General features: G+C 44.1%; 8 protein-coding genes and 1 non-coding gene across 14 annotated transcripts; 7 read left to right on the top strand and 2 right to left on the bottom strand.

The window, feature by feature from the left end:
* Nucleotides 1–39,355: 39,355 nt before the first annotated feature.
* LOC100280423 (uncharacterized) lies at nucleotides 39,356–50,062 on the top strand. 2 transcript variants are annotated; one of them, XM_020553311.3, is made up of 21 exons: nucleotides 39,356–39,554; nucleotides 42,804–42,943; nucleotides 43,027–43,165; nucleotides 43,291–43,430; nucleotides 44,171–44,368; nucleotides 44,474–44,671; nucleotides 44,770–44,805; nucleotides 45,013–45,098; nucleotides 45,270–45,320; nucleotides 45,771–45,879; nucleotides 45,969–46,074; nucleotides 46,248–46,345; nucleotides 46,416–46,520; nucleotides 46,598–46,690; nucleotides 46,816–46,869; nucleotides 47,601–47,659; nucleotides 47,737–47,821; nucleotides 47,899–48,258; nucleotides 48,416–48,538; nucleotides 49,363–49,449; nucleotides 49,567–50,062. In XM_020553311.3, exons 2-21 carry the CDS (start codon nucleotides 42,827–42,829, stop codon nucleotides 49,576–49,578), a joined length of 2,256 nt encoding a protein of 751 aa, XP_020408900.1. In that variant the 5' UTR covers nucleotides 39,356–39,554; nucleotides 42,804–42,826; the 3' UTR covers nucleotides 49,579–50,062. The 2 variants fall into 2 exon arrangements, with proteins under 2 accessions (XP_020408900.1, NP_001348007.1); NM_001361078.1 differs by having other exon boundaries at nucleotides 39,417–39,554; nucleotides 49,536–49,984.
* A 1,488-nt stretch (nucleotides 50,063–51,550) lies between these two features.
* On the top strand, nucleotides 51,551–56,088 carry LOC100285074 (uncharacterized). The gene is made up of 4 exons (NM_001367201.1): nucleotides 51,551–52,014; nucleotides 52,311–53,225; nucleotides 55,245–55,292; nucleotides 55,380–56,088. The coding sequence occupies exons 1-4, from the start codon at nucleotides 51,721–51,723 to the stop codon at nucleotides 55,815–55,817; spliced, it is 1,695 nt and encodes a 564-aa protein (NP_001354130.1). The 5' UTR covers nucleotides 51,551–51,720; the 3' UTR covers nucleotides 55,818–56,088.
* Nucleotides 56,089–57,786: 1,698 nt separating this feature from the next.
* LOC103625884 (protein NAR1) lies at nucleotides 57,787–63,203 on the bottom strand. Of its 2 annotated transcripts, none has more exons than XM_008646283.3 (11): nucleotides 62,629–63,203; nucleotides 61,871–61,953; nucleotides 61,620–61,773; nucleotides 61,268–61,454; nucleotides 60,677–60,803; nucleotides 60,030–60,180; nucleotides 59,894–59,943; nucleotides 59,456–59,627; nucleotides 59,230–59,356; nucleotides 59,030–59,121; nucleotides 57,787–58,274 (listed from the first exon to the last, which is right to left on the bottom strand). In XM_008646283.3, the coding sequence occupies exons 1-11, from the start codon at nucleotides 62,749–62,751 to the stop codon at nucleotides 58,122–58,124; spliced, it is 1,419 nt and encodes a 472-aa protein (XP_008644505.1). In that variant the 5' UTR covers nucleotides 62,752–63,203; the 3' UTR covers nucleotides 57,787–58,121. The 2 variants fall into 2 exon arrangements, with proteins under 2 accessions (XP_008644505.1, XP_020393457.1); XM_020537868.3 differs by having other exon boundaries at nucleotides 61,548–61,773; nucleotides 62,629–63,154.
* Nucleotides 63,204–67,065: 3,862 nt separating this feature from the next.
* LOC100281821 (RNA-binding region RNP-1) lies at nucleotides 67,066–71,008 on the top strand. Its single transcript, NM_001154741.2, has 8 exons — nucleotides 67,066–67,281; nucleotides 67,400–67,521; nucleotides 67,655–67,733; nucleotides 68,899–68,973; nucleotides 69,056–69,124; nucleotides 69,515–69,849; nucleotides 70,039–70,162; nucleotides 70,679–71,008. The coding sequence occupies exons 1-8, from the start codon at nucleotides 67,276–67,278 to the stop codon at nucleotides 70,697–70,699; spliced, it is 831 nt and encodes a 276-aa protein (NP_001148213.2). The 5' UTR covers nucleotides 67,066–67,275; the 3' UTR covers nucleotides 70,700–71,008.
* A 1,444-nt stretch (nucleotides 71,009–72,452) lies between these two features.
* LOC103625883 (putative ammonium transporter 4 member 1) lies at nucleotides 72,453–73,985 on the top strand. Its single transcript, XM_020537867.2, has 2 exons — nucleotides 72,453–73,075; nucleotides 73,161–73,985. Exons 1-2 carry the CDS (start codon nucleotides 72,506–72,508, stop codon nucleotides 73,983–73,985), a joined length of 1,395 nt encoding a protein of 464 aa, XP_020393456.1. The 5' UTR covers nucleotides 72,453–72,505.
* A 2,725-nt stretch (nucleotides 73,986–76,710) lies between these two features.
* Nucleotides 76,711–79,508, top strand: LOC542684 (beta-glucanase). 2 transcript variants are annotated; one of them, NM_001112201.2, is given in 5 exon segments: nucleotides 76,711–76,738; nucleotides 76,818–77,075; nucleotides 77,226–77,521; nucleotides 77,609–78,001; nucleotides 78,113–79,257. In NM_001112201.2, coding segments are annotated over 4 exon segments (1,902 nt in total). In that variant the 5' UTR covers nucleotides 76,711–76,738; nucleotides 76,818–76,858; the 3' UTR covers nucleotides 79,109–79,257.
* A 10,622-nt stretch (nucleotides 79,509–90,130) lies between these two features.
* On the top strand, nucleotides 90,131–94,364 carry LOC103625882 (lysosomal beta glucosidase-like). Of its 3 annotated transcripts, none has more exons than NM_001346595.1 (7): nucleotides 90,131–90,499; nucleotides 91,807–92,267; nucleotides 92,372–92,462; nucleotides 92,543–92,688; nucleotides 92,777–93,020; nucleotides 93,125–93,229; nucleotides 93,307–94,298. In NM_001346595.1, exons 2-7 carry the CDS (start codon nucleotides 91,846–91,848, stop codon nucleotides 94,177–94,179), a joined length of 1,881 nt encoding a protein of 626 aa, NP_001333524.1. In that variant the 5' UTR covers nucleotides 90,131–90,499; nucleotides 91,807–91,845; the 3' UTR covers nucleotides 94,180–94,298. The 3 variants fall into 3 exon arrangements, with proteins under 3 accessions (NP_001333524.1, XP_008644501.1, XP_008644503.1); XM_008646279.4 differs by lacking the exon at nucleotides 90,131–90,499 and adding an exon at nucleotides 90,560–90,698 and having other exon boundaries at nucleotides 93,307–94,364; XM_008646281.4 differs by lacking the exon at nucleotides 90,131–90,499 and adding an exon at nucleotides 90,731–91,180 and having other exon boundaries at nucleotides 93,307–94,364.
* A 454-nt stretch (nucleotides 94,365–94,818) lies between these two features.
* Nucleotides 94,819–111,133, bottom strand: LOC542152 (tousled-like kinase 2). The gene is given in 16 exon segments (NM_001111776.1): nucleotides 94,819–95,187; nucleotides 95,440–95,601; nucleotides 95,944–95,998; nucleotides 96,359–96,623; nucleotides 97,455–97,665; nucleotides 98,058–98,237; nucleotides 98,313–98,410; nucleotides 98,744–98,810; nucleotides 99,953–100,019; nucleotides 100,261–100,373; nucleotides 108,276–108,320; nucleotides 108,403–108,510; nucleotides 108,963–109,013; nucleotides 109,784–109,990; nucleotides 110,114–110,203; nucleotides 110,493–111,133. Coding segments are annotated over 16 exon segments (2,040 nt in total). The 5' UTR covers nucleotides 110,718–111,133; the 3' UTR covers nucleotides 94,819–95,091.
* A 16,691-nt stretch (nucleotides 111,134–127,824) lies between these two features.
* On the top strand, nucleotides 127,825–127,897 carry TRNAR-CCU (transfer RNA arginine (anticodon CCU)). The gene has a single exon. It is a non-coding gene; the product is annotated as a tRNA-Arg (tRNA).
* Nucleotides 127,898–132,570: the final 4,673 nt, after the last annotated feature.

Below are 132,570 nucleotides of genomic sequence, written 5' to 3'. Positions count from 1 at the left end.
GCCAGGCTGGCTCTGGCGAACTAGCTGCTCTCGGGACTTCATCAACGGCGTACAGCTATAATTCACCGGACTGCCCGGTGAGGCACCGGACTGTCCGGTGAGCCAACAGTCAGCCGGGGCAACGGTCGGCCGAGGTTTCCGCGCGTGACGCGTGGCCGAGCCAACGGTCACATTGGAGCACCGGACAGTGTCTGGTGCGCCAACGGCTCTACATCTGCAACGGTCGATTTCGCCAAATAAGGAAACAAATCCGCACCGGACTGTCCGGTGCGCTAGTCGACAGAAGGCAAGAATTGCCTTCCTACAATGCTCTCAACGGCTCCTAGCTGTCTTGGGGCTATAAAAGGGACCCCTTGGCGCATGGAGAAGATATCCAAGCATTCTTTGAGCATAGTTGATCACTCACACTTCATTCTTGCGCACTTGTTCGACATTCTTAGTGACTTGAGCTCTGTTCTAGTGTGAAACTCGTGATAGTCTCTTGAGCTCAAGTCTGGGTCTTGTGTGTGCATATTTGCTGTGATCTTTGTGTCTTGTGTGAGTTGCTCATCCCTCCCTTACTCTGTGCTTCTTTGTGAACATCAAAGTGTAAGGACGAGAGACTCCAAGTTGTGGAGATTCCTCGCGAACGGGATATAGAAAAGCAAAGCAAAACATTGTGGTATTCAAGTAGGTCTTTGGACCGCTTGAGAGGGGTTGATTGCAACCCTCGTCCGTTGGGATGCCACAACGTGGAGTAGGCAAGAGTTGGTCTTGGCCGAACCACGGGATAAACCACTGTGCCATCTCTGTGTTGATCTCTTGTGGTTGTTGTGTTTTGTTGAGACTCCTCTATAGCCACTTGGCATTATTGTGCTAACGCCTAACCAAGTTTTGTGGCATTAAGTTTTCAAGTTTTACAGGATCACCTATTCACCCCCCCCCCCTCTAGGTGCTCTCAATTGGTATCAGAGCCGTTCTCTTCAAGAAAGAGACTAATCGCCCGAAGAGATGGATCCTAAGGGCAAGGGGATTGTGATCAATGATAAGGAGAAGGAGTCCTTCATCAACGAGCCTAAAGATGACAAGCCTACCGACTCGGGCTCGGGCCACAAACGCAAAGATGGGAAGAAGAAGAAGACGAGACGCATCAAGGAGATCGTCTACTACGACGACAGCGATGAGTCCACTTCTTCCCAAAAGGACAACGATGACAACGACTACGATAAAAGAAAGACGGTTAATTCAAACTTTTCTTTCGATTACTCTCGTATTCCGCAAAGTACAAATGCTCATCTGCTCTCCATTCCACTTGGCAAACCTCCTCACTTTGATGGAGAGGACTACGGATTTTGGAGTCACAAAATGCGTAGTCACTTGTTCTCTCTCCATCCGAGCATATGGGAGATAGTAGAGAGTGGAATGAAATTTGATAGTACTGATAGTCCCATGTTCATTAACGAGCAAATACACAAAAATGCACAAGCAACTACTGTTCTTCTAGCTTCATTGTGCAGGGACGAATACCATAAGGTGAGCGGCTTGGACAATGCCAAGCAAATCTGGGACACCCTCAAGATCTCTCATGAGGGGAACGACGTCACCTTGCTCACCAAAATGGAGTTGGTGGAAGGCGAACTTGGGAGATTCGCGATGATAAGGGGCGAGGAGCCAACCCAAACGTACAACCGGCTCAAGACCCTCATCAATAAAATAAGGAGCTACGGAAGCACGCGTTGGACGGACCATGACGTCGTTCGCCTAATGCTAAGGTCTTTTACTGTACTTGATCCACATCTGGTGAACAATATTCGTGAAAATCCTAGGTACACCAAGATGTCGCCCGAAGAAGTTCTTGGGAAGTTCGTAAGCGGGCGAATGATGATCAAGGAGGCGAGATACGTGGACGACGCGTTGAATGGTCCAATCAATGAGCCTCAACCCATTGCTCTCAAGGCAACGAGGAGCAAGGAGGCGCTACCTAGCAAGGTAGCACAAGTTGAGGCGGCAGGGCTCAATGATGAAGAGATGGCCCTCATCATCAAGCGCTTCAAGACGGCGCTAAAGGGTCGCAAGGGGCAGCCAAGCAAGACCAAGACAAAGGGGAAGCGCTCATGCTTCAAATGTGGTAAGATTGGTCATTTTATCGCTAACTGTCCCGATAATGATGGTGACCAGGAACAAGGGAACAAAAGGGAAAAGAAGAAGAATTACAAGAAGGCCAAGGGCGAGGCACATCTTGGAAAGGATTGGGATTCAGATTGCTCCTCTTCCGACTCCGACAATGAAGGACTCGCCGCCACCGCCTTCAACAAGTCATCCCTCTTCCCCAACGAGCATCACACATGCCTCATGGCGAAGGAGAAGAAGGTATGTACTCGGGATACCACTTATGCTTCTTCAAGCGATGATGAGTCTAGTGATGACGATGAAGTAGACTATTCTAGTTTATTTAAAGGTTTAGATAGAATTAAAATTGGCAAAATTAATGAGTTAATTGATGCCTTGAATGATAAGAATAGGTTACTAGAAAAGCAAGAGGATTTGTTGTATGAAGAACATGATAAATTTGTAGAAGTGAAAGTGCATTCATCCCTTTTGTGAGTTTTGGTGATTTGGATAACAACACATTTAAAAGACTAACAAGTTTGCTAAGTGTTGAACAGGAAATTCAGTATGATGAACATACTTGAATAGTGTATAGTGACAGTGAACAAAGGTTCAACACAAGGTTAAATAACCAATGAGACAATGCAAATGGATATAATCTGATCTCTATATTGGTTTGAATCTATGGACAAGACCTGAGAAATCACTACATACATATGATCATAATAGAGGATGAAGTGATTAAGAGGATTGGTCAAGCTAAAGTGAATAAGATACGAGGAATCGTGAATTGGCTTGACCATATTAATATCAATCCATATATGCTTCTATGAGAATCAAACTAGAGCTTGATTAATCTTAACAGTTATATCTAGAAGACATTCAAGCAAGGTTCACAATATTGAAGAAATGATTCTCTCAATGGATGCTCAAAATGATGTGACTCAAGAATGGCTTGATAGGGTGAAGATAGCAAGGAAAGGGCTTCGAGGAACTAAGCGAAGGTGAAGGTCAAGTGACGGCTTGTAGACCGAGGTACCATGGCTAAGGTGAAGAAGAGAGTACTTGCACTAAGTCGATGAACTAATCAGCTATGAAGAGTTATAACATGTTGATGCATCAGTAAGGTGACTTGAAGCCACGATTTGAACTCATATATGGTGATATGGTACAAGTCATAGGGTTTGAGTTGTGTTTGCTTCAAAAGGTGAGACAAAGATGTTTGTGATCCTTATGAAGCAACACCATGGAGAAATCACACATGAGACACCAATGACTCAAGGAGTTTACTTAATTATATTTTATTTAACTTGAGTATAGGAATCGTCGTACTATAAAGAGGGATCCAAAAAGAAGGTTGGTGTTTGCCAAAGCTCAATCCTCTATATTCAAAAGCTATTTTTGAAAACCAAAAATCTCTTGAACGTTCTATGGTTGACCGCGGTTAGGTTTGAGAAACCTAGAGTGTTCTTGTTGAAAAGCAACTGAACTTCTTCAACTGCAGCTGAGCTTTTCAGCTGAGCTGAACTTCAGCTGAGTTGAGCTTTCTCAACTCCAGCTGAACTTCAAGTTCAACCGGGGTCCAGACAGGTTCAACCGGGGTCCAGGGCAAGTTCAACCGGGGTCTAGAGAGGTTCAACTGGTGTCCAGGGAAAGTTCAGCCGGGGTATTTTCCCCGGACCTCACTGGTCAAAACCGGTTGAACCGGTCCTAGGGGAGGTTCAACCGGTGTCAGGATCACCTGACCGGTCTGACCTCCTGACTGTCAGATTGACTGCCAGTCTGACCCTCCAGGCGGTTGAACCAGCCCTAGGGGCGGTTCAACCGGTGTCAGGACCTGTTTTTGCAGTCTGACCTGCAGTCTGCCAGTCTGACTGGTAGACTGTCTGTCAGCCTACCCCAGGCGGTTGAACCGGTCTTAGGGGCGGTTCAACCGGTCTTGGTCAACTTGACCAGTCCGCAGGTCAGTCTGCCAGTCAGTCTGACAGTCAAACTGGCAGACAGTCTGCCTGACCTGCCAGGGGCGGTTCAACCGGTCTCAGACAGAAAAATCTGCCCAACGGCTAGTTTTGAGCTCCACCTATATATACTCACTCCTACCTCTCTCCCCACACATGAGAGCACGACCCAAACTCCATTTCTAACTTGAAGAACACCTCCCACTCTCTCACACACATCTCTTGCCTCTCCCATTTCAAATCTTTGGAGAGAAATCTTTGAGTGAGTTTGAGAGCTGCAGTTTTTGTGCTTCATCTCCAAATCTCTCTTGCTCTTGTTCATTCGAGCTTTGGTACTACATCGAGTTCTTTGTGGATTCATTACTCTTGGAGCTTCTAGCTCCTAGACGACTAGGTGTCTCTTGTGAGTCTCCAAATCTTGTGGAAGACCACAAGAAAGTTTGTATTACCCGCTCGTTTGAGCAAAGATTAGTGTGTGATCTTGACCTTTGTGGTCGGCAAAGGGAGGATTAGGGTTGAAAGAGACCCGACTCTTTGTGGGTGCCTCAACGAGGAAGTAGGGCACCTTGGTGGTGTGACCGAACCTCGGGATAAATCTTGTGTCTCTTGTGTTCTTGTTCATTGTGCTTATTCGTGTTCTTCGTTCTCTCACCATTGCGTGGAAGATTTGTTTATATATTTTTGGTGTGTGGATTTTGAGAAGTGCCCTTCTCAGATCTACTACTTTGAACCCTATGGATCAACTAGAACATCTCATTTCCAAAGTTAACTGGGTGAATTTTGAGATCAATTCAGTTTTACCCAGTTTGCTTCTAGTTTTTGTTGAAAAAGTTTTAACTTGCCTATTCACCCCCCCTCTAGGCAACTTTCAATTGGTATCAGAGCCTAATCCTCGTTCTAACGCTTAACCGCGTGAGGAAAGATCATGTCGGGGGGACTAAGAAATGAAATTGCTTCTAAGCTTGAAAAAGTTGAGATTGTCTCGACTTCATCTTTTGGTGTAGATGTTGATCCTAGGGCAATAGATCTTGCCATGAGAATCGCCGAAAGGATGTTCCTTAAAATGAAGGAAGATGAGGCGAAGAACAAAATTGAAGAAGAAAATGATCGATGGAGACCAAACAACGAATCCACCTCTTCACAAGGTTCGTCTTTCAAATCCACTTCTCATATGTGCTTTATTGCTAATGGGAGTGACAGTGAAAGCGAAAGTGAGGCCGAGGAGGAGCAAGAAAGTGATAGTGAAGATGAGGATGATCTTCAACAATTCTTCGCTCAGCTAAGCAAGAAACATCGAATGAGCTTGCTCAAACTCATGAAAAGAGCGAAAGAACAAAAAGAAATGCTTCATAAGCAAGAAGACTTCCTCATCAGAAAAATTGAAGACTTAGAGAAGTTGACCAAAGAGCATGAGAAGCTAAAGTGCTCTCATGATGATTTGGTCCAAAGGTATGAAGACATTTCAATTAAGCAAATTAAAGTTGTTAATCATTCATCATATATTGCTCAATTGGAAAATAAAAATGCTATGTTCAAGAACACGATAGAAAGGCTAAATATTGAAAATCTAGCTTTGCAAGAAAAACATGATATGCTTGTGTGCTCTCATAATAAATTTATGGATTCACATATCATGTTAGAAATGGCTCATGAGGTTGTGTTGACTAATTTGAAATCATACCAACCTCACTTATGCACATGTACTCAAACAGAAACTATATTATCATGTGCTAACAAATGTTGCTCTCAAGAAAGCCAATCTTCCATTGAGCTAAAACTTTCAGGATTAAGTAATGTTTCCTATGCAAAAGAAAACAATGAGCTCAAGGAAGAAAATGAGAGGCTAAAAAGGAACTTGATTCAATTGAAGGGAAAGTGTCATGCTCAACCTTCTCAAGATAACTGTGATAGTATGGTGAAAAAGCTTGAGAATGGGACAATAGTAGCATGCACAAAACCCCTTCAAAAGAATATCAAGCTTTCCAAGAAGGACATGAGCAAACATCAAGAGAAGAAAGCCAAAGCTCATGACAAGTGCCTCAACCATTCCTCCACATGCTCCACACAAGGTAACAAACAAGCCACTCTTCCAAATAAGAGAAGATTCACTAGAAAGTGTTATCAATGTCATGAGAAGGGACATGAGATTAAGTCATGTCCCTATACAAAAGATAGTGGCTTAACTTTAGAAAGAAAGAGGCTCACTAGCCATGTAGCAAACAAGAAGCAAGGCAAGAAGGAGTCTTGCAAAATTAAAAATCAGATTTGCTACACTTGCCGAAGAAAGGGACACCTATGCAAGGATTGTCCCATGAGTAAGTATCCTAAGCCTACCATGTCAATTCATTCATATGCGCTTAGGAGACCCAAAAATGACATTTGTGCTAGAAAGGTAATTAGTTCACCTAAAACTGGCACAAAGGCCATTTGGGTGCCTAAGTACTTATTAGCTAACCTTGGTGGACCCATCCAAAAATGGGTACCAAAATGTACTTAATAAGTTTTGCAGGTACCCAAAGATGATATGAAGCTTTGGGGTGCTTGAGCGGTTTAACTCAATTCTTATCTTAAGCTATCAATCTTACATTGTCTATCCTTTAAGATTGACCCAAAGATGAATTGAGTTGTTATATCACTAACTTCATATTCATCTCTAGCAAGAACTTGTGTTGTAGGGAATAAGGATTAACCTTTGTGGGAATCAAGCAAAAGGCTTACAACCAAGTGATATCCAAAGGATGGTAACAATTAATTCTTAAGTGCACATTGCTTTTAATTGGTATATTCCTTTGTGTCTTTTGTAGCCACATAGGAAAAATGAAGCACTTGAGAATGAACTTAAAAGATTTTACCTTGCTTTGGAAAGGATCTAAGTATATGGTAGATTGCAAGTTCATATTTTTATATTGTGACAATCTACATGCTTTAAATTGATTGTATGTATCTTGTGGCATATTTCAAGTTAATCATCATATTATTGCCATGACCTAGACATAAAGAGTATTATCCCATGTTCTTAAATGAATAGAGTGCTAAGTAAGAAATTCAAATTCTTAAAGCACTTACCAAAAGGGAATTCTCTATATGACTAGAGTTGTGAGACTAATGTTTCTATCCAAGTGTTTATGTAGTCTCACAACATGAGAATGTGTTTCCCAAATGGAGTGTGCCATTCAACATTCAAAGAAGATCGAACCAATACTATGTGAAGTATTCATTCTTGTTTAAATTGGTTTTGAGTCTTCTACATTAATCACTCACCATGCTATGAATTAAACTTGCCATGTAAAACTTAATTAAATAATCATACTACTTTCATCTTTTTTTACAATTGATGTTATGCATGATGCTTGTAAGAGTAATTTAGTTCATATCATGAGGTTTCCTTGTTTTAGTAACCTTCTTGTCATTCATATACTAGAGGTTGCTAAATAGGAAACTATTGCTTGTGTTACTAATACAATCTCTTTTAAGATATTTCGTGGAAATTCATAAGTAGAGATTGTGCTCTTTCAATTGATAAAATCATAAGCTTTAAAGGTTAATCTTCACCTAAAAGAAAGATTAGGAATGCTCAAGGCAAAGGTATGGAACAAATTGCTTCAATTGGTAGTTGATCAATAGTAGTTCCTTCCAAGTGGCATTCTTTCAATTGGTAATAATATATTCTATGGAAAGGAATGTCAATACGAAGGATAAATTCCTTTTGGCTTAAATTTGTAAATTGGTGCATATTATTAATTCACTCATCCATGTGCATTAATTTAAAAGGAATTTAATTTATGCCTTTATGCCTCATAAATGATGATTTGTTTGCCATTCATATATAGATATCATCATTCATTAAATACTTCCTTGTACTACTAATGCCTCTTTTCAAAGTGTTTTATCGACTAGTTTTAAAAGAAAAAGAGATAACAAAGAAGGAAGTCTCCATAAATGATGAAAAGAAGAATACTAAGGTGACACCACCACAGATAGTAAGATCTATCAAATTGGTATAACAAATGGTACGTTCTATACGGTGGTAAGTATTCTTAGGCATAAGTTAATTCATTGCAAATTTGTCATGCCTTGACCATGGTATGTAATGTACTCCTCATGAGACTCTTAACTGAATTGAAAGTGCATGTGACAAGTCATTCAAATACTTGATGCACATATCTAGTGGGAGAACATTATATATCTTATGTCATAGAGAATAAGTTTCACTTGAGTAAGCTATACTAAGACAATCCAAAATGGTAAATTTGTATCTCATTCATATGGATTGTAATCTTTGTTTTCTAAATAGCTACTCTTGATGTAGTTTAAAATTCCCTTATCGTTAATTCTAAAAGTGCATAAGAATCTTTTTGTTGATATTCATCACATACATATGCACTAACATGGATATGATTTTTAAACTGTAAAAGGTACAATTAGTGATCCATACTCTCTAAATTTTGGAAACCCATATTTTGATATCTTAGAAATCTACTTCAATCGATATCCATATGCTTCACATTGAATTGGATCACTAAGTTGTAAATTCCATGCATAACTTGTCTTTATGATATGAATTCTTGTGCAACTAACCTTGATAAGCTAGGTGCACCCAAAGTCAAGGTAGGTTCATCATCAAGAAGGCAACACAACGATGTATTAATAAAAGGAGAAAAGGCTCCTATTCTTAACTCTAGTTTTTATCTATGTGATTAAATATTGACTTGAAACCATGTAAGATGGTTGTCAAGTATATGTGGGTGCCTACACAAAAAGAAAGGCCACAATAAGGATTGTGTGGGTACTCAAGGCTCTTACTACTAATCTCAAAGGACCCAATTCAAATTGGGTACCAAGATATGAAGCTTAAACTTGTTTTGCAGGATCACTCTTTCAATGGATCAAGTTGGGTGCTCGATAATGGATGCATAAATCATATTTGGAGATAGTAGCAAGGGTGGTAACAACTGAATCTCAAGTGCATATTATTTTCAAATCTTATATCGTTTGTGACTTGTGTAGCCACTAAGGAAGAAGAAGCACTTGAGGATACACATCAGTTGTTGATCATGAAATAAAGGTCAAATTGGAAGATGAATGAATATTATCATATGGTCAACAATCCAAAATTATGTGATGTATTCTCTATCTAGTTAATTTGGATTTGATTCTTCTATATTAGACACTCACCATAATATGGATTAAATCAGCCCTTTAAACTTCATTGAACAACCATGCATATTATCCATGTCATTCAAAATATATTATGCATGAGGGTTCAAGGGAAATTTAGTCCATATTATGAGGTTTCTCTATTTTAGCAACTCGTTTGACTTTCACATATAAAGGGTTGTTAAATAAGAAACTAGTGCTTGTGCTACTAATTCCATCTCTTGTGTTGAGTTTATCCATAGAAAATCTATGTTGAGAGATGGTGCTTAATTTTAAATTGGATAAATCACAAGCTTAAAGGATACTATTCAACTAAAGTAAGAAGAAGTTGATAAGAGGCCAAGGTATGAAAACTTCCTCTCCTTCAGTTGTTTTAATATTCTATCCTTAGTGGGATGTACCATAGTATAGGTTAATTTCCTTGCAATATAAAATGTTCAATAGTGCATATAACTTTGACATCAACTATATGTGTGCACTAATTTAAAGTAATTTAGTCTATCCTTTTGGGTTTCAATAATGATGATTCATTTGCCATCCACATATAAGGATCATCATTTGTGAAACCCTCTCTTGTGTTTTTAATGCTCTCTTTTCTAAGTGTTACAACGAGGTCATTCCAAGAGCTTTCAAGATGGATTCAAAATCTACAAAAAATGAATGAAGTTCAAGATCACTTGGTTGGATGAAATCACAAAGAGAAAAAAGATCACAGTGAATCAAGAAGGGAGTTATATTTTTTGTCAACCAAATAATGAAGATGTAGTGACATGTTTATATGATATCCTTCATTATGAGGTTGAGGTTCATATTAGCATGCTTTACCCTCCAAGATTTCAATTGATATACTTTTAGTTCTTAAACTTTTAATTGGTTTAATTTTCATCATCTATGTAAAGCATGTTATGTTAAACCAAGATATAGTGCAAACATCTCCTTTAACCTCGTATTGTTAATGTGCATAAGTGTACTTTGTGTACTCTTGCATGCACAAATTGAGGAAGAGTTTAGCCTATATCTTGTGAGGCTAATGATTTCTTCAAGTTCATGTTTTGTAGTCTCACACCTTGGAGAACATCAAATGAGGATGAGTGGTTCCAAGGAAATGATCAAATATTTACCACATGTCACCCCATGGATTAGTTCTATTAGGGGACGATATGTGTTCTCTAGCATAAATTCAATTGTTTCAAATATATTATGCCTTGACCAAGATATATGATGAACTCCTCTAAGAATCTTAATTGAATCAAGTGCATGTACAAGTAATTTGAATACTTGATGCATACATTTAGGGGGAGCTCATTCTATATCTTGTGTCCTTAAAGACTAACATTTCCTTTTAGTGAATTTGTGTAGTTCTTTGAAGAGAATGAGTTTCTCTTGATCGTTTAAAGAGGATAAGTTTCTCTTTGAAATGTCAAGCCTATCAAAAGCTAAGATGGAAATTCATGATTATAATGGAGACCATGTGGCGTAGAACAAAGGTGTGTCACTCCATGAATTATTGTATTACATTTGTGTATCTAGGCTCTTACATGCTAGTGTATGCATGTATATGCAATATCTTAAGTCACATCATAAGGTTGCACTTGTGGTGACGATTAAAGAATCTCTAGATATTTGATTAATACCTCTTGTGGTGATGTCATAAGTTAGTCTTAAGTCATCTTAGTGAGGTATGAGTAAAACATGCTAACTTCTCAAGAATCTTGGTTTTAAAATATTGCATATCATGTTTATTAGTATACCTTTTTATTATGAGTAATTCCTTCAATTGGTGCAATTTCATATTTTCATACTTTATTTGTACCAAGGTTCAAATTGTAGAACTTAATCCCCTGGCCTCACAAGTCCAAGTGCATAAGCTAAACAAGTATTCATCACTTGTATGCACACATTTAGGGGGAGAATGGTCTATAATTTGAATCTTTGAGACTAACTTCATTTTCAAGTCTATTATGTGTGTAGTCTCAAATTAGAAAGGAACCTTCGGGCAAAGACAATCGCTTCCACTATAAATTTGATGGGTATCAAAGATTCTTTGCTCCAATAAATGTATCTTTTATACATTTCATAGGAGAATGAGTTTCTCTTGTATATGCTACTCCAACGTCATCTAAAATTGGTAAACATGTATCATATTCTTTTGGTTTGCAAATGTCTAAAGTAGCATAGCTTATGAATTCTCCTCTCTAGAACTTAATTGATTAAATAGTGCACATATTCCTTATGTTGCATGATTATGTTCAATTGATACTCTTTTTATGCCAACGGTACTTTAAATTGCAAATAAGTACTCTCAATAGGTATCAATTGAATACATATATATGTGTGCAATAAAACTTGAGGAGAACTTAATGTAATATGAAATTAGTGATATGTTTATCTATCAAATTGTATCGATTGGTGTTTTTCAATTGATATTCTTGTAAATGATCATTAGTTGTATAATCCATACTTGTGCAATTTTCATGTTGTCTCTTGTTATGATAAGAAAATGCTAGGTGACATCTAGACTCCTGAAAGGGAATTAGGCTTACACTTAGTCCCTAATTAATTTTGGTGGTTGAATTGTCCAACACAAACAATTGGACTAACTAGTTTGCTCTAGTGTATAAGTTATACAGGTGTCAAAGGTTCACAACAAGCCAATTAAAAAGACCAAAGTTGGGTTCAAAATAGAGGGCTAAAGGCATTCCGAAAGGCTCCCTGGTCTGGCGCACCGGACTGTCCGGTGGCGCACCGGACAGTGTCCGGTGCACCAGGGGACTTCGCGCAGAACTTCTTAGCCTCGGGATTTTCCTGGAGCCGGCGCGCTATAATTCACCGGACTGTCCGGTGTACACCGGACAGTGTCCGGTGCTCCATGAGGGCGCGGCTCTGGAACTTGGCAGCCTCGGGAAATCTCAGCGGCTGCCCCGCTATAATTCACCGGACATGTCCGGTGTACACCGGACTGTCCGGTGTAACAGCGGGGCAACGGCTACTTCGCGCCAACGGTTGCCTGCAACTGCAATTAATGCGCGCCAGAGCGCGCAGGCGTCAGGCACGCCCATGTTGGCGCACCGGACACTCTACAGTACATGTCCGGTGCGCCACCGGACATCCAGGCGGGCCCAGAAGTCAGAACTCCAACGGTCGGAATCCAACGGCATTGGTGACGTGGCTGGTGCACCGGACATGTCCGGTGTGCACCGGACTGTCCGGTGCACCATACGACAGACAGCCTCCACCAACGGTCATGTTTGGTGGTTGGGGCTATAAATACCCCAACCACCCCACCATTCATTGCATCAAAGTCTTCCAACTTCCAACCACTATACAAGAGCTAGCATTCATTGCAAAGCACACCAAAAGAGATCAAATCCTCTCCCATCTCCACACAAAGGCTTAGTGACTAGAGAGAGTGATTTGTAGTGTTCATTTGAGCTCTTGCGCTTGGATCGCTTCTTTTCTTTGGCATTCTTTCTTGTGATCAAACACTCACTTGTAATTGAGGCAAGAGACACCAATTGTGTGGTGGTCCTTGCGGGAAGTTTGATTCCCAAAGTGATTTGAGAAGAGAAGCTCACTCGGTCTGAGGGACCGTTTGAGAGAGGGAAAGGGTTGAAAAAGACCCGGCCTTTGTGGCCTCCTCAACGGGGAGTAGGTTTGCGAAAACCGAACCTCGGTAAAACAAATCCATGTGTCTCACTTGTTATTTGCTTGATATTTGTTTTGCACCCTCTCTCGTGGACTCGTTTTGTTTCTAACGCTAACCCGGCTTGTAGTTATGTTTATATTTGTAAATTTCAGTTTCGCCCTATTCACCCCCCTCTAGGCGACTATCAATTGGTATCAAAGCCTGGTTCTTCATTAGAGCCTAACCACTCGAAGTGATGTCGGGAGATCACGCCAAGAAGGAGATGGAGACCGACGAAAAGCCCACTACAAGCCACGGGAGCACTTCATCGGAAGAGTCCCGCACCAAGAGGAAGGAGAAGAAAGACTCCTCCAAAGTAAAGGAGAAGAAGAAGGACTCCTCCAAAGGGAAAGAGAAGAAATCTTCTTCACACAAAGAGAAGAAGGAGAAGTCTTCCTCCCACAAGCCGCAACGGAGTGGGGACAAGAAAAAGAGAATGAGGAAAGTGGTCTACTACGAGACCAATTCTTCATCAACCTCCACCTCCGGCTCCGACGCGACATCCGTCACTTCTAAGCGCCAAGAGCGCAAGAAGTATAGTAAGATCCCCCTACACTACCCTCGCATTTCTAAACATACACCTTTACTTTCCGTCCCATTAGGCAAACCACCAACTTTTGATGGTGAAGATTATGCTAGGTGGAGTGATTTAATGCGATTTCATCTAACCTCACTCCACAAAAGTATATGGGATGTTGTTGAGTTTGGTGCACAGGTACCATCCGTAGGGGATGAAGACTATGATGAGGATGAGGTGGCCCAAATCGAGCACTTCAACTCTCAAGCAACAACAATACTCCTCGCCTCTCTAAGTAGAGAGGAGTATAACAAAGTGCAAGGGTTGAAGAGCGCCAAGGAGGTTTGGGATGTGCTCAAAACCGCACACGAAGGAGATGAGCTCACAAAGATCACCAAGCGGGAGACGATCGAGGGGGAGCTCGGTCGGTTCCGGCTTCGCAAAGGGGAGGAGCCACAAAACATGTACAACCGGCTCAAGACCTTGGTGAATTAAGTGTGCAACCTCGGGAGCAAAAAGTGGGATGACCACGAGGTGGTTAAGGTTATTCTAAGATCTCTTATTTTCCTTAACCCTACTCAAGTTCAATTAATCCGTGGCAACCCGAGATATACACTAATGACCCCCGAGGAAGTAATCGGGAATTTTGTAAGTTTTGAGTGCATGATCGAAGGCTCGAGGAAGATCAACGAGCTTGATGATCCCTCCACATCCGAAGCTCAAGCTCAACCCGTCGCATTCAAGGCGACGGAGGAAAAGAAGGAGGAGTCTACACCAAGTAGACAATCAATCGACGCCTCCAAGCTCGACAATGAGGAAATGGCGCTTGTCATCAAGAGCTTCCGCCAAATCCTCAAACAAAGGAGAGGGAAAGACTGCAAGTCCCGCTCCAAGAAGGTTTGCTACAAGTGTGGTAAGCCCGATCACTTTATTGCCAAATGTCCACTATCAAGTGACAGTGACAGGGATAACGACAAGAAGGGGAGAAGAAAGGAGAAGAAGAGGTACTACAAGAAGAAGGGCGGCGATGCCCATGTTTGTCGGGAGTGGGACTCCGACGAAAGCTCTAGCGACTCCTCCGACGACGAGGACGCCGCCAACATCGCCGTCACCAAAGGACTTCTCTTCCCCAACGTCGGCCACAAGTGCCTCATGGCAAAGGACAGCAAAAAGAAGGTTAAATCTAAATCCTCCACTAGATATGAATCCTCTAGTGATGATAATGCTAGTGATGAGTGTAAGGAAAATGGACCCCGGGCCATTTGGCTAATTGAGTTTTGGTGTTTGATGAACAACACAATCCGTGAACTAATAAGTTTTCTAGTGTTTGTGTTTGTAGTTCACAGGATGCGAAGAGAATTGGACCAAGGCAATGAGGATGCAACACCTCAAAAGAAGACATAAAAAGATGCATAGGAGTCCAATACTCAAGAACAAAGAAGCCCGAAGAAATCAGCGAAGAAATCCAAGATAAGGGCTGTCAGCCAGCGCCTGGTGGCGCACCGGACATTGGTGTCCGGTGTGCACCGGACTGTCCGGCGAGGCACCGGACAGTCTGCGCAGAGAGGCCGCAGATAGGCGCTCTCTGGCTGTAGCACCGGACTGTCCGGTGTGCACCGGACTGTCCGGTGTGCCAACGGGCAGACGGCAACGGTCGGATCCAACGGTCGACTGCTACAGGCGCCAACGGTCGGCTGACGTGGCGTGCACCAGACATCTACTGTTCAGTGTCCGGTGGTGCACCGGACTGTCCGGTGCACCCGACGACAGAAAGCTGTTGCTTTCTGTCCAACGGCTAGTTTGGGGTGTGAAGGCTATAAATACCACCCCAACCGGCCATTCTCATGTGTGAGAGCCCAAGCAACATACCAATACACATAGTGCATATTTCCAAGTGCTCAAACACCCAAGTGCTTAATAGAATCACTCGGTGATTAGCGTAGGTGCTTTGCGAAGTGCTTAGGTTAGTTAGACCGCTTTAGCGCTTGCTCTAGGTGAATCCTAGTTAGTTGAGTGAGTTTAGATAAACCTCACAACCCCTCGGCTCTTGCGTGAGTCGTTGTAATTGTACCGAGTGGGGCGAGAGTCTTGCGAGACCGTGACAACCGCGTTTGTGTCACGGCCGCCACCGTGTACCGGAGGGAACGAGGCCCGCGGCGTTTCGGTCGGAAGCTCGATAGTGGAGACGGCGGGGAGCATCCGAGAGGAGCCGAAAGCGGAGCACCACTTGCGCGTGGAGAAGGCCCGCAGCTCTCTACGGAGTTACTCGACCGTGGTGCTTGGCCCTCGCGTGGGCTTCCCTTTGCGTAGGGGGCACCAACGAGGATTAGTCGGGACCTTGCGTGGTTCCGGATACCTCGGTAAAAATACCGGCGTCTTCCACGAGAGTTTGCTTCTCTACTTTGCTCTTTACATTGCGCATTTATATTAAGCATTTAAGTTTCAATCTTATTGTCATACTTATTTAGTGTAGATTGAAACTTAGCCTTTGCGGTAGAGATAGCAACACTTAGACAAAACCGAGTTTGCACCTTCTAGTTTTGATTATTTGCATAGGTTTTGCTCTAGGGATTTAATTATGGCCTAGTTTAGTAAAAGTTTTAGAAGTCCTAATTCACCCCCCCCCCCCTCTTAGGCGTCACCCGTTTCCTACAAGTGGTATCGGAGCCCGGTTTGGCTCATTTGAAACGCTTTAGCTTCACCGCTAAAAGAGCCGACGCTTTTTAGAGGAAGGGATGGATACCCATAGGCCACCACACTTCGACGGCACTAACTTCCCATATTATAGTGCTAGAATGGCTTGTTACCTAGAGGTCGTTGATCTAGGTGTTTGGAGAGTCACTCGTGACGGGATGAAACCTCTCAAGAATCCCGAGAAACCCACCACGAGTGAGGAAAAAGAAATTCATTTAAATGCTAGAGCCAAAAATTGCTTGTATGAATCTCTTAGCATGGATATTTTTAATCAAGTATTTACCTTGAGAACTGCTAATGAGATTTGGCTAAAATTGCATGAGCTCCATGATGGCACATCCAATGTCCGTGAGCAAAAACATTGCCTAGTCTTGAATGAGTATAATTCTTTTGCTATGAAAGATGATGAGCTTGTTAGAGACATGTATTCTCGTTTGAATCTAATTATCAATGAGCTCAATTCTATTGGCATTAATAAGCTAGGTGATGCGGACATTGTGAGGAAGATTATCTCCCTGCTACCACAACAAAGATATGGGAGCATCATCACCATCCTTCACAACATGGAGGATTTGAGCAACATGACCCCGACCATTGTGATTGGGAAAATTGCAGCCTTTGAGATGTCGCGAAAAATGAGTCGGGGAGAGGAGCCAACTTCCTCAAGGCCATATGCTTTTGCATGTGATGAAAGGAAGGGCAAAAAGAAGGCTCCCACTCCAAGTTCCTCAAGTGAAGAAGAGGAAGAAGAAGAAAGTGATGATGATGAAGATAATCAACCATGCACATCATCCTCCGAGGACGAAGAAACAATCCGGCGCGTCGGAAAGGTAATGAGGATGATCCGCAAGATTAATCTAATGGGTGTGCCCCTGCAGGTCGAGGATCTTCTCTTTAACATTGACAGGAAAAAGCAAAGGAAGAGAGGATGCTTCGCATGTGGGGAGAAGGGCCACTTCAGGGACAACTGTCCAAATATGGCCAAGCCCAAAAAGGAGAGGAGCAAAGGCAAGGCGCTAACAAGTGTTAGAACTTGGGATGATTCTTCAAGTGAAGATGAACCTCCAAGGACGCGCAGCCACCGGTCCTCGTCACGATCATCACGCTCATCACACAAATGCCTTATGGCAAGAGGTAACAAAAGCATTCCATCCTCTAGTGATGAAAGTAGTAGTGATGATGAAGGTGAGGGAAAGCCCTCTCTAGATGAGCTTGCGGAAGCCGTAGAATTTTTCCAGGATGTTTGCACTAAGCAAAAAACTCAACTTAAAACTTTGAAAAATAAGTTGGTTAGCTCTCAAAATGATTACAAAGGTTTGCTAGAAAAATTTGAAACTTTTGCAAACTTAAATAGTGAGCTATCAACTAAAATTGAGCTATTAGAATCTAGTGCTCCATCCACTGCTACCGATGATAGCCTTATTAAAAAGAATGAAAAACTTAAGGCTAAGTTAGCTAGCTCCCAAGAAGCTATTGAAAATTTGCTAGAGAAAATGGAAATTCTTAGCATACACAACAATGAGCTAACTACTAAGCTAGAAAACATTGGTAGCACCCCAGCAGCATCTTTAGTTGAAATACCTGAAATAATTAAGAAAGATGCTTCTACTTCCTGCTTTGATTTAATTGATGATTCTAACTCCTGCAACCAAGTCGTTGTTGAGAATATTGTTGTAGAGACATGTACGGATGAGGTTGCAAAGGAAAATGAACAATTAAAGCAAGAAGTGGCTCGCCTTGGCAAGGCTTTGTATGACAAGAAAGGCAAAGCCAAACAAATCCAACCTCCACAGGATAACACCACTGCGGGAGTGAACAAGCCTATGGAGGGAGAAACTGTGATTTGTAGGCTATGCCACAAGGAAGGCCACAAGTCTTTCCAATGCAAGGCGATGACCGAGGATAAACAAAGACAAAAGCTCAAGCAAAAGCCATCAAGCAAAATCTCAAACACCTACATCAAAAAGGTGAACAAAAAGGATGCTACACCATATTTGATCAAGAAGAAAAATAACGGAAAGGTGATAGCAATCAAGGCCAACAAGCAAGCCAACAAAGGAAAGGGGGCCAAATGCATCTGGGTGCCAAAGGAGATAATTTCAACCATGAAAAGCATCAAGAAGGTTTGGATCCCGAAAGGGAAGTGAGTGGACTGAAGGTTCATGGGAAATTTGGAGACTTGGCTAAATTGGGATGTATATCATGGGATACATCATATTGGATCAAGTTTATTGCCAAGTGGGTTAGTGAAAATTTTGGACCCAAATTTCCCACCCATGACTAAGGTAACTAGTTTTATTGTATTTCTCGTTTTTAGATATGCGTATCTATTTATCTTTTATCTAGTTTACCTTTCTTGCCTTGTATTACATTTGTTATGTACTTTTGTTCAAAATCATGCATACTAGGTAAATCATATGGTAGGATTGCTAGTTTTTAAATTCATATACTTAAGCAAACCTACATGGCTTAAAATGTTTAGTTAAAGCACGACACATAGCTTTTATATCACTCCATAGTAAATGATGCATCAATTGAAAATTTTGATTTCTACAAAGTGTATCATTTAACTTATATGTGCCAAAGTTTGGATTATGGATAATTTGCCCCTCTTGATATCAAATCAAAGTGCATGTCTCCTACAAGTATTCAAAACTTGTATGCACACCTTTAGGGGGAGGTTACTCTATAATCTAACACTTTGAGACTAACACCTTTTCAAGTCTATTTCATGTGATAGTCTCATTGTAAGGAAAATGAAGTCCCCGGAGAAAGACAACAATCTTCCACTGCGAAATCTCCAAGAACTCTCATGTCTCTCAAGCTCGCCATTGATCTTCAATTGGTATCTTTTGAGACTACATTTAGTATCATTTACATGTCTTCTCCAATATTTGATTAGACTATATTTCATATCATATGCTTCCATGTTGCTAAATGCATAAGTAGTTAACTCATATTCTGTTACCTATGCATAAGGGAAGTTAGTCTTTTCAAATCTTGTCTTGCTCCTCTAATTTTCACATGTTTTTCCTAAGTAGAGGATCTCTGTCAGGGGGAGTATTTCTTCATCTCTAAAGGGGGAGAAAAACTCTTTCCAAAGGAGAATACTCATTTAGGGGGAGTAATCTTTTGAGGACTCCTTCAAGTGGTATCATTTAATATTCTTCTAGTGATATCATTTGATACAATTCTTGTTGAGGGCAAGCTTTTATTTACTTCCTACATGCTTTTAATGTCTTCCTTTTCGGTGGTTGATGCCAAAGGGGGAGAAGTTTAGGGACCAAAGCAATGAAAACTTTATCAAACACCAAACATCACCAATTTAAAATTTTATATCTACAAATGGTTTTTAAGTGGTTTTGGTTATTTGGTCCAAAATTAGGAAGTAAGTGAATTATGGAGTTAGGGGGAGGCTTAAGTCCATAATTTCACATTGTGGGGACAATCATGCATCTTAGCAAGTAGATTGCATATTTTCATTCAAATACTTGTATTATTTGCTTGCTTTGGTTGTGTTGTCATCAATCACCAAAAAGGGGGAGATTGTAAGGAAAATGGACCCCGGGCCATTTGGCTAATTGAGTTTTGGTGTTTGATGAACAACACAATCCGTGAACTAATAAGTTTTCTAGTGTTTGTGTTTGTAGTTCACAGGATGCGAAGAGAATTGGACCAAGGCAATGAGGATGCAACACCTCAAAAGAAGACATAAAAAGATGCATAGGAGTCCAATACTCAAGAACAAAGAAGGCCGAAGAAATCAGCGAAGAAATCCAAGATAAGGGCTGTCAGCCAGCGCCTGGTGGCGCACCGGACAGTCTGCGCGGAGAGGCCGCAGATAGGCGCTCTCTGGCTGTAGCACCGGACTGTCCGGTGTGCACCGGACTGTCCGGTGTGCCAACGGGCAGACGGCAACGGTCGGATCCAACGGTCGACTGCTACAGGCGCCAACGGTCGGCTGACGTGGCGTGTACCGGACATCTACTGTTCAGTGTCCGGTGGTGCACCGGACTGTCCGGTGCACCCGACGACAGAAAGCTGCTGCTTTCTGTCCAACGGCTAGTTTGGGGTGTGAAGGCTATAAATACCACCCCAACCGGCCATTCTCATGTGTGAGAGCCCAAGCAACATACCAATACACATAGTGCATATTTCCAAGTGCTCAAACACCCAAGTGCTTAATAGAATCACTCGGTGATTAGCGTAGGTGCTTTGCGAAGTGCTTAGGTTAGTTAGACCGCTTTAGCGCTTGCTCTAGGTGAATCCTAGTTAGTTGAGTGAGTTTAGATAAACCTCACAACCCCTCGGCTCTTGCGTGAGTCGTTGTAATTGTACCGAGTGGGGCGAGAGTCTTGCGAGACCGTGACAACCGCGTTTGTGTCACGGTCGCCACCGTGTACCGGAGGGAACGAGGCCCGCGGCGTTTCGGTCGGAAGCTCGATAGTGGAGACGGCGGGGAGCGTCCGAGAGGAGCCGGAAGCGGAGCACCACTTGCGCGTGGAGAAGGCCCGCGACTCTCTACGGAGTTACTCGACCGTGGTGCTTGGCCCTCGCGTGGGCTTCCCTTTGCGTAGGGGCACCAACGAGGATTAGTCGGGACCTTGCGTGGTTCCGGATACCTCGGTAAAAATATCGGCGTCTTCCACGAGAGTTTGCTTCTCTACTTAGCTCTTTACATTCCGCATTTATATTAAGCATTTAAGTTTCAATCTTATTGTCATACTTATTTAGTGTAGATTGAAACTTAGCCTTTGCGGTAGAGATAGCAACACTTAGACAAAACCGAGTTTGCACCTTCTAGTTTTGATTATTTGCATAGGTTTTGCTCTAGGGATTTAATTGTGGCCTAGTTTAGTAAAAGTTTTAGAAGTCCTAATTCACCCCCCCCCCGCCCTCTTAGGCGTCACCCGTTTCCTACAATGAGGAAGATAATTTGCGTACCCTTTTTGCCAACCTTAACATGGAACAAAAAGAAAAATTAAATGAATTGATTAGTGCTATTCATGAAAAGGATGACCTTTTGGATTCTCAAGAGGACTTCCTTATTAAAGAAAATAAGAAGAATGTTAAGGTTAAAAATGCTTATGCTCTAGAAGTAGAAAAATGTGAAAATTGTCTAGTGAGCTAAGCACTTGCCATGAGACTATAGACAACCTTAAAAACGAGAATTCTAATTTATTAGCCAAGGTTGATTCTCATGTTTGTAATGTTTCAATTACCAATTCTAGAAATAATAATGATTTACTTGCTAGGATTGAAGAATTGAACATTTCTCTTGCTAGCCTTAGGATTGAAAATGAAACATTGCTTGCTAAGGCTAAAGATTTTGATGTTTGCAATGCTACTATTTCCGACCTTAGAACTAAGAATGATATGCTACATGCTAAGGTTGTAGAATTAAAATCTTGCAAACCCTCTACATCTATTGTTGAGCATGTATCTATTTGTAATAGATGTAGAGATGTTAGCATTGATGCTATACATGATCACATGGCTTTAATTAAACAACAAAATGATCATATAGCTAAATTAGATGCTAAAATTGCCGAGCATAACTTAGAAAATGAAAAGTTTAAATTTGCTAGAAGTATGCTCTATAGTGGGAGACGCCCTGGCATCAAGGATGGCATTGGCTTCCAAAGGGGAGACAATGTCAAACTTAATGCCCCTCCTAAAAACTTGTCTAACTTTGTTAAGGGCAAGGCTCCCATGCCTCAGGATAACGAGGGTTACATTTTATACCCTGCCGGTTATCCTGAGGACAAAATTAGGAGAATTCATTCTAGGAAGTCTCACTCTGGCCCTAACCATGCTTTTATGTATAAGGGTGAGACATCTAGCTCTAGGCAATCAACCCGTGATAAGTTGCCTAAGAAGAAAACTCCTAGTGCATCAAATGAACATAGCCTTTTATTTAAAACTTTTGATGCATCTTATGTGTTGACTAACAAATCCGGCAAAATAGTTGCCAAATATGTTGGGGGCAAGCACAAGGGGTCAAAGACTTGTGTTTGGGTACCCAAAGTTCTTGTGTCTAATGCCAAAGGACCCAAAACCATTTGGGTACCTAAAGTCAAGAACTAAACTTGTTTTGTAGGTTTATGCATCCGGGGGCTCAAGTTGGATCATCGACAGCGGGTGCACAAACCACATGACAGGGGAGAAGAAAATGTTCTCCTCCTATGAGAGAAACCAAGATCCCCAACGATCTATCACATTTGGGGATGGAAATCAAGGTTTGGTCAAAGGATTGGGTAAAATTGCTATATCTCCTGACCATTCTATTTCCAATGTTTTTCTTGTAGATTCATTATATTACAATTTGCTTTCTGTATCTCAATTATGCAAAATGGGCTACAGCTGTCTTTTCATTGATATAGGTGTCACTGTCTTTAGAAGAAGTGATGATTCAATAGCATTTAAGGGAGTGTTAGAGGGTCAGCTATACTTAGTAGATTTTGATAGAGCTGAACTCGACACTTGCTTAATTGCTAAGACTAACATGGGCTGGCTCTGGCATCGCCGACTAGCACATGTTGGGATGAAGAATCTTCACAAGTTTCTAAAGGGAGAACACATATTGGGACTAACAAATGTTCATTTTGAGAAAGACAGGGTTTGTAGCGCATGCCAAGCAGGAAAGCAAGTTGGAGCCCATCATCCACACAAGAACATCATGACGACCGATAGGCCGCTTGAGCTACTCCACATGGATCTATTCGGCCCGATTGCTTACATAAGCATCGGCGGGAGTAAGTATTGTCTTGTAATAGTGGATGATTATTCTCGCTTCACTTGGGTGTTCTTTTTGCAGGAGAAATCTCAAACCCAAGAAACCTTAAAGGGATTCTTGAGACGAGCTCAAAACGAGTTCGCCTTAAGGATCAAGAAAATTAGAAGCGACAACGGGACGGAGTTCAAGAACTCTCAAATCGAAGGCTTCCTTGAGGAGGAGGGCATCAAGCATGAGTTCTCTTCTCCCTACACTCCACAACAAAATGGTGTAGTGGAGAGGAAGAATCGAACTCTATTGGACATAGCAAGAACCATGCTTGATGAGTACAAGACACCGGATCGGTTTTGGGTCGAGGCGGTCAACACCGCCTGCTACGCCATCAACCGGTTATATCTACACCGAATCCTCAAGAAGACATCATACGAACTCCTAACCGGTAAAAAGCCCAACATTTCATATTTTAGAGTCTTTGGTAGCAAATGCTTTATTCTTGTTAAAAGAGGTAGAAAATCTAAATTTGCTCCTAAGACTGTAGAAGGCTTTTTACTAGGATATGATTCAAACACAAGGGCATATAGAGTCTTTAACAAGTCCTCTGGACAAGTTGAAGTTTCTTGTGACGTTGTGTTTGATGAGACTAACGGCTCTCAAGTAGAGCAAGTTGATCTTGATGAGATAGGTATTGAAGAGGCTCCGTGCATCACGCTAAGGAACATGTCCATTGGGGATGTGTGTCCTAAGGAATCCGAAGAGCCTCCAAATGCACAAGATCAACCATCCTCCTCCACTCAAGCATCTCCACCAACTCAAAATGAGGATGAAGCTCAAGTTGATGAAGTAGAAGATCAAGCAAATGAGCCACCTCAAGATGACGGCAATGATCAAAGGGGAGATGCAAATGATCAAGACAAGGAGGATGAAGAGCAAAGGCCGCCACACCCAAGAGTCCACCAAGCAATCCAACAAGATCACCCCGTCGACACCATCCTCGGCGACATTCATAAGGGGGTAACCACTAGATCTCGTGTTGCACATTTTTGTGAACATTACTCTTTTGTTTCCTCTATTGAGCCACACAGGGTAGAGGAAGCACTCCAAGATTCGGATTGGGTGGTGGCGATGCAAGAGGAGCTCAACAACTTCACTAGGAATGAGGTATGGCATTTAGTTCCACGTCCTAATCAAAATGTTGTAGGAACCAAATGGGTCTTCCGCAACAAGCAAGATGAGCATGGTGTGGTGGCAAGGAACAAAGCTCGACTTGTGGCCAAGGGATACTCCCAAGTCGAAGGTTTGGATTTCGGTGAAACCTATGCACCCGTAGCTAGGCTTGAGTCAATTCGCATATTATTGGCCTATGCTACTTACCATGGATTTAAGCTTTATCAAATGGACGTGAAAAGTGCCTTCCTCAATGGACCAATCAAGGAAGAGGTCTATGTTGAGCAACCTCCCGGCTTTGAAGATAGTGAGTATCCTAACCATGTTTACAAACTCTCTAAGGCGCTTTATGGGCTCAAGCAAGCCCCAAGAGCATGGTATGAATGCCTTAGGGATTTTCTCATCACTAATGAATTCAAAGTCGGAAAGGCCGATCCTACTCTATTCACTAAAACTATTAAAAATGACTTGTTTGTATGCCAAATTTATGTTGATGATATTATATTTGGGTCTACTAACGAATCTACATGTGAAGAATTTAGTAGGATCATGACACAAAAGTTCGAGATGTCTATGATGGGAGAGTTGAAGTACTTCTTGGGATTTCAAGTGAAGCAACTCCAAGAGGGCACCTTCATTAGCCAAACGAAGTACACTCAAGACATTCTAAACAAGTTTGGGATGAAGGATGCCAAACCCATCAAGACACCCATGGGAACTAATGGGCATCTCGACCTCGACACGGGAGGTAAGTCCGTAGATCAAAAGGTATACCGGTCAATGATAGGTTCTTTACTCTACTTATGTGCATCTCGACCGGATATTATGCTTTCCGTATGCATGTGTGCAAGATTCCAAGCCGACCCTAAGGAAGCTCACCTTACGGCCGTAAAACGAATCTTGAGATATTTGGCTTATACTCCTAAGTTTGGGCTTTGGTATCCTAGGGGATCCACATTTGATTTGATTGGTTATTCGGATGCCGATTGGGCGGGGTGTAAAATCAATAGGAAGAGCACATCAGGGACTTGCCAGATCTTGGGAAGGTCCTTGGTGTCTTGGGCTTCAAAGAAGCAAAATTCGGTCGCTCTTTCCACCGCCGAAGCCGAGTACATTGCCGCAGGTCACTGTTGCGCGCAATTGCTTTGGATGAGGCAAACCCTACGGGACTACGGTTACAAATTGACCAAAGTCCCTTTGCTATGTGATAATGAGAGTGCAATCAAGATGGCGGATAATCCCGTCGAGCATAGCCGCACTAAACACATAGCCATTCGGTATCACTTTTTGAGGGATCACCAACAAAAGGGAGATATCGAGATTTCATATATTAACACTAAAGATCAATTAGCCGATATCTTTACCAAGCCTCTTGATGAACAAACTTTTAACAAACTTAGGCATGAGCTAAATATTCTTGATTCTAGGAACTTCTTTTGTTAAATTGCACACATAGCTCATTTATATACCTTTGATCATGTCTCTTTCATATGCTATGACTAATGTGTTTTCAAGTCCATTTCAAACCAAGTCATAGGTGTATTGAAAGGGAATTGGAGTCTTCGGCGAAGACAAAGGCTTCCACTCCGTAATTCTTCCTTCGCCGTCACTTCAAGCAACTCTCCATTTTTGGGGGAGAAACCATGAACACCAAGCAAAAGGACTCCATCTTTGGTATAATCTTCACTCATTTATTTATGACCAAAGGGAGAGAGAGTAATTCAAGGGCTCTAATGATTCCGTTTTTGGCGATTCATGCCAAAGGGGGAGAAAGAATGAGCCCAAAGCAAAAGGACCGCACCACCACCAATTTCAAAAACTCAGTTTTTCAAAGAGTATTTTCATTTTTTATCCTATTGTGTTCAAAAGGGGGAGAAAGTAGTATTTCAAAATGATATATCAAAACCCTCTTGAACACTAAGAGGAGGATCTCATTTAGGGGGAGTTTGTTTAGTCAAAGGAAAAGCATTTGAAACAAGGGGAGAAAATTTCAAATCTTGAAAATGCTTTGCAAATCCTATTCATTTACCTTTGACTATTTGCAAAAGAACTTTAAAAAGGATTTACAAAAGAATTTGCAAAAACAAAACATGTGGTGCAAGCGTGGTCCAAAATGTCAAAAATAAAGAAACAATCCATGCATATCTTATAAATATTCATATTGGCTCAATTCCAAGCAACCTTTGCACTTACATTATGCAAACTAGTTCAATTATGCACTTCTATATTTGCTTTGATTTGTGTTGGCATCAATCACCAAAAAGGGGGAGATTGAAAGGGAATTAGGCTTACACCTAGTCCCTAATTAATTTTGGTGGTTGAATTGTCCAACACAAACAATTGGACTAACTAGTTTGCTCTAGTGTATAAGTTATACAGGTGTCAAAGGTTCACAACAAGCCAATTAAAAAGACCAAAGTTGGGTTCAAAATAGAGGGCTAAAGGCATTCCGAAAGGCTCCCTGGTCTGGCGCACCGGACTGTCCGGTGCACCAGGGGACTTCGCGCAGAACTTCTCAGCCTCGGGATTTTCCTGGAGCCGGCGCGCTATAATTCACCGGACTGTCCAGTGTACACCGGACAGTGTCCGGTGCTCCATGAGGGCGCGGCTCTGGAACTTGGCAGCCTCGGGAAATCTCAGCGGCTGCCCCGCTATAATTCACCGGACATGTCCGGTGTACACCGGACTGTCCGGTGTAACAGTGGGGCAACGGCTACTTCGCGCCAACGGTCGCCTGCAACTGCAATTAATGCGTGCCAGAGCGCGCAAGCGTCAGGCACGCCCATGCTGGCGCACCGGACACTCTACAGTACATGTCCGGTGCGCCACCGGACATCCAGGCGGGCCCAGAAGTCAGAACTCCAACGGTCGGAATCCAACGGCATTGGTGACGTGGCTGGTGCACCGGACATGTCCGGTGTGCACCGGACTGTCCGGTGCACCATACGACAGACAACCTCCACCAACGGTCATGTTTGGTGGTTGGGGCTATAAATACCCCAACCACCCCACCATTCATTGCATCCAAGTCTTCCAACTTCCAACCACTATACAAGAGCTAGCATTCATTGCAAAGCACACCAAAAGAGATCAAATCCTCTCCCATCTCCACACAAAGGCTTAGTGACTAGAGAGAGTGATTTGTAGTGTTCATTTGAGCTCTTGCGCTTGGATCGCTTCTTTTCTTTGGCATTCTTTCTTGTGATCAAACACTCACTTGTAATTGAGGCAAGATACACCAATTGTGTGGTGGTCCTTGCGGGAAGTTTGATTCCCAAAGTGATTTGAGAAGAGAAGCTCACTCGGTCCGAGGGACCGTTTGAGAGATGGAAAGGGTTGAAAAAGACCCGGCCTTTGTGGCCTCCTCAACGGGGAGTAGGTTTGCGAAAACCGAACCTCGGTAAAACAAATCCGTGTGTCTCACTTGTTATTTGCTTGAGATTTGTTTTGCACCCTCTCTCGCGGACTCGTTTTGTTTCTAACGCTAACCCGGCTTGTAGTTGTGTTTATATTTGTAAATTTCAGTTTCGCCCTATTCACCCCCCCTCTAGGCGACTATCAACTCCAGGTATCAAGATTTATCTATCAATTAGTATGACAATATTCATTTGATATCTTGGCCCTATGTCACAATTATGACAACAAGAGCGCGCAAATGAATTCTAAGTCCAACACAAGTTTGGAACACCCCCTTGAAAAGGTAAAAATGCAAAGGTACATCACTTCATGTCACTTCTCCATTACCTTTGTGCCATCTAAGGACCCTTTTCATAATAGTGTGTTCCCATCTTGCTTAATCATAATTTCTACCCTTTATATTCTTTGTATCCTTTTTGGAGATTTATGACAAAGGGGGAGAAATTTTGCATTAAAGCTTACCTTTAGTCTTATGTAACTAAGTGTTAGAAGACTTTTAAGAAGGGGAGATATAATTAACAAAAAGGGGGAATCATAAGAAAAAACATAAGATGTAGAAAATTGATGAGTGCATACTATGTCATGAGCATCACGTTTATTTTATGACACACTGCACCTCATGAATAGTATAATATAAGTTGTCTCCATACTTTGACCCAAATATGTGCTTTTGACATTTGAGTACAAAAGTGTTATTTTCTGAAATGCACATATTTAGGGGGAGGAAACTATATCATAGGATTCAAAATCTTATTTATCAAATCTTATGTAAGCTTTAAATGTGTTGTCATCAATCACCAAAAAGGGGGAGATTGAAACTGCATTCATCCCTTTTGTGAGTTTTGGTGATTTGGATAACAACACATTTAAAAGACTAACAAGTTTGCTAAGTGTTGAACAGGAAATTCAGTATGATGAACATACTTGAATAGTGTATAATGACAGTGAACAAAGGTTCAACACAAGGTTAAATAACCAATGAGACAATGCAAATGGATATAATCTGATCTCTATATTGGTTTGAATCTATGGACAAGACCTGAGAAATCACTACATACATATGATCATAATAGAGGATGAAGTGATTAAGAGGATTGGTCAAGCTAAAGTGAATAAGATACGAGAAATCGTGAATTGGCTTGACCATATTAATATCAGTCCATATATGCTTCTATGAGAATCAAACTAGAGCTTGATTAATCTTAACAGTTATATCTAGAAGACATTCAAGCAAGGTTCACAATATTGAAGAAATGATTCTCTCAATGGATGCTCAAAATGATGTGACTCAAGAATGGCTTGATAGGGTGAAGATAGCAAGGAAAGGGCTTCGAGGAACTAAACGAAGGTGAAGGTCAAGCGATGGCTTGTAGACCGAGGTACCATGGCTAAGGTGAAGAAGAGAGTACTTGCACTAAGTCGATGAACTAATCAGCTATGAAGAGTTATAACATGTTGATGCATCAGTAAGGTGACTTGAAGCCACGATTTGAACTCATATATGGTGATATGGTACAAGTCACAGGGTTTGAGTTGTGTTTGCTTCAAAAGGTGATACAAAGATATTTGTGATCCTTATGAAGCAACACCATGGAGAAATCACACATGAGACACCAATGACTCAAGGAGTTTACTTAATTATATTTTATTTAACTTGAGTATAGGAATCGTCGTACTATAAAGAGGGATCCAAAAAGAAGGTTGGTGTTTGCCAAAGCTCAATCCTCTATATTCAAAAGCTATTTTTGAAAACCAAAAATCTCTTGAACGTTCTATGGTTGACCGCGGTTAGGTTTGAGAAACCTAGAGTGTTCTTGTTGAAAAGCAGTTGAACTTCTTTAACTGCATCTGAGCTGAACTTCAGCTGAGTTGAGCTTTCTCAACTCCAGCTGAACTTCAAGTTCAACTGGGGTCCAGACAGGTTCAACCGGGGTCCAGACAGGTTCAACCGGGGTCCAGGGCAAGTTCAACCGGGGTCCAGAGAGGTTCAACCGGTGTCCAGGGAAAGTTCAGCCGGGGTATTTTCCCCGGACCTCACTGGTCAAAACCGGTTGAACCGGTCCTAGGGGAGGTTCAACCGGTGTCAGGGTCACCTAACCGGTCTGACCTCCTGACTGTCAGACTGACTGCCAGTCTGACCCCCTAGGCGGTTGAACCGGCCCTAGGGGCGGTTCAACCGGTGTCAGGACCTGTTTCTGCAGTCTGACCTGCAGTCTGCCAGTCTGACTGGTAGACTGTCTATCAGCCTACCCCAGGCGGTTGAACCGGTCTTAGGGGCGGTTCAACCGGTCTTGGTCAACTTGACCAGTCTGCAGGTCAGTCTGCCAGTCAGTCTGACAGTCAGACTGGCAGACAGTCTACTTGACCTGCCAGGTGCGGTTCAACCGGTCTTAGACAGAAAAATCTGCCCAACGGCTAGTTTTGAGCTCCACCTATATATACTCACTCCTACCTCTCTCCCCACACACGAGAGCACGACCCAAACTCCATTTCTAACTTGAAGAACACCTCCCACTCTCTCACACACATCTCTTGCCTCTCCCATTTCAAATCTTTGGAGAGAAATCTTTGAGTGAGTTTGAGAGCTGCGGTTTTTGTGCTTCATCTCCAAATCTCTCTTGCTCTTGTTCATTCGAGCTTTGGTACTACATCGAGTTCTTTGTGGATTCATTACTCTTGGAGCTTCTAGCTCCTAGACGACTATGTGTCTCTTGTGAGTCTCCAAATCTTGTGGAAGACCACAAGAAAGTTTGTATTACCCGCTCGTTTGAGCAAAGACTAGTGTGTGATCTTGACCTTTGTGGTCGGCAAAGGGAGGATTAGGGTTGAAAGAGACCCGGCTCTTTGTGGGCGCCTCAACGAGGAAGTAGGGCACCTTGGTGGTGTGACCGAACCTCGGGATAAATCTTGTGTCTCTTGTGTTCTTGTTCATTGTGCTTATTCGTGTTCTTCATTCTCTCACCATTGCGTGGAAGATTTGTTTATATATTTTTGGTGTGTGGATTTTGAGAAGTGCCCTTCTCAGATCTACTACTTTGAACCCTGTGGATCAACTAGAACATCTCATTTCCAAAGTTAACTGGGTGAATTTTGAGATCAATTCAGTTTTACCCAGTTTGCTTCTAGTTTTTGTTGAAAAAGTTTTAACTTGCCTATTCACCCCCCCTCTAGGCAACTTTCAAGAAGCACAAAAATCTCATGCTTTAGAAGTTAAAAGAAATGAAATGCTTTCTTGTGAACTATCTACTTGCCATGAGACAATTTCTAGCTTAAAGAGCATAAATGATGATTTGAATGCTAAGTTAGAAAAATCTAGTAAATTAACATCTTGTATAGAACATGTTGTGATTTGCACTAGGTGTAAAGATTTTAATATTGATGCTTGTAGTGAACACCTAGTTTCAATTTCCAAATTGAATGATGAAGTGGCTAGTCTTAATGCCCAACTTAAGACTATCAAAAGTGAATTTGATAAGTTAAAATTTGCAAGGGATGCCTACACGATTGGTAGACACCCCTCAATTAAGGATGGACTTGGTTTCAAGAGGGAAGCCAAGAACTTAACAAGCCATAAGGCTTCCATCTCCGCCAAGGAGAAAGGGAAGGCCCCTATGGCTAGTAGTGCTAAAAAGAACCATGCTTTCATGTATCATGATAGGAGACATTCTAGGAATGCCTATAGAAGTTATGATGTTTTTGATTCTCATGCCATGTTTGCTTCTAGTTCTTCCTACATGCATGGTAGAGATATGCCTAGGAAAAATGTTGTCAATGTTCCTAGGAAAGTTAATGAACCTTCTACAATATATCACGCTTGCAATGCTTCATTTGCCATTTGTAGAAAGAATAAGAAGGTGATTGCTAGGAAGTTAGGGGCAAGATGCAAGGGAGATAAAACTTGCATTTGGGTCCCTAAGACCATTGTGACTAACCTTGTAGGACCCAACAAGAGTTGGGTACCTAAGACCCAAACCTAAACTTGCCTTGCAGGTTTATGCATCCGGGGGCTCAAGCTGGATTATCAACAGCGGATGCACAAACCACATGACGGGAGAGAAGAGGATGTTCTCTTCCTATGTCAAGAACAAGGATCCCCAAGATTCAATAATATTCGGTGATGGGAACCAAGGCAAGGTGAAAGGGTTAGGTAAAATTGCTATTTCGTCCGAGCACTCTATTTCTAATGTGTTTTTAGTTGAGTCACTTGGATATAATTTGTTATCTGTAAGTCAACTTTGTAATATGGGATATAATTGTCTATTCACAAATGTAGATGTGTCTGTCTTTAGAAGGTGTGATGGTTCACTAACTTTTAAGGGTGTACTAGACGACAAACTCTATTTGGTTGATTTTGCAAAAGAAGAGGCCGATCTAGATGCATGCTTAATTGCTAAGACTTGCATGGGCTAGCTGTGACATCGCCACTTAGCACATGTGGGGATGAAGAACCTTCACAAGCTTCTAAAGGGAGAACACGTGATAGGTCTAACTAATGTGTATTTCGAAAAAGATAGATCTTGTGCAGCTTGTCAAGCAGGCAAACAGGTGGGAAGCTCTCATCACACCAAAAATGTGATGACTACATCAAGACCTTTGGAGATGCTTCACATGGACCTCTTCGGACCCGTCGCCTATCTAAGTATAGGAGGAAGTAAGTATGGTCTTGTTATAGTTGATGATTTTCCCCGCTTCACTTGGGTATTCTTTTTGCAGGATAAATCTGAAACCCAAGGGACCCTCAAGCGCTTCCTAAGGAGAGCTCAAAATGAGTTTGAGCTCAAGGTGAAGAAGATAAGGAGCGACAACGGGTCCGAGTTCAAGAACCTTCAAGTGGAGGAGTTCCTTGAGGAGGAGGGGATCAAGCACGAGTTCTCCGCTCCCTACACACCACAGCAAAATGGTGTGGTAGAGAGGAAGAACAGGACGCTCATCGATATGGCAAGGACGATGCTTGGAGAGTTCAAGACCCCCGAGCGGTTTTGGTCGGAAGCCGTGAACACGGCTTGCCACGCCATCAACCGGGTCTATCTTCACCGCCTCCTCAAGAAGACTTCGTATGAACTGCTAACCGGTAACAAACCCAATGTGTCTTATTTTCGTGTATTTGGGAGCAAGTGTTATATTCTTGTGAAGAAAGGTAGAACTTCTAAATTTGCTCCCAAAGCTATAGAAGGGTTTTTATTAGGTTATGACTCAAATACAAAGGCATATAGGGTCTTCAACAAATCATCGGGTTTGGTTGAAGTCTCTAGCGACGTTGTATTTGATGAGACTAATGGCTCTCCAAGAGAGCAAGTTGTTGATCTTGATGATGTAGATGAAGAACACGTTCCAACGGCCGCAATGCGCACCATGGCGATTGGCGATGTGCGACCACAGGAACAATTGGAGCAAGATCAACCTTCTTCCTCAACAATGGTGCATCCCCCAACTCAAGACGATGAACAGGTTCATCAGGAGGAGGCGTGTGATCAAGGGGGAGCACAAGATGATCATGGGAGGGAGGAAGAAGCACAACCAGCACCTCCAACTCAAGTTCGAGCGACGATTCAAAGGAATCATCCCGTTGACCAAATATTGGGTGATATTAGCAAGGGAGTAACTACTCATTCTAGATTAGTTAATTTTTGTGAGCATTACTCTTTTGTCTCTTCTATTGAGCCTTTCAGGGTAGAAGAGGCCTTGCTAGATCCGGACTGGGTGTTGGCCATGCAGGAAGAGCTCAATAATTTCAAGAGGAATGAAGTTTAGACACTGGTGCCTCGTCCCAAGCAAAACGTTGTGGGAACCAAGTGGGTGTTCCGCAACAAACAAGACGAGCACGGGGTGGTGACGAGGAACAAGGCTCGACTTGTGGCAAAAGGTTATGCCCAAGTCTCAGGTTTTGACTTTGAGGAGACTTTTGCTCCTGTGGCTAGGCTAGAATCAATTCGTATTTTGCTAGCATATGCCGCTCAACATTCTTTCAGGTTGTTCCAAATGGATGTGAAGAGCGCTTTCCTCAACGGGCCGATCAAGGAGGAGGTGTACGTGGAGCAACCCCCTGGCTTCGAGGATGAACGGTACCCCGACCACGTGTGTAAGCTCTCTAAGGCGCTCTATGGACTTAAGCAAGCCCCAAGAGCATGGTATGAATGCCTTAGAGACTTTTTAATTGCTAATGCTTTCAAGGTTGGGAAAGCCGATCCAACTCTTTTCACTAAGACTTGCGATGGTGATCTTTTTGTGTGCCAAATATATGTCGATGACATAATATTTGGTTCTACTAATCAAAAGTCTTGTGAAGAGTTTAGCAGAGTGATGACGCAGAAATTCGAGATGTCGATGATGGGCGAGTTGAACTACTTCCTTGGGTTCCAAGTGAAGCAACTCAAGGATGGCACCTTCATCTCCCAAATGAAGTACACGCAAGACTTGCTAAAGCGGTTTGGGATGAAGGACGCCAAGCCCGCAAAGACTCCGATGGGAACCGACGGACACACCGACCTCAACAAAGGAGGTAAGTCTGTTGATCAAAAGGCATACCGGTCCATGATAGGGTCTTTACTTTATTTATGTGCTAGTAGACCGGATATTATGCTTAGCGTATGCATGTGTGCTAGATTTCAATCTGATCCAAGGGAGTGTCACTTGGTGGCCGTGAAGCGAATTCTTAGATATTTAGTCACTACGCCTTGCTTCGGGATCTGGTATCCAAAGGGGTCTAACTTTGACTTAATTGGATATTCAGACTCTGACTATGCTGGATGTAAGGTCGATAGGAAGAGTACATCGGGGACGTGCCAATTCTTAGGAAGGTCCCTGGTGTCGTGGAACTCTAAGAAACAAACTTCCGTTGCCCTATCCACCGCTGAGGCCGAGTATGTTGCCGCAGGACAATGTCTGCGCAACTACTTTGGATGAGGCAAACCCTCCGGGACTTTGGCTACAATCTGAGCAAAGTCCCACTCCTATGTGACAATGAGAGTGCTATCAGAATAGCGAAAAATCCTGTTGAGCACAGCCGCACAAAGCACATTGACATCCGGCATCACTTTTTGAGAGACCACCAGCAAAAGGGAGATATTGAAGTGTTTTATGTTAGCACCGAGAACCAGCTAGCCGATATCTTTACCAAGCCTTTAGATGAGAAGTCCTTTTGCAGGCTGCGTAGTGAGCTAAATGTCTTAGATTCGCTGAACTTGGATTGATTTATAACATACATGTGTTTATGCCTTTGATCATGTTCCTTATGCATTTTATTGTTTATTTATGGTGCTCAAGTTGTACAAGCACTCCTCGGACCTCACAAGTCCAATTGCAAGTGATGCACAAATTTAGGGGGAGATATGCTACAACTTGACTCTTTGAGACTAACTGTGTGCTTGAGTTTGCTTAATTTAGTCTCAAAGGAAGTTTGGAAAGGAAAAAGTGGACTTGGACCATGCAAGACTTCCACTGCACTCCGATGAAAGAGTAACTAACTCCAAGTTCATCTCCATGCTATTATTGCCTTTGTACTCTTATTTGAAGATTTTGGTGAGGCAATGGGGTTAAAGGGCCAAGATTGATCCCGTTTTGGTGCTTGATGCCAAAGGGGGAGAAAATAAAGGCCAAAGCAATAAATGGATCAGCTACCACTTGAGAAATTTTGAAAATAATAGAATAGAGCTTTTGTTTTGTCAAAATACTCTAGATGGCTCTTTTTGTCAAAAGTTGGTCCCTTGTGGGGAGAATGGTTGATTATGGGAAATAGGGGGAGTTTTTGATACTGTGATCTATTTATATTGGAACAACTCTCTTTATGTCTCTACAAGTGTGTTTGACTTAGAGATAGGAAATTGAGTTTTGATTTGCAAAAACAAATCAAGTGGTGGCAAAGAGTGATCCATATATGCCAAATTTGAATCAAAACAATTTTGAGTTTTCATTTGCATTGATATTGCACTTGTTCTAGCTGCTTTATGTTGTTGGCATAAATCACCAAAAAGGGGGAGATTGAAAGGGAAATATGCCCTTGGGCCATTTCTAAGTATTTTGGTGATTGAGTGCCTACACAAGTGCTTAAGTGTTAATCTATGCAAAGTGGTGGACAAAGTGCAAATCAAGTCAAAAGGTATGTTTCTAGACTTAGTACATTGTTTTATGGACTAATGTATTGTGTCTAAGTGCTGGAAACATGAGAAATCAAACTGGAAAAGAGATGGCTTTGTTCAGCCAAAGTCTGCTCAGTCTGGGTGCACCGGACAGTGTCCGGTGCGCCAGGCTGGCTCTGGCGATCTAGCTGCTCTCGGGACTTCATCAACGGCGTACAGCTATAATTCACCAGACTGTCCGGTGAGCCAACAGTCAGCCGGAGCAACGGTCAGCCGAGGTTTCCGCGCGTGACGCGTGGCCGAGCCAACGGTCACATTGGAGCACCGGACTGTCCGGTGTGTACCAGACAGTGTCCGGTGCGCCAACAGATCTACATCTGCAACGGTCGACTTCGCCAAATAAGGAAACAAATCCGCACCGGACAGTGTCCGGTGCGCCAGTCGACAGAAGGCAAGAATTGCCTTCCTACAATGCTCTCAACGGCTCCTAGCTGCCTTGGGGCTATAAAAGTGACCCCTTGGCGCATGGAGAAGATATCCAAGCATTCTTTGAGCATAGTTGATCACTCACACTCCGTTCTTGCGCACTTGTTCGACATTCTTAGTGACTTGAGTTCCGTTCTAGTATGAAACTCGTGATAGTCTCTTGAGCTCAAGTCTGGGTCTTGTGTGTGTGTATTTGCTGTGATCTTTGTGTCTTGTGTGAGTTGCTCATCCCTCCCTTACTCCGTGCTTCTTTGTGAACATCAAAGTGTAAGGGCGAGAGACTCCAAGTTGTGGAGATTCCTCATGAACGGGATATAAAAAAGCAAAGCAAAACACTGTGGTATTCAAGTAGGTCTTTGGACCGCTTGAGAGGGGTTGATTGCAACCCTCGTCCGTTGGGACGCCACAACGTGGAGTAGGCAAGAGTTGGTCTTGGCCGAACCACAGGATAAACCATTGTGCCATCTTTGTGTTGATCTCTTGTGGTTGTTGTGTTTTGTTGAGACTCCTCTATAGCCACTTGGCATTATTGTGCTAACGCCTAACCAAGTTTTGTGGCATTAAGTTTTCAAGTTTTACAGGATCACCTATTCACCCCCCCTCTAGGTGCTCTCAGGGTTCCACCGACGTAAGTATTATTGTAGTGTAGTAGTAGGTAGTGGTAGCACTAGGGAATGGAAATGATAGTGGGGAAGTGATGACATTAGGGTCGGTTCATAATGAGCCGACTCTTTTCCTTTGTAATGACCTTCTTCTGATGAATGAAACCTTAATTGTCGTGTCTGATCTTGAGTTTATTGTTTTCTTCGACTTATGCTTCGTCTGGTAAATCTAATCAAGTGATCCCAACTGATAATTCCGACTGACAAGCCATACTAATAGATCCGATTGATAACTCTGTCTGACTTACTTCGCTCGATTGAAGTCTGATCCGAGTCACATCACCTGTTGTGATGTGCCCGACTTAACGCGCACATATATATCCTTGCTGGTAGTTTCCTAGTGAACGAACCCTAAGTCTGCTTTTTCCGCCGCAAACGTCTCCCTGAAATTCCTACTCACCCTCGAGTTTGCGCTTGATTCCGTTCATTAGCGAGGCCTTATGGTGCGCAAGAAGAAGAAACATGGGAATACTATGCCTGTTATTCCCCCCATCGATCCCATAGTCAACTCCCTTCTACGGTAACTAAGCTTCCATTGTTTCTGAGCCTGACTTGCTCCTCATAGTTGAAATTAGAGTTTTGCCGTCGAAAGAATTGTGTTCTTGGCGGGTTTGGCAAGGGATCACCATACCCACAGAGGATACCCGTGAGTATGTGGTCTTCGTTACTTTCCTGATCCGTGGTTTAGGTTCACCTATTTCTCCTTCCTTCCGTGGTCTTCTCGACTTTTACTCTCTTAACTTGACACATCTAAATCCCAACTCTGTCCTTCAAATTACCATCTTTGTTCATATTTGTGAGGCCTTCCTCGAGATCAGACCATATTTTGGATTGTGGAAGTACTTGTACCACTGTAAACCTAGAATGGCGAGGGGGTAACATCAAGTGGTTGGTGGCGCCAGTCTTGAACTTTGTCGGGGTAGGAAGGCTGAGTACCTTGACATTTCTTTCAAGGATAGTATCAAGGGGTGGTGCTTCGAGTGGTTCACCATGGAGAATCACAACAAGTCTCTGCCTGCTCGTTCTGAAAGGCAACCTGATGTCCGGATGTCAAGTTGGATAGATGCCTTAATTGACTCTAAGGTTTTAGAAGCCATGATCCAATTGAAATTAAGATCATGAACATGGTCTCCAATATGACACTTTAACTGGCAAAATCTGTTATCTTAAATGGGAGTATCTCTCCCTCTCTCTCTTTGTGTGTGAGTGAGTAATGCCAATCTTTTGTTGTTGGTGTATATAAAATTTTAGTTGATGCGCAAAGTTTTTTTAAAAAACTATACTTAGGAAAACTCAATGTGCTTAGTTATAAATCTAAATAATAATCTGCATGCCACAGGTTGTAGGTTCTGCTTCAACATTGAAGCAAGATAAACACTGGAACATCCTTGTTGAGAGTGCCAAGGAGCGAAACTGCTTATTCAAGGTGTGTTTGTGACTGCTGCTATTATTGTTTCCTTAGCATGAAAGCGTAAAACATCTGGATGAGTCCAAACTACGCACGTTTTGCAGGTCCCCAAGCCATTCACCGCATTCTTTGCAGAGGGTAACCCGAAGACTATGAAGGTGGAAAGGCATCGTCTGCCAGAGCCGAATGCTCGAGTGCTAGAAGAGATCAACCAAGAAGTTGTAAGGCAAGAGACCATGAATGTCGATGATGCCGCCGACCATGCAGACGTAGGGGACGACGACGATGATGGTATGGATGCCGATGATGGAGGCGACGATGATTGATTGTAAGATTCAAAGGCTTGGGTGGCCTGGGAAAGCGGTTACCTAGACTACTAATATAAAAGAGGAGTTGGTTTTCTTGGGTAGACGTAGCAGTTACTTAGGATTGAAAGATAAAAAATGGAAGCGATGATTCTTTTCTCTTATCTAATTACGGGGAGAAGCGACCATCGCAGAGCGTATATGGGTGACAATGAGCTCTAAATTGTACACTATAAGATTTAAAGTTCAGATTAGGATCAGTTCCTATTTCTATTTATTTTTTAAATTGAAGTTTATTTAGGACCCTATCATTTTGTGAAGAATTATTTGTACCGCGATGTATTACCACCCCTAATTATTTTTTGTGAAACTGCAGAGGTGACAAATATGTCCCTTATGTCTGTTTTCCGTGGTTCACACTTCACAGTTAAATTGATGGGACTGGAGCCTGGAGGTGCACCAGCTCCAGTATTTGACTTCACGGATTGAGTTGAGATAGTGAAGAACGTAAACAGTGAAGCATGTGGATACCAGCTATCCAAACAGGCAACAACGTTGATCCAAGCAGCGTTTTACAGTTACATGCAGAAAATTTCGTGTGGGTCATATCTTACAAACACATACCCATCTCCCAAACACAAAAATCTCTGAATTCGAAGGATATAAACTGGAAACTTTGTCGTTTCAACCAGAACGTCCCCGTGTAGTACGAAAATAACAAAAACCAGCTCTATGGCATCAGTGTTTTCAGAACGTCGGATTAGTCGCGATTAATCGGCGGTTAATCGACTGATCGTAGCTCTGGAGCCGATGAAGGTAACGACGCGGTCGGGGCGATCAGCTGACCGTCCGATAGTTGGCGATCAATCGCGACTAATCCTCCGATTAGTTTAGGAACGGTCAGCCTGGCTGGCTGGATTGAAATTTCGGCCCAGTTGCCCACTTCACTTGCCCAGCGGCCCAGCCCAGCTTCTTTTTCCCAATTCCCACCACGTGAGCAGAAGCTGCACAACCAAGACTCCAAGAGCCAACAGAGCAACAGCCCAGGCACACACGACTAGAACCAGGCAACCAGCTGCGGAGGGAGGAAACCTAGCGGAACACTGTGCAGGTGACGGCGGCGCGCTACCGGTGACAGGGGATACGGCGGCATCGTCCCCTCCTCCATCCCCGGCGCGGCGGCGCCAGCAGCCGGCCTGCAGGTACTGTCTCCAGTCTCCAGAATCCAGATTCAGAGCTTCCCTGTTTTCTGGTGTGCTTTGTTGTAGCCTGTCCTGTAGGTATGGGCGTATGGCTGTTGCCTGTTGGCCTGTTGCTGCCCATGTCCATGTTTGTTGGTTTTCAGTTTTACTTAGATGCTGAAAGCCTGAAACCTTCCAGTGATTATTTGCTTCATGTTGTAGTATGGCACTATGGCTGTTGGCCTGTTGCTGCCCATGTCCATGGGCGTATCACGTATGGCTGTTTGCCTTGTTGAAAGCCTGAACCTGAAGCCATGTCCATGGGCGTGTAGTTATATGTATGAAGGTTGATCGGTTCCTATAGCCCTGGACGATCAGGATGTCTGATTGACCGATCAGAGCCCGGTTAATCGGGCTGGTCGTCGACTAATCATGATTAGTCGGCTGATCGCCCCTCTGGCGATCAGCCGATCTGAAAACATTGGATGGCATGGTAGTTAATTTTCGTGCAACTTCATAAGAACGCATGAAAATAGTGTTTTTGAAGCAACCTTTGAGGAGCTTCAAATTTTTTCATAAAATTGGTCTCTAGTTTCAGTTTTTAAAAGCTAGAGCTCGTGGAGCCCAACCTGTTTGAAACGAAGAAGCTAGAATGGACCTTAAATTCTTAAAGTGGAGCCCTCCCAAACATAGCCTAAGGGAGTGTTTGAAAGCAAAGTATTTTTAGAATTTTGAAGTAAAACCATGATACTATAGTCATTATTCACTATCATGGTTTTACTTCAAAATTCTAAAAATACTTTGCTTTCAAACACTCCCTTAGGCTATGTTTGGGAGGGCTCCACTTTAAGAATTTCAGGTTCATTCTAGCTTCTTCGTTTCAAACAGGCTGGGCTCCACGAGCTCTAGCTTTTAAAAACTTAAACTAGAGACCAATTTTATGAAATTTTTTGAAGCTCCTCAAAGGTTGCTTCAAAAACACTATTTCATACGTTCTTATGAAGTTGCACGAAAATTACCTACCATGCCATCGGTTATACAACCTACCGATACACGTCTCTCCCCGCTCATCACAGGCCACTAATCATAAGGATAATTGAGGGAACTCACACAAATTAATTGTATTACAGAAGCTAGAGTCTATGTGCAAGGCAAACACTTCTGTAATCCACATTAACAATATGTTGATGTTGTTTTGTGGTGAAACCGGAAAACTGAACCTGTAATTTTTGGAGTAAAGCTATCCTAAACAAGGTTACTGTGCTAATTATAAGAAAAGTAAAGTTTTGAAGGGCCAAAACACATTTAGGCCTTGTTCGGTTATTCCAATTCTATAAAGTGCATTGGAATGAATTGAGATGAATTTTAACTTATACACTGTTTGGAAGTAACCCAGTTTTTAAGAAACCAATTTTTATCTTTTAGCTAGAAGAGGCCAGCTTCTTAGTTTTTAAGAAACTGAGAATCTAATTTCTATAAACTAAGTCATAAATTGGTATGTTTGGAACTACCTCAATTTCTATAAACCTGTTTCTTAAAAACTGGGTGCTTCCAAACATGGTCTTAGTATGAATTTAAACCGCCTCATTACCGCCCAATCCACGTGCATTAACGGACGAACAAGCCTTACATGGGCCTCCAGCCTTCAAGCGCCAGACGCCTACGCTCCCTTCCTGTTGCAGCCTGCAAGTGCCCGATGCCTTCTCACTCATTTCTCTACACCCACGTCGTCGCTCCCTTCTTCCAAAATCCAAACGCAGCGCGCGCCGCCGGCATCCTGCCTCCGCTCTCTTCCCGGCGCCGTGGAGCCCCGCCACGACCCCTTTCCAGCTTCTCGGCGCGCGGCGCACCCGCCCTGCCCCATTCCCGACGCTGTGGCCATTTCCAGCAGGCGCCAGCTGCCAGGAGACACCCCACCCCGTGGCGGCGCGGCCCCGACCTACCGCCAGCCTGTGACGCTGCCCTCGACCAGCCGCCGCCGCCAAAGCCGAAGGTATTCCCGGCGCCCAACAAGGTATGCGGTACAACAACAGATAGTATGCTCGGGCTCGGGTTTTATTGGATATTTGGACTGATAGTTTGAGCATGAGATGAATATTTGGATTACATAAGTAGATCATGAATATTGCTTCTCTTTGTTTAGATAAATGAGGATATTCTGTAACTGGTTCTCACAATACCAATGTGAATGATATGTCTATCGTGCAAACAAGAATTTCAGAATAATCAAGTGTTGGAAGGAGGGGTGGGAAGGAGCCATCAAGGGTTTTTATGGGTTTGCTTGATTTTGTTATACGAATTTTTGGCCCCCTCCCTTATGATTTCTTGTCCTGCGACTCCCACTGTTCCCTTACTCTCGCTCGGTAGGCAGGTGACAGCGCTCGGTCTCGAGCTCTCAGGGACGACGTCAGTGGCTTCCCCTCCCGCCTCACGCCATCACCTCCAGTCATCCGCACACCAGCCGGTGACCCTGCGTGGCTGCGTGTGTTCCTCTCTCTCCTCCTGCCTCTGATGGATCGTAAGCGGAGCCCGGCCACGGCGGCTGTGCCTGTGCGGCCTGAGGGCAGCGGGAGCCAGCAGCCGCTGCTCCACCAAGGCGGTTGCACCGCTTTGGGAGCGCTTATGCCCCAAAGTGAAGCGTTACCCGTCCTCTTAGCGCTTGAGTGCATTCAAGTGTGCGTTTAGTGTCGCTTTTGAATCCTAGGAGAATTTGTGTATCGTTTTAGCCCTTATGAGCCTCCAAAATATCTTTAAGTCCATGAACAATAGCCCAATTTGTCCTATATGTATGACCAGCGATCAGGAAAAGAACTACAGGTCGTCAACTTTTTTCACGGAGAAGAAACAATGACAGCATTTGGGTGGTCTGTAGATATGGATGAAAACGAGATGTGAAGTAATTTTATGTATTTATGTGAACCGCTTGCTGGTTGATGTACAATAGTACAGACTATAGTGTAGAAAAGAAATGCAGTGTTAACAAACTGATGTACAGTCACTCATGTTTGGTAATTGTTTCAGATTTCATTGTTGATTGCTGATGCTCAGCACTATACAAAATATATATAACAGTACAGACTTCAAATTAGTTTTAAATAGGTTTAATGCCTTTCCTCTTTGGTCTTGGATACATTATTGATTGCTGATGCCTTGTGTTTTTGGTATTCTGTTGTTTGAATCGCTCAGCAAATGTAATAATTGTTTACCGAATATTTGAGGAGTTATTATGTTAAGAGTCTTGGCATGACATAACCTAAGCTAAAATTATAGGCACACAAGTGGCCACCCTTCCAATGGCGGTGGAGAAGTCCAGCAGCGGCACATCAACTCCCTCCACCACCTCCACCATGGACCGGTTTCAGAAGATTGTCCTAAGCTGGGATTACCTCCGTCTCATCGCTGAATCCAAGGTACATGCACATCAACTCACCACACCCGCCACCCGTCTGACATACCTTCTAAATCCCTAACCTTTTCTGGTCATGGGGGTCAGGGCGGCAAGCAGGCCAAGGTGCTGCAGCATGTGAAGAACACATACGTCTCGGTGGCTGAGTACCTTGGTGTCTTTGAGCCACTGCTCTTTGAGGAGGTCAAGGCACAGATCATCCAGGGACGCAGTAACGACGAGGAAGGTTAGGACACACGCTCCTGCGCTTTGCTTTCTTCTCACCTCAGCATGTTGTTTGCTCTTAATTCACTGGTGAGTTGCCAACTGAGATTTTTTTCCCTATGTTTTGGCCTTGTGTGGTGTGTGTAGAATCTGGGATGGACTGGAGGAGGGGAGCAGTGGGGTCGTGCACGGAGTCTGAGGGGTTCCACAAGCTCTCTGTGGCGGTGGAAGACAATTTTCAGGATAATGTGTCAGAGAATGATCTACTGCTTATCTCCAAGGAGAAAGTAAGTGTTGTTCAAGTAAAATTTGTAGTTTAGCTGTTCTGATACGCAAGTACCATACCAAGGTAACGACTGATTAGGAATTTGATTGGAATATCGAATACACTAGAGTGAAAAAAATTATTTTGTAGGTGGCAATGTGCATAATATTTGATAATTGAGAGCCATAAAAATATCTAAATTTATTTCCCGAGTTCTCAGTTCTTACCTTTTGGATATTTTGTCTAAGAACATAGCAAAATGTGCCATAAGTTGTGGCTGTGATATCATACTTGGATCAGTCTGGCAAATAGCCTTTAGCTGAGTACATTATATGCTGAGCTATACTGAAATAGATCAATCTAGTAAGTAAACTCGGCCGGTAGGGAAAGACCGCCCCCATGGTATTATATTAAGAAGAAGCTCAATCGGAGCCCCGACCGAGAAATGTCACGAGAGCTGGTCCCCCATGCAACATGAGGGTCCGCCCCCTATAGGCCAGATCTTTACTTGTGCTTTGAGCCCTCTCAGCCCTTACATGAGGATCCACCCTCCATAGGTCAGTCCATCTCGTGTGCACACGACCAGGGGAACCAACGAGTGACCTTTTTTAACCTCAGCCTGAAATTCGCTTCCACTGGGATTCGAACTTAGGATCTAAGGAGTGCTACTTAGACCACCTAGAGGCCCTTTCGCATCAATCTGGCAAGTAACCTGTAGCTGAGTACATTATGCGATGAATTGATGTGCTTGCATTTTTGCAGTTTGAGGAGGGATCGACCCCTAATGCATATGCATTTGCATTAGTGGAGCAGCGAGGTGGTGGCATACATATTTCACTTAGAACTTTTGTGGCAGGTGAAATTCAAAATCTGAATGTTGCAAAGCCTGTGAAGTCTACAAGGCTGCAACATTTTGCTTCCATTATTGCAAGTCAAAACAGCTTGCTGTGGATACTGAAGGTGAGTCTCAATTGTTTTAAAACAACTGCCTGGGTTTTTCATGGTGGCATCATTTATTGGCAGCATTTACACCTTGATATGCCATTTTCTTGTCTAAATCTTCAGGTCTGCAGCTTGTCTACAATAATGCGGGAGTTCACAGCTATGCATTCCGTAGCTTCTCTACCTTTTAAGGATTTGATTCTTTCAGCTACCGAGGCGCACAAGGATGGTGATGATCAAAGTCGTGCGTGGAATGTCCCTGAGCCACTTATGGATTATCTCAAAGTGAATCTTAATGATTCCCAGCTAGAAGCAGTTAATGTGAGCATCCTTTGGGGTTTTGCATTGTTGGTATCTGTGTTGTGTTCCTAATGTTTTTAAAAGCTATGGTTCTGATAGTTACTGCATTTTTTCTCTAGGCAGGTCTTTCACGCAGATCCTTTGTTCTTATTCAGGTCTGTTATTTTTTACCACTATTATTTTACATTGTTATTGTTTACCTGTCTTGATTAATTATATGAAAGTATTGCAAATACCTGAGCTGTCTTAGCTATATGCTTTTCTTTTGAATGATATGCGGATTGAACACATACACCATTTAAGACTAATGTGCAATTTGCTGATTATGTTATTTCTTCTAAGTTTTATCTGCTTATTTGCAGGGCCCTCCAGGAACAGGAAAGACACAAACTATTCTTGGACTCCTTAGTGCCGTTCTCCATTCTGCTCCTGCAAGAATGCAGATCAAGTAACAAAGCCACTTGGTTATTCTTTATATTTTGGTGTATGGAGTAGTAATTTTATTTTTGAGGATAGAAAAACTTCATGTTTATCATATACGAGAGAGTAATTATACTGCAGTTCTTGGAAGCTTAAATTTTGCGCATGTACCTCATATGCTTTGTGATGGTTGATGCAGAGGAGGATTTGATGTTCTAAAACATGGGCCAGAACTGGACATTGATGGCAAGTATGTTAAGATTGCAGACCTCCTAATTAGTTTCTAATATATTTATTTGACTTTGGGCTGGGTATGGAAAATGGGAAGGTTATAAAGCTGATTAATAACATCTAGCTGCTTGAAATTATGAGTTTCCCTTTGAAATGCTCCATACTTAACTGGTTTCTCTTACAGATCTGCGTGGTTATGTGTTTGTTATTGCTAGACAAATAAAATACCTTAGTTCTGACATTGCTTTTGTTCCTTTGATATCTCAAATCGTCCAAACAAACTAGGAGTGGTGGGAGGATGTTTATGCTATCATATTTTTAGGCGTTTTTATTTTCTAGTTTTTCTGTTTGGGAAGTGGAACTGCTAATAATTTTATGTTATCTCAATGGATTGCTGATTCTAGTTTCACAAACACTATGCACCTGCAAATTTCTGTTGGCACCAATAACTGGGGAGTTCACATGACAGGCGTGCACACTGGATAAAGGCATCTCCTTGGTTACTTGGTGCAAATCCTCGAGATCTGATTATGCCTGTTGATGGTGATGATGGATTTTACCCAACGGGAAATGAACTGGTACTCTTCTATATTGGTATACTTGCTAAAATTTACCCAGGTTCTTGGACTATTTACCCCTTACATGGAAAAGAAAAAAATCTTTATAGAAACCCGAAATCGTAAGTTCCAATCGCAAGTATCGGGCTCATGTGTTGGTGTGTGCTCCATCCAACTCAGCACTCGATGAGATCGTGTTGCGTGTTCTTAAGACAGGTAAAGGTTTTCTGTGCTAAATATCCAGTAGACACAATGCTCCCATGTCCCTTCTCTCTTTTCCTTTTTTGTGCATTTGGTGCACAGTGCACTCATAAGTTTTTAGACTAATGCTATCGTTAGGAAGCATCATGCACAGATTAAGTAATTAAGTGATGTTTTTTTTGTTTCAGGAATTCGAGATGAAAATAACAACACTTATAACCCTAAAATTGTGCGCATTGGAGTGAAGGCCCTTCATTCTGTTAAAGCAGTTTCTATGGATTATCTTGTAAGTGGCATAAAGTTGCGATACATTTTCTGTATAAATTCTGTCAACTACAATGATTTCAACCTTGCAGATTCAACAAAAACTTTCTGGTGTAGATCGCACATTAGATGGTGGGAGACGAGGTGCTGGTGAATATGATCGGATTAGAGCTTCAATACTGGACGAAGCAGCCATTGTACATCTTCTTATTAATTATAAATGTTCATTGATTATACCTATTACAGTATTCTCACTGCCAAGTAAAATTTGCAGGTATTTTCTACTCTGAGTTTCAGTGGATCATCAATTTTTAGCAGGATGACCCGTGCTTTTGATGTTGTTATAATTGATGAAGCTGCACAAGCGGTGAGGAAACTTTTAAACATTGCTTTCATCATGGACCATTGATGTTATCAATTTGGATAATAGAATTTTATGTGCCTCTGTTTAATTAAGTTCATAAAAGCGTAGACTTATCCTCTTCTTTTCAGGTGGAACCTGCAACTCTTATTCCTTTGATCCATGGCTGCAGACAAATTTTTCTTGTATGTTGGCTATTTTTCTCATTTTTTGTGTACTGTTTTGTTTTGAATTTTATTTAAGTATCTTGCTTTCCCTTCTGCAAGATGTACGTTATTTGTCGATTATAGTACATTGTTATGTGACAGAGGTCAGGCCAGGCAATATTTTGAATATTTCCTCTTCTCTGGGCTGTAGATTTGCAGTACTTATAGTAGCACTTGTCTATCTGGGCTTATGTTAGAAGTATACTTTCATTTCTTGGTGTGCATGTTTATGCAGTCTCACCATCTCTCTTGACTGTACCTCATAATATTCCTATCACGGGGCGTTTGGATCCCTTCATTTCAAAGGAATTGGAATTCACTCAATAAAATAACTTATTTAGTTTGGAATTTGGCATTCCACCACTTTCTAAAGTTCAGATATAAGCCTATCTCAAATTCATAGGGTGGAGGATAGGAAATAATTTTATGCATGATTAGAATTTGTTTCTAATCTATAACTTACATGATACTCTTCGTTCTACTCCTTTATAGTAAAAATGTAGCACATAAATATCTAAGACATCTTGCTAATAACAGTATACAAATATATTTTGTATAAAAGTGAATTAGCTTAATTGATATATACCTAAATTAATATTATTAGAATGGAATTCAATTCGAGTGATCCAAACGGGGCGTCAGGTTAATCTGTGCACATGAACAGAATCACTTTAGCTTTTGGTAATAACGACTTATAATATCCCTATCAGGTTGGTGACCCAGTTCAGTTGCCTGCAACTGTCATTTCACAGACTGCACAGAAGTTGGGGTAAGATGATCTTTCTATACCGGTGCACAGTTTCCAGGTGCTGTAATATGCTAAGACAATGCTCATTTATCTCTTAGATATGGAACGAGCTTGTTCAAAAGATTTCAAGCTGCCGGTTTTCCAGTGCAAATGCTTAAAATCCAATATCGCATGCATCCAGAGGTGAATCTTTTATCCTCAGCATATCTGAAGCTGGAAACTGGAATGCTTGGTGTAATTCATTATCCATTCCTATGCAGATTAGTACATTCCCTTCAAAAGAATTTTATGAAGGGGTACTACAAGATGGGGAGGGCCTGAGCAGGAAACGTCCATGGCATTCCTACAGCTGCTTCGGACCATTTTGTTTCTTTGACGTTGATGGCATTGAATCCCAACCATCTGGAAGTGGTTCTTGGGTAAACCAGGATGAAGTGGAATTCATAACTCTCCTGTACCACCAATTGGCATTGCGCTATCCAGAGCTCAAATCTAGTCCTGAAGTGGGTGTTATATCACCATACAGGCATCAAGTAAAACTATTGAAGGACAGTTTTCGATCAACCTTTGGGGATCAATCAAGGGAATTGATAGATGTAAGCACAGTTGATGGATTCCAGGTACTGGTTCAAATGCATTTTGAGATTTCTGTACAAATAATCTCTATGCCTCAATATTTTTGCAATTGCAAGTACCAGTGATTGTGATGTTACATCTCTTTCTCGCTCTTTTTGTGAGCACTATGATATGATGTTATGTCCCATTGCTTGTATGTAGGGACGTGAAAAAGAAATAGTCATTTTTTCATGTGTAAGATGCAATAAGGAACAAAAGATTGGCTTTGTTTCTGATTTTCGACGAATGAATGTTGCCATTACAAGAGCAAAATCTGCTGTACTGGTAAGCCCCTGTTCTCCATGTTTCAAATTTCATCATTACTATTTTGTTTTTGTAGAAGGGCAGGCCTGGTGTAGTGGTGAGAGTTGTCTCACTCAGTCACTAGGTCACGTGTTCGAAGCAGCCTCTCCACATTTGTGCCTTTGCGGGAGGAAGGCTTGTCTCGGTTTACCCTTTTCTAGACCCCACTCATATGGGAGCCTCCAACACTGGGTCTACCCTTACTATTTTGTGTTTGCATTGTCTATGATAGCTTCAGATTTTCCATGTTTGTATGACACAATTCAAATGTGCACTCTGAACTGAGAGGTAGAGGCAGGTGCAGGCTGTAATTTTAATAAGGAACTCTGTTGCCTAACAAGATGTACACATAAAACTTTGAGATTCTCTCATGCATCCATACTTGCAAGTAGATATGATTGTTCAAGGATGCTGCTTATAGTTATGGTACCTAAGATGAATGGTAAGATGTCTTCTTGAGATCAATGTCCTGTGCAATTTGTAACTTCATGGCTCCATCCAGTCTTCAAGTCCATTTGAAATTTAGAACATGAACATGGTCTCCAATATGACACTTTGACTGGCAAAATCTGTTATCTTAAATGGGAGGATCTCTCTGTGTGTGTGTGTGTGTGTGTGTGAGAGAGAGAGAGAGAGAGAGAGAGAGAGAGAGAGAGAGAGAGAGAGAGAGAGAGAGAGTAATCCCAATCTTTTGTTGTTGGTGTATATAAAATTTTAGTTGATGCCCAAAGTTTTAAAAAAAACTGTACTTAGGAAAAACTCAATGTGCTTAGTTATAAATCTAAATAATAATCTGCATGCCGCAGGTTGTAGGTTCTGCTTCAACATTGAAGCAAGATAAACACTGGAACAACCTTGTTGAGAGTGCCAAGGAGCGAAACTGCTTATTCAAGGTGTGTTTGTGACTGCTGCTATTATTGTTTCCTTAGCATGAAAGAGTAAAGCATCTGGATGAGTCCAAACTACGCACGTTTTGCAGGTCCCCAAGCCATTGACCGCATTCTTTGCAGAGGATAACCTGAAGACTATGAAGGTGGAAAGGCGTCCTCCGCCAGAGCTGAATGCTCGAGTACTGGAAGAGATCAACCAAGAAGTTGTAAGGCAGGAGCTCATGAATGTCGATGATGCTGCCGACCATGCAGACGCAGGGGACGACGATGATGCTGATATGGATGCTGACGATGGAGGCGGCGATGATTGATTGTAAGATTCAAAGGCTTGGGTGGCCTAGGTAGAGCATTTACGTAGACTACTGGTATACAAGAGGAGTCGGTTTTCTTGGGTAGACGTAGTGATTGCTGAGGGTTGAAAAAAAATGGAAGCGATGATTCTTTTCTCTTATCTAATTATGGGGAGAAGCTGACTATCGTAGAGTGCACCACCAAAATTATTTTTTGTGAAACTGCAGAGGTGACAAATATGTCGCTTATGTCTGTTTTCCACGGTTCACAGTTAAATTGATGGGGCTGGAGCCTGGAGGTTCACCAGCTCCAGTATTTGTCTTCACGGATTGAGTTGAGGCAGTGAAGAACGTAAGCATGTGGATACCAGCTAGGGAAAACAGGCAACAGCGTTGATCCAAGCAGCGTTTTACAGTTACATGCGGAAAATTGTGTGGGTTGTATCTTACAAACACATATTCATCTCCCAAACACGGAAATCTCTGACTTCGAAGGAGATAAACTTGTCGTTTCAACCAGAACGTCTCTGTGTAGTACGAAAATAACAAAAACCAGCTCCGTGGTGTCATTTTAGACAGCAAAAAGACGAAAGTACATTTGCAGACTTGGAGGAATGACCGTAGCATCTTTCGAATGTCAATTTGGTTTGGTGTCGTGTGCTGATCATCAGTATCTGGTCTGCTATATTAATTATATGTAGGTGAGTAGGTCTGTAGTTTGTTTATCGAATTGTCATTTTTTATGCGATAATTTACGTTGTGGTGCCTATTGGTAAATTACTAATTGTGACGCCTTTTCAGCTGACAGAGTTGGTTGCTAATCAGTCAGGTACTCAGGTCTGCTTAGGTTCATTGGTGCTGTTCGGTCACGGGTCACCTTGCATTATCGCATTCGACATTGACCAACAATTAGAGTACTGAACGCTGCCATCAGTACTAATTCACTATGGACAGCATTTCCAACATCCGAATAGACCATTGAGCGGAGGCGCGCCTAGAGCCCCTTCACACCTGTCTCCGGCCCCTGCAGCATGGAAGACCCTACGATACGACCACTGGTACTGGGATCTTGGCTGGCTTGTTTGGGCAGCAAGGAGTTCGGAGATCCTCTTCAAAGTCCTTGTTCCCAGACACGTCTTTCCCATGTAGTTTCATAGACTGCGTTTTTAAAAACTGTTTTAAAAGATTCTCTTTATCTATATTTAATCTTCTAGCTGTATCCAATAATTTCCTCTATATTTTTCCTCTCTATATATTTTATGAACTATTTAAAAAGATTCTCTTATCTATATTTAATCTTTTACAACTCATCCTCTTTATCTATCATCTATGGACTACTTTATCTTTGAAGATGTTTTTAAAAACTATTTATAAAAAAACTTATAATACCTTGTGAACTTGTTGGTGGTGATACTGTGGATCTAATACTTTATATTTTTTTAATTATATAATTTGTTTTGACTCATGTAATATATAGATTTTGTTACATCTAGAAAAGCTTGTTGTTAGGGAGTGTTTGGTTTATAGAAACTAATTATTAACCTATCTATTTTATTCTATTTTAATTTCTAAATAATCAAATATAAAAATTAGAATATTGTTTTAGTTTCCGTATTTGATAATTTAGGGACCAAATATCTCTTAGTATGTTTATATGTTTTACATAAATAGCACTCTCTTTGTTTTTTTATATATATGTGATATTTTTTAGTTAAAAATGAACTATTAGACGTTAAATATTTAGAAACGGAGGTAGTATATGTTTGAAAACAAATAAATGATGTTCCTATGTTTCGCTGAGAAGAGAGCCGACTCCTGCTCCTATTATCCGCCTCGCTCCTCAGGGCGGAGAGGAGGCAAAGAGGAAGGAAGCGCCGCGGGAGCGCCAGACAGACAGACGAACCGAGCACCACCGCCACTAGAAAAAGCCAGCCCAAAACCCTAGCTCCGGCGCGCCACCGCGCAGATCCAGTGCTCCCGCGCGATGTCGGAGGCGGAAGCGGCGGGGTCGTTGTCGAGGCGGCGAATGGAGGACGAGGAGGGGGCGGCGGCGATGGAGGCGGATGCGGCGCACAGCGGGAGGGGCGAGGCGGAGGATGAGGAGGTCGAGAGCAGCGACTACACGTCGGAGGACGAGGGCACCGAGGACTACCGTCGTGGTGGATACCATGCCGTCCGCGTGGGAGACTCCTTCAAGCAGGGCGCCTACGTTGTGCAGTACAAGCTCGGATGGGGCCACTTCTCCACCGTATGGCTTGCCTGGGACACAGTCCACTCCGTGCGTGCCCGAACCCCTTTCTCGATATCTCTTCGTATTCAATTCCAATGATTCGTGTTGTCGATCTGGATGCGGTTTATCCAGTTCGCTGCTGCTGTTCGCCTCTGCCCACCAACTGTTCGTTATTTTCCCAGAGAGGATACTAATGGATAGATTCGTTGATGACAAAATGATAGCTACTGTTCCATGTGGGATTCCCATTGTTCACGAAAATTCCGATTTTTTCATTCCCTGCTATCTAGAGATTCAGGGAGCATCTGTCTTGACGTTTGTGGAATTGTCGATGTTTTGTGCAGAGATATGTGGCGCTGAAGGTGCAGAAGAGCGCTCAACACTACACAGAAGCAGCCATGGATGAGGTCAAGATCTTGAAGCAGATTGCTGATGGTGATCCTGACGACTCAAAATGTGTTGTTAAGCTTCTTGATCACTTCAAGCACTCGGGGCCTAATGGTAACCATGTGTGCATGGTTTTTGAGTTTCTCGGTGATAACCTGTTGACCCTGATAAAGTACACGGACTATCGTGGAATTCCCCTTCCGATGGTTAAGGAGATATGCCGCCATGTGCTCATTGGCCTTGATTACCTCCACCGTACACTTTCTATTATTCACACTGACCTTAAACCAGAGAACATATTGCTTGTGTCTACCATTGATCCCACAAAGGACCCTCGGAAATCAGGCGTACCCCTAGTTCCGCCTTCAATGAGGACAGACGAGCCACCTCCTAAGGTGCCTGCACAATCAGGAAATGGTGGCCTCACCAAGAACCAGAAGAAGAAGATCCGGAAGAAAGCTAAACGTGCAGTTGCTGCAACTTCAGAAGGAAGTAGTGCTGTGGCATCTGCGGACACAGATGGGTCAGATGACCGAGGAGATCTGGGTACAACAAATGAGGGTAGTCCTAGACAGGATGGAGCTAAGAAGCGGGTGACACGAGATAGGCGCGGTAGCAAAGGGGCCAAGAAGATGATGGCAATGAAGGCTGATCTAAAATGCAAGCTGGTTGACTTTGGAAACGCATGTTGGACATACAAGCAGTTCACAAACGACATTCAAACAAGGCAGTACAGATGTCCTGAGGTTATACTTGGTTCCAAGTATTCTACATCTGCTGACATGTGGTCCTTTGCATGCATTTGCTTTGAGCTTGCCACTGGGGATGTGCTATTCGATCCACATAGTGGCGATAATTTTGACAGAGATGAGGTATATCTATTTTTTTTGCATTCCCTGTTTTTTTTTCTCGGACATCTATTGTACTTCTCATGGAACTGTATCCAAGAAAGAAAGAGAATCACCCGAATACCCGATTACAAGTGTACCCTGATCTAACTTGAACAAAAGGTGGTCTTGATAAACCAAAAAAAAAACTTCCATACTGTCTTGCAATAAACACAAAGTAATTTCTCCTCTAATGTAATTTTTTTTATGTCTAGCTATTCTGAAATATCATAACCAGCCATTGAACTAGAAGTGACTGAGTCTGTTCTGAAGAACTTGTTTTATTATTATATGACTTTGCTTTGGTTTCAGCTAACCCCCTTTTGGTTTGGTAGGATCCTCATCCTTACCCAGCAAATAGTAACAAACAAAAAAGGAACATGAACCTGTTTAAATTATGATATCTAACATGAATATTGAAATAAATGCAGTGTGCATCTTGTGTCATCTTTAACTACGAAATCAACTGGTTCTTTTTCTTTTTTCCTTAGTAATAAATCCATGATGTTTTCAATTTGGTTCCTGTATTTGCCATGTTTTTTGTCTACATCTTTCATGTACATATCCTTGGCCATATCTGTAATGACACATTTTAAAAACAAATTTGCGTCACCGACACTGAACATCTGTTAACTACCCACTGCAAAGGCACTTGCTTTGCTAGTTGGTGACAATAGGAGACAATGAGGGCACGACTGCTATGCAAGCAATCCTTCTTTGTAAGCGTGCAAGCAAACTATCTGATCTATTAGATTACGATCCAACCCCAGATACAACCATGGTTTGTTAGGGGTTTTTTATAAAGATTATTGAGCTGGTGGTGGAAGGGTTTAAGTGTTAAATGTGACCTACGGTTGGATCGTAATCTAATGGATCAGATGGTTTGCTTGCACGCTTGCAAAGAAGGACTGCTTGCATAGCAGTCATTGCCGACAATGAGTTTAGCCAGTTAGAGAAGATACAGCTTTAGTGGTTGATCTTTACTTTTCCATACCTTGTGTGCACAAATCTAAAATGCCAAATAAAGTAGACTGGAGATCCTTTTTGAAAAAAAGAAAAGAAAAGTACAGTAACTATTTAGTTTGTCGATATTGGGATGGCACACACAACCACATAAAGTATTACCCACTTTTACATAATATTTTCTACAATTTGAACTGCTGGTGTTTACCTTATACCTTCAGCATTTTTTTTACCATAACTACCTTTTGCTGTAGCTCCCATTTATAGAAGTTAGTAAATATTAGACTACACATGCTCTGTTGTTTTCAGCTTAGCCATCTATTAGTTATGGTTTATCTAGTTATGATGCTAGGATTCTAATCATGAACTACTTTGGCCTACTTATTACTTATTATTTCGAAGGATGCATTTGTGATAGATAGTTTTGACTTTTGAGGAAGCGTCAATTCCATATCTAAATTGCTTTCATGTAAGAAAAAGCAAAGTTGGTGTCTAAAAAAAGATTACAGAAGAACACGAAGTATAAATTAGATACTAATGAAGTGGTAGAGCTAGAAACTTTTTTTGTTGTTGCAATTTCTGCCTACATTGCTGCGCCTTGTTACTCCCTTTTAACTCGTGTTATTGCTGCACCCTGTTTGGGCAGAATGAGTTTTTGTTTGCTCTTTTCTGTATCCTGGTAGCAAGAAACGATGTTGATAGTAAATCATTTTTGACTTTCATATGGTATATGCCTATATGGTTTTGAACCACATGGAAAATTTTATTTGCGTGGATTGAGCAAGTTTGAATTATTTATCATTTGGGTTTTCTAGTTAATTGGCGTCTGCATTTTTTGGGGGGCATCAAATGCTGGTTACACTACAAATTAGCCCTTGAACCATGTAAAATTTCTACATCAAGGTTTCCTCATTTTAATAGATTTTTTGCATGTATCAAGTCTGTACCTCTAGACTGCGGTTTTGCGTTTTTTTGGGTGGGAAATGTGACTTCTCCCTTCCCAAGATGAAGTTATATTCTGAGAAATTCTTCACAATGCAGGATCACCTCGCGCTGATGATGGAGCTGCTAGGAATGATGCCTCGAAAGGTAAGCAGGGTTTCAATTTACTTGGCATAGTTCTTTAGCAAAGGTTGATAGTGTTCTTAATTTTGGTATACAACTCATGTTTCCCAGATTGCGTTGGGTGGTCGGTATTCACGTGATTTCTTCAATCGGTATGGGGATTTGCGGCACATCCGACGCTTGCGGTTCTGGCCTCTCAACAAGGTGCTGATGGAGAAGTACGAGTTCACTGAAATAAATGCTAATGGGATGGCAGATTTTCTTGTCCCAATACTTGATTTTGTTCCTGAGAAGCGCCCTACAGCTGCTCAATTGCTTCAGCATCCATGGCTTGATGTTGGTCCCCTCCGACAGCAACCTAAAACACGGCCAGAGTCAGCACGGAGTCCAGGTGATGGTGTTTCAGAGAAGCAAAAGAAAGAGAAAGAAGAAAGAGAGGCAATGGCCGTAGAGTTAGGGAACATTGCCATAGATGGTGCTTCTTCCAGGATGGCAAATGACCCCCAATCAAGCACAAATAAAACAACCGCTACCTCTTCTAAGAAGTGAGCTGCATTTGATTTCATGAGTTAAGCTGTAAAACTTGTTTTCATTCGAGAATTGCTCCATGAGTGGGAAACATATGTTTTTTTTTAGGTTTGAGATATGTTAGGATAGCTACCGAGGGAAAAGAACAGTAGGCTAAATATTTGTTGTATGGGGTTGGGTGGACAAGGTTAGATTTGTCGGGGTTGCAGTAACCCTAGCCCTTTTCTTTGAGAACATATTCTTTTGTACAATTAGAATCCGCGATTTGTTTAATGGTAGCATTGAGCAACTGGAAACCCGAGACGAGTTTTGCCTTATAGTTCTCAATGGGTCTAGCCTGAAATTTTCTGCTGGGAAATCGCCTGGAAACAGGATGTGACGCCTTTGATTGATCGCTGTAATGTTTTTACATTTTTTTTTTACCTTGTATATGCATCTCAGCATAGATTTAAACATGCGTTGTTTAGAGCATAAGCATGTACAACCTTATTAACTGAGGCGTCTATCGAAAGAGGTCTCTACAACCTTATTAACTGAGGCGTCTATCGAAAGAGTCTACACTACAACCTTATTAACTGAGGCGTCTAGGCGTCTATCGAAAGAGTCTACAGAGGGTCAATGATGTGTTTGGTTGGATGTACAAGAAAAGATACAGAGGGTTAATGATGTGTTTGGTTGGATGTACAAGAAAAGATAGAAAACGGTGAATCATAATTTCTATAGTATTTGAATGAGAATCATGTGGTGACAATGTCAAGAAAAGATAGAAAACGGTGAATCATAATTTTTATAGTGTTTGAATGAGAGTCATGTGGTGACAATGTAAATACCGGAGTAATTTTTTGTGTGGTGACAATGTAAATACCGGAGTAATTTTTTGTGACAGCGTAATTTCAAAAAATAAGGGAACAGTGCCCCCGTTTTGTCCTACTTTAATTTCAAACTAAACATAATATAAGTAAAACAAATTAAGAGACGTGTTATTCGTGAAAGGCCTATTTCTTCGTTACTTTCTATATTTAGGGTCCCTTTGGCAGGGCTCTGGCTCACGAGGTGAAGCGACTTCTTTAGATGAGCCAAAGCCATTCTGAAAAATCATTTGGCAAAATGGCTTATAGGTTGTTTTTCAGAAAGACCCTTGTATAGTTTGGACTGGTGGAAGGGCTATTGTGCGTGGCTAGGGATTGAGGGCAGGACCAAAAAAATAATTTGGACTGGTGGGAGGACTATTGTGCAAAAATGACGTGAGCTGAAGCCGGGTGAGCCACTTTTTTTGGCTCATGCCCTCTAGTTCATTTTGGAAAAACACTTCACTGGTGAAGCCATTTAAAAAAGAGGTGTTTGACACAACTTTTGCATGAGTCAGAGCCGAAGCTGAAAAATAAGCCATACCAAAGGGACCCTTATTGTCTCCTAACTATATTTATTATTTAATAGTTTAGAGTTGTATTATATAATTTTTTTAGCTGTCTCTAAAATATCTAGTTTGTACATGTCCACAGTGAAAGACTCGACCAAGTGCGCTAGACGAGATAGCTTAAAAAATATCCTACTCGATCGAGTGCGCTAGGCGAGATAGCGTAAAAAATATCCTACAACGGATGACTGCATGTGCCGCACACGAGCTGCGTCGTACGGAAGCTAGCGCTATACTGCACCGTGCATGGAAGCTAGCGCCATTATATGGAAGCTAGCGGGCACATGTGCATGAATGAGAATTAAAAATAATATAATAATTATTGAATATTTATAGTCGGCTAGTTACTTTTTAAACTAAATCACGATAAATAAAAAAACAGAGTAAATATACTAAATTACGATAAATAAAAAAGCAGAGTAAGTATAAAGTAGTTGATATAAGGTTAAGATATGAGGTAAATATGACTGCAGAGGATTATAGTATAAAAAATTTGCTGGTAAGAACATAATATTATTTTTAGGGTAGAAATTTAGTTCCTTTATTCTTTGAGCATTTAAAAACAGATATGGATAACCAACAAAGCTCGCATATCTTCCAGACAAAAAAAAAAACGCCAAAGGACGAGTATCAAACAATGAAAAGGTCGTCAAGACCTACTCCGTTCATTTTACACATTGCAGTTTAAAGGTTGTTTCCCGTTGGCAGCGTACAACATTAACTAGAAAGCAGCTGAAAACCTATAGGGCTAACAAAAACTTCTTCGCTATAATGCAAAAAAGGGACAAGTTTCAATTCCTGTATGACCAATATTTGCTTAGCATGGACAGGTCGCCATGTTTGTTCTGTGTGCAAGTCCCTCCTGGCTCTTGAAGAACATAGGAACTCCCAGTGCAACAAGAAACCTCTCACCAGTTCTGTAACTGTGAGGCCACACTCTTCACCACTGGGTGATATTCTGTGTGCAAATACTTCTTTGCATTCTCTGAACCAGGTTGCCCCAGCCATTCGTCATATAGTTTTTTCGCGATAGGGTTACGGAAAGGATCAGATATTAATATCTGGTACACAAGATACATAATTAGTGGAAGAACATAACTCGCATAAGGTAGAAGGTACACAATTCATGTAGGACTCTTTACCAAATTACATGTAAGAAAACACTGCAGTTATATCATATTTCCCACTTGATAATAAAACTATGGAAACAAATAAGAGGATAAATAAATAGCATCCCATCAAAAGTAAAACATGGAATATCATATATTGTTCAGCTCAGCAAAGCTACTGGGGATGGAATTGCAGCTCTGACAACTGAACAGACGTTTTACTTTTCCTCTATTGAAAGAGGCAAAATCGCAGTACGAGTAAAATCTGGGTAGCAAACCAGTGACGTTATAGCATGGTAGTAGCAAGCTAGCAACATTATACGAAGAAGCAAACAAAGCAAACAAAAGTATAATAAGCTACAACTGTAGAAGAGAATATAATAGAATAACAAGATCATCTATATCTAATAAATATAAAAACATTTCAAGAAATGGCTATAACTCTATGCCCTACATGAATGTGGATGACTCGGAGCGACATCAGAACAAAGATGCACCACAGTGATAAGCAAGTTGCCTTATGACTACCCTCTGTTCCAATTTATAGGTCGTTTTGGCTTTTCTAAATACATAACTTTTATTATGTATCTAGACATAACGTATATGTAAGTGCATAACAAAAGCTGTGTACTTAGAAAAGCCAAAACGGCTAATAATTCAGAGCAGAGGGTGGTACAAGAAATGTTAGGTTTCAGTTAGAAGCTTACATCTTGTGTGTACACACTCTCCAATTGCTGGATAAGTTCCTTGGCAGATTGGCCTTCAACAGGCTTTAATTGACCTCCCCCGTTCAAACAACCTGAAGAACAGTAATGAAATGCATCATAGAGCAAGATCCTACATTTTCGAACTTGTTTATTAAACCTAAACTTAAAGTATCATGCAAAGACATGCCATAACGAAGTACCTGAAGGGCACGCCATAACTTCAATGAAGTGGTATTCACATTTTCCCATCTTAATCTTCCTAACAACATTCTGCAGGTTCCTGAATCCATAACAAAGTGCAAACTTCAAAACAGGTTTGCCCTCCACCTGCTAGCACACGCAGCATTTGCTAATTGTTATACATACAATCACTCAAGCTAGGTGAAAATTACTGGTTTTCCATGATCATCAAGGGAATGAGTTTACCTCCAGTGTAATTTCACGAAAATCTGAATTTCGGAGGATTCTGAAGTCAAGAGGACCCTCTATTTCTCTCTTGTAAATTACATGTGCTACATAGCGAAAGATTGTTTCTGCATAGCCCCCAGAACCTCCAGAAACCCCATATAGATGGCCTTCCTCATCAACATTTGTTAACCTGGGTTATAATAAAGAAAAAATACATGTCAGCCCTGAGATAAATCGACCAGAACAGATAAAACGAACTATGGTACATTCAGATAGTATACAGACAGTAAATGATCATTACATGGATTTCTTTTCACAACATGTGGTTGGAATAAAATTAGCTAAAGTTTGTAGACAGAAGTAGCAGTCAAACAGATTATAACTATCTAATAGTCCTGTACTTGAGAAGATGAATGAGTACAGGCGCAGAATGAAACACCAAGCACATGGCCTTACAATCTGTCCAATGAAGATTCCTCTACTGTCTTGAAATCGATCGATTTGGACTACAGAAATATGCAAATCATAATAAGTGTCTCCCTTGTTTTTCAAATCCACAAACCACAAGCAAGAAAAAGAACCAAGTAGCAACCTGTATCAAGTCTAACACTTCACCAGTTGTTAGTACTGAATCCACCTCTGTAACTTCTTTACCATCTACTGAGAAAGTGAAATCATCCCGGACGGCCTCTAGCTTCTTGTCGTAGCAGGGCATCACAGTGACATGATATACATGATACGGCCTACATACATACCCCCAAAAAAGAGGTTATGACTAGAAGTCAAATACTAGAAAGTAACAGTACTATAAAGAATGAATATTGTCTAGCCTTCAGCATATAGAATACATCAGTAATACAATCTCCCATGATTGTTGGGCTTGAGGTACATCTATATAAGTTGTTGGGTAAACTGAAGTGGACTCAGTCGCTGGCTCTAAAGATGACCTACATCAGCGAGCCACTGCTATTTTTACAAAATATCTCCTGATGACAGGTCTCTTAAACCAAAAAATATATAGAATAGTTGGTGGGAGCATGCAGGTTTCCTATTAGAGTTCGAATTACTCACACAATTATTCATATTAAAAATAAAACAACATTTATGTCATTATAATTTTTGCAAACACATGATAGTACTGCCAAGTTGCATCGCATGCACCTTAGAAGGCAAGGATTTTTTGTCTGCATGAAAACTGATTTCAAGATAACACTATATTGAGCAGAGACAAATACTCACTTTAGACCAAGTCTCTCAGCCACATGGTGCTTAATGGCTGCACCAATTGCCTGTTGTGGGCTCTTTACAGATGATATGTAAGGTAGTATGTATGAACCAAGAGTCTTTTCAGCATAGCATATCCAACCTGCAAGTGGAAGAGGCTGTGACACATATTTTGTGAACAAATCGTGTACTTGTTTCGAAAGCAAATGCATAAAAATGTAGTGATATACATGCAAGGTTACAACATTTTAAAAACCTGAACTGCATTATGTAAGTATCCACTAGCAAAGTGCATGTACTTCGCTATGGTTTCTATTTATGCTTAAGTATAGAATATAAAACATAAAAACATGTGTTCTATTAGCAAGTGGATGTAAATGTGGGTTTAGAGCCAACAACCATGATTCAAATCCTCATTTATACATAATTTTAGTGTTTTTACAATTTACATGCTCATTTATACATAATTTTAGTGTTTTTACAATTTACATGTGGTGGGGAGGAGCACGACGACAGTGGAAACCGTGGAACCAGAAAAACTGGTGCTTTAATATAGTATAAAGATATAGATGTATAGATATGTCAAGTTCCCAACAAATATTTTACCCGGACATGCAGATGAAATCAGTGGAAGATTGGCTCCAGCTTCTTGGCCACTAGATGGTTGACTTCTCTGATACCGTGAAACAAATTCATTGCATGCTTCAATAAGAGATAGATCTCGACTCGAGCTTGTGTCAAAAACAGCCTTTACACCAATCGACTTGAACAAAGAAGTCAGTTTTCTGAGAACCTGAATTTAAAGGAGTTACATTCTGCTTTAGTTCTCATAATTGAAGTGCAAGTGTGTAACCTTGCAATAGTTTATTGAAAATAAATAACTCACGGTAAACACTTGTAAGAGCGTATCTACCATGATTCTGACAGGGGAATGGATATGGCAAGCCCATGTTGTTACCTGTGACTGAGAAAGACCAAAGAATGCAGCTAGTGATGCTCTTGACTGGGGAGATACAGATACAATAACAGCTTTATCAGAGTTTATACGATCAATGAAGTCACCCAAGCTTTGCTTCTCCAGCATAACCGTCTCTGCCGATGTTATACAACCACTAAGACAAAGATGAATCAGTCAGCATTGATTGAAATTGATCAGGTTACTTATTGACAACTGATCAAAAGAGTAAAAAAAGAAAATAAAAGAAAAACCTGCATGCCAGACAGTCTTTTAGTGAAATCTTGACTGCTTCTTCTGGAGGTTTTGAGCTCACTGTAGTTTCTTTCTGTTTGTTCTGTAAAATTTCTGTGTCAGGAATATGGGCAAGGGTTTGCTGGAAAGGCTGTAGATGATGAACTGACCCATGAAGTTCCAACGATGCAGATGTAAAGCTAATTGTTAGCAGAAATGAACATGGGTATATCCTATGCACTTTCAAAGTTGTAGGTTCTCAGCAAATGCAGCCGGTTTCATTGACTAGGCTGTGACACTCATCCTAATTGTTCTGATAAAAATAAATAAAGCTAGAAATTTCTTTCCTGAATCATACAAATGGTCGTTTTTGCATAGATGCAAATTATGGCGAAGCTATGCTGCCAGGAGTCTATTCTGTAACAAGTAGGGGTGTTGTTCTGCTCAAGTTTGGTAAAAAAAGGGGAGATAGTATTAGGCTAACATTTCATTGTAAAACTTTGAGATCAAGGTATTTGGTATCCTTAATGCCTACAGAGGACCACCTTGGCATTACAAAATGAACATGAGGGCTTTTTGTGTGCGTGCGCGCACGTGAGAGATGGACATGCGATTTCTGATCATCTGAAGATGCTATGTCCAATGGTCGCACATAACACCATATCAGGGTTCGAAACAAGTATGGCGAGTGAACTCAAACTGCACCCAACCAGCACTCGCCCCGGACACGAATACTAGGGTAAACAACGAAACCTGGAGGAGAGAGCTGTGCCAGTACCTGGGGGCGGCGGGAGGAGGAGGAGGTGTTCTTGTTGAGGGAGATGATGCAGTCCTGCGATGGGGCGATGAAGTCGTTGAGGTCGGACGCCTGCAGCGCCGGCGAGAACCTGCTCGACGACATCGTCGGCCGAGCGGCGCCCCAATCGGTTCCCGGACTGTGTTCGGCCCTGGGGTGGCCTTCTCCGCCTCAGAGATTCACAGAAACCAATCCGCCCTGGGTAGCTTGGGAACGGGCGGCGGCCGCCGGGGACCCCGGTCTCCCCGTATAGTATAGCTCCGCGAACGGGGCACGCAGCGGCGGCTGTTGCCTCTCTGATAAGCGCGGGGACGCGAGACGGAGGTGACGAATGAGGAGAGAGCGGGAAGCGGGCAGTTCGGCGCGGCCACACAGGTAGCTCCGCTCCGGCGTGGCGGCGAGGAGCTGCGGTGGATTGATTGATTTCACGGGGCGGCGCGGGGGCAGGCGGAGGGGGGAAGTTGGGCACTCAGGCTTCGAAATGCGTCGGGCTTCTGGTAATCTGGTTCGACCAGGCCATACGATAACTCGACCCGGGAACATTTTAGCCACACACTTTTTTTTATTAGTGGCCTAACATTCATTTTGAGAATATCTCCCACAAATCTGGCAAAATCAAGTGTACATTCACTTTTAGTGCTTATTTGATAGTCTCGTATTCACCTTAATCCATTTGTATTGAGATGGATTGATATATAAATTAGTTTAAATTACACTTTAATCCAACTCAATACACGTGGATAAATAGGAGAGTATCGAAATAAGGTCTTAAGGCGCATTCAGTTTGAAGTCGACTTGCAATCCACCTCTAGTTGAACAAGCATTTAGCTGAATCGATCTATTATAGCCCGAACATGTCCAAGTTTTGTGGTCTCAGGTATCCTCTTAGGCCCTGTTTGGGAACAAAGTTTTTGAAAACCACAGTTTTTGAAATACTACAGTATACTTTAGTCATGATAATACCGCAGTTTACAATACCATAATTTTAGAAACTGAGGTCCAGACCTAAGTTTAGAATACTTTAAAACAATTATAGTATTTGCAATACTTCAGTTTTGAAAACAGATATTTTAGCCACCTTGTCAAACACCATTCTGTATATAATACTACAGTATTTGAGAATACTGCATTATTCTTCTAAAACTGTGGGAAAAACTTCACTCCCAAACACCTCCTTAGATTCTAGAAGGGTAGCATTATCTTTCGTGGTTTGGAAGAAAAAAAGAAGCGAGAGTGTCAAAGTATATATGATAGATTGATGTTGAAGAAGACGAGATAGATATCGATTCCTCATGTACTACCTTTTTGTATAGAGGTGTAAACAACTAGCTCTTCGCTATCTCGCCACAGCAGACGCTTGGTTGATGACGCCGCATCAGAGACCAAAACAAAAAAAAACACGAGTACGCGACGACCATGACGATTTGGTTGACGACGCCGCAGCCGCAACTCCGGGTCTCGCGCTCGCAGGTCTCGGCTTCCAGGTTCGGTGGGGGGCCGCCGCCTTCCCCGGTCTGGCTGCCTCGATGGGATAGGCAGGGGCACATATTTGGCTTCCAAACTAGACGAGGTTCCAAAGAGAAATTTAGATAGTGTTTGGTTGAAGAGCCAAGTAGAACGGAACGGTTCCGTCCCAGTTTTGTTGTTGTTTGGTTACAAAGTAACTAGAACGGAATGGCTCCAATTAGGGAATATTCTCCTCAGATTCGGAACCATTCCGCTCCAAAAAATCAATGGAACGGAGCCGCTCCGTTCCAATCCCGCTCTCACAGTCACGCTCCGTTCCATTCACTCTGCAACCAAACAAAAAACAGAACCGCTCCGTTCCAGATTACCAAACACAGAATAGAGCGGCTCCGTTCCTAGAATCAGGGATGGAACGACTTCGTTCTACTTGGCTCCTCAACCAAACACTACCTTATAGTTTTGCCGCTCTCAGTTTTAGATTTTTATTATTATGTTATCCTGTATCTATGACTGGTAAAATCATCCATGTCTATAATTTATATACCGATAACATATTGATGAAGCTCACAAATGATAATGACAAAATTACCGATATCTCGGTTCCAAAGGACGACGACCCACAAGAGTTTGATGGACTTTTGATGTACTTTTAGTGAAATAGCTACGGAATTTGATACGCTTCTATCAAATATTGGTGCATGCAATGGGTCCATCTTGTCATGAAGCTAATAGCAGTAGACAAATATATTTCAGCCTTGACAATTTGCAGTAAAACGACGATGTGCCCGGAAAAAAGAAGAACAAATCCAAGGATCCATTTATCCAATCGAGGTGCCAAGTGATTCTTCACTTTAATCCGGCTTCTAGCAAAAAGGTTTATTTGATGCCATTGCTGAAGCTTTGACCTTTTTCCTTTATATTTTCCTCTTCTGATGGGGAAACTAATGTCACAAAGAAGAAGAAGAAAAACACGCCTGACTTTCCAACCCTAATTTGAAACAATGTCAAATTGCATTGCGATGATTGCTTGTCCCATATCAAACTAGCTTGGCTCTTTAATGCGTTCTTGTCGTATGTTATTGTTATTTGGGAATGCAGTTGGCATTTCTTGGCTAGGGATTTTTGAGATGGGAAATTCCCGAAAACTGAAGCCAAAAGAACATCCTTCATCCTCCTCTAGTTCATTTGTCGCGACACAACTGCAGGATTCTACGCTTGTCAATGCATTCCTTTACTACCATGCTATGAGCATGCTCCTAGGTCACATCTGTTGTCATTAAAAAAATACAGGACGTCTTCAATGGCAACGGTAAAAACTGTCAAGGAGTATAAAATTATCGAACAAATACTACTGGTAAATACTGCTGTACTCCGTAGAGTAGAAGTTTGGGACACTAAAAAGCTAGAAAAAAATGAAACAACACTGGTTTCTAATATTTTTATAGTGTTTTTTGTGTCTATATATTACAGTTGCAGAGCCGGATTTAGGGGATGTTTGGTTCTATATCTATGGGACCAAAAATTGACACAATTTTATGTCATACTTACCTAAGATGACTAAGGTTAGGCATTCAAAATCTATGCCACAGTTTGCCACGTCTAAGTAAATTTTGCCACACTTTTAACAGTCATTGAGGAGTGAGACCTACGTAGCAGTAAAAATTTTTGTCACAACTGTGGCTTCAAACCAAACACATACCTAACTTAGTTAAACTTGTCTATCTTTAAATATAGCAAACTGTGACAAGTTAGACAGCAAACTAAATAAACCTTAATCCGAAGCGAAGCGGTCAAGAAGCACGAGACTCAACAGTTTAGCCACGGGACACCCTACATCCACATGCATCACGCATCTAGGTGCGGAAATCCTTTGGCACAATTCCGTGGTGACCTGTGGGGAGCAAGAAAGCGATTGGTGTACCACATGACCTCGACCGAGGCGGCCCAGCGGGCCTAACCACCATTGCCTACACCTAATCACCGTCGTCCCTGACGCGGCACCCAAATCAAATCAACAGACCCACGCGCGTGAGCCCACCACGGCCCCGCAAGGCCCGGAATGAGATGGGCCCACTCTCACCCACTGATTGGCTGGACCAGTCGCGTCAGAGTCATTACTCAGCACAGTTAGGGCCCGTTTGGCACAGCTCCAGCTCCTGATTCTAAGCGAGGATCTGGAGGAGCCGTGCCAAACGGGTATTTTTTTAAACTGATTCTCGTGTGGAGCCGAAAGATCGGGAGTCGTTTTTGTGAAGAAAGGTGGGATCTAAAAAAACCTGCTCCACCCTCCCTTAAAACAGCTCCTCAACCAACCAAATATGGACCTCCCCTTAAAGTTTGATTGAAATTACCCGCAATTGCCATTGGACAAAAACATAACGAGCCAATTTATGGATTAAACATTTGAGACCATTTTATGCACTACTATGATGGGAATATTTTATATGTTATTGTTTCATATTTTTTTCCCGTATATGCATCCTACTTATTAGTTTGTAATAAAGTTGAACTGTAAAGAGTAAAACAGACAATCGCCACAGACCACCAACTCTCAGAAGACAAGAATCAGTTTACTTGCCAAACAGTTTTTAAAATGATTCTGATTTTCTAGGAGAATCAGGAGGATCAGCTCCTCACGAGGATCAGGATCTAGAGCTAAAGAAGCAGGAGCTGGAGCTTTACCAAACGGGCCCTTAATGTCGATAATTGATTCCTTTCGGAATAAAAAAAATGGTTTCACGGGTCAGCAGAGATGGCGCCGTCGCCAAGCAAACTCAGCAGCCAGCATGTCGCCCAAGCATTAAGACCAGGCCTCGAAACTACCGTTCTGCCCCTGTACCCTCTTCACGGGACCGGCGCTTGGCGAGTCTGGTGCCGAGGGTGGAAGGGGAATTTATGTGGCTGTTTTCGTTATTAATTTTCACTCGGCCACCGAGGCAGCGAACGGCTCAAGAAAAGAAAAGTAGCGGCAGCAACCCGCGGCGGCGACGAGTAACCAACCAGGCCACGCCATTGCCAATCGCCCGAGCCGCCGAGCACCAAGGAGCCCTGCCTTGCCCAGCCACAGAGCCCTCCTCCTTCCCCGTCTCCCGCTGCGGGCTCTCTGAATTCGGCGGTGGTTCATTTGTCCGCTTCTTCTGAGCTCCTTCTCGGCGCCGCGCTATGGAGGTGAGCGTTTACTAGTTCTCTTGTCAGGCGACGTCAGCGGCTTGTGCTGGGGATTTGGGAGGGTCGTGTCGGTGATGGACCTGACGCGTTTCCGTGGTTGGAGAACTTTCGTCTGCAGGAGATGGGAAAGCGGGCGGTGCGGACGGTGCGGGTGCGGAACATCTCAGATCTGGCGACGGAGCGGGAGGTGCGCGAGTTCTTCTCCTTTTCTGGCGAAATCGAGCACGTCGACATCAGATTGTGAGAACCTCTTGATCCCTTTTCTCCGTTTTTCTGCCTCTTGTTTTATTTTTGATAGTCGCTTTTTTTTCTCCCCTTTTCGGCTTGTTTTTGGAACCGCATTGTGATTTTGGCCTCTGGTCGGTGGTTGCAGTGATACAGTGTCGTCGGGGAGGACGGCCTACGTCACATTCAAAGATCCCAAGGCGCTCGAGATTGCGCTTCTCCTGTCGGTATGGCTTTGCGCTTGCGCATCAATTGGTCTGACATGTTGAGGGGATTTTTTTCTGTTTATTTCGTTCTGGTGTTTGTAGAATTCGTATTCTATTCTGAATGTATTTTCTGGGCCACTGTCATTATGTCTGTTACGCTTGGGGTTATGCAGCATGCAGGTGCTATAAGAGCATCTCTAAAAGACTCTTTATTTTTTCTCTCTATTTGACTCTTTATTTGTCTCTCCATAAATATTAAACTATATATATAACATCTCATTCCAACAGACTCTCCAAAATGTAATTTAGCTTGGCTAGCGAGAGTTGCTAGCCAAATTTGGCTAGTGAGAGAGTTAATTTAGAGAGCCAGATAGCTTAGCAAGTTAAATGGCTACTCTGTTGAAGAACTATTATACTATTAAGTAGCTAAAATTTAGTTTAACAAGCTATTTAGCTAGTCTCTTGGAGATGCTCTAATGAGCCAAAATCTGTGTCGGTTGCTTCGACCATAGGAGTTAGGGATGGAGAGAAAAACCCAGATGTTTTGGTTTTCGTGGTGAATCACATATAAGTATGCATGTAGCTGTCACAGAATCCGAGCGTCCTTGCACATGCTGAATTCTTGACTGATCTTTTTTACTATATATAAAACCGATAGAAAAATGATTGTTTAAATTTCTTTGAGCGTATGCCATGTGCTTCCTGCACTGGCAATCAAATGATGGTTGGAGATCCTTAGGTCATTATTAAATTCATTAGAAGGCCGTTGAACATTGGTTAATATGCAAAGAGAACAAAGATATTTATTATTTTAGAGCCTGCTTAATTTGACACAGAATGTGAGAAACAAAATAGGTTATAGGTTTACTTTGACTTCAGATTCTTTGACTTTGTGAATATGTCATCTTTGTAAGAAATAATCATGCAAGATATTTCCATATCTGCCAGCATGCGTACAAGTCTACATATGTGCATCAACTACAGATGACAATCCAGTTTTGAAATAGTCTTTGCTGCAGTGGAGAAAAGTTGTTCCTGTTGGCATGTGTTCTAAGTGAAATACATTGCAGTGTCGTGTCTTTTCTGTTTGCATTGCAACATGGTAGTTTGATGGTTCTGCAGTATTGCCAAACAAATAAACACTGATTGCATTTTTCTTCATTTCATGCTACCATTGTCTTTCCAGGGAGCAACAATTGTGGACCAAATTGTGAACATAACCCCTGCTGAAGATTACATCTACATCCCTGTTACTGAACAAGTACACTACTAAGCTAATTAGTTTACGTAAATGCAATTGGTCCTTATTTTTAACTGAGATATATATTTTAAAAATCATGCAGCAACTTATGGTCCATGAGGTGACAAGTAGAAGTTCAGCTTCTAATGCAGAATTGGAGTACTCCTCAGAGGTGCATTTGTTTCCCAATGCAGTTTTTTTACTTCTATTCTTTTTCATAGTTAGATCATGAGCCTTTCATCAACTAGGGGGTTGGGGCATAGTGAGAAAACGTTAGCAAAAGCATCTCTTATAAAAGGTGGCTGTAGGGAGTGCAACATCTTGTGATTTTTAACTGAATACTGGCTGCATACCTGAAACCCTTTCCCCACGGAAAATTGAATAAATAAACTGGAGCCTATCTGCATGTATATTATTTGGGATGTTTTATAATGTTTGCAGGTAAAATTGTGTACCTAAAAAAAATGCAAAGTGTTTTATGGCTTTATCTCGCGTTATTTCATTCAAATTGTATTAGCTGGCAGTTGTTATTATTGAAAAGTTCTCTTGTCCTGCTGTATAGGCCAATGTCAGTCCCAATAGCCGTGTCTATGTGAGCAAGGCCCATGATGTCATGACAAATGTGATTGCAAAGGGTTCAGCAATGAGACAAGACGCAGTGAACAAGGCTAAAGCATTTGATGAGAAACATCAATTTAGGGCTAATGCATCAGCGAGGATCAATTCCTTTGATAAACGTGTTGGCCTTTCGGAGAAGATAAACAATGGGATATCCGTTGTCAATGAAAGGGTGAAATCAGTAGACCAAAGATTGCATGTTTCTGATAAAACAATGGCTGCATTGCTGGCTGCAGAGCGCAAGCTAAATGATACAGGCTCTGCTGTGAAAACCAACAGGTCTCTTCTTATCCACGCTTTTGTTAATGCTTCAATAATATACTTTAAGCATACGGCTTAGAATTTAATTACGGTTCTCTTGTACCTTCGTTAATACTTGCACACTTTGCTGTACTTGAGGATCCCTTTACATTCATGGGTTTCTTTAGAGTATTGCTAATTTCTTCTAGTATTTTGTCCAACTTGCAGGTATGTGTCTGCTGGAACAAGCTGGCTGAATGGTGCTTTTAGCAAGGTCGCCAAGGCTGGTCATGTTGCTGGCTCAAGAACCAGGGAGAAGTTCCAGTTGGCTGTGTCAAATCTAACAGCCAAAGTAAGTGATAACTGATAATTGAGACTGTTGCTTGCTGCTCAGTAATAAATATGTTATAGCATAGCATGTCCAATAGCTTCAGATTGCAGAGTGTATGTAGCTTTGGTAGCTAAGTACCATCGTTTCCTTTTCTACACTCTGGCTGATATAGCATAATTTGTGCCATGAGCCCATGAGTTGATATTTACTTAACATGATCAGCTGAACAGCATATTTGCACATATATATAGTAGAACTGGTCCTGATTCTTGATCAGTCAGGAAAGCATTACCAGGTCAGTGGCTATCAATAAGTTAATTAAAATTGTGATATTGAGAACAAACAATAACCAGATGTAGAGTGCTACTAGAACAGTTTGTCAATTTGGCTGTGAAGTTTTGAATATCCATGATGTGCATCTACATATATGTCATAAGAGACACTCTAGGGAGCTCCATTTATGAAGTTTACTGAGTTGCAGTTTTATATGCTTCACACACTTCTGAAACATACTTTTTCTCTCTCTCATGAAAATAGGGCCCTGCTGTTGTTGCCTGAGGGGGATGCTGGTTATGGAAGCTCTCTTTCTGAGGAAATTCTATTGGAAGTCCCTGTGCAAAAGCATTTCCTTTGATTGTGTGGACAGTGTGGAAAATAACTGTGTTTCAGTGTTATCTTGTCTGTCTTTCCTTAGTTGCAGGCTGTTCGGTGATTCTTTTGAGGTTTGGTGTATAGATGCGTTCAGTTTTTGGTATTTTAGAACCCCATTCTTTTAGTGTTGAAGTTAAATTGATTATAGGTGATAGTGGCATTCTATTGTATTGACTCAATCTATGTGGATTCTTGATCGTTGACGCCTATGCTTCACCGCTTCTCCCAAAACTGTTGCTCCAACTGAGAAATTTGAATAGAGATGGCAACGGGTACAAACCCGCTGGGTTTTGCCGTCCCAAACCCGTACCCGTGAAAAATATCTATGCCCATTAAAAACTTGTACCCATGACGGGTTTGAGATTTTGCCCAAACCCGTACCCATCGGGTTAGTGGGTACCCATGGGTTACCCGCGGGTTTCATCTCCAATATACTTGTTCTTCTCATAATCAATAAGTATCATAATGATTAATGATATCATGATCCAAAATATATGTAATGAACAACAAGTTCATGATTTGGTATAAATATTATTAGTATAGAGAATAAAATACAAATAATAAGTTGTATAATTAAGTGACCTTGCACTAAGTTATCCATCCACCACATATATAACACTAGTAAAAACTATAATAGCAAGCAAGCAACACTCTAACCGACTACTGATATATTCACCAATTGATAAAAATTATGAAGTAAATAAGGAATAATAAGTTTGTTGTTCGTTTATAAAATAAAATGACAATATGCACTAGGTTTGGTCGGGTTTAAAAAACCCACGGGTTCACGGGTTTGGGTACTATAGGAACAAACCCGTACCCATAAACCCGTCGGGTATATATTTATGCCCATTAACAAACCCATGGGTATGAAAATTGACCAAACCCGTACCCTAATGGGGTAAAAACCCATCAGGTTTCGGGTACCCATTGCCATCTCTAAATTTGAAACTCTCTATTCGTTTTTTTGGCATGCCATAAAGTTTGAACTAGGCATTGACATGAGATCCCTATCGAGCTGTAAATAAAGAATGTTGTCTAGGTTCGGCCGTGGTAACTTTTTTAATGGAGGTCTATGTTGTCTACACATGGCACCTACATGTGGTGTTGACTCGATCCAAGTGAGGTTACTCGACGAATTGGGTGGCATCCATAAAACCAAACTGGCAACCTTTTGTGCTACAATTGGAGGAGCGAAAACAAATCCATATATGCTAAATCTTCATAAGAAACCTCGCCATTTGCATGCAGGACAGCCTTGTGAGTTTGCGATGAAGCTGACTAACTTTTTCAGAGCACAAGACTGGTTCAAGCATTTGGTTCTTTGGTCCTACACTGTTCATACGATTTCAATTCACTGCAGCCCGGATGCAAAATTCCCGGCAATAACAAGAGACCATGCGCTAATTGTGGTGAATGGGTATCACTGCAGCAGTGAAAACCACCCAAAAACGCAGACAGTTTCAGCATCCAGCCAGCCACACAGCAGAATCTCATCGTTCAAAGTATCTGAAGAATTTGCACGTCTTCCGCTCCTCCCTCGCAGACCTTTCCGCCCCTCCATTCCTATACAGTAGCTCTCGGGCTCTCGGCCCATTCCGCCTGGCGACTGGCGTCTGTTTGATTTCTCCTTCTCCCTGTGCCCCCGCGGACGCGACTCGCGCGAGCACTGCACTCGCCCGACCGCGTTGCCTCGATCACCCGGCCGCCGAGATGGCGACGGAGGCAGCGCCGGAGTGGCTTGACAAGGGCGACAACGCATGGCAGCTGGCGGCGGCGACTCTGGTGGGTCTGCAGAGCGTGCCGGGGCTGGTCATCCTCTACGGCAGCATCGTCAAGAAGAAGTGGGCCGTCAACTCGGCCTTCATGGCGCTCTACGCCTTCGCCGCCACCTTCGTCTGCTGGTGCTTCTGGGCCTTCCGCATGTCGTTCGGCGACCGCCTCCTCCCCTTCGTCGGCCGCCCCGACCTCGCCGCGCTCGACCAGGCCTTCCTCACCCAGCAGGGCTTCGCCGGCGCCTACCCGGCCGCGACGCTCCTCTTCTTCCAGTTCGTCTTCGCCGCCATCACGCTCATCCTCGCCGCCGGCTCGCTTCTTGGCCGCGTCAACTTCCGGGCGTGGATGCTCTTCGTGCCGCTCTGGCTCACCTTCTCCTATACCATCGGGGCGTTCAGCCTCTGGAGCCCCAACGGGTTCCTTTTCAAGGCCGGCGTTATGGACTTCGCCGGCGGATACGTCATCCACCTTTCCTCCGGCATCGCCGGCTTCACCGCCGCCTACTGGGTAACTGCTGTCTACCTTTCATGCATGCATGACTGCATATGTTCCGATGTACAGAACCTTATATACAACTAATATCGATCGGCAGGTGGGTCCGAGGACGGCCAAGGACAGGGAGGCGTTCCCGCCGAACAACATCCTCCTGACGCTCGCCGGCGCGGGTCTCGTGTGGATGGGTTGGACGGGCTTCAACGGCGGCGCGCCGTACGCCGCCAACATCGACGCGTCCCTCGCGGTCGTGAACACGCACCTGTGCGCGGCCACCAGCCTCCTGGTCTGGCTCTGCCTCGACTGCCTCGTGTTCGGGCGCCCCTCCGTCATCGGCGCCGTCCAGGGCATGATCACCGGCCTGGTGTGCATCACCCCCGCCGCGGGGCTGGTGCAGGGCTGGGCCGCGATGCTCATGGGCGTCGCCTCCGGGAGCGTGCCGTGGTGCACCATGATGGTGCTGCACAAGCGCAGCCGGTTCCTGAAGCGCGTCGACGACACGCTTGCCGTGCTCCACACGCACGGCGTGGCGGGCAGCCTCGGCGGCGTCCTCACGGGGGTCCTCGCGGAGCCGCGGCTCAGCCGCCTCTTCTTCGGCGACGACCCCCGGTACGTGGGCCTCGTGTACGCCGTCAAGGACGGCCGCACTGCCGCGGGGCTCCGGCAGGTGGGCATGCAGCTGGCCGGGATCGCCTTCGTCGCGGCGCTCAACGTCGCCGTGACGAGCGCGGTGTGCCTGGTCGTCGGGCTGCTCGTGCCGCTACGGCTCAGCGAGGAGCAGCTGGCCGCCGGAGACGACGCCATCCACGGGGAGGACGCGTACGCGGTGTGGGGCGACGGCGAGACGTACGAGCAGTCTGTGCACGGAAACCATTCGTATCCCATGACGTCCAATCCCATGTCCAAAGCCGACGAGATGATATGATCGCGCTGCGCACGTATATACATCTCGGATGTAAGATCAACACGAATGCTTGTTAGTTAGTTTTTTTAGAAATATCTAGATTTACCAAACGCCTGTCAGCTTATAAAAATTACTTTAGTCAAAATCGTCCAAAATTAACATAAACACATAATCGATCGCGTTGGTGTAATAATAGGAAAACCATCACTTCTACATTTTAAACTCTATAAACTCTTTCATCTTCCTCCGTACATAATCTTCACGATACTTAGATTTTTTTTTACAACTAGATTTTTCTCACGGTAGAAAAGCTCTTTAGAAAAAAGTTGAATCAATCAGAACCTTAATCGAAGGAAGAAATCTCCCTATAATTGTGGTCTCTACACACACGATATATAAATGAGGCAGCAGAAGGCAACGCTTCCACCAACCCTTACCACCATATGAGAAAAGTTCTAATCTGTCACCGATAATTATCGATATCCCTGTCCACGGTCCTAACACTCGTCCACGGTCCTAACACTCAAATAGGAGAGGAACTCAACTTTAGGGTCATCGATGACTACGTCCAACATCCACCTCGGTCCCAAAGATAGACCTCCTCTGTCTACCTCTCCCTCTCTTCAGAGGATATCATCGGAATAAAGAAGATACACTTGTAAATATATGGCAAAGATCCCAACAATTAGGAAGATATGTTTGTAAAGATAAAGTTTGACTTATATGGAACTCAAAATCGTCTCGATCACAACTAGGTAACTGACTCGGTGGCTATTAAAGAACCGGCTCGAGAACGAACTCGTGCCACAATCGGAGGAACAATCCTATTCCATTGATTATGGCCCTCGAGCTCACAAGCGTTATAAAGATGCAAGCAGGGGCTATCACGGAAGCAAACTGTTAGTTATTTGTTCTCAAATGTTGTGAATCAAGAACAAGGCAACATAATTATTAAGTATTAGAGAACTTCGTCTTCCGAAGCATTATCTCCTCATGGACATAATGATCATCAGACGACGATAATGAAGGACATGCCTTTATCATCTTATAGATAAACAAGAACGCAAGGAAACGAAAACAACCATTGATTCATTTGTATTTGTATTCCACAGAACATGTACAAATATTAACAAGATTTGTATTACAATGATACATTCGACTTGCTCGAAAGTATTGATGCGAGAGCGATTACAAATCAGCGTGAACAGTACGGTGCTACTGTTCATCTATTTATAGGTACGAGACGCAAACCGGGTAAAAGTACATTTATGTCACTAATATTCACTTATAATCGCAATATAAGTCATTAAAAACTATGTGGTTTTTTCCCCTTTGGTCAGCATCATCATCATACTTCATCATCATTAAAAGCAGAAGCTGTCAATCTGGCGATAGCTTTGGCGTTTATTCTTATCATCCTTAGATCATATCTTCATCTCGTATGCCTTTATCATAAGGAAAAGACTTCCATCCTAAAGACGAAGCTCCATTTAATAGCTTATGCCGAAAACAAATGGTTAATTATGTTTTTGAGAACCTTCGGAAGAGAAAGACCCCTAACACAAACACTTCCTATGCTCCCATAAACTTAGCTGCCACATTCATTAGATACCCGATCTCTCTCTAGCGCATAGTGATCAGAATCACCAAACCGTAGCCATGGTGTCCGTAGAAACCAACATTCCTATTTTACCGGGAGCCACCGACACTTTGTCCCAAGGCCCCACCATGCAAGGAGAAGGAGAATCGAACTGGGACGTGGGTGCTCAACTTCCAAATCCTACAATGACTCTGACTACCACTATCCACCTCTTCCCCAAAGATATGCTACATATGTTCCTTAGCTCTCCTCCTCTACCTCTCATTAGTGTACAAGCTATAAACCTATTTGATCTACTAGACAAAACAGAGACGAGTTCAGAAGAAATCTGGCGAATCCTAAAGGCAATAAAGGATCTACCGATTCTTAAAAAAAATATAACGCCACGTTTAAATCCTTGGAATTAAATTCCATTCTAATAATAGTAATTTAGGTAAGATCAATTAAGCTAATATGATTTTATATAAAATATATTTGTATACTATTCTCAGCAATAGGTGGAAGATATTTATGTGCTACATTTTTACTATAGGGAAATGAGTTGAATAACATCTTATAAGTTGCAAAGTATAAACATATTCCGTTGATACATAAAATCATTTTCTATACTGCACCACATGAATTTGAGATAGACTTGTATCTGAGCTGTGAAAAGTGATGGAATGTTAAATTCTAACCCAAATAGAGTACTTTATTAAGTAAATTTTAGTTTCTCCAAAATGAATAATTCCAAACGGGCCGCACCGCCCACGACGTGACAGTCCGTTTGGAACTACAAATCAGAACATTTAGTTAACGTTTTTTATCTTTCAGTGGCATTTTACGACACGACGGATTTTTTCGATGGTATCTAGCAATATTATTCCAGTGATCTTTCGATGCTAGGCAACGAACTTTCCCCGTCCCCTGACCTGTAGCAACATGTCTAATGTCTTGGGTTGTTCAGTTCACTTCAGATAGGCTCCGCGGCCACTCGTAGCCATGCGCTCGTGTCAAACACCTACACGCGCGCGCACCCGATCGATGACCCGGGGATCGATCGGATCGGGTCTCCAGTCTACGAACCGCAGCGCGGAAACGACGTGCACCGATCGCGTACGTCCCCTGCCAGTCTCTTTAAAATCCAGTCACTTGGTAGCGGCTCCTCTCCATCACTCTCTTCTCTGCTCAGCCGGTGAGTCCCAGAACATATGCACACGCGCCAGCCCTGATGAATCCCTTGTCGATCTAATAATATAAAATCCTAAATGCAGGAGATCAGCCGACTGAATCCACGACGGTTGCTGTGACGGCGATGACGACGGTGTCGTCGGCGGCCGCGTGCCTGGTCCTCGCTGTCCTCCTCCTGCCGTCGGCGGCGCAGTACGTCAAGTACAAGGACGCGAAGCAGCCCATCAATGAGCGCGTTCAGGACCTCCTCGGCCGGATGACGCTCGAGGAGAAGATCGGGCAGATGTCGCAGATCGAGAGGGCCAACGCGACCGCCGAGGTCATCGAGAAGTACTTCGTCGGTCAGTACTCGATCACCGCCGGTCGTCGATCGGCCGGCTGGCGCGCAGTGATAGAATCCTTGTCTCTTGTCTTGCCGTGATATATAAGTATAGCACTCACTCACTCACTGATGCGCATGCATGTGCCTCGATCGATCGGTGCGCGTGCAGGTAGCGTGCTCAGCGGCGGCGGCAGCGTGCCGGCGGAGAAGGCGTCGGCGTCGGTGTGGCAGAAGATGGTGACCAGGATGCAGAAGGCGGCGCTCAAGACCCGGCTGGGCATCCCCATCATCTACGGCATCGACGCCGTGCACGGCAACAACGACGTCTACAACGCCACCATCTTCCCCCACAACGTCGGCCTCGGCGCCACCAGGGACCCCCGCCTCGTCAAGCGGGTCGGGGAGGCCACGGCGCACGAGACCAGGGCCACCGGCATCCCCTACACTTTCGCGCCATGCGTAGCGGTACGTACGTCGTCACTGGAGCCCCAACGACCGATCCATCATCATCGTCGTCGTCATCGTCATCGGCCGGGTCTGTTGTGCATGCAGGTCTGCCGTGACCCGAGGTGGGGTCGGTGCTACGAGAGCTTCAGCGAGGACACGAGGCTGGTGCAGCTCATGACCTCCAACATGGTGGCCGGCCTGCAGGGCGACGTCCCAGCGAAGCACCCCAAGGGCGTTCCCTTCGTCGGCGGGGCCAAGAAGGTGGCCGGGTGCGCCAAGCACTTCGTCGGCGACGGCGGCACCACCAGGGGCATCAACGAGAACAACACGGTGCTGAGCTTCCACGACCTCATGCGGATCCACATGCCGCCCTACGACAACGCCGTCATCAACGGCATATCCTCCGTCATGATCTCCTACTCCAGCTGGAACGGGGTCAAGATGCACGAGAACAAGTTCCTCATCACCGACACGCTCAAGAACAAGTTGAACTTCAGGGTCAGTACTGTAGTGGTTGTCATCAGATTGATAGGCAGGCAGCTAGAACGAACACTCGTGTCCCTGCATGTCAGTGCATTTAATTTGCTGTACTTAACAACCTGTGTGCAGGGCTTCGTGATCACGGACTGGCAGGCCGTGGACCGCATCACGAACCCGCCGCACCAGCACTACTACCACTCCATCAAGGAGACGATCCACGCCGGCATCGACATGGTGATGATCCCCTACGACTACCCGGAGTTCGTCGCCGACCTGGCCAAGCAGGTCAAGCAGGGCCAGATCAAGCTGGAGCGCATCGACGACGCCGTCAGCCGGATCCTCCGGGTCAAGTTCGCCATGGGCCTCTTCGAGGACCCGCTCCCGGACCCGCGCCTCACCAAGGAGCTCGGCGCGCAGGAGCACCGGGCGCTGGCGCGGGAGGCCGTCCGCAAGTCGCTCGTGCTGCTCAAGAACAGCAAGAAGGGGCAGGCGAAGCCGATGCTGCCGCTGCCCAAGACGGCCAAGAAGATCCTCGTCGCCGGCAGCCATGCCCACGACCTGGGCAGCCAGTGCGGCGGCTGGACCATCAAGTGGCAGGGGGAGAGGGGCAACAACCTCACCGGCGTCGGCACCACGATCCTGGAGGCCATCAAGAAGGCGGTGGACAAGAAGACGTCGGTGGACTACGTGGAGCGCCCGGACAAGGACGACCTGGCCAAGAGCGCCGAGGGCTACGAGTACGCGGTGGTAGCGGTGGGCGAACCCCCGTACGCCGAGACGGCCGGCGACAACAAGAACCTGACCATCCCGTCGCCGGGGCCCGAGGTGATCAAGGACGTGTGCGGGCTCGTCAGGTGCGTCGTGCTCGTCGTGTCCGGCCGCCCGCTCGTGCTGCAGCCGTACGTGGACTACATGGACGCGCTCGTCGCGGCCTGGCTGCCCGGCACGGAGGCGCAGGGAATCACCGACGTGCTGTTCGGGGACTATGGGTTCACGGGGAAGCTGCCGCGCACGTGGTTCAAGTCCGTGGACCAGCTGCCCATGAACTACGGCGACAAGCGGTACGATCCGTTGTTCCCGTTCGGCTTCGGGCTCACCACCAAGGCTGCCGCGAGTCACGATTAGCAATTAGAGTTAGACTCTGCTTTTGCTTTTTCGGTGTTGATGAAATAGTTAGCGGGAACGGCAAATAAGCACTTTTTTTTGTAGAAGATACACAGAGTTTTTTTTTGTAGGTGTAGTTAAAAAAAGATTGATAAAATAATTGATTTAGGCCTTGTCCGTTTTATCTTGAGATAGTGATTTAGATTTTTAGGAAATTGAAACCCTCATAATCCCTTTCAACCCCTTGATTGTTTGATCATCAAACGAGAACAAGTCTTTATTGTCTGTTTTTTTTAGTTAGCTATGCAATTCAACCCCTTGGATGTAAGTGTAACATACTACTAACATCCATGGTCCATGTGCATGTACACCACCACTAACTCACACGCTGCACGATTTTCGTCTCTGGTGATTGTGACCATCGCCCATCGGCCATCGCATGGATGCCCACATCGAATATGCATTTTCTGTTGGATAAGGGCCATGCGTGCATTGTTCTTCTCTAACTGATATACGGTTTTAAGCATGTCTCCGAGACACACGAAGTACTGCTCAGTCTCCGGGCATATCAGAGCACGATCTCCGCAATCGCATCTAGCCGGAGACTCCAGTCGTCTATCTGTGGCTATATTTGTCTCCTCCGTCATTGGTGAGGGTTCGGGGTAGAAGGAAGAGAAACCCATCGCTTAAAACGCTCACATGTATTCCTCCCCCTCAACCAATTATCAAAAAGGGTATACCGAAGGTCAACTTATCAGGACCAGTGGACCGGTCCACTGGAAAAGCACTTCTCATGATCCTACAATAATGAAACAAAACATTAGTAGACATCTACTAAAAATTTAAAAACAACTTCAAAACTACTTTTGTTAAAACTACTATCATAGAAACCATAACAAATAGTCATATGTCCACCAATCAAACTAATTAATCTAATCCTAAGGAACCATAGTAAGCTATTTATATACCAAATGAATACATAGCAAATGAACCGATGAGACACCGTACCTTGCTTTTCAAGTTGTATGGACCAAAGCGAAGATTTCATACCCGAAAACGAAGATTGGAGTCTGTTGGGCGGTATGGAAAATAAAGGAATAGGGGGAGAAGATGAATGGCCGGGGTAGCTCTCGATCAAGGAAGTGGGGGATTTATTAAGGCTGTCTAGCTTGGTGTCGTGATCTGTGGCGCTGAGCTCGGCACCAAAAAAGTAGGGCACTATATGTCAAGATCAAATACTAAAGCACACTACAAGACTTTGGTAAATACTACAACGGAGATCTTACTGAAGAAGTTAAAGAATGAAAAGGTGCAAAGATAACGTGTTTGTGGTGTGAAAATATGAGAGCAAAATATTTGTGTTCCAATCCCATTTTTTATGCTAGAAGTAAGCATATAGAGTTTAATTATCATTTTTTGGAAGAAATGGTTACAAAGAAACTTTTTTAGATTTATTCTATATTCATCGGAAATCAAATGATAGATGTTTTCACCAAAGCTCTTTTCGGTGCATCAACTAGAAAATTTGTAGTGACATTTTAATTTAGAAAATTATGATTAAGAGAGGATGCTAACTTACGTGTCTAGGTTAATCTTTTTTTGCTACTGTTGATCAAAAGATCATTTATAGTAGTAGTGTAGTAGTAGTAGTAATAATAATAATAATAATAATAATAATGTCGGCGTTTCGAGACCGGGGGTCCCTGAGCCGACGAGTGAGTGTGCCGCGTGCCCCAGCCCAGATGGGTCGAGCGCGTGGGCGAGCGCGAAGGGGGGAAAGCGAGGTGGCCGGAGGCGGGCGTGAGAGAGGAGTGGAAATCCCGCGGCCTTCGTGTTCGTCCCGCGCCCAGGTCGGGTGCGCTTGCAGTAGGGGGTTACAAGCGTCCACGCGGGTGAGGGAAGCGAGCGGCCCCAAGAGAGCGCTTGTCCCGTCCTCGTCCCCGCGCGGTCAACCTTCTCTAAGAAGGCCCTGGTCCTTCCTTTTATAGTCGTAAGGAGAGGATCCAGGTGTACAATGGGGGTGTAGCAGAGTGCTACGTGTCTAGCGGAGGAAGAGCTAGCGCCCTAAGTACATGCCAATGTGGCAGCCGGAGAGATCTTGGCACCCTGCTGGTGTGATGTCGTGGCCGTCGGAGGAGCAACGGAGCTTGGCGGAGGGACAGCTGTCGGAGCGGTTTGAGTCCTTGCTGACGTCCCCCTGCTTTCGTAAGGGAGCTGAGAGCCGCCGTCGTCACAGGGCTAGCGGGGCGCCATCATTGCCTATCTGGCGGAGCTAGCCAGATGGGACACCGGTCTTGTTCTCTGCGACCCGAGTCGGCTCGGGGTAGGGTGATGATGGCACTTCCTGTTGACGTGGCGGGTCTGTGCCCTAGGTCGGGCGACGTGGAGGCTCCTCCAAAGCCGAGGTCGAGTCTGTCTTCCATGGCCGAGGCCGAGCCCGAGCCCCTGGGTCGGGCGAGGCGGAGGTTGTTCGGCAGAGGCCAGGGCGGAGTCCGAGCCCTGGGGTCGGGCGAAGCGGAGTTCGTCGTCTTCTGGGGCTTAGCCCGAGTCCGAGCCCTGGGTCGGGCGGAGCGGAGTTCGCCGTCTTCCGGGGCTTAGCCCGAGTCCGAGCCCTGGGTCGGGCGGAGCGGAGTTCGCCGTCTCCCGGGGCTTAGCCCGAGTCCGAGCCCTGGGTCGGGCGGAGCGGAGTTCGCCGTCTTCCGGGGCTTAGCCCGAGTCCGAGCCCTGGGTCGGGCGGAGCGGAGTTCGCCGTCTTCCGGGGCTTAGCCCGAGTCCGAGCCCTGGGTCGGGCGGAGCGGAGTTTCCTATGGCGCCTTTGGCAGGGCCTGACTGCCTGTCAGTCTCACTCTGTCAAGTGCACTGCAGTCGGAGTGGCGCAGGCGGCGCTGTCCTTCTGTCAGACCGGTCAGTGGAGCGGCGAAGTGACGGCGGTCACTTCGGCTCTGCCGGGGGGCGCGCGTCAGGATAAAGGTGTCAGGCCACCTTTGCGTTAAATGCTCCTGCGACTTGGTCGGTCGGTGCGGCGATTTAGTCAGGGTTGCTTCTTAGCGAAGGCAAAGCCTCGGGCGAGCCGGAGATGTGTCCGCCGTTAAAGGGGGGCCTCGGGCGAGACGGAAATCCCTCGGGGTCGGCTGCCCTTGTCCGAGGCTAGGCTCGGGCGAGGCGTGATCAAGTCGCTCGTATGGACTGATCCCTGACTTAATCGCACCTCATCAGGCCTCTGCAGCTTTATGCTGATGGGGTTACCAGCTGAGAATTAGGCGTCTTGAGGGTACCCATAATTATGGTCTCCAACAAATAATAATAATAATAATAATAATAATAATAATAATAATAATAATAATAATAATAATAATAATAATAATCACCGTCAACTTAAAAGTTCTAGCTATATAGTCGTAAAACGTTGTGTGTGTAATGAGAGATTATTTTATCGAAAGATAAAACTTCGATACAGATGAACAGAGTAATCCATATCCATATTCAGACGTTGCCATCGCGTACCGTGGAGCCGGAGCGAAGCGAGCCGCGTGCGTGTAGGTTTGTCGAGGGTACAACATATCTCCAACAATATGATCTATAAAAATACATTATAATTTAAAAATAAGTATATTTTATACGCCTTCCATTTTAAAATATTAGTAGTTTTAACACTTAATTTTTATGTATATATTCAAATAGATATAATAAATCTAGACACATGTAAAACAAATACATTAATTATTGTATGAATCGACTAAAAGGTAAAACAAATTTTATTCTGAGACAGAGAAAGTAGAATTTAAGGCAACAACAAAATATCTCGCTACAACAGTAAAGTCTCAAAGATTATATGATAGGATATTACGGTGTAGTATATTTAAGGTATTTGGGAGAGTGCTCTATAATTTTTTGACCAAATTTTATGAAATGAGACATTGTTGGAATAATTTTTCCTACATATAGCCTCACATTTCAATTTGAGACAACAGTTTGAGGCATTGTTGAAGATGCTCTAAGTGGATTGACTAATTGCTTCTATCAGTTTAATCTTTTAGGTTGAATTGGTTAGTGTATCCACTATAACATGTTATCAAAGCCAGATGCCTCAAGTTCGGATCCTGGCAGAGGATTTATTTATACCTCCACTCATTTATTTTCACGTTTACGCCTTTCTCTCTGTCCCCACGTGAGTAGGGGTGTTGAAATATATAAGTGGATTGACTACATTCTCTCATAAGATTAAGCTTTTTAGTTGAACTGGTTAGTGTGTTCACTCTAAGACCATGTTCCAGTGGAACATAGAAAATAGAGGATGCAGACTGTAAAAGTGTAGATGATACTGGTTAGTGTGTTCACTATAAGACCATGTTCCAGTGGAACATAGAAAATAGAGGATGCTGACTATAGAAGTGTAGATGATACGGTTTTGACACTGTTTACAAACAGAAGTTTAAAATAGTGAATAAGATAGGTATATGATAGGGAATCTAATAAAAATGGCCTAAGAGATTGTTCTAGAGGAACGGACCAATTTCGATCTTGGCGTTGGTTACACAAACACGTCATTCAGAGCTATTTTTTTCTCACTGGGCCAGTACTAACTATATAATCAGGGGCGAAGCTGGATTGCTAGCTGTGGTAGAGATGGCAATGGGTACCCGAAACCCGAAACCCGATGGGTTTTTACCCCATTAGGGTACGGGTTTGGGTCAATTTTCATACCCATGGGTTTGTTAATGGGCATAAATATATACCCGACGGGTTCATGGGTACGGGTTTGTTCTTATGGTACCCAAACCCATGAACCCGTGGGTTTTTTAAACCCGACCAAACCTAGTGCATATTGTCATTTTATTTTATAAACGAACAACAAACTTGTTATCTACCTATTTACTTCCTAATTTTTATCAAATAGTGAATGTATAAGTAGTTGGTGAGAGTGTTGCTTGCTCACTATTATATTTATTACTAGTGTTATATATGTGGTGGATGTATAACCTAGTGCAAGGTAACTTGATTATACAACTTATTATTTGTATTTAATTCTCTCTATTAATATTTTTATACCAAATCATGAACTCGTTGTTCATTACATAAATTTTGGACCATTATCTCATTAATCATTACGATACTTATTGATTATAAAAAGAATAAGCATATTGGAGATAAAACCCGCGGGTAACCCATGGATACCCGCTAACCCGATGGGTACGGGTTTGGGCAAAATTTCAAACCCGTCATGGGTACGGATTTTTTAATGGGCGTAAATATTTTTCACGGGTACGGATTTGGGATAGCAAAACCCGACGGGTTTGTACCCGTTGCCATCTCTAAGCTGTGGATGTAAATATACCCCCACAAAATGCAATTTCTATAGATGTAGTTAAATTTTCATCATATATATACTTCTATAAAAGAATATTATGCATCCACGAGACATCCACGAGACTAGATACATCCTACTCAATTTTACTCTAGCTTTGCCACTAGATAAGTAGACGACCACGCTCATCACAGTGCTGCAGGTCATCAGCTGGCCGTCATTTGCGTGGCGTGAGATACGTGTCCTCTTCTATTCGCGGGGAAGAAAACCAGGGCTTAGGTTTGGCTATATACATAAACAAGCTCTGCATTACTGTGCTGATGGAGTGCTAGCTGTTCCGAGCTAGCTTGGCACTCGAACCAGTCTGCAGAGGCCAAGTTGCACAAGGATTTGCTGCTCGTCAGACCAACCATCACTGCTATGATTCATGCTCATGCGCTCTTCTGAGGCCTGTCGGATTCTAATTCCATGCAGTGCAGTAGCAGTCATATGCCCATGCGCTTCACAATGCGTATTTAAAAAAAAAAATCAAGTTGCAGCAGAGGCGTTCGGACGTCGCCATTGTTATCCATGTTCAATCTTCTGCATATAATATTGTATGACGCGGTGTAAATCAGTACATTCATCGCATCTACGAAACAGAAGAAGCCGCACGCCTCATCTCTAGCTGAATTTTTTCCGATGTCTTTTTCATGGCTGAGGAAGATATTATATTTTTCTTATCTGTATTATTGAGTTCGTGATTTCCCATCTTCCCTGCTGGCTGCTGCTGCTGGCCGTGTTTTGAACATAGTACGTAGTATGGTCTACCACAGTTATTGGAGGAGGAAAAAGAGTATAAAATCAGTTGGCCGTTGGAGGTGGGTACGTGTGTTTCTCTTGAAAAGAAGTATAATATTAACGTATATCTGTCAACACTAACAATAGCCGATCATTCTAATTGTCCCATCGTATTTATATGTTTCAGCAGTAATGGCTAAAGTTCCTTTAACAACTCATTATATACCATTGGAGACCATACCATTGGCACAAACAACTCATTTAAAAAACTCTTATAGCCCCATGATGATGATTTACATAAGGTATTACTTTAGATAATTTTATGCATCTTGGCCTAAACATTAGGACATATGAACATTAAGCACTCTATTTTTATGAAAAAATAATGCTGCATATGTAATTTTTTGATAGAAAAAAATATCATCTTGAGAAGTGAAGAAGGTTAGCATAAGCCATTTTTTTTAAAAAAAATATTGATATCATGTTCAAGTTAGCGTTGTTGGGCTCCTTAATCTCACTTCAAGTCCCATCGCTAACCTTGAGTGGATTTAATATCTAGTTTATAATCGTTGACGATATAGCATTAGAAGGGCACCACCGTACCAGTGTATTGGGTGCAACACCCAGCTCTGATACACATTTGATATACCATTTAAAATTCATATTATGTTTTGAGCACCTTAACAATCTTAAAAAAAAACTTAAAACTAAAGAGTTTTAGATCTCATCAATAGCTATAACTTTAATATAAAAGACATATTTATTTGATATCATACATAAAAGATATGACTTTTGACAGATGATAAGTCCCGTTATACAGTTTATTATGTTGATGAAACTCTATATGTTTTTTGTGTATTTTAGCAACCTCAAATGTAAAAGCTTAAAATTATAAAGATGTAAATATCATCGAGAGCTATAATATTTATAGAAAAATATGCTTGTTTGACACTATGAAATTTGTTTTTCTAAGACGATAAATGCTTATACATGATTATTGTGTTATTGAAATTTTATATTATTCTTCGAGCATTTTAGTGACCTTAGATAACAAAATTTAAAAGTAGAAATTTATAGGTGTCATGGAATCTACAAACCTATAAAAATCATTTTTTATCCAACAAGATATAATCTTTTCTAGATTGTGTCTTGTGAACCATTCCCAGTGTCGTGGTAGTGGTAGAGCAGTACTGTCACACCAGCAGCAGTGGAGTCATAGGTTTATCATGTGAAAATTGCTCCCAACTTGACAAATCTTGTTGTACAAATGATTTTGTCGCACCAAAAGATTATAAATAAAAATTAAAAATAGGTTAGGCTATTTTTAATAAAACTGAAAAACTAACTCTACATGGCAGGACACATTTTAAACTTGGCCTGAGGTGGAATTAAAAAATAAATGCGCAGAATTTAGAGCAATCAATGAAAGAGAACAGACGTCCTTATCATATCATTGCATCATGTATGTCCCCTTCACCGGAAAATGATCAATCTAGGCACTCCACTTTGTTGCTTGTTGCCTTGTTTCCTCATCAGTACCTTCAATGTACACCCTTTAAGTTAGGGCAAAAAGCTATTGTATAATCAAACTTCTCGTATAATCACTGGATAATCAAGCTATTAAAAATTGTAAAATTTAATTTATAGGTACTCTCTATTATTTTCTCTGCTAATGTATTAGATTTCAAGTTCTAATTCCTATGTTAATAGATGTAAAAACAAAAAAACTATACTTTATGTTTTTATATTTTTTGATTATGGAAACAAGAGTTCCGGCTTTAGCATACAAATGCGTACAGCCATTACATAACGATTATTGGACCATAGAGCAATTGCTTGAATAATTAAACTAACTCAAAGAAAACAAAATGCCATGACTATAGAAAACACTAGCCATCTTCAATTCTTGCATTCGAGCGCCATCCATGCATTGCAAAAACTTCCATCGCCACCACCTCCAAAGCTCGACAGACATCGAGAATTTGTTGGTGCTTTTCCTCCTTCTGTAGAAGTCTCCAGAATCTGAACCAGTGAGTAACCCTGAAAATAACCTGCACAATTGATGGTATTGGTTTATGATTAAACACCATCTCATTCCGACAGAGCCAGATGGACCAAAATAAAGCGGATATTCCAGTCAGTAATAATGTTTTGTATGCCAGAGCATTATTAGATTCCCAAGACCCGATAATATGATTAATGCTAATGGGCATGTCTATTTTTAAAGCAAAGTAAATGATTCTCCATATACTTTTGGCAATGTAACAATCAAAAAAGAGATGATGTATACTCTCATTGTTGTTGCAAAAGCTACAGGTCAAGCTACCATTCCAACGCCTTCTAGCTAAATTATCTTTAGTGAGGATCGCTCCCCGACATAAATTCCACAGGAAAACTTTTATTTTCAGAGGGAGCTTAAGTCTCCAAAGCATCTTACTCCGATTGCTGTTAGAATTATTCATCAAAAGATGGTACATCGATTGGACAGAGAAAATTCCATTCTTATGACCATCCCAAACAAAATTGTCCCTAGCCGGATTCAGAGTAACCGTAGTTAGCAAGTTTAACAAGTTGTGCCATTCCACCATTTTAATTCCCCTAATTGTTCGGCGAAAAGATAAATTAAGATTTGAATCTGAAAAGACGTCTACAACCAAGGCCGATTTGTTACGCACTATATTAAAAAGGTTCGGGAATTGCTCACTAAGAGGTCGACTGGTTAACCAAATATCCTTCCAGAATCTGGTAGCAACTTTATGTTTTTATATCTCTTAACTATAATTAGAACGTAATTTTTTTTTGTATATTGGTAGGGTAAATAATAAAGTAAATCTATAATTTTTTGGAGAATTTTCATGACTTTTGTTAGTTTAATTGCACCGCGATTGCACATGAAACTTGATTGTTTAGTAGTTTTTTTTACATATTTTAGTATTTGTTATTTTTAAATTTCCCTTTTGTAAGAAAAAATTGTTAAGGTTGTTCTCGCTAGTACAATAAATAGGTGTATAAAACACACTTAGAATGAAGTTCTAAATATAGACGATAAGATAGAACAGCGACCTGCTACTCTAGTACATTAGTTATTAGTGATTAAATAGGGAGAGGAGGCATTTCATTATCACAGTGGTGGTGACTCTGTTCACTAATCCAGTGCTGACCCACACTCCTTGAAAATTGCATTATCCTGACCCCTATTGTGTACACGCGATCACGGATGATGGCGACGGGTAGCAACCACAAGCTATTGAAGTTTAGGGTCTATGAACCGTTTGAAATAAAAGAATGGACGATATTAAAGAAATGATGAGACGGTACGCATGCTCACATCATATTTGCAAATGGGCCGTCATCTTGAGTGTGCTTTTGCCTTCCTCTGGTCTCCTTGGCATGAAATGAACTACAGTTTGAAATTTTATATATTAGTAGAGAATAATAAAAAATATATAAACTTTTGGCCTTGTTTGTTTCGGTTTCTAGTCTAGCCGGTTTTTGGCCATCATAATCGACTTCGTGGAAGCCAAATGTTTCGCTTACTCAAATCAATATAAATGTGGAATCCACCAAGAAATCGGGACGAGAGGAACACGTCACTTCCTAAACTCTAAGGGCGCGTTTGGTTCTCTTCTCAGGAGATGCAGCTGCATCTGTGCGTGCAAAAAACAGCGTTCGTTTGGTTGGCCGTATACATCGAGACAGGTCAGCACGAGACTTAAAGCAGTTCGGGTCTGGCTCGCATGAAACGCCTCACGCGGGCGTTCGCGCGCGTGCAGGGCTGAGCGCGCAGGCGCTTAAGCGGCTGTTAATTCGTGCACGCAAATCGAGACACTTTTTTGTTTGTTTTCCGATTATATCTTTCAATTAAAAGATTTAATTACCGAACCGTTTTCAGATCTGTGTTCTACACATTTTTGCGAACAAAACAAGACCAGTCATGCTATATATATTTCAAACAAAAAAATACATAATTAAGATTAACATATAATTAGTGTCTATTAACATATAATTAGTGTCTATTAATACATTTTTTATTTATTTAATAATTTTTTAACTCAAGCAACAAGTATTCATGCAACCAACCAAACAGCATCTCTCGTGAACCAGACTAAACGCATACAGACAACCAAACACACTCTACCGTATACACTCAACCAGGCCAGTTATAGCCTGGCTGAGCTAGTGCGAGCCAGGCTCGCCTGGGAAGCGAACCAAACGCCCCCTAAAGTGTGGAGAACCCTTTATCCTCCTGTGCATGTAGCACCTAGATTCTCGAAAGAGCTAGATTATCTAGGAATATAGATTCGCAAAAAAAGCTATTCAGAAAAACTGTACCAAACATGTCCTTGATTTTTTGATAGTTCGATACAGTAGCGAAGGTAGCAAATATTTTATCATAGTCATTAGTATTATCTACTAGATTTTCACCATATAACTCTTGTTGTTAATATCATTTTTCTATTAGATATTCAGAAAATTATCGGATCAGCTCACCCAACGGTGATAGCTTGGAAAACTAGATCGTACAGTATTTTTTTTGTCTTGTATAGAAGTATTAAAAAAAGATTAGCAACGTCTATCTCGCGTTGCATCTGCCATTGTGTCCTACTACTGACCGTTGGCTGCCTCGCCGAAAAGCCGCCGACCACTGAAAAGAAAAACGAGGCAGCAGCGCGACATGGCGCTCACGTTGTCTCCCATCCCCACCTAACCCCGTTGCCGGACGGATCCCGGCCGTCGGTTCCTCGACGGGCGGCGGGACGCGTCCCCCGATTCGAACGTTGGGGGGTTTATTGGTATTCTATTCAACGAGCCGCCCTGGCGCACACTCTGCTCTGCTCAGCTGCTCCCGCTTGTCCGTTGCCGCGGCCGTCCCCGGAGCCGGAGCCCGCCCGTTCCTTCGTCTCCGGCTATAAAATCACTGCGTCCGCCATGGCGTCTCCCACCACCACCTGCTGCAGCGCTCTCCTCCCCCTCCGCTTCTTCGTCTTCCTCGGTCCTCCGTCCGCCATTGTTGCTTGCGCAAGCAGGTGCGGCGTTGCTTCTGCGCCCACACACTGACAAGTTGGGGTGGCCGGAGGGAGCAGGGATAAGCTTGTCAGTTGGCGGCGCTGCAGATAGCTAGGGCTTTGATTAGATTTAGGTGGGAGACAGAGGAGTGTTCTCGCTGCCGTCAAGGAACAGTGCGCGCGGCGGGCGTCGCTTTCGACCGACGGGGTCCCCTGCTCTGCCGCGGCCACCACCAGCCCATCACCCATCATCGCGTGGATTGGTTCTCGTCTTGAGCGAGACGACTACCCCTAGCTAGGCAGCTAGCCTCATCCGATCCTGTAAGTAACAGCCGGCCCCGCCCTTCCTCACTCTTCTCCTTTATAAATACAGGTACAAATCTCGCGCAGGGCATGCAAATGCATCATCTAGTAGTCTAGCCATCCTCTCTTCCTCGTGCCTCCTCTGGGCTTTCGTCGCGGCATTGCTCGATCTTCCATCGTCACACACATGGGGGTGGGGATGAAACTGCTCGAACGAGTGAGTCCTCAATAATGTTTTGGCAAAAGGAAGAGAGGGAGAGAGAGAAGACAGAACAACAGATCAGAGGGCATGTTGCGTTCTTATATTTCTTTATTCCTCTTCTTCCAATCTGCTGCTCTACCTTTCTGGTAAGAGTAAGACACGGGCGACTTGTCGCTGAATCAATCACGCTTGTAGTATGTAGCAATAGCAGTCCCGGCACTGCACTGGCAGTTCGCTGGTGTTGTCCTCTTGTTCATGGCACGTAGCGCGTGTCCGGGCACTCTCTGGAGTTGGACTCTCACGCGTGTTGGGCCTTTCGTGTGCGATGCGAGGGAGAGGGATTCAAGTCCGCTGCAACGAGCAGTGTTGCCTTGCCGCCGGTTCACCCAAGAGCGCCGGCGCTTCTTGCTTCACGCGGTATAACCCGAGCCTCCTGTTCGTCCTTGCCGGGCTCACGCATTTCTGGCTCCAGCTCCTCTGCTTCTGGTGGTTGACTGGTTCGCTCTCATAGCCGCAGCTCCCTCCTCCTCCTCCTTCCTCCCAAGTTTGCCGGTTTTGGAGTAGTAGAGCTTTGCAAGCAAATCGTGATGGGTTTCCTTCCATTCATTGGCAACTAATTAGCAGGGGCGGGGGGTTTTTTAGACCACGCACAAGAAATTCGTTTGATATTTTGGTGTTTCTTTTAGCTTTAACGTGTGCTATGAATTTACAGAAACTGCTGCAAGAAATATCTAGTCCGGAGCATGTTCACATTAATCCGTTTTATGTTTATTATTAAAGCATGCTGCAGCTCTGTCAGGAAAACACTTACTAAACAGGTGCTTTCAACAATAAAAAAACAAACTTGATCTGACAGCCTACAAACAAGATGAGTTTGTGTATGATTGAGTTTATTCTTTAAATTTGGTGGTGATTAATCAACCCATTTTATTCTACAAACGAAACAAAAAAATTGAGGGGTAAAAAAAATAATGGACTAACATAATCCTCAAATCAAACACCCCGTTAATTCCTCGATCATTGATCATATTCAATTTGGAAGCGCCAACACATGGCACGGCCGACGAGCAGCCAAGCCGGTCCTCGATCCTGACATGTTGGCTGCAATGCTCACGACGCGCAGGTCCGGAGGCGCCTCGTCCCGCTCCTACGCCGCCACAGGATGGCGCTGCTCACGGCGCCGGCGGTGGCCGCGCTGCTGCTCTTCTTCTGGTCCGCGGCCGCGCAGGGCGTGCCGCCGTACAAGGACGCCAGCAAGGACGTGGAGGTCCGCGTCAGGGACCTCCTGGCCCGGATGACGCTGGCCGAGAAGGTCGGCCAGATGACGCAGATCGAGCGGCTCGTTGCGTCGCCGCAGGTGCTCAGGGACTACTACATCGGCAGCCTGCTGAGCGGCGGCGGGAGCGTGCCGCGGAAGCAGGCCACGGCGGCGGAGTGGGTCGCCATGGTCGGCGACTTCCAGAGGGCCTGCCTGTCCACGCGCCTCGGCATCCCGATGATCTACGGCATAGACGCCGTGCACGGCCACAACAACGTGTACGGCGCCACCATCTTCCCCCACAACGTCGGCCTCGGAGCCACCAGGCAAGCGCATTCTCCAGCTCCAGCTCGCGTTGCCAAGGCCATCTTGCGTAGCCTGCCTGCTACGTTGACTGATGAACTCCATTGAACAACTGCGCATCGTGCAGGGATCCTAATCTGGTGAAGAGGATCGGCGCCGCCACCGCGCTTGAAGTGAGGGCCACCGGCATCCAGTACGCGTTCGCTCCTTGCATTGCTGTAAGCATCCTGAACCCTTATGGACAATGGCTTCACGCTTCGGTGGCGTGCTGACTGACGTTGCTGTTTGGTGCGGGCAGGTGTGCCGTGATCCGAGGTGGGGCCGGTGCTACGAGAGCTACAGCGAGGACCGCCGTCTCGTGCAGAACATGACTGAGCTCATCCCGGGACTGCAGGGCGACGTCCCGCAGAATTTCACCAGCGGCATGCCCTTCGCCGCCGGAAAGTGAGTGAGAGAGACCATGAAGCCGTCGCCACGTGCAGCCGTTGCCGCATACGTTCTCAATTGGCTGTTGCAAAATTATCCGTCGCAGGAACAAGGTGGCGGCGTGCGCCAAGCACTTCGTCGGCGACGGTGGCACCCACGACGGCATCAACGAGAACAACACCATCATCGACCGCAAGGGCCTGATGAGCATCCATATGCCGGCCTACCTGGACGCGCTCCGCAAGGGCGTCTCCACGGTCATGATCTCCTACTCCAGCTGGAACGGGCTCAAGATGCACGCCAACCACAACCTCATCACAGGCTTCCTCAAGGGCGAGCACAAGTTCCAGGTGAGTGAAAAAGAGCAGATGCGCTTGCAGTCTTCGGACGCCCCGTTGGAACTTGGGTGCTCAGATTCTGTCCCTTTTTTTTTTGTTGTTGTTGGTGACTACAGGGCTTCACGATCTCGGACTGGGAAGGCATCGACAGGATCACCAGCCCTCCAGGGGCGAACTACTCCTACTCTGTGCAGGCTTCAATTCTTGCTGGCATTGACATGGTAAGCCAAGCTAGCATTGACATGCTTCACGCGCGCCGAAAGAGATGATGATGCTGATAATTAAATTCTTGCTTCAGATCATGGTGCCAAACAACTACCAAGACTTCATCACCATCCTGACCGGTCACGTGAACAGCGGCCTGATCCCGATGAGCAGGATCGACGACGCCGTGACGAGGATTCTGCGCGTCAAGTTCACCATGGGCCTGTTCGAGAACCCCATGCCGGACCCTAGCCTCGCCGACCAGCTGGGGAAGCAGGAGCACAGGGACCTGGCGCGGGAGGCGGTGAGGAAGTCGCTGGTGCTCCTCAAGAACGGCAAGCCTGGCGACGCGCCGCTGCTGCCCCTGCCCAAGAAGGCCGCCAAGATCCTGGTCGCCGGGAGCCACGCCGACAACCTGGGGTACCAGTGCGGCGGGTGGACGATCGAGTGGCAGGGCGACACGGGCCGCATCACCGTCGGCACCACGCTCCTGGACGCCGTGAAGGCGGCCGTGGACCCGTCGACGGCGGTGGTGTTCGCGGAGAACCCCGACGCGGGCTTCGTCAGGAACGGCGGCTTCTCGTACGCCATCGTGGCCGTGGGCGAGCACCCGTACACGGAGACCAAGGGCGATAGCATGAACCTGACGATCCCGGAGCCCGGGCCGAGCACCATCCAGACGGTGTGCGGCGCCGTGCCCTGCGCGACCGTGCTCATCAGCGGCCGCCCCGTGGTGATACAGCCGTTCCTTGGCACCGTGCACGCGCTCGTGGCGGCCTGGCTGCCGGGAAGCGAAGGCCAGGGCATCACCGACGTGCTCTTCGGGGACTACGGCTTCACGGGGACGCTGCCGCGGACGTGGTTCAAGTCGGTGGACCAGCTGCCGATGAACTACGGCGACGAGCACTACGACCCGCTGTTCCCGCTCGGGTTCGGGCTCACCACACAGGGCAAGAAGGGGTGCTAGAAGAAGACGGGGTGGGGGGTGGTACTTGGTAGAGATAGGAAATTGGATTAAACAGTGCTCTGGCGAGGGGACATGAACTGGGGAGTTCTTGTTTCCTTGTTTTATGTCGATTAATTTTGTTGTATGCTCCTCACTTGCGCTAATAAGTTTTTTTTTTGGTTATATACCGGAGTTCAAATTATTTACCGCCGTGTTATCCGAATTAGAAACATTTCAATCCTCTTAAACATATCTTGACAAGTGTATGAGCAAAAGTCGAGTTTTTGAGCAAAAGAACAAAAAGTAAATAAAAAATAGACCAGCCTAAAAAGACACCTTCAGTTTGAATTAGCGACCGATTTTCAAGTACGAGCAAAAACAATCTCAGAGATTTTCAACTTGTACTAGCTGTGGCTGTGCTGTGGGGGTGCGGCACCAGCAGAAATCTGAAGATACAGAGCATGTGAGCGCTTTCTTGTCACTCGTGGCTGTGCTGTGGCCGTGCAGCAGGTCGAGTTTTTTATATGTGAGCATGTGAGCGCTTTCTTGTCACTCGTGGTTCTTGATTCGGCAGTCCTTATCGACAGTATCAGCAAACAGAAAATCAAGAGGACCATTGCCCACCAGCCAAGTAACCGTCGCGTTACGCACGGGGGCATGCCACAAGCGAGTCAAGGAGATCTCAGTCAAAGGGTAAATGGGCCCGTTAATGCATGTTTTCTCTATGTTACAAAAGAAGCTGGCCTTTGAACTGATGCCTTCTGGATTTCAGGTCATTGCCGTAATAGGGCAGACTAAAATTTACAATTATACACCCTTTGTGGTCTTCTTGAGCTTGTTTAATACTTAGCTCTTCCACGAGATTATCCATCCCCATCCATAATCTCAATGCCTGAACAGATACCATCGCCAAAATGTTCTCCGGGGTAGTGGCTACTTCTTTGCATACGAGAGATAATGATCTTGAGTTATGGTTAGTACATCTGGCCTCTCTGATTGGTTGTATGTCAAGCACCGGCGTATCAGATCCTGTGAATTTTCACAAAAAAGAAAAAAAAATCAAACCGGCTCACAGATGACATACAATTTTAGAATGAAAACGACATGGGGACTACACTAAATGTTTTTATTCGCAGTGAGATTATACACTTTTGCAAAACTAACCATCATCAGCGAATTCTCAGCGCAAGCTGAGGGCAGAATGGTGCCTTGCATTGATGGGATTGATACATGTGATGAGTATGCAAATATTTACACTATGTGAAAAAATTGGAAACAGACCTTCGCCTCATTCGATACAGCTGGCTTTGAGGGGAACTCCACTCTTCGTGCATTGATAATTGTATCTTCCCGAAGTATTCTCTCCTGAGTCTGATCATGACCAAAAGGACGCCTTCCATAAAGCATTTGGTAAAACATTACACCAGCTGACCAAACATCCACCTGCATGAAAACGAATGACCATTGCTAATAAGGATGAAGTTCACATTTCAAAAATTATTATTGTGGAAAGTGGATTGAGTTCAGGAGGCACATAAATGAACCCAGGCCTATAGGTCAGCAAGAGATGATATATGTGTTTTTTATGTAAAAGTTGCATACAGCCAAACCATCACATGATACCTCCTCCCAATTGAAACATTCCAAAACCACTTTTTAAAGTGAGGAGACCTATTACCTTTGACACCTGAATATATTATGCTACTGGATGAGTAGAACAAGAACCATAATATACTTTCACCAGTTAGCGCATTAACAGGTAGAACAGTTGCCAGATATAATTACCTTAGATGAAATAAATGGTGTTTTGCTAAGGTCAAAGCATTCTGGAGGAAGATACCTGAAAAAGAACAGAAAAGAATTTGTAGCGAGACATCCCTGCCGTTCTAAAATGGCCATAAAAAGAAAACAACTATGTCCTGCCAATAATAAAAACTAAATGTATGCATCGCTCACTTGTTCAAGGCATTATACGAAAGAAGAAAATGTCCTGTTAGTAATGCGACTAAAAGACAACAAAAGGTAATTCCTTCCGAAGATTTTAGATTGATACTTGAATGATGCAGCTCTTTTTAGAAATAGCATGTATTCCACCAGGTATATAGCAAAAAATGCAAATAATTAAAAAATCCATAACAGCAGGTAGCTTGAAAGTTTTTGTGAGCTAGTGCAAAAGATCAACTGGAAGGATCACACTCACCAATAGGTTCCAGCTCCCTGAGAAGTGAGTTCCATTCCCTGAGACCCAACATCATCCTCCACAATCTTGCTGAGGCCAAAGTCTGTAACTTTTGCAACACCAACCTCATCAAAGAGAACATTGCCAGGTTTTAGATCGTAGTGAATGATCTTTTGGCCCCTCTTGTTTAGATAAACCAGGCCCTGAAATATTTGAACAATTATGATTCTTGCTTCTTTTTCTGGAAGAATTGGTGTGGCTTTAAGGACTGCATCAAGATCCTTGCCTGGTTGAAACAATAACAATGAAGAGAACATTATCACATCTCATGATTGATGATTTCCTGATCTAAGAGCTATAGATTTAGGAAGGAAAACCATCATTAAAGACTACAACATTGTAAAATAAAAGCTTCACATAACTGATACAAATACATGTAAAATGGAATGCATGTTGATTAAGAAGATAGTGAGCATTGGAAGAAACCTTTTGTTTTCTGTGAGAAAACATATCCTTGTAGTTATTAGTATTCGTAGTGGCTTGCTGTAACAGTTGTGGCTCAAAATAGAAAGTATCAAACATAGAATTGCTAGAAGTAAATACATTAGAGTTTGCGGCAGATGAGTCTTATTTATTTATTTGTCAACTTGCTTGTTATTGTCGAGACAGAGGATGGGATACAAATCCGGTCAACAGCATGTTGCCCCTGCCTTTTTTCCCCCATTGACAACCTATCCTATTCTGACCAATTGGTAAATGTGGGAGAAATAATTGTATAAACCATCACCAAATCTATTTAGCATCAGTTTATGCATTCACTTCATTTTTATATGGGTCAGCAGCTATTACTTATCTAAGAACCACCACAGTTTTTTTATTGGCAAAATGAAACAAATTCATCCAAGAACTATAAACACAAACGCATGTGGCCAATAACAATATATGCCTAAAGTTCGGTAAGACAGTATCTCTAACACTTCCAAATTATGAATTTATGTTAGCATGACTACAGAATGAAGTCATCCGCATACAGGTATCAGGAAAAGCGAACAAATAAAAGAGTTTGTTATGTTGTCATATCAATCAGGATTCCGAAGATCATAAAAACATATAATACCACTGCAATATTCTAGGACGGTGCAGAATGTATTGTGATCAATCTCAAATATATCCCATAGCCTGACAATGTTTGGATGCACCAAAGTTTTGTGAATGTTATATTCACGAATCGCATGACGTATGTAGCTCTGTTTTTTCTCCTCACTCCATTGAGCGTTCAATCCATGAAGCTTGCATGCCACATACTTGTACTCCACCAAATCAAAAGCCTGCCCAAAAGATATTGTTGCATGTAACTGCTGGTACTATCAAGCCAAATTTCTATGAAGACATCACCACACATTAGACTGACTTCATGAAAAAGAAAATATCTCAAATAGCTCGTCGAATGTTCGAACACGAATATAACCATCAAGATAGTTCAGGATTTAGTACACTAAAGTAGTACATTTTCTAAAGAAAGATGAACCTTGAAGTAAAACCTACCCTCTTTAAGCAAGTGTTCAATAAGGTCCCACATGTAACTAAATAGCTGGAAAATTTGGTATTTCTTATCTATATAAGCAAAGAATGACTTTTTATATTAGCCATATAGGTCTAGTATGACTAAATTTAAAGCCTCAGTTTAGTTTTCAAAATTATAAGTAAAGCAAGAGTCTACCTTGTAAACCTCACTAAACCCTCCCTTTCCAAGAAGATTTAACAGAGCATAACGATGGTGAAGAATTTGGAAGTTGTTAAAGCGTGAGCCATCTTCATCTCTGAGACGCTTCATCTCTCGTATAAGCCTCCCCTTTTCCAACTCATACCGATCTCTCTCTCTCATATACTGTTCTTCCTCCTAAAAATATTAAAAAAGCAGATTAAGAAGGTGTACCAATTAGGCAAGTAACCATGGCTCCGTAAGGAAAATTACCCGTTTGATACTGGTTAGACGAGATTTACATATTTCGTCCTGTAAGACAATGTCCTCCTCGGACATGCTAGTCTCAGCGTCACTGCCATCACCCTTGTCTAAACAGAAAGACATTTTTTCCAAAAAAAAAAAGGAATGTAGGAAATATATTGCCATGAAAATATACAATTTATCTAGTGCACAATTTTTTTAATTTTGTTAAGCTGCTATGACTTTTGTATTACGCTTGCAATATTGGAGGGCAAACTGGAATGTCATAAGAATAAATCTACATCAACTTAAATTTTATTGCAAATGCTTTTCACGAAACAATATTGGCATGCATTGATGTGTACTGCAAAACATAGCAAGTTATTGAAGCTTATAATGATTCAAGTCAACCAACACAAGCAATAAAGGAAAAATGTACTTCAGAAATAAAGAATACTCACCAGATTGTCTTTTCTTAAGTGATTTACGATGCCTTTCAATAGTCTCCTTAGTTTCCAGTAAAGATTTCTACAGAAAGATTCAGCAAACATAACCATCAGAAATATGAAAATACATCATTACCAAAGAGTAAGATGGTGTAGACAGCAAACTAGCAAAGCCTATAAAAGATATGGATATCACTTTTACAGTTCAGACATGAGAAAGGACTAGGATGATATGCGAAATAGGAATACACAAGAACTTTTTTTTTTCTCGAACACGCAGGAGAGCTGCGCATCAATATATTAAGAAGAAAAAGGGGGAAAATACCCCGAAACAGACAGACCCACATACACACACAAACACACACACACACACCGAAACCACCTAGCCAGAAAGAACAGCTGGAATAGGGCAGGGACAGAGCGTTTGTCAGCTGACAAACACCCCAACTAAAATAGAGAAAAAAAACTACACCACCCGTCTTTGAGCTAGGAGGTAAGAAAAACCCTTAGCCCCAGCCAAAGACCACAAGAAAGCTTCCTCCCTGGCCAAACTTAACTATAGATGATACCATGACTGGTCAGAAATAGACTAAGGTGAGGTCAAACATAAATGCTAGCCATTGACTGCCATGAATTCGAGGCATCTAAAGTTCATTAGCAATCAAAATGCCTCTATAGATCTTTATGAAAACTTTGAAGTGCACAGATAGTGTCAGTAAAATCCAACTGGGAGTACAAACCTGTCTTCTGAAACGATACTCAGTAATAGTATACAAGACCAACATATCTAATATGGCCAGAATTGTAAACAAAAGTCTGGAACAGAAGTTGTCTGTAGAAAGAAAGAAAGAAGTCCACCACGGGGAGCAAGAAGCCCCGTGCCCTTGACACAAGAGAGGGATTACCAAACCCTTTAAGGCTAGTTTACATCAATCAATTCCCATGGGGATTGGAGGGATCGAAGGGGGATTAGTTCACTCCCCCTCCTCAATCCCTTAGGGAGGCACTCACATGACCTGCAAGCCTGGGCCTGAGCCCAGTTGGGTGGCCTCTCAACTGGAGGCCTTACCAGCCAAGCTATTGCTCAGTTCTCAACTACCACATATGGCATATCAAAAAATGAATCACCATGCAGATACAAGTCCTACTGCCTATAGGTCAAATCATTATTATCTTCTAATATGTGTATGCAAGTAGACATATCTATGGGGTTGCAGAACTCACCAGGTGAGAATTAAGATCTTTTATTGCCTGTCCGTCTTCCCAAATTTCAGATATGATAGTTCCAGCTCTGAGTTATGAACGAGGGTAGAATAAGCCAAAACAATGTCGCAATAGACAATTCATACCAAAAAAATTAAAAGGGAAGAAAGATCATCTGCTATGAAAAAACTAGGTGTAAATTTTAGAAGGCAAACTAGATAAAGAGCTGCAGTTAGGAGGCTCTTTGCAACGGGGGTATTATTTCCCCTCAAAAAAAGGGCCACTCAGGATGTTATCATGGATCAAGCACTGGGACATTGGAAAATTACCTCATAACACCAACATTCCCAAGTCTGAAAGATTCCTGCCTTATCCTCATCCGCGCTTCTTGCCTCTCTGCTTTCGACACAGCTATCAGCAGATCAGACAGCACCTTCATTTGCTTCATTAATAAAAATGAGAACAGTTAGTATTACATGCATGGAATGAGTATATTTTCTCAACCACAAATATTAAGACATTGCCTTGAAGCTAAACAAGTACAGTAAGCTCACTTCCACCATGGCCCACCACACAAAAAAATAAGAAAGGAAAGCACAAAACACACATCCAAACCATGTGGAAAAACAACATGCATGCATCAGGCACATATGCACATAAGTAAAATTTCCATTGGTATTAAAAATACATATGTAGTGCGTCTGACCGTTATAAGGAAAAGTATATTGTACATGTTAGATGCATATGCATGTGTCCTTATTGTATTCGATCTCATATAGAGTACTTGTTGTACACGGTCTCTATCATGTATCAATATGGCCTAGTGTCCTCATATTGATTATGAATGATATTCATAACATGGTATACAGAGCCAAAATCTAGGGTTAGAGTTACTTCTTTCCGTCGTCTGGTAGCTCAGCTCATAACATTGTATTTCTCTCATTCCTCTCTCATATCACTTGGTAGCTCTGCTCTGTCGCCTTGCGGCTCTACACAGCTTTGCAGTTGGCTCCTTTGGACTGGTTGCGCTCATCTTCGTGATCGCTCACCGGAGTTCGCCTGTCAGCTACCAAGACCCGTCTATCGGCACTCACTCATGTCTGCCTGCCCACCTCATGCTCGTGCGCCCGCCCGCCGATACATGTCGCAACCGCCCACCAACGATCGCTCCTGTCAGCTAGCTCGTCTACCCACCTCCTGGCTCCCGCCCGCAGAGGTCACTTCTGCTCACCCACGTTAGTCGCCTCTGCTTGGTCAAGCGCCATGTGCGGCCTCCTACGTCGCTTCTCTGTTTGTGTCGTCGTCTGCCTCCAAACGTTACTTGTTGATCTTAGTGCCACTGATGGTGAGCCTCTTGTTGATCCTACCCGCTATCATCGCATAGTCAGGAGTCTTTTTTATATTGGTGTCACTCTGTCATGTACGGGCGCTCGTACGCCAGGCAGCGTCGCGCCCGTGACAGGCGCCGCGCACAGGAGCGCGCAGGGCGCGCAGATCTGGGAGATCAGCTGGAGCATATGGAAAGCAGTGGCTAGGAAGGAAAATAGAAGAATGGAAAGTAGAGGGAAGGAAAGGAGAGATTGATGGGTGATTGATTAGTAGAAGAATGGAAAGTAGAGGGAAGGAAAGGAGTGATTGATTAGTGATTGATTAGTGATTGATTAGTGTTACCATGTTTAGGCTTGCCTAAAATAACAGCAGGCCGATGGCTATATATGCGGCACAGGGAGACGGGAATAAAGGCAGCAAACAAGTTATCTCTTCTCCACCTCTCTCTCTACCAACTAAGCCTACGACAGTGGGGGATAACCACGCCGGAGAAGACGACGAACCGTGGCTACGACCTTCGTAGCCGAGGGCCCCCTGCTCTAGACGCCCAGGCCCTTGACAACCTGGTATCACGAGTCAGGCGATCTTCATCCTCTCGATCCCACACCTCCGATCAGTCCCTCGACGTCACCCAACCACCACCCAGCCCTCCACCATCACCGCCATCGACCTCCTCCATTATGACCACCAAAACCATCGACGATTTGGCTACAATCATCGAGAAGCTCGTGGGTACGATATATGTCCTCCAAAATGACGTCGAGTCGTTGAAGAAGGACAAGGCGCCCTCCTCCTCACCGTCCGGCAGCGGCGACCACGACGGCCAGCACCACATCGATCGACCACCAAGGTTCCAAAAAATCGACTTCCCGCGTTTTGACGGCAAGTCGGACCCCATGCTCTTCATCAACCGCAGTGAGTCCTACTTTCATCAGCAGCGGATCATGTAGGAGGAGAAGGTTTGGATGACCTCTTACCACCTCGAGGGCGTGGCCCAGTCGTGGTACCTCCAGCTACAGACGGATGAGGGGACTCCGCGCTGGCACCGCTTCAAGGACATCCTCCAGTTGCGCTTCGGGCCTCCCCTACGCTCGGCGCCGCTGTTCGAACTCGTTGAGTGTAGGCGTACAGGCACCGTGGAGGAGTACCAGAACCGCTTCCAGGAGCTACTACCGCGCGCCGGACCACTGGAGGAACGCCAGCGCGTGCAACTCTTCACGGGCGGGCTGTTGCCACCGCTCAGCCATGCGGTGCGCATCCACAACCCCCAGTCACTCGCGGCGGCTATGAGCCTCGCGCGGCAAGTGGAGCTGATGGAACTCGACAGGGCCCCAACGCCGGCCCATACCAGGCCAGCCGCACGCGGCAGCCTGCCTCCGCCACCGAAACCGGCGCTTCCGACGCCCCACGTCCCTTTGGCGCTCTCGACACCACCGGCGGGCGCGGCTCCGGGCCGTGGCGAGGGCAGAAGGCTCAGTACTGAGGAGATGGCCGAACGTCGTCGCCTCGGATTATGTTTCAATTGCAATGACAAGTATTCCAGGGGTCACAACAGGTTCTGCAAGCGCATCTTCTTCGTCGACGGCGTCGAGATCATGGACGAAGACGACACCGACCACCCCGACGCTGAGGCACCGTGCTTCTCGTTGCAGGCCGTCTCAGGTTGTCCCGTGGCCGACACCATGCAGGTCGTCGTCATGTTAGGAGCCACCCCGCTCGTCGCCCTCCTCGACTCGGGCAGCACGCACAATTTCATATCCGAGGCAGCGGCGCGACATTCCGGCCTTCCCCAGCAACAGCGCCCGCGCCTTTCGGCCATGGTGGCCAACGACGAGCGCATCACTTGCGTGGGCGTCATCCGCAACGCGCCCCTCACCGTTGGCAGCGACGCGTTCCCGGCCGATCTCTTCGTCATGCCGTTGGCCGGGTACGATGTCGTCCTCGGCACTCGCTGGTTGGGCGCGCTGGGGCCCATCGTGTGGGATCTCGCATGCAGGCGCATGTCGTTCCAGCACCACGACCGCATAGTCTGCTGGAACGGCGTGCCCACGTCCTCGACGCCGGTGCTGGGCGCCACCACCGCGACCGAGCCTCTGCTCGCGGCTCTCCTGGACACCTTCGCTCCCGTCTTCGCAGAGCTGGCCGGTCTGCCACCGTTGCGCGCCCATGATCCTCAAGCAGGGCGCGCAGCCGGTGGCAGTCCGGCCTTACCGGTACCCGGCGGCACACAAAGACGAGATTAGGGATGGCAACGGGTACATACCCGTCGGGTAGTACCATTCCATACCCGTACCCATCAAAAAAATTTCTACCCGTCGGGTTACCCATATATACTCGCGGGTACAAAATCTTACCTATACCCGTACCCGCGCGGGTATTTTTACCCGTCGGGTAACCCGTACCCGCTAGAAAAGAATTAAATTCCAATATACCAATCACTCAAAATATTAAAGAAACATATAAAAACATCTTCAATTTCACATATAACAAATTATATGATTACATAACTTGATATCTAGACAAATGATAATTAGAGAAGAGTTTTATTCTAGCTAAGTTGGACTCAATTAGATGTTTATAGTGCTATTGATGCTGGTATATTTTACCCACGGGTAGACGGGTATGGGTAGTACCAACCCATACCCATACCCGTCTACCCAACGGGTAGAGGTTTTTACCCATTAACATACCCGCGGGTAGAGAAATCATCCCGTACCCGCCTTCATATCGGGTAAAACCCGTCGGGTATTCGGGTTTCGGGTACCCATTGCCATCTCTAGACGAGATGGAACGCCAGTGCGCCGCCATGATCGAGCAGGGGATTGTTTGTCGCAGCGATTCACCATTCTCGTCGCTGGTCCTCCTCGTGAAGAAGCCCGACGGGTCGTGGCGGTTCTGCGTCGACTACCACGCGCTAAACGCGGTCACCATCAAGGACGCCTTCCCGATCCCGGTGGTCGACGAGCTGCTGGACGAGCTTCATGGTGCTCGGTTCTTCTCCAAGCTAGACCTGCGTTCCGGGTACCACCAGGTGCGCATGAGGCCGGAAGACGTGCACAAAACGACATTTCGTACCCACGACGGCCTGTACGAGTTCCTGGTGATGGCGTTCGGGCTTTGCAACGCACCGGCAACATTCCAAGCCCTCATGAACGATGTGCTTCGTCCCTTCCTGCGCCGGTTTGTCCTTGTTTTCTTTGATGATATCCTGATATATAGCAAGAATTGGGAGGAGCACCTGCACCACCTCAGGATGGTCCTCGAGGAACTACAACGCCACCAACTCTTCGTCAAGCGCTCCAAATGCGCCTTCGGAGCCCCGTCCGTCGCCTACCTTGGTCATGTGATCTCGGCGGCGGACGTAGCCATGGACCCAACAAAGGTGCAGGCCATCTTCGACTGGCCGGTGTCGCGCTCGGCTCGGGCGGTGTGCGGGTTTCTTGGCCTGGCGGGCTACTACCGCAAGTTTGTGCTCAACTACGGCACGGTCGCCGCACCGCTCACGGCCCTCCTCAAGAAAGACGGCTTCGCCTGGGATGACAAGGCAGCGGCGGCTTTCGGCGCCCTCAAGGCCGTCGTCACCTCGGCACCGGTCCTCACCATGCCTGACTTCACAAAGACCTTCGTGGTTGAGTGTGATGCGTCGTCACACGGGTTTGGCGCCGTGCTCACCCAAGAGGGACATCTGGTGGCATTCTTCAGCCGTCCCATCGCTCCTCGTCACCAGGCGTTGGCAGCCTACGAGCTCGAGCTCATCGGCTTAGTCCAGGCGGTCCGGCACTAGCGGTCGTACCTCTGGGGGCGGTGCTTCGTCGTCAAGACATACCACTATAGCCTCAAATACCTACTCGACCAGCGCCTCTCCACAATCCCGCAACACCACTGGGTCGGGAAGTTGTTGGGCTTACTTTCACTGTGGAGTACAGGTCGGGCGCCACGAACGTCGTTGCGGATGCTCTTTCCCGCCGCGACACGGAGGAGAGCGTGCTGCTGGCGATCTCCGCGCCCCGCTTCGACTTCATCGCGCGCCTTCGTCAGGCCCAGGCCATGGACCCGGCTCTAGCAGCCATCCATGAAGGAGTCGGCGTTGGCACCCGCGATGCACCGTGGGCGGTGGCTGACGGCATGGTCACCTACGATGGGCGCCTGTACATTCCACCGGCGTCGCCCCTGCTGCAGGAGATTGTGGCCGTCGTGCATGACGATGGGCATGAGGGCGTCCACCGCACCCTGCACCGCCTGCGCCGGGACTTCCACTTCCCCAACATGCGACGCCTGGTACAGGACTTCGTGCGGGCGTGTACGACGTGCCAGCGGTTCAAGTCGGAACATCTACATCCGGCTGGCTTGCTGCAGCCGCTGCCAGTGCCCTCGGCGGTCTGGGCGGACATTGCGATGGACTTCGTTGAAGCGCTACCCCGAGTGCACGGCAAGACGGTCATCCTCTCCGTCGTCGACCGCTTCAGCAAATACTGCCATTTCATCCCCCTAGCGCACCCGTACACGGCGGAGTCTGTGGCACAGGCTTTCTTCACCGACAACGTCCGTCTCCACGGGATACCGCAATCCATCGTCTTCGACCGCGACCCGCTGTTCACCTCGTCGTTCTGGAGCGAGCTGATGCGCCTCATGGGCACCAAGCTCCTCATGTCATCAGCGTTCCACCCGCAGACGGAGGCGGCCAACCGCGTCATCGTCATGTACCTATGCTGCCTCACGGGCGATCACCCTCGCCAGTGGCTTCGCTGGCTCCCCTGGGCGGAGTACGTCTACAACACGGCCTACCAGTCGTCCCTCCACGACACCCCGTTCCGGGTGGTCTACGGCCGTGATCCGCCCTCCATCCGCTCCTACGAGCCCGGCGACACAAGGGTGGCGGCGGTGGCACAAGAAATGGAAGCGCGGGAAGCCTTTCTGGTTGACGTCCGCTTCCGTCTCGAGCAGGCTCAGGCGGTCCAAAAGCTGCAGTATGATAAGCACCACCAGGAGGTCACATATGAGGTCGGGGACTGGGCATTCCTTCGCCTTCGCCAACGTGTGGTGGCGTCCCTGCCGCGAACCATCACTGGGAAGCTCAAGCCTCGCTACGTGGGACCCTACCGCGTCACCGAGATCATCAATGACGTGGCTGTTCGGCTAGAATTGCCGCCCGGCGCGCGCCTGCACGACGTGTTTCATGTCGGCGTGCTCCGGAAGTACGTGGGCTCCCCACCCACCACACCGCCGGCTCTGCCGCCTCTTCTCAATGGTGCGGTAGTGCCTGAGCCTGCAAGAATAGCGGGGGCTCGCTTGTCGCGTGGCGTGCGGCAAGTCCTCGTTCACTGGAGCGGCGAACCAGCTTCATCAGCCACCTGGGAGGAGTTCGACGACTTCCGCGCCCGATTCCCAGCCTTCCAGCTCGAGGACGAGCTGGCCTTCGACGAGGGGAGAGATGTCATGTACGGGCGCTCGTACGCCAGGCAGCGTCGCGCCCGTGACAGGCGCCGCGCACAGGAGCGCGCAGGGCGCGCAGATCTGGGAGATCAGCTGGAGCATATGGAAAGCAGTGGCTAGGAAGGAAAATAGAAGAATGGAAAGTAGAGGGAAGGAAAGGAGAGATTGATGGGTGATTGATTAGTAGAAGAATGGAAAGTAGAGGGAAGGAAAGGAGTGATTGATTAGTGATTGATTAGTGTTACCATGTTTAGGCTTGCCTAAAATAACAGCAGGCTGATGGCTATATATGCGGCACAGGGAGACAGGAATAAAGGCAGCAAACAAGTTATCTCTTCTCTACCTCTCTCTCTACCAACTAAGCCTACGACTGTGGGGGATAACCACGCCGGAGAAGACGACGAACCGCGGCTACGACCTTCGTAGCCGAGGGCCCCCTGCTCTAGACGCCCAGGCCCTTGACACACTCGTTCTAATATTTCCTATTCTACACATATTCTTAGTCAATTTGTTTTGGCCACCAATCAGCTCCACTATAGTCACCCGCTTCGTGTCTTACGTTGTCTTCATGGGACTATCTTGTGTCGTCTATCATTTCCACGCACAAGTTCTTTACAACTCAAGACCTACTGTGATGCTACCTAGGCTAGTGATTTGTCTGATCGTCGATCTATTTCTGTGTATTATGTTTTTCTTGGTGGCTCTCTTATTGCTTGGAAGACTAAGAAGTAAACGATAGTTTCTTATTCGAGTAGAGGTTGAGTTGCATGTTATGGCTCTTGTGACGACAGAGGTGACTTGGTTATGGCGGTTGCTTGCAGATTTTGGTGTTTCTATTTCTATATCGACTTCTCTTGACTGACTGTACAGGTACTATTGGTATTGCTTGTGATCCAGTCAAGCAAGAGCTTACTAAGCATTCAACTCAACCTCAAAGCAGGGTGGATGAAGCGACGTCAAGCATCTGGCGTTGGTACCACAGAAGTAAAAGGCAAGTTTTATAGGACGACAATTCGACCTGCTCTATTTTATGGTGCAGAATGTTGGCCTACAAAAAGACGACATGTTCAGCATACAAGTGTTGTGGAAATGTGTGTGTTGCGTTGAATTTATGGCCATACAAGAAGAAATTGAGTTCGAAATGATGATATACATAATAGGCTAGGGTTGGACCAACTGAAGAAAAGTTTGTCCAACAGCGTTTAAGATGGTTTAGACATGTACAACTGAGACCTCCAAAGGCACCAGTCCGCCAGTGCGTAGTGGAATCCTAAAGCGTGATAGTAATGAGAAGAGAAGAAGAGAGACAAAAGTTGACACGAGAAGAGACAGGAGACTTGAAAGGATGGGATATACCCATCCATGAGTGTGAACCATGACTTGTGGGTTCTATTGGGTTTTTAACTCTAGCCTACCCCCAACTTACTTAGGATGAAAGGCTTTGTTATTGTTGTTGTTGTATTCATCATGATATACCTAAACAGTGGATTTAAAGTTTCCAGTTTATAGTAGACCAGAGTATACAAATGAAAGAATGGCAGTAGCTGAAAAAGGTAAAACTATAAGATAACATGCTACCAACCTTAGATCTCATTTGTTGGTCATGATCTTTGAGATCCTTCAATTCCTGTAAGAATAATGCAAAGGCGACATGTCAAGAGAGTAAAAATACATGTTTAAATGAAAAATGATAGCAAGTATCTCCTTACCTTTGCTACCCTATCACTCAGTTGATGGTAATTTGTTGCGTCTTGACGCGATTTAGAAAGTTCCTCCTCCAAAAATGCAACTTTGCCATGTAACATTGACAATTCTTCCTATTCAATGGAGAGTGATTAAGAATAGAATTTTAAAACAAAAACGAGAACACATTGGTTTTTGGTACAATATATTCATGAGCATCCAAAGTGGCATGGCATCAGGAAAATATTTCACTAACGCTGTTTATGCTTTATTACTTCTGAGAAAATCTTAACAACACCATACTACTTTACAAGGTTGGATTGCCTAAACTGGCAAGTGAAAATAAAAGTAAGTGGAAACTATCCCAGCAAATGAGAGGTGAAAAAGGATGAAAACCATGTAAAGAGGCCATCTGAAAGACTCCATGTTTATGTATTAACTAGACATCCAAAAGGACATTCAGAATCAGGCAAACATGAAACAAAGACAGTTCCAAAAGGACACGTCCGGATCAATCCTGTGATTAGAAAAGGATGGAAATATTTAGAAATTTAACAGAAGACAATGATGCCAAACAATGAGTTACCTGTAAAGCAGCCCTGTCGTCATGGCCCAGTTGAACACTCGATTGGGGTTCCTGTTGAATTGCGCTCATAATTAGCAGGTTAGGATAAATTACTGTGTAATAGGGTTCATCAATCAACTGTTCATCATTGAATGCATTTTTGGATGTGCATAAGTGTCGACGCTTTCTGGTAATGCAGAGTGTAAATATGGATTGTGGAGAAAATAGTTGTTTGTCCATGGGGCAAAAACATTTGTTTATGTAGTGTAGGGTCAAACAATGGCTTACCTAAAACCTTTCAAACTATTTGTGTGACCAATTGTCACAAACAAGACCTGGACCATCGTGCTGTTTTTCAAAACCATTTGAATAGGAATATAAGAACACTAACAACCTGTTAATGAGTTTCTCTAAAAACAGATCCTTCAGAAGCACACTAGCAGATGGCAGATCTTGTATCCTAGTCCTTTGATCAAGACATTATTAGAACTGAACAAGTCCAGGCTAGTTTTGAACATAATAAGCTTGTACAGATTCATCTATTTCATTAGATCTGCTATGTAGTTTAAAAGTGATATAGATATATACGGGTAGGTGCAAATTTTCTCTTAGTTACCAACTTTCATTAAGTCATAAATGTGTATAATTTACTAGAAAAAACTATTTCAGCATCCTGTAACTGGCCAAACATTACCCTTAAATAAGAAGTGCCTTCAAAACAACAATTTATTCAATAACATATTCATTCAGTTTAAGTATCAAATGACCTACAAAAAACTCTGATGAGAAGGGTAAGAAGTTTGCACATGGCAGGATACTAGAATGGTACAGACACATCATACCTTGTTGGTTAATTTATCTAGTTGACCATTTGTTACAACTGCTGAGGAAATCAAAGTCAGTCGTGGTTGATCAACAGTCTTTGAGCCACGGCCTCGGCCTGTACCAGCACGACCCCTTCCACGGCCTTGTTTTTTCCTATTTGAATTGTCCAGGGATGGTCTTGTATCCGTGACATCTAAAATCTTTGCTGCCTCGTTTGATGAACCCTGATTCTCAAATTACAAGAGAATCCACCAAGTGAAAAGAATATTCAGAGTCATGAGCGCATAAAAGAATGCAGGAGAGAATCGTAAGAGATTAGCTATTCAGTTCCTAACACATGAGCCCACCTCAAAATTTCCAAGAGCAGAGATGTTGTCACCATCTGGAGATCTCGGACGCTTCAGGGTATTCTTTTGTATCAAAAACTCCTCACAGTTCTAATCAGCAAAAACAGAATAATGGAATGGGGCCATGGTTAGCATAATAAGGATAAAACTAGAGGTGGAATTATTTGACTAATTTGTGGTCGGTTACACTAGCAAACCACGTGCACATGTTTATAATACCAAAAGAAATAGCATAAATAGTTCTGGCCAGAAAGAGATCATAGCAACATAGCCAATGTGTGAGCAAGGAAATCGAAGATGTCAAGCAATCACAATACTGTACATGAGCCAGGAAAAAGAAGGGGAAAGTAACAGGAGAAGCTTAAGGTATAGGACTGACATCGTCATCGGAAGAGGAAGTCTCAGGCAGCTCCTCCTGGTCCATGAAGGATATGGCAGGTGCGGAGGCGGGGGCAGCCATGGGATGGTGTGGCGGTGACGATGGCGCGGAGACAGCCTTGCCGGCCATGCGTGCCTCGAGCTTCGCGAGCTTCGACGAAGACGGGTTAGAATTGGACGATAGGTGCTGCACTATGTCCTCCCCTGCCGCCGACGAGCCCGACATTGCGACCGAACCGGTTCGCACGCCCTGAAGCTTCAGGAGCAAGGAACCAAAACCGCGCTTCCTCTATTCCTCCCCGCACCACGGCGCGCCTCCACACGAGCTGGCGGGCGGATCTATCTCCAAACCCTAGCCGTACGTGCAACAGGGTGACGGCAAACTGAGGCGGACGCACCAGCGGGATTGCTCCGGCCGCGCGGTGACCGGGCGAACAGGAACTGCTCCCCTCCTTCCCCCTCTACTACCTGTTGACTCGCCGGTATCCGCTGCTGAGTACGGCGGCGACGGAACCTGGGCCTCACTCGAGGAGCGGTGAGCTTGCCGCTTGCCTAGTTCGCCACGCCTGGAACTGGAAGGCTGGACGGAGGAGCGGCGGTCACCCACCTCTCTTCCGCTCCCTTCCCTTCCCAGTTCCCCTCGACCCTCCCCGTACGATTCCATTGTCACTCCGCTTTATCACTGCTCTTCCGTCATGCTCACGGGGCCTTTGGGCCGACGAGGCCCATGTGGATAAGTTATATAAATGTAAGCCCATTAGTTCGTCGTATCTCTACTATTAAAAACACGAAGAATTTTCGGCCTTCCAGAATGTCCACGTCACCTGAAAACAACAATTGTCCGATGAGTTTTCAACGTCCGCACAAGCCACGGTCGCTTCTCTCTCTTCACGCCCCAACACCCACATCTCCAACCCTTCGCATCGCGCCGGCGGGCAATTGGCATTCCCACGACGCCGTCAACGGACCGACACGACTAGGTCCTCTTCTTCGATGGGCTTCTTCCACTGAATCGTCGACTTTCTCGGCATCTCGTGGCCTCGTGGGGCGACGCCGACCACCCGGACTCCCCGTCCTCTGTTGACGGCGCTACGACCACGGCAGTGGAACTCCAATATAACAGTGCGGCGACGCACAGAGCGAGGCAGGAGTTCAGCGTCCAAGTCCTGTCCCCGTCGAGCGGCAGGGGCTCGGAGCCTCGGACCCATGCTGGTGCCTTGCCCACAGAGGGACGGCGGCGTGCATGTACGGTAAGCTGGAGATTCCTTTCTCCTCTACACCCTCTCCCATCCTCACGGAGTCGCCGACCACCAACGGCACCGTTGCAGCTTGCGCCGCCCTTACCCGTTTCTCTCCCGTGCTTGTGAGGCTGCCGTCCAACCAACGACGCCGCTGCATCCTACGGAGTGAACCAGCGGAGTGTCGGGATGCCTGCCGCCGCCGCCGCCCGCGCAGGCCTCAGTTCCTCGCTGTAGTGGACCAGTGAAGGATGCGATGGCGGCGAGCTGATCGAATACGCGACCGGATGGAAACAGTGTGACACTGGCGTTGCTTCAAATGGCACGGAAACACATTCACGTCTGCATTAGTAAGAGCAAGTACACTGTAAGTTGGTTAAATACTAAGGTAGATGGTAGAGAAGAAGCGGCACGTAAACTTAGTGAGTTAGTTAACTATTATACCAATAGGTTAAAAGATATGTTACAAAGGTTCTTACATCCAACAGTTTACTTCTATGGAGACAACTTCAGGCTTCAAACACTATATATCAATATATGGAACTGTATTCGCGTCTGCATTACTCGTGAGACAGTTTAGTAGACTGCTTACTAAGTTTCACTCCTCTCTTTTACATAGCCTCAACAAGATCCTACGTACACACAATAGCCTGGATAAAATCCACATATTTGAATTTCAATATTAAGTTGTCTTCGGCATACTACTCATCTCACTCCCTATCACGCTCTAGGGCGTGTTCGGCTGGCTACAAGCCGACACTGTTGCAGCTGTTTGGATTGCTGCAGCTGCAATCCATAGAGAGAAAAATACTGTAGAAGCCGCAGCCGCAGCCGGATTGCAGCCGCAGCAAGCCGCAGCGAACAAGCTGCTATATTTAAAACCCCACTATGGAAACAGCGTCGTCTATAGTATAAAAAGTGTTTTCAAGCATAATAGCCAGTTGTTCATGTGTTGTCATAGTTCATATATATTATATGAGTAGGCTTTGTTTTAACAAGACACATAAATTTCAAAATATGTGTGTTGTATTGGTTAGATGGATGTGAATGCTGAGTCAATAACTAGGGCTAGAAAATAAGCTCGAGGCTCGCGAGCCGGCTCGGCTCGGCTCGGAGCGGCTCGCGAGCCTCGAGCGAGCCGAGCCGAGCCTGCCTTTTGGGCTCGTTCCCGTAGCGAGCCGAGCCGAGCTGGCTCGCGAGCTATGTCAAATTACTTAATATGTACAATACTGATGGATATTGGCTAATTTTATAGGTTGTCAATTTATTTCTTAGCTTTCATGATAGATATATGACAATTAATAATTTGAATTCCTTATAATAATGAATTATATTATATATTTCACATTTATATACTAATAATTCACTATATAATGCAATTAAATAATATCAGGGTGTGGCTCGCGAGCCGAGCCGAGCCGGCTCGCGAGCCGCCTTCGAGCCGAGCCGAGCCTGGTTCCTCAGCTCGTGAAATGGCCGAGCCGAGCCGAGCCGAGCTCGGTCAGCCACCGAGCTGCACCGAGCCGAGCCGAGCTCGGTTCGACTCGTTTCCAACCCTATCAATAACCAAGGTTCAAACCCTATTTGTACATAAGCACAAATTTACTTTTTTCTGCATTAAGTGAGAAGGGGAAACGTGACATGAGATGACTATTGAAACTGATGTTTTACATAGTAAAGATAGAGATATGCTTGCTTTGCCGAGCACAATCTTAGGGACTGTTTGGTTCTTTGCTAACTGCAGCAACTCGCATATATAAGGTTAGTCAGTCAAATTGAAAACTAGCATTAGACAAAAAAGTGGCATATCATTGCAAGTTAGGTAGCAAATCAAACATATTTTTAGTATAGCAGTGTGAGTGTGACAGTGTCAATTGTTGGGCAAAACGAGACCTTAGCTTTGGCGATTGCCTGTGCAACCTGATGGTCTTCTTTTGTCAGTTTTGCTTTCACTTCCTATTCAGGTCTCGTTTGGAAACAAAGTTTTTGAAAACCACTGTCTTTGAGATATTACAATATACTTTAGTTATGATACTATCGTAGTTTAAAATACTACGGGTTTTTTTTTGAAAACTAAGGTCCAGATCTAATTTTAGAATACCTTAAAACAACTGCAGTCTTTACAATACTTTAATTAAAAAAATTAGCTAGCTTGGCAAATATCATTTTGTATATAACAACTACAGTATTTAATAATATTACAATATTATTTAAAAACTCTTCACTTCCAATCAGCCTATTGGAGCTGAGGTATCCCGAACGACGGGCTTCGGAAGTTTGGTACCCCCAACCTTGCAATTGGAATCTTAGTATTATAATAGGCTTCCGTTTGGAAATTTGTCATCATGGGCACTTTTAACCGTCGCGCTAAGTATTAACTTGTACCGGCTGTTGTTACCGCGTGTGTGCCCTTCTTTTACGTTGAAGAGGTGGATTTCCCGTTCGTCAAAACGGATCGGCCTTCCTCTATTCTTCAGAACGGATCGCGAGCTCGCTCCTTTCTTCCTCTCCCTCTCTGTCCGGCTCCCCGACTGCTTCCGGCGCTGGTCGAGCTCTTTCTTCGTCCCAATGCAACCTCCGGCAGTCTCCTCGCCGGACCTCGCAGTCCACGCAGCCAGCGAGTTATCCTCGTCGTTGCCTCCAGGCGAGGTCGTTGGCAGCGAAACAGGGCTGGCCCTCAATTCGTCGTCGTTGGTCGATGCTGCTCTGACGATCGACGACGTTGACAACTCTTAGTTGGAGGCACCACCAGATTGTCGTGAAGATCCGGTTGAAACGGTAACTGATTTGGACCCCCTATTCTACTAATTGTCTCGCACGTGTTTCGTCAAAATGTTGTACAAATGTATTTCATATATTAGTCTGCACTTGTGTATTGTTGCCTCCCTGTTTGTGAAGGGACTACACTTGTGTATTGTTGCCTGTGCACGTAGAAATGGGTTGATGTTTCTCATTTGTACTGCTCCTCATAATTTTTGTAGGGCACTGTCAATTTCCAGTTAACAGTGTTTGACCCATCGCAAGTATTTGATTTTGAGGGTATTGGACCTGATCTTCGATGGGATGAAGAAGGGTCTCAACATGTACCCAGTGAGCTAGCTATGTATTCGAAACTTGGATTGGCGGCTGAAGATGAACGAGAAAACAAAGAGAGAGAGAGAGGAGGCTTCTAATCATTGTGGTCATTCAAATAATCCAAATGAGTTTGGAGTTGATTCTTCATCCTCCATGCCCTGTGTTGATTTTTTGCCAAACGAGAGTAGAGTTTTGTATGATTCTAACCATCCAATCATGGCGGTTGGCTGCATGTATCCATCTATGGCTGAATTCAGACTTGCTACGAGAAAGTATGCCATAGAAAAAGAGTTTGAGTTAGGCATTGAGGCTAGTACCCCGAAGAAATACAGAGGATTTTGTCGAGGTGGTGATTGTCCTTGGAGCATACATGCAAGAATTGAGAGTGATGGGTCACCTACCATAATTGTACGGTTTTGTCAAAGTTTTAATTTTGTTGAAGTTTTTTATGCCTTAGTAGTAATGTGCATTTCATTTATACTTCTGTAGGTGACTGTGATGAATGATCATCACACTTGCACTTCTAGTGGCCGGAGGAGGACAAGCACACCAACCAGTGCTTGGGTTGCTGCTAAAGCTTTACCTATCCTTGCGAAGAAACCACACACACGTGCAAAGGATTTACAGACTTTCCTTCAAGATACGTACAAGTGCGCCATTTCCCAGCTGTTATTGTGATGTAATGTATTGAAGTACTTTCTCTAGACATGTTTTCAGAAAATAAGGACAGATGTCATTGTGATGTCATGTGTTAAACTAGTTTCCCAGCTGTTATTGTCATGTGTTAAACTAGTTTCCCAGCTGTTATTGTACCATCAGTTCACAGTTGAATTATGGTCACCTTTAGTTCAGTTATCTTCTGAGAGCACCTAGAGGGGGGGGTGAATAGGTGATCCTGTAAAACTTAAAAACTTAAGCCACAAAACTTTGATTAAGCGTTAGCACAGTTAATGCCAAGTGGCTAAAGAGAAGATCTTGCACAATACGATAACCACAAGGAGTTCAACACAGAGAAGACACAGTGGTTTATCCCGTGGTTCGGTCAAGTACAAAACTTGCCTACTCCACGTTGTGGCGTCCCAACGGACGAGAGTTGCACTCAACTCCTCTCAAGTGATCCAATGATCAACTTGAATACCACAGTGTTATGCTTTTCTTTTCTTATCGCGTTTGCGAGGAATCTCCACAACTTGGAGTCTCTCGCCCTTACACTTGAAGTTCACAAAGAAGCACAGAGTAAGGGAGAGAAGCAACACACACAAATCCACAGCAAAATGCGCACACACACGGCCAAGGATCGAGCTCAAAAGACTATCTCAAAGTTCTCACTAGAACGGAGCTCGAATCACTGAGAATGACAAACAAATGCGCAAAGACTGAGTGTGGATGATCAAGAGTGCTCTAAGGTTGCTTGGGTGTGCTTCTCCATGCGCCTAGGGGTCCCTTTTATAGTCCCAAGGCAGCTAGGAGCCGTTGAGAGCAATTCTGGAAGGCCATTCTTGCCTTCTGTCATCGGGCGCACCGGACAGTCCGGTGCACACCGGACACTGTCCGGTGCCCGATTTCCTTCCAAAAATGGCGCAGTCGACCGTTGCAGATCTGGGAGCCGTTGGCGCACCGGACATGTCCGGTGCACACCGGACAGTCCGGTGCCCCCTTCCGACCGTTGGCTCGGCCACGTGTCGCGCGCGGATTCCGCGGCCGACCGTTGGCCCGGCCGACCGTTGGCTCACCGGACAGTCCGGTGCACACCGGACAGTCCGGTGAATTTTAGCCGTACGCCGTCGGCGAATTCCCAAGAGCGGCCACTTCGCTCGAGGCAGCCTGGCGCACCGGACACTGTCCGGTGCACCACCGGACAGTCCGGTGCCCCAGACCGAAACAGCCTTTTGGCTGTACACAGCCAACTCTTTTCTTTTCTTCTTCTTTCTGTTTCTAACACTTAGACAAGTATATTAGTACACAAAACCAATGTACTAAGGCTTAGAAACATACCTTTACTCTTGATTTGCACTTTGTCCATCCATGAGCATAAATTCACATTTAAGCACTTGTGTTGGCACTCAATCACCAAAATACTTAGAAATGGCCCAAGGGCACATTTCCCTTTCAATCTCCCCCTTTTTGGTGATTTATGCCAACACAACATAAAGCAACTAGAACAAGTGCAATATCACTTCAAATAAAACTCAAATTTATTTTGATTCAATTTTGGCATATATGGATCATTCTTTTGCCACCACTTGGTTTGTTTTTGCAAATCAAACTCAAATCTCTATCTCTAAGTCAAACATACATGTTGAAGCATAAAGAGAGTCATTCCAAAAGAGATTGATCAAAGATTTCAAAAACTCCCCCTATTTCCCATAATCAACACTTCTCCCCACAAGAGGCCAACTTTTGACAAAAGAGACAATGCGAGAGTTTTGACAAACCAAAAGCTCTATTCTACTATTTTCAAAATTTCTCAAGTGGTAGCTGATCCATCTATTGCTTTGGCCTTTATTTTCTCCCCCTTTGGCATCGAGCACCAAAACGGGATCAAACTTGGCCCTGTAACCCCATTGCCTCACCAAATTCTTCAATTAAGAGCAAAATAGGCAATAAGAGTGTAAAGATGAATTTGGAAAGGTTACTCTTTTCATCGGAGTGCAGTGGAAGTTTTGCATGGTCCAAGTCCACCTTTTCCCTTTCAATTCTCCTTCGAGACTAAATCAAGCAAACTCAAGCATATGGTTAGTCTCAAAGGGTCAAGTTGTAACACATCTCCCCCTAAAAATGTGCATCTCTTGCACAAGGACTTATGAGGTCCGAGGAGTGCTTGTACAACTTGAGCACCATAATAAGCAACAAAATGCAAACGGAACATACCAAACATGATCAAAGGCATAAACACATGTATGCTACAATTCAATCCAAGTTCCGCGAATCTAAGACATTTAGCTCACTACGCAGCCTGCAAAAGGTCTTCTCATCTAGAGGCTTGGTAAAGATATCGGCTAGCTGGTTCTCGGTGCTAACATGAAACACTTCGATATCTCCCTTTTGCTGGTGGTCTCTCAAAAAGTGATGCTGGATGTCAATGTGCTTTGTGCGGCTGTGTTCAACAGGATTTTCCGCCATGCGGATAGCACTCTCATTGTCACATAGGAGTGGGACTTTGCTCAGATTGTAGCCAAAGTCCCTGAGGGTTTGCCTCATCCAAAGTAGTTGCGCGCAACACTGTCCTACGGCAACATACTCTGCCTCAGCGGTGGATAGGGCAACGGAGGTTTGTTTCTTAGAGTTCCACGACACCAGGGACCTTCCTAAGAATTGGCACGTCCCTGATGTACTCTTCCTATCGACCTTACATCCAGCATAGTCGGAATCTGAGTATCCAACCAAGTCAAAGGTAGACCCCTTTGGATACCAGAGCCCGAAGCAAGGCGTAGCAACCAAATATCTAAGAATTCGCTTCACCGCCACTAAGTGACACTCCTTAGGATCGGATTGAAATCTAGCACACATGCATACGCTAAGCATAATATCCGGTCTACTAGCACATAAATAAAGTAAAGACCCTATCATTGACCGGTATGCTTTTTGATCAACGGACTTACCTCCTTTGTTGAGGTCGGTGTGTCCGTCGGTTCCCATCGGAGTCTTTGCGGGCTTGGCGTCCTTCATCCCAAACCGCTTCAGCAAGTCTTGCGTGTACTTTGTTTGGGAGATGAAGGTGCCGTCCTTGAGTTGCTTCACTTGGAACCCAAGGAAGTAGTTCAACTCGCCCATCATCGACATCTCGAATTTCTGCGTCATCACCCTGCTAAACTCTTCACAAGACTTTTTATTAGTAGAACCAAATATTATGTCATCGACATAAATTTGGCACACAAAAAGATCACCGTCACAAGTCTTAGTGAAAAGAGTTGGATCGGCTTTCCCAACCTTGAAAGCATTAGCAATTAAAAAGTCTCTCAGGCATTCATACCATGCTCTTGGGGCTTGCTTAAGTCCATAGAGCGCCTTAGAGAGCTTACACACGTGGTCGGAGTACCGTTCATCCTCGAAGCCAGGGGTTGCTCTACGTACACCTCCTCCTTGATCGGCCCGTTGAGGAACGCACTCTTCACATCCATTTGGTACAACCTGAAAGAATGGTGAGCGGCATATGCTAGCAAGATACGAATTGATTCTATCCTAGCCACAGGAACAAAAGTCTCCTCAAAGTCTAAACCTGCGACTTGGGCATAACCTTTTGCCACAAGTCGAGCCTTGTTCCTCGTCACCACCCCGTGCTCGTCCTGTTTGTTGCGGAACACCCACTTGGTTCCCACAACATTTTGCTTGGGACGAGGCACCAGTGTCCAAACTTCATTGCGCTTGAAGTTGTTGAGTTCCTCCTGCATGGCCAATACCCAATCCGGATCCAGCAAGGCCTCCTCTACCCTGAAAGGCTCAATAGAAGAGACAAAGGAGTAATGCTCACAAAAATTAACTAATCGAGATCGAGTAGTTACTCCCTTACTAATGTCACCCAAAATTTGGTCGACGGGATGATCCCTTTGAATCACCGCTCGAACTTGGGTTGGAGGTGCCGGTTGCGCTTCTTCCTCCATCACGTGATCATCTTGTGCTCCCCCTTGATCACACACCTCTTTTTGATGAACCTGTTCATCGTCTTGAGTTGGGGGATGCACCGTTGTTGAGGAAGAAGGTTGATCTCGTTCATCTTGTTCCTGTGGCCGCACTTCTCCAATCGCCATGGTTCGTATAGCTGTCGTCGGAACATCTTCTTCATCTACATCATCACAATCAACAACTTGCTCTCTTGGAGAGCCATTAGTCTCATCAAATACAACGTCGCTGGAGACTTCAACCAAACCAGATGATTTGTTGAAGACTCTATACGCCTTTGTATTTGAGTCATAACCTAACAAAAACCCTTCTACAGCTTTGGGAGCAAATTTAGAATTTCTACCCTTCTTCACTAGAATATAGCACCTGCTCCCAAATACACGAAAGTAAGATACATTGGGTTTGTTACCGGTGAGTAGCTCATACGAAGTCTTCTTGAGGAGGTGATGAAGGTAGACCCTGTTGATAGCGTGGCAAGCCGTGTTCACGGCTTCCGACCAAAAACGCTCGGGGGTCTTGAATTCTCCAAGCATCGTCCTCGCCATATCGATTAGCGTCCTGTTCTTCCTCTCTACCACACCATTTTGCTGTGGTGTGTAGGGAGCGGAGAACTCGTGCTTGATCCCTTCCTCCTCAAGGAACTCCTCCACTTGAAGGTTCTTGAACTCGGACCCGTTGTCGCTCCTTATCTTCTTCACCTTGAGCTCAAACTCATTTTGAGCTCTCCTGAGGAAGCGCTTGAGGGTCCCTTGGGTTTCAGACTTATCCTGCAAAAAGAACACCCAAGTGAAGCGGGAAAAGTCATCAACAATAACTAGACCATACTTACTTCCTCCTATGCTCAGATAGGCGACGGGTCCGAAGAGGTCCATATGTAGCAGCTCCAGGGGTCTTGATGTGGTCATCACATTCTTGCTGTGATGCGTTCCTCCCACTTGTTTACCTGCCTGACAAGCTGCACAAGGTCTATCTTTTTCGAATTGTACGTTAGTCAAACCTATCACGTGTTCTCCCTTTAGAAGCTTGTGTAGGTTCTTCATCCCTACATGTGCTAAGCGGCGATGCCACAGCCAGCCCATGCTAGTATTAGCTATTAAGCAAGCATCTAGACCGGCCTCCTCTTTTGCAAAATCAACTAAATAAAGTTTGCCGTCTAATACACCCTTAAAGGCTAGTGAACCATCACTTCTTCTAAAGACAGACACATCTACATTTGTAAAAAGACAATTATATCCCATATTGCATAGTTGACTAACAGATAGCAAATTGTAACCAAGAGACTCAACTAAAAACACATTGGAGATAGAGTGCTCATTAGAAATTGCAATTTTACCTAACCCTTTTACCTTGCCTTGATTCCCATCACCGAATATAATTGAATCTTGGGAATCCTTATTTTTGACGTAGGAGGTGAACATCTTCTTCTCCCCCGTCATATGGTTTGTGCATCCGCTGTCGATAATCCAGCTTGAACCCCCGGATGCATAAACGTGCAAGGCAAATTTAGGCTTGGGTCTTAGGTACCCAACTCATGTTGGGTCCTACAAGGTTAGTGCAAATATCCTTAGGGACCCAAATGCAAGTTTTGTCTCCCTTGTATTTTGCCCCTAACTTCCTAGCAACTATTTTCCTATCCTTTCTACAAATAGCAAATGAAGCATTTAAAGCATGATAAATTGTAGAGGGTTCATTCATTATTTTCCTAGGAGCATGAATAATATTCTTTCTAGGCACATAATGAATAGCATTTCTCCTAGACATATTTATACCATGCATATAGGAAGAACTAGAAGCAAACATGGCATGAGAGTCAAAATCATCATAAGCATTATAACTCCTATAAGCATTTCTAGTTTGTCTCCTATCATGATACATAAAAGCATGGTTCCTTTTAGTACTACTAGCCATAGGAGCCTTCCCTTTCTCCTTGGCGGAGATAGGAGCCTTATAGCTTGTCAAGTCCTTGGCTTCCCTCTTGTAGCCAAGTCCATCCTTAATTGAGGGGTGTCTACCAATCGTGTAGGCATCCCTTGCAAATTTCAGCTTATCAAATTCATTCTTGCTAGTCTTAAGTTGGGCATTAAGACTAGCCAATTCCTCATTTAATTTGGAAATTGAAACTAAATGATCACTACAAGCATCAATGTCAAAATCTTTACACCTATTGCAAGTTTCAACAATTTCTACACAAGATGTTGATTTACTAGCAATCTTAGCATTCAAGTCATCATTAATGCACCTTAAGCTAGAAATTGTCTCATGGCAAGAAGATAATTCACAAGAAAGCATTTCGTTTCTTTTAACTTCTAAAGCATGAGATTTTTGTGCTTCTACAAATTTATCATGTTCATCATATAACAAATCCTCTTGCTTTTCTAAAAGCCTATCCTTTTCATTCAAGGCATCAATTAACTCATTAATTTTGCCAATTTTAATTCTATCTAGACCTTTAAATAAACTAGAATAGTCTATTTCATTATCGTCACTAGAATCATCATCACTAGAAGAATAAGTGGTACTTTCTCGAGTACATACCTTCTTCTCCTTCGCCATGAGGCATGTGTGATGCTCGTTGGGGAAGAGGGACGACTTGTTGAAGGCGGTGGCGGCGAGTCCTTCATTGTCGGAGTCGGAGGAGGAGCAATCCGAATCCCACTCCTTTCCGATATGTGCCTCGCCCTTGGCCTTCTTGTAATGTTTCTTCTTTTCCCTCTTGCTCCCGAGTTCCTGGTCACTTTCATTATCGGGACAGTTAGCAATAAAATGACCAATCTTACCGCATTTGAAGCATGAGCGCTTCCCTTTGGCTTTGATCTTGCTTGGCTGTCCCTTGCGACCTTTGAGTGCCGTCTTGAATCTCTTGATGATGAGAGTCATCTCTTCATCATTAAGTCCGGCCGCCTCAATTTGTGCCACCTTGTTAGGTAGCGCCTCCTTGCTTCTTGTTGCTTTGAGAGCAAGAGGTTGTGGCTCGTTGATCGGTCCATTCAAGGCGTCGTCCACGTACCTTGCCTCCTTGATCATCATTCGTCCACTTACGAATTTTCCAAGGACTTCTTCGGGCGACATTTTGGTGTACCTGGGATTCTCACGAATATTATTCACCAAATGAGGATCAAGAACGGTAAAGGACCTTAGCATCAGTCGGACGACGTCGTGGTCCGTCCATCGCGTGCTTCCATAGCTCCTTATTTTGTTGATAAGGGTCTTGAGCCGGTTGTATGTTTGAGTTGGCTCCTCGCCCCTTATCATTGCGAACCGTCCAAGCTCGCCCTCCACCAACTCCATCTTGGTGAGCAAGGTGACGTCGTTCCCCTCATGAGAGATCTTGAGGGTGTCCCATATTTGCTTGGCGTTATCCAAGCCGCTCACTTTGTTGTATTCATCCCTGCACAAAGAAGCTAGAAGAACAATAGTAGCTTGTGCATTCTTATGTATTTGCTCATTAATGAACATGGGACTATCCGAACTATCAAAGTGCATTCCACTTTCTACAATCTCCCATATACTAGGATGGAGAGAGAATAGGTGACTACGCATTTTGTGGCTCCAAAATCCGTAGTCCTCTCCATCAAAGTGTGGGGGCTTGCCGAGTGGAATGGAGAGCAAATGTGAACTTGAACTATGCGGAATACAAAAGTAGTCAAAAGAAAAGTTCGAATTGACCGGTTTCTTTTTCTCGTAGTCGTTGTGGTCGTCGTCCTTTTGGGAGGAAGTAGACTCATCGCTGTCGTAGTAGACGATCTCCTTGATGCGTCTTGTCTTCTTCTTCTTCCCATCTTTGCGTCTGTGGCCCGAGCCCGAGTCGTTGGACTTGTCATCCCTTGGTTCGTTGACGAAGGACTCCTTCTCCTTGTCGTTGATCACGATTCCCTTCCCTTTAGGATCCATCTCTTCGGGCGATTAGTCCCTTCTTGAAGAGAACGGCTCTGATACCAATTGAGAGCACCTAGAGGGGGGGTGAATAGGTGATCCTGTAAAACTTAAAAACTTAAGCCACAAAACTTTGATTAAGCGTTAGCACAGTTAATGCCAAGTGGCTAAAGAGAAGATCTTGCACAATACGATAACCACAAGGAGTTCAACACAGAGAAGACACAGTGGTTTATCCCGTGGTTCGGCCAAGTACAAAACTTGCCTACTCCACGTTGTGGCGTCCCAACGGACGAGAGTTGCACTCAACTCCTCTCAAGTGATCCAATGATCAACTTGAATACCACAGTGTTATGCTTTTCTTTTCTTATCGCGTTTGCGAGGAATCTCCACAACTTGGAGTCTCTCGCCCTTACACTTGAAGTTCACAAAGAAGCATGGAGTAAGGGAGAGAAGCAACACACACAAATCCACAGCAAAATGCGCACACACACGGCCAAGGATCGAGCTCAAAAGACTATCTCAAAGTTCTCACTAGAACGGAGCTCGAATCACTGAGAATGACAAACAAATGCGCAAAGACTGAGTGTGGATGATCAAGAGTGCTCTAAGGTTGCTTGGGTGTGCTTCTCCATGCGCCTAGGGGTCCCTTTTATAGTCCCAAGGCAGCTAGGAGCCGTTGAGAGCAATTCTGGAAGGCCATTCTTGCCTTCTATCATCAGGCGCACCGGACAGTCCGGTGCACACCGGACACTGTCTGGTGCCCGATTTCCTTCCAAAAATGGCACAGTCGACCGTTGCAGATCTGGGAGCCGTTGGCGCACCGGACATGTCCGGTGCACACCGGACAGTCCGGTGCCCCCTTCCGACCGTTGGCTCGGCCACGTGTCGCGCGCGGATTCCGCGGCCGACCGTTGGCCCGGCCGACCGTTGGCTCACCGGACAGTCCGGTGCACACCGGACAGTCCGGTGAATTTTAGCCGTACGCCGTCGGCGAATTCCCGAGAGCGGCCACTTCGCTCGAGGCAGCCTGGCGCACCGGACACTGTCCGGTGCACCACTGGACAGTCCGGTGCCCCAGACCGAAACAGCCTTTTGGCTGTACACAGCCAACTCTTCTCTTTTCTTCTTCTTTCTGTTTCTAACACTTAGACAAGTATATTAGTACACAAAACCAATGTACTAAGGCTTAGAAACATACCTTTACTCTTGATTTGCACTTTGTCCATCCATGAGCATAAATTCATATTTAAGCACTTGTGTTGGCACTCAATCACCAAAATACTTAGAAATGGCCCAAGGGCACATTTCCCTTTCATCTTCAGTTTTCAGAATTATGGTTAGTTACCATCAGTTCACATAATTATTTTGTGTACCAACATCCTGTTCACCATCAGTTCACCGAAACAGAGGACAACTGGCATTGGTTCCTTCTACAATTATTTTGTGTACCATCAATATACTGTTCAATAATGGTCCTTGCTGTTGAATTATGGTCACCTTTAGTTCAGTTATCTTCAGTTTTCAGAAACCACATATTTTTCTGAAACCTGAAGTTACTAATACCACCTTTAGTTAGCTTTAGTTACTAATACCACCTTTAGTTCAGAAATCATATATTTTTCTGCTGTTACTAATACCACCTTTAGTTCAGAAACCACATATTTTTCACAGATCAGTTAGCTTCAGTTCATGTATGTTTCTGAAAACTGAATTGGTAGCTTCAGTTCCTGTATGCTTCAGCTAGCTTCAGTACATTTGAGCCAAATGCCCATGGATCCAAGTGCTTTTCAAATAATACAATGTGCCGAAGCTCCTAATACAGGTAACCGAACTGGTGCTCTGAATAATGGTAACCGAACTGGTGCTCTGAATAATATAATTAGTATTCATCAAGCAGTCCTTTTGGCAACAAAATAGAGAAATAAGGATGTTGATATTAGTAACAGCAGAGAAATTGGAACTGAGACTCAAACTGGAAATTGGAAATTGGAACTGAGACTGAAACTGAACTTAAAACCTTAAAATAGAGACTGAAAACTGAAACTGAAAAGAACACAGACTGAAAACAGAACTGAAATTGGGCACACATTAGTTCCAATCACACTTAAACTGGTTTTCACTGAACTGGTTGACATTAGTTCCAATCACAATAGTTCGAATTACAATAGTTCGAATTACACATTACACAGCAACACATTACACCTAAGTCGTAGTACAAGCTGGGCACACATATTACAAATTGGGCACACATAGTACAAGCTGGAATCATGGCCAAAACAATCTTGGGCACACATATTACAAACTGGGCACACATAGTAATAGCTCAGATAGGCTCACTTCATACGGCAGTCAGGGATCTCATCGGAGTCACAGACAAATAGCTCAGATAGGCTCACTTCATATAGGACCCTTCATACGGCGATCAGGAATCTCATCGGGGTCAAAAGAAAAGTTGTCCTCATCCGAACCACACTGCTCAGTACAATCACAATGAACATCAGTTTTGAAATCATCGTACATTCCAAGGGCTTCATAATCCTCAAGTAGAGGCTGAGGACCAATAAGAACTTCCTCCAAATCCCTGCTCATAGTGTCTAGACCTTTTGCAATTTCAGTAACATCACTCATGGCATTAACCAGGCAATTCTTGTGCAACATACCCAAATACTCAGGAACATGATTGCGGCGGCTCAACTTCCTCAACTCATCGGCAGATAATTGCATCTGTCTAATGGCGTCTAAAAGACCATCCCAAACTCGATTATATCTCCGTGCCTACAACCAAATTAATAATGACATTCAATATCATATTATAGTATTCACTGTTACTATAATAACACATTATGTTATTTACAGTAAAACGTACCAGATCATGTGTCCTACATAATCGATGACGCGGACGTAATCTACTAGTGCCATAATCAATGTTGCTTGTGTCGACGATGCCTGTGCGCCTACTCCCTTCTGCAACTTATGCGACATCTCTGCGTGTGTCGGCCCTAGCAGGTCCAGATCCGATAGGAATGGATCTTGGAGATTTCTCCATGGCCACGGGGAAGGAACCTACAACGAGCTGCTCAAGATTGACACAGCGCACAAACACAACAGCGCGTGCACCACGGACAAAACTACATTTTCACTGCCACAACGCACAAACGAGGAGGAGCACCAGTATCACTGGCACAACACATCACCCCTCTCACTCCGCACAAACAGAACACAAACAGACCAGCCGAGCACCAGGGAGAGGAGCAGGAGTGAGAGGGGCGCCACAGAAGATAAATGGACACTCGAGAGGATACCTTGGAGAGGAGCGCCGTCGAGGAGAGGAGCACCGTTGAGGAGGAGCGCTCGTCGAGGAGAGAGCAGGAGCGCCCAGTTCAGTCGAGGAGAATAGAGGAAGGCCGATCCGTTTTGACGAACGAGAAATCCACCTCTTCAACGTAAAAGAAGGGCACACGCGCGGTAACAGCAGCCGGTACAAGTTATTACTTAGCGCGACGGTTAAAAGTGCCCACGATGACAAATTTCCAAACGGAAGCCTATTGTAATACTAAGATTCCAATTGCAAGGTTGGGGGTACCAAACTTCCGAAGCCCGTCGTTCGGGATACCTCAGCTCCAATAAGACTAGCTCCAACAAGGAGCTCTAAAGGGTCCTGTACCCTAAATTTAGAGGACGAGAACGTCCTCTACCCCTCCAGCAGTGTCCTCTAAACGGTCATTTAAATTTAGAGGACACTGCTGGATCCTTTATATATAGAGTTTCTCTAAACAGTTTTTTATCTATTTGAATACTTTAAACAACCGGTTTAGTAAAATTAAAATATGTACAATACATTTGAGAGTATGACAAACACGTATGTACAAAAATTAAAAAATAAAAAATGTCTTTAATATAGGTATTTACATATAGGGGACGTGATTTAGAGGACGTTATTGAAGAGGAAATAGATATAGGGAATAGAATATTTTAAAGAAGACTGTAAATGACGGATATAGATGATGTATATAGAGGACGTTGTTGTAGACCGTCTAAACTCGCCGCGCCTTTCGGTAGAAGGATGCTGCGTCTCTCAAGTCTCAAGCGACGCCTTCACTGCTCGGTAGTACGCCTAACTACAAGAACATCTCACGACACGTGCCAGCAGGCTCCTTCGCCGGATCCAAAACGTACACAAGAACGAGCGGTTACCTTGAATCCTTGATGCTGGAGGGAGGGAGAGAGGCGGATGGTCTGCTCGGCGTCGTAAGGGCCCGTCGGTGGTTGCCGGAGAGGAGGTTGACGTGTGCTCGGCTGGCGAAGTGAACAGCAGCAGATGCGTCGACGGAGAGAGGCTCCAACTGGCGATGAACTTCGTGTAGCTCTTCCGCCTCATCCGGACGAACTGGTTCTCCTGGTCCTTGTATTCACGCGCCGCCAACTCGTCGGCGGCGACGATAGCAGACAGGTCGATGAGCTTGAGCTGACAGGGACCACGGACATACATTACAATAAAGAAACACCAATATAAATAACAACTAAGCGCCTGTAGCTCAGTGGATAGAGCGTCTGTTTCCTAAGCAGAAGGCCGTAGGTTCGACCCCTACCTGGCGCGTTAGTTTTTTATATACTTATATTTCTTTTTTTACCAACAGCACTTTCATTTTCCTTTTAAATATTTATAAATTAGTTTTCTAAACTTTGCTTCTTTTCATATTTGTTTTTAAAACTTCACATTTTTTCATATTTCTTTCTTTTTAGTAAATTTGATTATTTCCTTATTTCTTTGTTTTTTTACCAACAACACTTTCATTTTCCTTTTCAATATTCCTTTTCTTTTGTTGACACATTTTCATTTTTCTTTTCAATATCGAATATGCTCTTTTAAACTTTGATTCTTTCTTATTTATTTGTTTTTTTGTTCAACACCACTTTTCACAATCGTGATTATCTAATTGTTGGCGCTCATTTGGGTAGCGCCAATCACTAAAGATGTAGGCAGAAGCGACGCATTTCTTGTGTCACACCGGACGATCCGCGGTGGCGCATGGTCGTCTTCCTTCTCGCTGGTATCTAGGTCTCGTCCCCTAGAGGAGAGACCTTAGGGCGCTCCGGGTCGACAAGTCGCTCAGGGTGTCCATAGACGACGTGGAGTCGCCTAAGAATTAAAAGGCAGTCGAGGAAGAGATCTCTTGAATGGACAACTAGATCTTGCCCCCCGGGAGTGGTAAGATCCTATGGTCGTCTTAGGATCGGCAAGCCACCCAAGACGGATTTATACGACGTAGAGTCGAATAGTGGTTGATGTGGATATGCGGATACCTGTACTAGAACTACGCTACATCTATTTCTATTACAGGAATGATAAATAAAGTAATTGGTTCGATTGGAATGTGTTCGGAGGTTCTCAATCGACCGTACACATTCATATATATAAGGGGAGGTTTGTGTCCGTTCCTAGACGATAGCTAATAAATCTCACGTGATTAGATGAATAACCACACACGAGATAAGGACAATCGCTCGAGTTAATCTGATCTTGGGGGCGCGGACCGTCCGGGACCTAGGGTCGGACTGTCCGCCACTTTTGTTATTCAACACATGCTCCTGCCTTTTGGTGGAGCCTGGCGAACCAAAAGTACCAACAAACTTCGGAAACAACTAATCTCATGAGTTATCGTTTTCGAAGTAAGGACTCAGCTCGATGCAAGTCGTCGGCTCTTGTGACGAGATAATATAAATATTTAATAGAATTTTGATGGCATGACGCCGCCAATCGCCATCCCGCAGTCACACGTGGCACGCCGTCGTGGCACCGTCGTGGTGTATGCTATTGGCGTCGTCGCACGCCGCACACCGTCGGTCACCTCCACACTGCATAGACTGATGGGCCTGTTGTGCGTCATCCCACCAAGCTCTGCCAAGGGACCACAACGGCGGACGCTCATTACAACAAGCAAAGCAAAATCAAGCCATCTGACTAGTACATGGCGAGTGCCGAGTGGTGACTATCTCCATTGTTTTTTTGTAAATTGCAATCAACCAACAAATGATTTACTTATAGAACTACTTCTCCATTGGTCATTAGTTGGTTGTTACTTGATTTAATTTTGATGCTTTTCTAATTCAATAATTCATGGAACAGGGAGACACTATTTATCATGTCCTCAACTTTATGGTAGCTATGAAGTCTGAATATATCTTGGTTAATTGCATATTATAAATATGAGCCTCAGCTTTATATTTTGCACCAAGGCCTAAAAACTTAGGTACGGACATAGTCAATGGATCACTTATTGAACAATATATGTTTATTTTGATCCTAATTATAATTTAAGTGTGGACGGAGATCCCCAATAGGGATTTATCATCGCGGGACGGGAATGGAGAATAAATGTCCCCGCAAGCGTTCGTGGGGATCCCCGTGGGAGAAAAAATTCGTCACGAAGATGGGGAGCTATAAAACCTGACGGGGAATTCTCTATTGGCATCCCTACTTACAAGCCTCTTTGGTATAGTGTTCCAGCGTGCCATGGGACCAGTCCGGTGCACCAGGCCACCCAAATTGTTTTACAGGGATCTCTAATAAACCATTCTGTTGCATGGTTGGACCGGTCTAGTGACTGTCAGAGAGGTGAACTTGAGTGGTTTTCAACCAAAATTCTCTTCGAAATGACTGATCCTAGGAGCCTTTTTTATAACTTAGACAAACATATTTATAGTATGTTCGACATGTCTAAGTTATAGGTTCATACCTTTTAGCTCATCTTCCTTTTAAGTTTCCCGTTTCAACTCAAATACAAGTCCAAATGCACTTTTGCTATAAACTTAGTTAGTGAGCAGATCAAAGTGCAAGAAAAAATCTAATAGATGTATGCAACGTGTTCAAAGGTTCAAATCTTAATGTTTTACTTTATTCAAAATGTTGCACTTCATGGCTATGTTTGATCTCATTTGGACTCAAATCTTTAATTTGCACTTGAGCGAATCTATGCTCGAACACTTAGCAAACCAGTTAGTCAAAGATGTTGTGTTGCTCATTCAATCACCAAAACTTATAAATGGCTTAATTATGCAATTCCCTTTCAATACCATTCCTCTTATCTTAATGTAAGATCCCGAGCATTCACTCTTAAAATAACTAGATGTCTTTTCCTTATTCCATTGAAGACTCTTGAGCTCTCCATTGATTCCCTTTGAGATTTCATGAGATATTAGCCTCCATACTTTATTAGAAAGTTGCTCAAACTGTGATCAAACTCTTAGTCATAGACCACTTTGTTCTCTCTCTAGCGACTAAACTACATACGTTAGTCTTAAAGCAAGGGCTCCTAGCAGGCTAGGCGTATCCTGTTGAAGCACCCAATCTTTTGCGAGTACTCCGGGAGTTTGTGATCTCTCGCAACATATAGTAAGAATTTTCAATCAATAGAGTTGCACTCTTGACTTGATAACTGAACCACAGGATAAATCACCCACCTCTTGTAATCTTGCAATTGTGTTGTGTTATACTTTATATTGTGGTTGGTTTATACTTTGCTCTCAATATGTGTTCCTAAGATTCTAACATCATTCAAGTGGTAAGTCAGGCTCAACAGTACCCCCAACAACCTCATTAAATCACTCGGTCTAAATTTTCTTGCGTAGATTTTGAACTGTACACAACAACTACTCTGTTGTGCATTAGTGAAACATTTGTTTATAACTACTGCATTAAGTTTGCTTAAAGTCATTCACCCCCTCTAGGTTTGTGTGGTTGAGAGACCTAGAGGGGGGGTGAATAGGTGATCCTGTAACACTTCAAAAACTTAAGCCACAAAACTTGATTAATTGTTAGCACAGTAATTTGCCAAGTGGCTAGAGAAGGATCTCAACACAACACAATAACCAAGAGATATCAATCACAGAGATGGCACAGTGGTAATCCCGTGGTTCGGCCAAGACCAACGCTTGCCTACTCCACGTTGTGGCGTCCCAACGGACGAGGGTTGCAATCAACCCCTCTCAAGCGGTCCAAAGACCAACTTGAATACCACGGTGTTGCTTTGCTTTTCTTAATCCCACTTGCGAGGAATCTCCACAGCTTGGACCCTCTCGCCCTTACAAAAGATGTTCACGAAGAATCACAGAGCAAGGGAGGGATTAGCAACTCACACACGACACAAAGATCACAGCAAATACGCACACGCAAAAACCATACTTGAGCTCAAGAGACTAGCACACTAGAACGGAGCTCAAATCACTAGAATGTCGAACAAGTGCGCAAGAATGAAGTGTGAGTGATCAATGATGCTCAAAGGATGCTTGGTGTTCTCCTCCATGCGCCTAGGGGTCCCTTTTATAGCCCCAAGGCAGCTAGGAGCCGTTGAGCACAAATCTGGAAAGCCATTCTTGCCTTCTGTCGTCGGGGGCACCGGACAGTCCGGTGCCCGATTTCCTTCCTTAAACAGCGAAGCCGACCGTTGGCAAACTTGGAGCCGTTGGCGCACCGGACACTGTCCGGTGCACCACCGGACAGTCCGGTGCTCCCAGACTCAGCAGATTCTTGGCTGCTCGAGTCAAGACATTTCCAATTGGATTTTTCCTGTTTCCAACCCTTAGACACAATACATTAGTCCATAAAACAATGTACTAAGTCTGAGAAACATACCTTTATCCTTGATTTGTACTTTGTCCACCTTTTTACACTTAGGCACTTGTGTTGGACACTAAATCACCAAAACACTTAGAAATGGCCCAAGGGCACATTTCCCTTTCAATCTCACCCTTTTTGGTGATTTATGCCAACACAACATAAAGCAAGTAGAACAAGTACAAAATCACTTCAAATAAGAACTCAATTTATTTTGATTCAAATTTGACATATATGGATCACTCTATGCCACCACTTGGTTTGTTTTTGCAAATCAAACTCAAATTTCTATCTCTAAGTTAAACACACATGTTAAGACATAAAGAGAGTCATTCCAAGAGAAATTGATTCAAGATTTCAAAAACTCCCCCTTTCTCCATAATCAATACTTCTCCCCACAAGAAGCCAACTTTTGACAAGAGAGACAACAAAAGAGTTTTGACAAACCAAAAGCTTTATTCTACTATTTTCAAAATCTCTACTATTTTCAAAATCTCTCAAGTGGTAGCTGATCCATTTATCGCTTTGGCCTTTATTTTCTCCCCCTTTGGCATCAAGCACCAAAACGGGATCAATCTTGGCCCTTTAACCCCATTGCCTCACCAAAATCTTCAACCAAGAGCAAATAGGCAATAAGAGTATAAAGATGAACTTGG

This window comes from Zea mays, chromosome 5 (genome assembly GCF_902167145.1).
Source record: "Zea mays cultivar B73 chromosome 5, Zm-B73-REFERENCE-NAM-5.0, whole genome shotgun sequence".
NCBI classification, from domain to species: domain Eukaryota; kingdom Viridiplantae; phylum Streptophyta; class Magnoliopsida; order Poales; family Poaceae; genus Zea; species Zea mays.
This window is presented reverse-complemented; position numbering and strand designations above follow the sequence as displayed.

What these genes read in the sequence shown, in the direction of transcription:
- LOC100285074 (NM_001367201.1), top strand. Translation starts at nt 51,721, where the DNA reads ATGTCGGAGGCGGAAGCGGCGGGGTCGTTGTCGAGGCGGCGAATGGAG. An exon ending in ATAATTTTGACAGAGATGAG is followed by an intron (nt 53,226 to 55,244) that starts GTATATCTATTT and finishes TTCACAATGCAG; the next exon opens with GATCACCTCGCGCTGATGAT. An exon ending in TAGGAATGATGCCTCGAAAG is followed by an intron (nt 55,293 to 55,379) that starts GTAAGCAGGGTT and finishes CATGTTTCCCAG; the next exon opens with ATTGCGTTGGGTGGTCGGTA.
- LOC100280423 (NM_001361078.1), top strand. Translation starts at nt 42,827, where the DNA reads ATGGCGGTGGAGAAGTCCAGCAGCGGCACATCAACTCCCTCCACCACC. An exon ending in GCTGCAGACAAATTTTTCTT is followed by an intron (nt 46,870 to 47,600) that starts GTATGTTGGCTA and finishes TATCCCTATCAG; the next exon opens with GTTGGTGACCCAGTTCAGTT. An exon ending in AGCGAAACTGCTTATTCAAG is followed by an intron (nt 49,450 to 49,535) that starts GTGTGTTTGTGA and finishes CACGTTTTGCAG; the next exon opens with GTCCCCAAGCCATTGACCGC.
- LOC100281821 (NM_001154741.2), top strand. An exon ending in AGATTGCGCTTCTCCTGTCG is followed by an intron (nt 67,734 to 68,898) that starts GTATGGCTTTGC and finishes TTGTCTTTCCAG; the next exon opens with GGAGCAACAATTGTGGACCA. An exon ending in TGTCAAATCTAACAGCCAAA is followed by an intron (nt 70,163 to 70,678) that starts GTAAGTGATAAC and finishes TCATGAAAATAG; the next exon opens with GGCCCTGCTGTTGTTGCCTG.
- LOC542684 (XM_035958866.1), top strand. Translation starts at nt 76,859, where the DNA reads ATGACGACGGTGTCGTCGGCGGCCGCGTGCCTGGTCCTCGCTGTCCTC. An exon ending in CATCGAGAAGTACTTCGTCG is followed by an intron (nt 77,076 to 77,225) that starts GTCAGTACTCGA and finishes GTGCGCGTGCAG; the next exon opens with GTAGCGTGCTCAGCGGCGGC. An exon ending in AGAACAAGTTGAACTTCAGG is followed by an intron (nt 78,002 to 78,112) that starts GTCAGTACTGTA and finishes ACCTGTGTGCAG; the next exon opens with GGCTTCGTGATCACGGACTG.
- LOC103625883 (XM_020537867.2), top strand. Translation starts at nt 72,506, where the DNA reads ATGGCGACGGAGGCAGCGCCGGAGTGGCTTGACAAGGGCGACAACGCA. An exon ending in GCTTCACCGCCGCCTACTGG is followed by an intron (nt 73,076 to 73,160) that starts GTAACTGCTGTC and finishes ATCGATCGGCAG; the next exon opens with GTGGGTCCGAGGACGGCCAA.
- LOC103625882 (XM_008646279.4), top strand. Translation starts at nt 90,669, where the DNA reads ATGGGGGTGGGGATGAAACTGCTCGAACGA. An exon ending in CGTTCGCTCCTTGCATTGCT is followed by an intron (nt 92,463 to 92,542) that starts GTAAGCATCCTG and finishes TGGTGCGGGCAG; the next exon opens with GTGTGCCGTGATCCGAGGTG. An exon ending in ATGCCCTTCGCCGCCGGAAA is followed by an intron (nt 92,689 to 92,776) that starts GTGAGTGAGAGA and finishes TATCCGTCGCAG; the next exon opens with GAACAAGGTGGCGGCGTGCG.
- LOC103625884 (XM_020537868.3), bottom strand. Translation starts at nt 62,751, where the DNA reads ATGTCGTCGAGCAGGTTCTCGCCGGCGCTGCAGGCGTCCGACCTCAAC. An exon ending in GATTTCATCTGCATGTCCGG is followed by an intron (nt 60,804 to 61,267) that starts GTAAAATATTTG and finishes TTCCACTTGCAG; the next exon opens with GTTGGATATGCTATGCTGAA. An exon ending in GAATCTTCATTGGACAGATT is followed by an intron (nt 59,628 to 59,893) that starts GTAAGGCCATGT and finishes ATTATAACCCAG; the next exon opens with GTTAACAAATGTTGATGAGG.